Source organism: Chenopodium album, chromosome 14 (genome assembly GCF_948465745.1).
Source record: "Chenopodium album chromosome 14, dcCheAlbu1.1, whole genome shotgun sequence".
Lineage (NCBI taxonomy): Eukaryota > Viridiplantae > Streptophyta > Magnoliopsida > Caryophyllales > Amaranthaceae > Chenopodium > Chenopodium album.
In genome coordinates, this window is record NC_137847.1 from 2,700,176 (window position 1) to 2,820,637 (window position 120,462).

Consider the following 120,462-nt stretch of genomic DNA (forward strand, 5'->3'; position numbering starts at 1 on the left):
TACTGTGAATTGAACTTGTATATTTGAATGGTTCAACTTTGAGGTGATGTGTAATGTGGATGAAATGTGACATAACCGCTTTTACCTTTTGGGCTAATATTCAACAAAACTTCCCTAAAAACGTGTTTTATTTCGAATTTGTTTTCTTCACCTGAAAATGCGAATACTGTAGTATTTCCTCTAATTTTATTAAGGTCTGATCAGATATGGGTCTAAATATTTTTTATTTGATTGGTGTTCATTATTATTTGACTAATTCAATTGTAATTCTTCCATTGTATTGAAGAACTTTTTCAAGTGGTATGGTGTCTACTGCCTTGTGTCTTATTAATTTCGTTTCAATGTATATTACCGAGTATTCACATATCAAATATTCACTATTTAAAAATAAGTAAATGAAAGAAAGAAGATTTACGGCCTGTTTACATTTACTGAAGTGAAGTGAACTGAATATTTTATGAGAGAAGGAAATTAGGAGCTGAACTGAACTGACCTGATTGGAGCTGAACTGAACTAAACTAAAATGAACTGAAATTAAGCTGAAGTGAACAGGCCTTTAATCTGATTAGATCTAAATATTTTAGGTACGGTCTAACAATAATTTTGACAAGAATATGACTACATTTCCTCTATTTTTTTTGTTTATACGTAACAAATTTGAATAGCATTTGGGTCAATATATACACAACTTTGTTCATTATCAATTACTCTCTCCATCTCTAAAAGTTCTTATTTTGATTATTTTTGTAAAACAATCATTGTCCAAATATTAAAACTATCTTAGGGTCTGTTCTGATTGATTGAACTGGACTTATTAAAGCTGAAATGAACTGAACTGATTGGAGTTAAAATGAACTAAACTGAACTGAAATGAAAATAATTTAAAGAGAACAGACCCTTAGTGTGCTTATGGTATGTCATAGGAGTAAAGATGAATGATACATGTCCAAAAAGTGACGCATAATTATTCAATAAACCTAATTATTTATCTTATGTGATTAGATGGTTAGGTGGGTTGAAAGGATAGAAATATGTCCATTTGGTGTCACATATCATCCATAATTATAATTCGAGATTATGTCGTGGTTAATTAATCATGTCATGACCTATTTATATGTGTACTGATACCATAGGTTGGAATGCAATGAAATGAAATTTACTTTTCTTGCGAAAATTGATATAAATGTAACTAGAAAATTGATTAGTACTTTGTAAATATGGAGTAGTGCTCCAATTAAATTAATTTGTGTTCGAGTTTACATAAAATAAGTTCGAATTTGAGTTAATTTTGTGTGTGTTTAAATCAATTATAAGCGCAAGACAAATAAAACCTCAAGGGCTCAAGGTACATTCATCATTTAGTATGGTGCTCTTGTCAACAAGTGCAACTGTGCAAGACACACGAGGTAAATGTAAATTAACAAGAAAGCATGAATTGGACTCTTTTTTTTTTTTTTTTTTTTTTATATATTGGAGGTGATTTAAATGAGCATGTTGGGCGAGCTGAGATGGCTAATCTCCTATATAATCCATCACTTGATATTACGGAAAGAAATTAGACTAATTCAAAACATATTCAGTACTTGTATACTTGGTACGACTTAATGTAGCACATACAAGGTTTATATAATTTGGCCAATCAAATCAATTGACACCTAACGTTAGAATAACATTACAGATTTTGGGGAATAAAATTGCAAAGAAAAAATGTCAATTGGACAAGAAGAATAACTTAGCATACATGAATTTTGTAGCCTAAACCTACCAAATAGACCTAGCTAGTACTGATCTAGAAACGACCCTCCTCATGCTTCATGTTTCTCCCCTAAAATTCAGTTGCTAAATTATTGCTTGTGTTATCTTTAAATAGTAAATTAATTGGTGTATGATTAGTAAATATATTGATGGATTGGAAAGCTCTTTTCTTTTAGCAAAAGTGATCAAGAATTCGTTTAAGGGCATGTTATGTTCATCTTATTTTCACTTATTTCAGGTTTAATAAGTTAAGATAAGTTTAGTTCAGGAAAAATAAGTTCAGATAGGTTCAACTCTGGAAAAATAAGTTTTAATAAGAGTTACCCAAATTCAAATTATAACTAAAATAAGTTTTAGTAAGTGTAATAACTTATTAGTTATTATTGAACTCTAATATTTCATTGTAATTTCACCCAAAAAATGATATAGGAAGGAAAAGGATATGTGTAATAACTTATCAGTCATTATTGAACAAGTATTTAGGGTTAATTAAAAAAGAACATATAAGCAGTAAAGTCTTTCAAATTGATATTAAGTTGAGATTTTATAAGAGAATAAATGACATGTTCATTTTTTTTTTAGCATTTCTTTTTTTAGTCTTTTGTTTATACATTGATATTAAGTTGAGATTTTATAAGAGAATGAATGACGTGTTCATTTTTTTTAGCATTTCTTTTTTTTAGTCTTTTGTTTATACATAGCTTTAGCATTTATTTATTTTTTTGGGAAAAGCTTAGCATAAAATGACTTGACTTACATCGTCTGGTTGTAAATATGTTACGAAGTAATATTTAGTCATTTATATGAGTATTGCATTTACATATACGTTTTTTTTTTAGTAGTAAAAACCGAGTATAAAACTAATTCAAGCTTATCCATCAGATATACGTGTTAATGTCCTATCAAACTTTGAAAAAACTAGTACGGAGTAGTAATCTAAATTATTGATTAAAAGAAAATGACCTTATTTAATTTTGACTGTGAAGATTGAAGAAGACATCACACGATCAATTTAAGACAGTTTCTTAGTCCGGGAGTTGGGAAATCAATCAATCTAGATGTAGGTTGACTACCAAAAATAGCTAGCTTACCTCACATCCAAGCAATTAAGCAAGCTTACCTCCCCCAAATGCTGTTTACTTTCCTACAAGAAATTGACTATATCCTTGCCTTAATTTTTTTTTTTTTTTTTTTTTTTGTTTTTTGTCTACTTCGGGTTTTCTGATTAAACTAGATATTTTTCATAGCGGTTAGCTGTTGACAATTTATTTTCATTATTCCGTAATAAGCATTGGTACTACAGAGTATATATCCAAAAATATAACACCCCGTAAATTTGATAGTTTTTCATTCATTAAAGACGATAAATGTATTTAATGTTTAATGCATACGGAGTATATAAGTACGGAGTATATCATAACCGTTATCAATAAGTAGTCGTGATATTAGATTGGCTGTACCCTTTAGACAGTACTTATGGGCTTTTGCTTAGCAAAGTAAGTACCTATCAAATTCCTCAATCAGGAGACCAAAATTCTTAACTAACGTTGAAAAGAGGGAAACATGAAACAAAGTGAACGGGACTTCACTTTTATCCAGCTTGCTTTTCCATGCAACAAAGACTATCAAGTAAAAACTTGTCAAGGAAAGACGAAAAGAAAAAGGGAAAAGAAGAGGTAGAGAGAAAAAGAAGTATGCTAATATTTTTACCTATAGCAAATTATTGTTTTTTTTTTCCTTTATAACTTTTTTCACTGTTAACATATCTCACACTAATCTTATTATTATACTAATGTAAAAAACAAAATATCCTTTAATGATTTATTTACAAATAATTATGTGTATGGAAGTTCACAAATACTTCGTGTAATCAAAATATTCATGATTAAATTTGTGTTAGCCAACCTAAGAAGTCTCAGGGCCTGTCCTCTTCAGCTTAATTTCAGTTCAGTTCAGCTCCAATCAGTTCAGTTGAGTTCCGTTTCTAATTTCCTTCTCATAAAACAGTTCAGTTCAGTTCAGCTCAGCAAATCAGAACATGTCCTTAGTGAATAGATTAAACATAATAGGGGAAGTAAGAGTCTCATAAAATAGATACTCTGTATAAATCATATACTTCAGTCTAAAAATCTTGGTTTGATGTAACTAATGTCGATTGAACTTTAGTACAGAATGTTCAAAGCATGAAAAGATGACTCGGTGGACTCTGCAAAACTAGAACTATGAAAAAATATTGTTGCTGTTACAATCTCACAGGTAATTTTGTTCAATATTACTAACTACATATTCTTTTAAAATTACGAAGAAAATATTGCCTTGGTTAATCATTTTGTCCTAATTACTTGCGCTGGTCCTCATTTTACTAGTTAAAATATTCACCCCTATCCATTTTCTGGTAAACTTTCCCCGTCTACTTTTCCCTAATATATCGCCCCCATGCGGCTCTTGAATCTCCTCAAGGCTCCATCAGACCAACCTTCTCCATATGCGAAACAAACATCAATAGTGTGGCTCTTGAATCTCCTCAAGGCTCTATCAGACCAACCTTCTCCATATGCGAAACAAACATCAATATAGAGGGAACATCACGCAGCGTCACTACCTCACACCAAGACATTGCATCAGTAAAACACACAGGCATAGGGAAGTTCAAAATGCTTCATATGGGACTGGTTGTGTCAGGGCAATAGGGCAACTACCAACTCATGACAAACTGCCCCCACCTAAGCCACAAACACCCTTGTTTTGGTGCTGCTAGGTTAGTTCCACGGCGCTTCCCAGCGCACAAGATATCACCCAAGCCACTCTCGTATAAACAAGTGAGATGCCCTGCTCTCCCCTTAGCCACTAACCAGGTCTTTGAGTGTAAGTGAGAAAAAAAAAAAAAAAAAAAAAAAAAAAAAAAAAAACAGGCAGTAATATCGGAAAGTAATCTCTCAGGTAAAGAAAATGAAAAACCCTTATACATAGAAGTTAATTTGATTTTGTCAAATGGGTTTCAGGTTCCAACATCCCTAATATCCTAGCGAATGAAATTACACAAAATTGCCAGTTTCTCTTAAAACTCTACTTGCTAGGGAATACTACGAGCCCTCTCAACAGCAGAAAACTACAACTAATTGTAATTGATAGGATCAGCAAATGCTTCCTTACATCGAATCAGCATCATCACAGTTTTATATATAAAATTATCGAGGTGCAGTGTACACCTGCTGGGATGCATCATACTGTGGATAACCAGGCTGAGGCTGGGGTGACAGGGTTTTTCCATAAGCAACAGGAGCGCCAGCAGGAGCAGTAGCATAACCACCAGATTGAGGGGCCACTGCCGCCTGGTCATAACCAGTTTGAGTTGGAGCTGGTTGAGCATAGCCTTGAGCCACTGCAGGTGTGGCACTGTAGGCTTGTTGTCCCGCCGCTGCAGCATAAGCTGATGGGTCTACTTGGCCCTGATACCCATAGGTTGCGGCACTAGCAGCTGCAGCTTGATCATTGTAGCTCGCTTGTGCAGTTGGTGGATATTGACCATAACCGGTGGTTGATCCAGCAGTTTGAGCATAACCAGTGGCTTGCTGCCCATAAGCAGGAACAGGCTGGGCCGCTTGCTGAGGATAGCCTGCTGCAGCAGGTTGGGGTTGACTATAGCCATCGTTGGCTACAGGAGCAGAACCATAAGGTGCTTGTGGATATTGCTGCTGTGGAGGCATGTTTTGAGCATAAGGCTGAGCTGCAGAAACAGGAGCTTGGTAAGGTGTATCTACTGCAGGCTGACTTGCTGCTTGAGGGGCATAACCCTGAGGGGGGGCACCCTGTGATGGCATGCCGTAGGGTGGTGGCCTATTGTATTGCTGTTGAGGTGCATAGCCTTGTTGTGGTGCATACCCTTGTCCAGCATAAGGCTGCTGCTGCATTGGTGCCTGTGCATCATACTTCGGCTCTCCATACCCATGACCATAACTTTGAGCAGGTGGTGCAGTTTGGGAGTAAGGAGTAGGGTGAGCATATTCTGCACCTCGAGGCTGGGGGTAATTGTAATTTGCTTGAGAATGAGGTGGTGCCATCGATGGTGGGCCAGATGCATGATGACCTGGCATGTGTGTAGAGTGTGGAGCAGATGCCGGAGCATTTGCTCCATGTCCTTGTCCGTAATAATCATATCCACCGCTATGAGAAGGTGGTCCTTGAGCTGGTGGTCTTTGCTCCCAAGAACCAAAGCCGCTTCTTGGAGGGCCCTGTGGAGGATAATTTCCATAAGGCTGAGGTGGGTATTGCTGATTTTGAGAAGGATAAGGACCTCGCTGGTGATAGTCGTATGGCATGGACTGACCGCCATGAGGGCCACGACCACCCCATTGAGGACCACCGCCAGGTACACGAGGACGATAACCCTGCTGGTTATAGCTATTGCTAGAGAATTGTGATGGCCTCCCAGGCATCTAGGAAAATTGAGAAGAAAGAATTAATAGTTTATATATATTCATAAAATCAAGGTCTTAACACATAGACATTGAAAATTGCTTAAAACCCATAATAATAGCAAATTGCCAAGTGATATCAGAACTGAAAAGAAATAAGCACGATAAGATAGGTCACATCCCAGAATCGGAAACTAAAGAGCATGAAGCAACAGCAATGGCAGAATTCAAGAAACTAAACAGGAATGAAAATCACCTGGACAGGAAAAGGTTAAACCTACAACAATTATTTATATTTTATAGCATGAAAGTAAAACACAAGATACCAAAAAAAGCGTGCAATGGTATGCCTTCATGACTGAATTTCTCAAAGAACCCTCCATGCACAAGAATACTCAAATAATTGATACATAAACAACTATCAGTTGTAGCATAATGACAAGCTCTGACATCCGTGAGGCTAAACCATGAAAATATCAACACAACAGGAGTTGAAATAAGTAGACATGTTCTCCACTGCTTATCACCTTGAGTAACTTACTATGATGAAGGCATGAACAATACTAGCAGAAAATCAGAGATTCATTCAGAGCAGTGATAGCAGCAAGCTGGGCCCAAACATAGAGGAAATAATTAAAAAGAAAATACATTTCTATAAACTAAAATCTGCATGCCTTGCATTCTTCAAGTATTTGTCTGATACATATGATAAATTACATGCATCCACAATCTGAGAAAAGGAAAAGTGAAAAGATAACAGGTGAAACATTCTGATCTTTCATATATAATGGAACTTGTATTTCAAAACTCTCATCCATACAAACAGGTAGATCATCAGTCAGAATTGCTTTCTATTAATACATGTTTTAGTACATGTGGCACCATAGAACACTGAGTTCTACATAACATTCTCTTGGTAAAAATCATTGTTTCCAGTTTCTAAGTCTCAAAGCAATCTTACCAACTAGTAAAATCCAGCAATGGCGAGACTTAACGCCTGATACCTCTCTTCGGTGGATGACACTGAAATTTGGTTGCCTACTGATACACCAAGAAACGAATGCTGACCGCATTTGGAAGGCAATAGCCATATCTGCATTTTTAAAGCCAACCAGTTCGCAGTCGGAACTTTTTAACATATGAATGGAATACAAGATTTTTCCAGTTGAATCAAGTGACCTTGGCATGGATTATGTATCATTTTTGCAGAACTCTCATAAATCTCACTCATATAGATCTCTCTCTCTAGTCAGGATAAACTACTGCATAGTGAACACCCCCCTCCTCCCAATGAAAGATCAACAAGTCAGCTATCCAAGTGCCAACTAAGATATGTATGCTACCCATCACAAACCAATACAACCTCTTCATAGCAAAGTTAACATTCTCCGACATAAAAAATAAAAAAAAAAAAAAAAATGAAGAAGCTTCAAAAGCAACAACTCATGAAATCTCATACAAGACTTAGAAGCTTCTAAGAAAGCAACATACTGGATTAAGAGTACTACAGCACTACAACAATCATAATAAAATTCATAAGAGAAGGTTTTTTACTTGTATGGTAGTTTTCAAACTGAGTATAATACTAGATTGTAGCAATTAGGCTCTTGCAGAGACAAATCTTCTTGATTAATTCAAATTTAAACCCCAAAAAAGAATTTTTGGAAACTATAAGTGAATGTAGATGATCATTAGGTCAAAAACATTATACCTGGATAATGCAACTACAGATAGATCATTAGGTCAAAAACAATGGATTATACCTGGCTAATGCAAGTATACATACAGAGAACAAATACGATGCCAAAAGGATTGTTTCTACCAATAAGATGTACCTTCAGATATCTTTTATATTTTGATAAGAAAAGGTATATCTCTTGATGAAAACTGGATCGACCAGCAAGATGTATTATCATAGTTGGCAAAAGGAAGAAAGTCAGCATGTCAAGCAAGCTTACATCAGAGGCAATTGATGTCAAGTTGTCAGCTTATATATGCTACATAGTATGACATCCTTTAGGTGTAAAAAGCAAAAAGAAAATTAAAGCCCAGCTTCTCTCAAATGAACAAACATGAGCCTAAGGGTGCATCAGTACCGAAGCATATGTTCCAATAACTACTAAAACAGATGTTTCAACTGACCGTTAGAATTGGACTCCACAATCAATAAAACTTTGTGACATTCACAACATTAAAGGAAGCCGCCACAACAATTCATTGTGTAAATAGAAAACTATTGTTTTGGGCCAACAAGAATAACAGGTTCAAGAGTGACATGCTATCCTAAATCAATATGAAACACTAGTATCAAAAGTGCCAGCCATACATAATCTTAGCTCATAAATCATAATGACGTAGATATGGAGACAGAACAGAAAGCACATTCAAACCTAGGTTACTGAACCAAAAACACCCAAAACAAAGATAGTAGCTCCTAAATAATTATGTAAACAAAATATTTAGATCATGGCCATAAATACCTGATTCATAACTTCCTTTATGAGTTCCCGGGCTACTTCCAACTGTTTCTTGTCACCAGTAACTTTCACCTTTTTCTCTTTAGATTGATCCCCAGGAAGATTTTGTGGTATCAACTACAAGCAACAATTAGAGGTACAGTTAAGAACACTGCTATTTTATTGGAGATACAAGTTATGAGAAAAAGATACGCTTAATCAGTACATTCATCCATTATGTTTATGTGAGGTACCTGGATGCGTGCACCAGATCTTGTCTGCAGATTCCTAATAGTCTCTCCGCCCCTGCCTATGATTAAACCAACCTGCATGACAAAAATGAGTATTCAATTAGAAAGCAAGAATCCCAGGCTCCCGGCAGACTTGAGACAGTTTGACACGAGAAAATTCATAGGTTTTTTTAGAGTTCAATTACAATATGCTAGCTTTTTAGTTTAATTTCAGGTTGGCTTATCAAACTAGAGTTATCACATTTTGATATTTACATAGATTTCACAAGCTATCATTTCCCAATCTTAGCTTTCGACAACTCAAAATTGAATATCTTTTACATAGATTATTCATCTTAAAGTAGTAACACAGTGAAGAACTACAAAAAAAAAAAAAAAAAAAAAAAAAAAAAAAAAAAAAAAAAGTGTAAAGCTTAAATTACTTTGTCAGCGGGAACAGGTATCTCAATTTCTAATGATCCAGAAGTAATAGCAGCAGTAAAACCTCTAGCCACAAGGGATGGTGAGCCTCCAGCGTCAGCCTGCAAAAATATATATATATATATACATAAAGAGTTAAAATAATAATTTATTTATAAAATAAATAAATAAATAAATAAAAAACCTACAAATATGAGAGGAGCGCATAAAGAAGACCCATAGCAACTTGACACATGCACAAACTACAATTAGTCTTAAACTTTCATTTATTGCCAATTTCCAACAGATGAGACCAACCATTCTCTGGCTTTAGACGGACTGAATTTAAACAGCCTTGCGAAATTGTCTCAGCTACTAATCTACTGGACAGCAGTCAGTGGTCATCACATATCATATTAAAGCCAATAAAACATCCTTATCCAGCCTAAAGATGGGGCTTCTTTGAATATAGTAATGCCAGTGTAGGTGCATTATCATGACTAAATGCAACTTTCTACAGTTCCAATTTTGAGCTCACACAAACTGCTAGATTACAGAATCTTTTACCATGATTGTCATTAAAAAGCTAAATTGATCAATACAACCTCTAAAAAACAAATATAAGGCCTTGTTATTTTTATCTTCAAATGCCAGGAAAAAATTGCATCAGTTCAGGTAACTTCAATTAAGTACAAGGGCTTCCAAGTTCAATCTATGCTATTCCTTAACCGCAAAGCAAGGAAATTCTACGTGATCACATGTCACCCCTCTGTAAAGATGACAAGGCTCTGCATCCTAGATGATGTAACTTCAGCAATCTCTTCCTATAACAAAAATGACTCTACAAAAACTTGAACCCACAACTTTTTTATTTGACATGTAAAGAACTTAAACGCTAATCTATACTCCATTTTAGTGCTATATGGTATCTATCTAATCAAACACGCCTATAATATATTGTATCTAAATTCTACAAGATACCAAAAAAAAAAAAAAAACCATTTAATTACATTCACAACTAATCATCAATAACAATTTTATTTATAATCAAATAATTCACCTTCGTACATATTCAACAATATTTCTGAGTTCAGAAAAATTAATAATATATTGCATACTATCACCGAGGGATGTAGCACTTGATTAGAGGACATGGCGGGAGAGGATCTTGGTTGGCAACTAGGTTCACATAGTCAGCATACAACACAACTAGAAAAACATGGCAGCAATAAAAATAAAATTAAAAAAAACTCAAACAAAGGAAAACATAATAATCTTTGCAACAACCATACCTCTGCTATAACATCTTTTATCAGACTCTCGGCCTTGTTTATACTTTGAAGTGTCCCCTCAAGTTCAACCGGCCTAGTTGCAGATCGCGGATCAGCTTCTGCATCTCTTGTTATCTGAATCTTGGCCCCTGAATTCAGCTGTAGGTACTTTATCGTATCTCCAGACTTTCCAATAAGAACTCCAACCTGAAACATTGCAGAATCATAATTGAAATTCATCACCAAATTAACTGCTCTCAATCACTCCTACCAGAGTTGAATACTCTTTTAGGTAAAATTAAGAAATAATGACCAACCTCATTCCAGTAATACTAAAACATGATCACTCATTTCAGTCAAATAATACGGAGGAAGCAATAAACACTACAAAGAAGTGCTACTACTCAAAGTCACCTTATTATTCGGAATCTCAATCCTCCGAGTCATGCTTTTACTACCAGAATCAGTATATTGTTGCTCAGTCGCAACATCACCTTGTTCTGCACCTTCAGTGGCAGTCGTTTCCGCACCTTCATTCGCAACATTCTCAGATGAAGGTATTTCAGCATCCTTCTCTTCCAAATCACCATCTTTGGCATCAACTTTCTCCTCACCCTCAGCAACCGCGGTTTCCATTTCAGTAACCTCTTCAGGAACCACCTCTTTAGTGCCTTCCTCGCCACCTTCCTGATCATCATTAGCCACTTCGGTACTCTCAACAGCCACCTCGGTTCCGGCATCCACCACAGCATTCCCATTCTCATCCTCCCGCTTGTGTCCGTTCTCACTTGCTGTATTTCCCGAACAACGTAAAAGATATCAATGTCAAAAACATCAATTCCAAAATATATGAGCATATTACATATTATACATTCTAATATCATCATCAAATTAACTCAAACTCAGCACAAAATAACATTGATTAAATTCATTTTCGACAAAAACATCAATCAAAAGAAAAATCCAGCAAATCTTCAAACAATACTCTTTGCAAGAATCAAACCTAAACAATCTGCTATTGATCATCATCAATGTCAAAATTACATATCAAACAAAACTCCTCAACACGAAAAACAAAGCAATAAAGAAAAAGGAAATGAGAGAGAGAAACTAAGGCAAACCTAAAGAATCAGGTTGTTCATCCAAACGAAGGCGTTTAGAAGGTTCTTCGCCGCCATTTTCAGCGTCAACAATTTCGTTGTGTTCGCCATCAAGCTCGGCAGTAGAATCAGGCGCCGCTTCGTCAAGAGAAGGTTCCTCCATATCTTCGAGCTTACGTTTGTGGTGGTGATCGATAGGAGCTTCAGAGAGCACAGCAACAGCTTCTTCTTCCGCCATTGACGGATCTTGAAGAACAAAAATGGAGGAAGATTTTAGGGAGGAGAGAGAATTAGGGTTTACAGAGTTCGGAGGAAGAAGATAGAGAGAGAAGAAGAGGATTGCGTCAGTAGGTAGAGTGGAGTTATTTATGCTTTTATATTTATGAAAAAACTTTAAAAATAAATAAATATAAAATGAGATATTTTCAGTGAAACTAGCAAATTAGGTAAAATAATTTTAATGCTAGTAACCTAATTTAACCGAGTTAAGCATAAGATTGGTGATTATGTTTTAGTGTTTTTCACCGTTTGGTGATTAAGTTTTTTTTTTCACCTTTTGGTGATTGTAGGATTAAATTCGACCAGAAAAAATATAAAAACAGCAAAATCTAAGTGACATGTCAGATAAACATAATCACCTTGGTTAAAAACTTAGTCACTTGTAGTTAACCAATAGAAAAATAGCACGAAAAAATATATTTTAATTTAGTTTTTTTTACCACCCGTTTTCCTCCATGATCAGTTGATCACAACCTTCATCCTAACCTCAATGACCACTTTTTTCATCCATTTTAATCCCAAGAAACATATCAATATTCAATACCAACAACAACTTCAATAATCGAAATATTTTTTGGGTTCATCAACAACAAATCGAAATCCTTTAAAAAAAATTGAAAAGGTCGAATTCCATAACCAAACCCACACAATTCTCTATGATCAATTGATTATCCATCAAAATATAAATTGGGGTTTAATCTGATAACGCTTCAATCTTTAATTCCATGCTTACCTTCTTCCCCTTTTCTTTCTCTCCTCCTCCTCCTCCTCCTCCTCCCCCTCCCCAGCATCTTTCCACCTCCATTGATGATGTAATCTCATTCTTGATTATGGTTAGATGCAGATGCAATCTTAGCCGTTCGATTAGTCGGTTAATGATTGATAAATTCTCTGATTAATCTTCTTTTTCGCCATCTGATTCAACTTCTCTGATTTTCTTTGCATCCAGATTAGTTTTTTTTTTCTTTCTCTGGAAACTTTTATTTGGGAAATTTATGGATGACTTTCTACGCTTTACTCGAAAAACTTTTATTTGGGAAATTATTTGTATAAGTTTAAGTTTTTTTTTTTTTTTTTTGGTTAAATACTTCATATTAAATTCCAGAATTAATTTGTATAAATTTAAGTTTTTTTCAATTAAACATTAAGAATTTTGGGTGATTATGTATTTGCTTGGGTTAAAGATGAGTTAAAGGCAATACAGGTGAGTTAAGTTGCCTGAATTTTGGGTTCAATCACCAAAGGGTGAAAAAAAAAAACTTGATCACCAAAGGGTGAAAAAAACAAAAACTTGATCACTTGTTGTATGCTTAACTCTAATTTAACCTAATTTGCTTGTTCAAACAAAAATTCTTGGGTGGACCTTATGGTCCCACGTGACAATTGCCGCAAAACACAGCCCAGCCCACTAACTTGTTTCCCATGCTTACTAATATCTCTTCTGCCACAGCCTACTAACTTCTTTCCCAACCCTTATTTTCGACGCCATTAACAACCTTCCTAGAGCTCGAATTTTCAACTCTCTCCTTCTAATTCTAATCAATTCTAGGGTTTATTAACCAGGTACGTCATTACCCCCCCTGACATTATCAACATTCCCCATACTTCCCCCTGTAGTATCCACATGACCATCCTGAAACTTCAGTTTACCACTAACAGGATACATATCAGAGAGTAAAATTGCACACCCAAAACTTTTGGACAATTTTTCCTTCTTAATTCTGTCCCTAATCAACTCATCATTCCAATGTTGAATTAAGGGTAAAGAAGTACTTAATTCAACATTCCTAAATTTCAACCTATAGAAGTAAATAATCTCCAACATCAAAATACAACCACAACAGTTCTGAATTTCTCCTTTTTTGTAACTTTTGACACCTTCACACAGTTTTTCAAGAACATATTTACACCAATTCAAATTCTTAATTTGTCCAACATCATCAAGTGCCTTGGCAATCCTAAGATCAGTGGTTCTGCTAGAAGTAGGAGCTAAAAATGTGGATACTGCATGCATAACAAAGAGTTGCTTAAACTCATCTCCACCTTGACCTAAAGTAGGTATTCTATCCTCTAACAAATTAAGTGGAATTTGGTCATTTTCATCTGTTAACCCAAAATTCAACCTCCAATTATGTTTGAAAACAAAGTCAGGATTATTTTTATTAGCAGATCGAGGTATCTCCTCAACATTTTTGGGATTCAAAGGAAGGCAAAACATATCATACACATCATACTCACTCACCACAAACTCCTTACTATTATCAATTGAAAACATGCAGCTACCACAGTCAAAAGAATCAATTAGCCACCTGTACATACTAGTAGGATTCCTTTTCAACTTCAATGATAACAACCCTCCAAAACCGATTTCATTTACAGAAATTTTTTGATCATAAGTAAACTCAGACATCATGTCAACCAAATGCAAAGGCCTACATTTAGTTTTAAATGGCCGCAATCTGCAAAATAAAAATAATAATGCATAGTCACACCAACATGCATGTTGAATCTAACTTTTTGAGAGCACTCCAAAGTAAATAAAGTTACTTACGTAGGTACATCACCACCAGCTTCAACTATTGATTTCTTCGTTCTTATCCTTGGCTTCTTAACACGAACAAGAGCAGTAGCTTCAACGCTAGGTTCGGGTTCATCTTCAAGAGTTCTCTTTTGCCGAGATGAAGGTGAACCAGTTGCAGGAACTGAATGTTCATGAACCTCTCTAGAAACATCTTCTTCAGCAACACTCTTTTTCTTTTTAGCTCTAGTATTCTTCTTCAAGCCTTTGGCACCATTTTTATAGAAAAGAAATCAAAATGTAAATTATAGTGACCTTACTGAAACAATAGTGACCAGAAAATTTAAGACCGTGACATGTCATTGTAAAGTGCATGTTTACGCAGCATATATGATAAACAGAACCAAAAATAATCAGCAATGCTACTTTAAAAGAAAACTTAACAGTTAACATGCATTATAAATATTGTAGTATCAACCATGTGTATCTTTAGTAAGGACTTTAAGGCATATTAGTTTTAGATAAATGATAATAATTTTGCTCTACTTTTAGTATACATGAAACTTTTGTATTTTAGTGAAGCTTCTACGCGCTTTCATGGGGGTTGATTATTGCCTCGTACTCTATAAAACATGCAAGTATTAGCAGATTTTGGTTAATACCCTGCTATTGATTTTTCTCTAGTTAATCTAGTTGTAGTGATGGTACTCAAGAGACAAGTTGGTGAGGAGGCAAGTGACAATTCATCACTTAACAATAGCTCCCAAAGCTAGCCAACAAAAACTCGATTCATAAAGCGCAACAAAGACATAGAGTAATATAATAGCAGAGATGTAATTAAGGAGCATGATTGAAAATATGCAATTAGCATAGAAGAATCTTAAAATGCATATTAATCAAGTTCACATCATTTCATCCCTTAAAACAAGCACATTCTGCTAAAATCACCAAAACTCTAACTCTCTAAAATCCAATACCAAAAATCAACCGATCAGTACAATTTCATCCTCATATATAGTTCAACAGACTACAGTATACTAACAATTCCACGGAATCAAAGGAATCAACACACAAAACAAAAAACAGAACCATTACATATTACATATTAAAGGCGAGTAACATCATCGAGCACAAATCATCATCAATTTAATTTTCTATCAAAATTCAACGAGAAAACAAACAACTAAACAATCATTTGAACTATAAAAACAAAATTCAATCAAACATTTATTAGGTTTTATGTGTTATGTAACACCCCCAAATCTCCCTCTACGGAAATACTAGTATAATACGTATAATTATACTGTAGAGATAGACTTAGGCGTATTACCGCCGCGTGATTACGCAAGGCTACTCAACTTACTAACAAAACAATACTTTGCAGCGGAAACTTCAAAACTCTCCTTTATTAATAATAACTATGAATAGAAACCAATGTTATGAGTACTCAAAAATAGATACAAAGACCACGATTCCTAACTTAGTGAAACCAAATCCCGGGACTCCAATGCATCAATTTATTCCCTCCACCTGAAATAACACTGCTTACCATTACGGTAAACAAGGCGAACCAAAACAAATAAGAAATACGGGTTAGCAAATATGCTAAGTACGGTAAGTGCAAGATAATTAAACTCAATTTATTTGCATACATGCTTTTGAAATCAATTCCAATAATTAATCCAGTAATTCCAAACTCATGATTCAAAACCAATTCTCAATATTCAAATCCCAATAATCAATAAAACCAATTCCAATTATTTTAAAACCAATCAAACCAATTTAACCAATTCCTCTCCCAGGTGTGCACACCCCCCAAGCTAGTCTCCTTATGTTACAAGGCTATTCTTGAGGAAAGACCCGGTCATACAAAGTCCAAGGCCTTATCAAAATACCAAATCCGCATAGTGGGATTACTAACATGCTTATAAAGCATAAATAATAAATTTAATTCAATGATTAAATAAATCCTCTTTAAATCCAATAATTCCAACCTTTAATAATAATAATTCAAACTCCCTTTTTTTTTTTTTTTTTTTATAAATCCAACAAGCTTTCAAAACCAATCCTTTTTAAACATGAATAATAAATTAATTAATCAAAACATGTTATAAAAAAATCAATACTCCAATTTAATTATTAAAACCAATCTTTTAAACATACTTTTATTTCATAAACCATAATTCAAGTCAATTTAATTCAATCACCATAAAATCATTCAAACATGCTCATTCAAATCAATCTTTTTTTTTCAAGGTATCTAACCACCTAACGTACCTTAATCCTCGCTTAGCCAAAAACACTTCAAAAGAACTCTCAAGTAGCTTGATCGAACACACCCTACAAATAAATATAACCTTAATTAATATAAGGTTAACAAATAATCATAAATAATGAAATTAAAAACCCCCCAACTATAAATTAATTTTCATAAACATCATTAAAATTCTAATTTTATATAATTAAAACTACTCATAATAATTTTTATAAATCCCCCATAATAATAATAATAATAATTGAATAATAGAAGAGACAAAGAAAAGATAAGAAACCAAGGAAAAGAGAAGAATTGGATTTTCGTTGGAAAGAATAGGCAGAACTTGCAGAGGCTATAACTCCTTCGATATAACTCCGAATTGGGTGATTCTTGAGCCTAACCTCAAGGATTTTTTGAGAGGAACAATCTTTTGTGAAACAGCAATACCCCAAAAACTGACCAGAAGTTCCTGAAAATTGGCTTCAAAGATAAATGGGATGATTTGTGTAAAAAGAGGAGAAGAAAAGAAGAGAATTGGTGTGAAGAATGTGAGAGGTATGGAGGGGTATTTATAGGCTAGCTCATGCAAAAATTATAATAAGAGAATTTGGGAAGAATCATGGTAAGTAGGGTTTAAGGGATTACTTAGAGAAGTGAGTAAAGATTTAAGGAAAGTTTTGATATTGAAGAGATTGTGTATAATTGAATATGGAAGGTATGTTTGTCATGAAAAATATTAAGGAAATTGGAATTACTTGGGGAATAATTAAGAAGAATGAATGGAAAGGAAATATAATGATTGGATATTAAAAAGATGGAGAATTAGAATTAAGGAAAATAGGAGATTTTAAGGAGATAATTAAAAATACAAATTACCAAAATATTTTTCCCAAAATCTACATGGGATGGCCGAAATTTTTTGAGCTTTCCCAAGCTCATATTTTCGGCCCTCCTATTTAGTACTTTAGGAAATTATTTTGCTAGTTTTAAGTAATTAAAATAATTGTGTAAATAATATTTATTGTAAAAAATAATTAAATAATAAAATACCAAATATTCACCAAATAATTTAACTAATAAAATCATATTTTCTTTTAGGAAAATCCAAAATTTATTAGCCAAATAAATGGGATTTTCGGACTTATTAAAATAATAATAAAATATAGTTTTTGCCTTAATTAAAATATCCAAAATATATAAATAATCCGGTTTTTAAAATAGGATAAATGGATAATAAATCTTATCCAAAATAATAATTTGTTTTTAAAATACTTTTGGCGCCAAAATTCAAATATCGTTTTGGCTCCAAGATTTAAATAGTAAGTTAAATTACTAAAATACCCTTTTTAGAAAATAATAATTAATTAATTAGGAAAATACGTATAAAAATACGGGATATTACATGTTCAATCGAACAATAAACATAAAAAACAATCGAACATCGAATAAACCCTAGATATTCAAATAATCTTCAATACGAAAAAAGATTCAAACAAAAATTCATACAAATAGTTTCAATTAAAGAAAAACAACAATTAATCAGCTCAAAATTGCACAAATCATCATCGAGAACAACACATTATCAATAAAATTGAATGAGAAAACAAAAAACAATCAAAATCGAACGAAATAACAATTGAACATCGCAAAACAAAAATTCATTCAAAAATTATCAGAAGGTGGTGGTTTGTCGACTTTTGTAGCCGAAGAACGAAGGCCACGTTTTCGTTGAAATGTACCACCTCCACGGGTTCTCGCCATTGTAGAATTCAAGCTGAAGAAAGAGAAAATGCAAGAAGGGAAAGTTGGAAGAGAGAGAAAGTGTCCGCTTCTTGCAAAATAAAGGAAAGAAATAGGTGGTTGTAATCTGGAGCAATTTTTGTAAGAAGCTTGGGTGAGTAAATTGGCACGTGAGATTTTGGTCCACAATAATGTTATTGTGAACCAGGTTTATTTAAGAAAAATTATGTTCCCACTCTTAAATCTCTTTGTTAAAATGCGTCTTAAAACAAAAGTTGCGAGTAAAAAGAATCAGACAAACTATTTCATTGATCTACGGTACACAAACTTCGTAAAATACGTTTTTCACTTTCAACGCCTTTTCCCTAATAATTTATTAATTGCATTTGTAATATAGCAAGGCTGCTACCATTACAATGATATTTAATCAGGTGGAAGAGATTTGTTAAATCTTTCTTAGTTAAAAGCACATAAATTTTGAAGATAAGTCCAACATTTACATATTGTGGTGTAAATTGGCCTAAATGGTTATTTATCTAAATTGACCTTAATCAATCCTAAATGATGTAAATTTGTCTAATTTTATCTATTAAGTCTAAATTATGCTCAATTTACTATGACTTCATCCGTGGAGTTAGTCACTCCAAAGGGTACACTTTACTTATATAGAATTTTGCATATTTTACCAAATGATTTCATTTGATTGCTAATATGTTAACTTGCAAATTATGAACGAATTTTACTTTAGAAATTTTGATTTAATTGCACCTCAACATGTGTCTCCATTGTTTCATCTAAAACGTATAGTTGTCAAAATGTGATGATTTCATAAATTGAAACGTATAATACCGAGGCTTTACCAGCAAGTGGTTATTCGTGTGCAGCTGCTAAGACTTTTGCGAGCCGTCACATTAAATTGATCGACGGCTTACATCAAATGACAGTAGAAGGTATGTATCTCAATTGCTAACCGTTAATTGAACACAACACCATACATTGAGGGCCGTGTAAAAGATGTAACTTGTCCATTTGTCATACTTTGATTGTGTGTAAAAGATGTTTACACTCCACTTTGGTGCAACTTACCATCATGAACTACAACTTTTAGTTTGTTCAGGTATACAAGTTATTAGACATAGCATATTTGAAATTGGAGAATAAAAACAAAACCACGAAGTTTGATGGGTAATAATTAAGCTAATGACATTTTGAGTAGAACTGGATTGGTCGAATTTTAATTACCATACCTCTCATGCCGGTCTTCTCCAAACAATGTTATTCATGTTGATTGTAACGACGTTATTTGCGTATAAAATTTTAAATCAACACTTTAATTTTTCAATATTAATATAAAAATGTAAATTACTAGAGTTAGTTGCTACCTTCGATTATGCGGAAAATTTTTACTATACCAGTCAATGTTCAATCTGGATGCGTTTCAATTGACACTAATACAATTAACTTTAACCATTAAAGTACATCGTTTACTATTTCATAGAAATCCTCTTCAGATCAACAATTCGTAGTATAGTTAATTATTATATTTTTAGAAAAACTAGTTGTTGGAGCGCCCGCAATGCGGATGCCCCCCCAATTTTTTGAAATTTAACGAGAAGTATAAAACGTGTAAATTTTAATCCTTAGTACGGTATTTAATGTATATCTGAGTTTAAAAAGGCTAGGTGAAACGGTTTTTTATAATAGTGTTAGTGTGTTTAATGTAACTAGTCTTTTGGCCCGTTCGATGCACGGGGTGTTACTTGGTTATTTCATATGTAGGTATGTTTTTCAATAGTTGAAACTTTTGATATGAAATACGAAGAATTGTTTCATTGCTAAAACTTAAAAGGAAAAAATGAGGGAGGGTAGAACTATGAAAGAAGATGAAGGAATTTAGTTAGGTATATATACATAAAGATCATGGGATATGAAATGACATATTGATTTAAGTTATATATTATGTCTAAGAGTTGAAAAGACATTTTTTTTTTTATTATTATAATTCATATGTTTATGTGATGTGTATTAATTGGTTCAACTTGATTTTATTATGGTGGAAATAAAACACTTTTTTTACTTGAATTTGCAAGCTATAGAATGCATAAAATAAACAAAAAGATTAAGGAGAGATGACATGTGTCATATGTGGTAATGAGTGAATAGTGACTTATGATGACATGTGTCGTATGAAAAATTTGTGGATTGTGTTTTTAAATACTAAGTATAGATATAGAAGTATAGATATAGATATAGATGTGCATTTGCAATTTTTAATATTTGTCAAAATTATTAACGGGTTACTTAAGCGTAGTAAAGTCTCGTAATGACAATACATAATACTTAATGTAACATTTAAGTAAAAGTGGAGGAAAGTATTTTAAAAGATACTAAGTTTATATTTTGGAAAAGGGTTGGTATACCGTGAACTAATGTAAATAAATTAGGAATAAGGCTAACTGGCAAATTAAAAACAAACCGATAAAAGGAATGTCAATATTAGTATGTTACATTGGTTGAATTAAGCCTAGGTTTAAAAGGCTAATAAACGCTGTTTGTAGCATCAATATGGTTATGAATTGAATTATCTACCAAAATCTCCACTAATAGCATGGAAAACTATTGCCTACCCCTCTGATAAAACGGTTTGTGCCATTATCAACTTATCATCAACCTTTGAAAAATTGAGAGAAGCTATTCTGCACCATCGAAGAGACATAATGCAAGATGAAGTATCATTCTAGAGAAAAATAACTCTGCATTACATCCTCTTTTCTTGACAATGCAAGATAAAGTAGCCAAAGCAAATGCCATGTTTATGAAAGGGCATTTCTCCCCAAAAAAATCAAACATTCATCGGCCTGAACTGATATTGCTAATCTCAGCTTTATTACATGGGAACTTTGAATCACCTTGTGCATGGTATACAAATTAATATAAAATGGAAGGATGCATTAATATTTCTAATGTCGACTACCATTAGCACCTTTGATTTTAAACCAACAAAGGACTTCTTGAACTGAATATAGAAGCAAGAAGATTGAAGAAATCATACACTGTTACATAAATTCAAGAAACTCTCCCTATGTAAAATTCTGTTACACAAACATGTTTACTATATCAAACTCAAAAAAGTGATGAACACGAATCCAATCACAAACACATAGCTTACTCTCTCAACATGGCACCAAAGCATTTCCCATCAATCGAATATAATGAACCCAAACTGCCCGAAATACTGTCAAAATGCAAGATAAAATCCTGGTTAGGCACTCGAATGCAGTCGAATAATTTGAAAAAAAAAGGTGAAGAAATCATACATTGCAACTGTCCCATATTAACTAATATAAATATAAAGATAAGATGTAAAGTTGGCTTTTTACAAATACTATATATAGAGCATGCATTAGAAGACAATGTCATTATATTTCTCATTGTGTTGCATTACAGAATAAAATTGCAACATTAACTTAATCCTCTTAAGAAGTTCAGATATGAATAATACCCCAATCCTCTTAAATAATCACTCTCATGCATTGATTAATAAAAACCAAAAAACCCAACAATTTAAATTAATCAAATTATTTCAAAATTCCAACGCCTTTAAACTTCTTCAATCTTCACCCAATGGTTCCATAAATTTAATCTGAATGCATTTCTTAAAATCTATTCAAAATCTCTAGGCACTTTTAAATATCAAAACTGAAATATCTAGGCATATTCAAAATATCAAAACTGATTTATCTAGGCATTTTCAGAATATCAAAACTGATATATCTAGGCATTTTCAGAAATAACAAAAACCTTTTTTTATAGACTTAAAGTCAAGTATTCAGTTCAAAAATACGGAGTTCCTCCTAATATTGAAGTCTATAGCATGCATCAAACAGAAACTGTCATAATTTGAAAAGGTAATTATGATACTTCTTACATCCATTTGGGAGAGCTAACAAACCATAATAATCTTTTATCGATCTTCATTCCAATAATCTTTTATCAATATTTTGATAATCCTACCAACAACTAATTTAATTAACAAAAACCTAACAAGGGCCTAAAAAGAGCATCATAAACCTAATAACTAAACACTTAGCTGACAAGACTTACCAATCAACAAGAAAAAGGAAAGCCAATTTATCTTTCACATCATCAACAATATACAGATATTTTTTAATGGAGTGATGCAATGATACTGGCAAAAATGACTCTACTACAACAGTAAGTCATAAAAAATATCTCAAATTACCTTCATGCTCTACATGCTTATAATATATATATTTTCTACTTGTCCTTTAAAAGTGGATTAACTAAAGAGGAGGTCACCTTTGAAAGTGTTTGCCAGTTATAATTACAGATATTTTCCTTTGAACAATGATACATCTTATACTCGCCACTCTGAAATGAAAAAGAATACAACTTTGATTTAAAATCAACAACAAAAACAATTAAAATTAATGCACAAAACATAATAATCAAATCTGAAGATCAAACTACACTAAAAAAGCACCTAAACCTTAAAACCTAAAGCAATTGTATTACGAAAGCATGTTACTACTCCTCTTGTCCTGATCCCAGTCACAAGGTACTGAATTCATGCCTTAATTTTACACTGATGATCTTATTTGTACTTCAAATAAACACTTTTGAGTAACAGCAACCCAGATGAGCATATACAAACTGAAGTTTTCCTGGTTGAAGAAAAATTTGTTGCAGCAGCTAGGTTCCCATGAGAAAGATTAGTGGACAGTAAGGATGATTAAAGGGAGAGGATACCACAATTGTCTCATGATACAAGTCTTAATAGTGTTAGTGCTGCATGTGATCCAATAAAACCAGCACCCCCTAGTTAACAGGGCATGAGTGACACCCATTTAGGAAAAAAAAAATACACAATAAGAACAAATGAAAATATAAGAGGCTTACTTCAACATCATCAGATCCAAGATAAGTAGATAAAACTATAAGCTAGAAAAGCTACATTCTTTCTTTCCTTTCTGTATAATTTCAATGAAATGTAGCTTCATAATTTAAGCCAAAGTGCATAACAAAGTCATAATTCTGTGAAAGAAGCAGAATTTATGTCTTCAAGGAAATTCAACCAAGGATTTCTATCATCAATTAGGCTTATGCTATTGGTATTAGTAAAAAAAATTCGGCAATCAAGCTTAGACTGACAAACCACTATACTGTATGTTCTCTATGCAAACCCTCCTTTCAACCCATACATACTTACATATAATTGAAAATTTACAGTAGTAATTGAAAATTTAGTTCTTGTCTTAATCAATCATTATATTTCTAGCCCTATAATCAGTCCTACCCTCATTTGAAAATGCACACATCTCATTACTCAAATTGATCTATAAATAATGTTCATATAATCCTCATAAAACCTAGAAATTGAACTGAAAAAAATAACCAATAAAAATAACAATGAATAAAAATCGAAAAAAATTCAGAAAACCTAGAAATTCTACCCAAAAAAACCAAAAAAATAACAATCAATTAAAATCAAAAAATATTCAGAAAACCTAGAAATTCAACGTTAAAAAACCTAAAATTAAAAAAAATGAAGACCCCAAATTTAATCTTTTTGAATAGTGGGTGTTAAATTTGTGGATGATTTTGACATCAGCTAATTGAATTAAAGCAAAGTAAGTTTTGTTTCATAATTAGCATAATTCAATTAGCTAACCTATCAGATTAACATAAATCAATTAAAAAAATTGAAGCAAAAATCATGATATTAAAATCATAAAGTTGGAAAAACAACAATAAAGAAGAGGAAGATAGAAAGAGGGAAACCTTGCGGGAGCGCTTGAGTTGAGCAGCATAAGCTTCGTGTCCATTGTTGTAGCATAAGAAACTCAGTAATTCATCATTAGAGATTAAATAGAATGAATTAAAAGTACCTTATGCAGAGTAGATGTGTCTTAAGGACATAGCTCAAGGGAGAGAGAAAGAAAGATGAATGGTACACTCCATGAAAGAGATGAGAGATTACAGAGGTTCAAAAAGAAATGGATGGGAGGAAATTCGGGATAAAGGAGATTGGGGGCAGATGACAGAAACAGGGCACCAATTGGACCAAGGGCAGACAAGTCTTTTCACGAATTAAGGGTATACTGGGGAATACACTATTGCTAAGCTACAGTAGAAGTTCTCATATTTTAGTAAGGGTTATTATAGATGTAAGAGAAATGGGCTATTGTTGGTCTTGGGTATTATGTGGGCTCATTGTGGTGTAGTTGTTGTGTTTTTAAGGTGCCTAAATCTTTTGAGACAACAAATTGTGGGCACATTTTGACCCGACACGTTAATTAATTGACTATATCTTGCGTGTGGCTATGTTTGATTAGAAGAAGTGTGTGAAGTAAGTAGTTTAAATTGTTTGAACTTTAAGATAGGAGTACTCATGTAGATTTGAGTGGCTCTGAAAAAATATTTGATCGGATGGAGTTAAGATTGGATCAGATGTGGTGGAAGAATTTATATTTGATTATAACATGTAGAACAAATACAAACATACACTTATAGTGTTAGACCAAATAAGAAATAAAATCACATCATGTGGTTTTTAGAATTTTAAAGCAAGTGATAAGCTATTTATAGAATACATTTTAATGTCAGATGAGCCTACAGCTATACATAATCTAAGGCTTGCTAGTAAATTGTCACACATTAGGTAAAGAATTTGAAGATCACAAAGTCTACTACATGGTTTCAAAAAATAATACTTGATCACCTTTTAATTCGAGTAAAATCATGTCCAAATACATGGGATTTTTATTGGTATGGAATGATCAACACAAATTGACCTAGGCACATCTCATCGAGTTGCCCTTTCTTATAGACAATCACACAATATGTCTCTTTGTAGTGTATTTTTCTCGTGAATCACAAAACTCTATTATAATCGACTAACATTTACAAGCATAAATCAAGAGGCATTAAAGACAATGTGTTATTTTGCAATGTAATACTTCATCAGCCATTTTACTTGATTTACTTTGACTTTTACACTATTTAATAACTTTTTTTTGATTGTTTTTGTGAATTATATGTAAGGAAAAAATAATCATGTAGGATCTTATTAAAATCGTCTATTATCATAATTTTTACTCATGAAGAATTAGAGTTATTGATGTTTAAAGTTATGTTACATCGACAAATGTGATAAATATAAAGAGAGACAAGGCGTATCTGGTAACATCAAGAGCATGTTTTAATTTACTGAAAACAAGTGAAATGAATAGAGCTGAAATGAACGGTTTATGAGAGAAGGAATTTAGGAATTGAAGTGAACTGATTGGAGCTGAACTAAACTGAAATTAAGCTGCAGAGAATATGCCCCAAGTTTGTGCCATTTGCCGAAAAGTTCAAGTACAAGAATTTGCCTCTTTTGTTGTTAGACCTTAGGTAGATCAAACTATCAAAGATAGTGATTTTAGCAGAGCAAGGAGCAGTTTCACAAGTTTCATTAAAAATCATAACTCTCTGATTTTGATAGTAATTTTCAGATGACTCTTAGCCTCATTATTTGTGGTTCTCCAGTGTCCTCGTTATCTCAAAATCTCCCATTTTAACGTTTTGCAACTCTCGTTACTCCTGTTTACCCCACCAATAATTTCCCAACTTGGCAAAAATAGCATGATACCCTAAACCTCCCTCTAAAACCCATCATCTTGCTTGTTTTTATTTGGGTTTTTTCTTATCTCTGAGAAAATTTGAATCATTTCAATGGCGTCTATGTCAAGATGCGTGTTAAAAGACTGTAAATTTCAGCTTAATGACGCTGATTATTACAGACCCAATTCTTGTTTTTCTTCAAGAAATGTCCAATCTCATTTGGGTATGTTTGATTTATGGAAAATGCCTTGCTTCATTTTATTAATTTTGAGTTGTTCTTATTTGCTTTGGAATTTGCAAGTTATGATTCTATTATGTTGTAATATTGTGTAATTTGAGTTGTTTTGATTAACAGATTTTAGGCATGGATTATCCTCACTTGAAACTCAAATGACTTGTCTTGCTACTTCCCAAAAGAAGTCATTGAGTCCTATTGTTGTTCACCCTTCAAGGTATGCTTCTATGCTGTGAAAATTATGTAAGATTTGATGAAAAGAAAATACAAGGGTCCTATAATTTGAGGATTGTAAATTATTGAGTATTTGAGGATTGTAAATTGTAGTATATTGATTATTTGTTGTGCAACCAACTAACCTTATGCTAATGTATTGGAGGTTGTTGTTTGGAACCTTAGTTTTTTGAGCTTGCAATGTACTTTGTTCTTGGAATGTGAATCTTAATGGGATGACATGATGTCATTTGAGGGTGAAAATATGGATAAAATGGTGTTTGTATATGAGATTGATCATGGATTGCATATTACTACCCTATTGGAGACCGGATTTTGCTTGAGATTATATATTGAAGGAGTAGAATGTTATTGTTGTGGGCATTGATTTTCTTCATGTTCCAAAAATTAGAAATTTAATGCAAGTTTTAAATTTATTTTTTAAAAAAATCAATCAAAATCTACTTTTTTTTCCCCCCTTTTTTGGTAATTTCTTTTTGCTTTTTTTATCTGTCTTGAAATTATGCATCGACTTTATCAGGCAAAAACTTGCATCTGTAAAAGTTTTTCTTTTTTGGGCGGTGATCGTCCCACAAAAAGATTCAAAACAGTGAGAGCTTTTACAAACAGAGGGGAAGTATCTCATTTTCGTAGCGTTATCTATCTTTGTGTGGGTTGAATTTTGTTATCCATAGTGTTTACATCAATGCTTTAGTTAAGTATCATTAGCTTGATAAAGGTTGAAATTTGTGGAATAGCAGGCTGCCATTTGATTTACATTAAGGACTGGCCTTGAATTTGAGTGTTCTATTCTTGCACTTGTTACCGTTGTGACACTTGATTGGCTGCAGATGTAGGAGTTCCATATTTCTGTGCAAGGCAGCGACAGACTACACTGGAGATGTTCCCAGCAGTGTCGTAAAGGAAATGAGTCAGTATGAGAAGATTATTGAGGGTTTGACTACTTTGTTTCCTGTCTGGGTATGTCTTATTGGGTGTATATATAACTATATGTTTGTGTCATTTATTTATTTATTTTCTTTCAAAAAAATGATGTTAAATTGATCGAATACTTGACTGTGGTTGTGCAATCTGTTACACAGGTCATACTGGGAACACTCATTGGCATCTATAAACCTGCTGCGGTAAACTTGCTAAATTCACTGTCTTGTGCTACTTTTAAGGCATAAATGTAATTATTAATGTAGTACAAGTGTAATTTTGTATAGTGACTGTTATGGGGTTTCTCTATATTTTAATAGTGACCTTTATTGGGGTTTCTCCTGCAGGTAACTTGGTTAGAAACAGATCTTTTTACTCTTGGTTTGGGTTTCCTCATGCTTTCAATGGGATTGACTTTAACATTTGATGATTTTAAACGGTGTTTGCGGAATCCATGGACTGTAAGAATAATTTTCATTTCATTCAAGCATCTATAATTACTTTTAGGATGTTAAAGGTGGTAACCTTTCTAATTTCCCCCCTCAATTTGCAGGTCGGAGTTGGTTTCTTAGCACAATATATGATCAAGCCTTTGCTAGGGTTCTTAATTGCATTGGTATGTCTAGATCCACATTCCAAGTATCTGATGCCCTTCTATAGGTTTTATAAAACTCACTTTCTAAGGAAGGTGTATTATGATGATATATGAATCTGCTTTTAGATGGAACAAAATCGAAATATGATAGCAATTTTACTAGGTGTATACATGTTATTGATTGTTGAATGAGTTCTGTAATATGTGTTTGCAAATCGCTTCTTGCAATGAGTTATTTCACATGGCAGGTGTGCCTTACTGCATTGTTTATATCAAGCTACTGTGGTATCTATCAATTATGTCGATTTTAAGATGCCTTGTACTCGATGTTTGTGAGACCTCATTTATGAAGTGATTTTGGTTTATATAAATTTTTGGAACCTCAGGGTTTTATGATACTGTTGTTTTTTCTTCCTAATAGCGTTTCTGTGTTATTAGATTGAGGGAGTGTATTCCCATAAGATATTGGTTAAATAAACACAATATAAGCTACTTTACTGATTGTCATTGATCTCTTGTACAGACTTTGAAATTGTCTGCACCTCTTGCGACTGGTCTGATTCTTGTTTCATGCTGCCCTGGAGGCCAGGCATCAAATGTTGCAACCTATATATCAAAAGGAAATGTTGCACTCTCAGTTCTTATGACAACGTAAGTTCAGTTTGTTAATGTACCTGGGGAACGTTTTGAGCTTGAGAAAGATCTGTGGGATAAACCTGTATTATGAATAAGCTTTAGGAGTAAATTAGGACATAAGTAGAGTCTGCATTTGGTTAAGTATTACTTAATAATACTTGTAAATTTTGTTGACACCCAATGACATTTTTGGTTTATGATATCACACTTACACACCATGAACTTGCAGCGAGATTCTTATTTATATATACATATAAAGAACGATATCCTTTTAATTTCTCATTCTTTATTTAATCATTTTAATATTTTGTGATATCATTTTGGGACTAAGGCTTTGTTGCTGTAACATTTTGTGATATATGCAGGTGTTCAACCATTGGAGCTATTATTATGACTCCACTTCTCACTAAACTTCTAGCTGGCCAACTGGTCCCTGTTGATGCAGCTGTGAGTCCACTCATGCTTAAATCATGAAATGGTTGTTTGTCTATCACAGTTATTCGATTTAAAAAAAAAAAACAAAATAAAAAAAATTGGTATTGTTATGGGTTTGAGAATGCTGCACTAAATGGAAGGGCCTAGGTTAACCTAATTGGCAAATTGAAAGAGTAAGAAAACAGAGACAAAAATGAAATATGAGGCCATAAGTCAATTAAATATTATAACTCTGTGTCTATAAAGAGAAAAATATAGGGGATAGACAAACAGGAGTCACAGGACAGAAAGAAAGTAAGGATATACAAATTACTGCCTCCGTTTTTTAAGCTCTACCATTCCCTTTTATTTATATTGATAATGTAGTTATTATCACTGAGAGAAAATTAATCAATTGCTAATGTTGTTGTATTACTGAAAGAGAGAGGAGATCTAGCAATTCTTTTTTTTTTTTTGAATAAAGATCTAGCAATTCTTGAGCACTGGTAACTCTCATATATGAGGAGCCTCAGGTTTATGAATGTTGTAAGTATGTGTGCATGCTAATTGTCGGTGTTGGTCATCGCTGAGAAATTTTTTCAATTGTTTTCCTCTTTCCAGGGTCTGGCTTTGAGCACTTTCCAGGTTGTTTTGGTACCGACAATTATTGGAGGTAACTTGAAGATGGTGTTTGACCTTCTTTATCTTTTATGATAAATTTTTATCTGCAATTCATAGTATGATAGCCAATGGGCTGAAGTTTTATTGCCGAGTATGGCTAATTGGGTATCCATGATGACATTAGAAGGGGTTTAGTGGTTCAGAAACAGCCTCTTTGCTAGTTTTGACAGGTCAAGGCTAAGCTTGCATGCATATTTGGCCACCCTAGATCACACCTATCGCAGTAGTCATACTGCATTGTGTTGTACTTTTTATATACTAAGTCCCATCAGCGTACTCATCTCAGGCATGACCTTCCCAGCTCTGCAGAAAACGCTGCTATATGCCTATATGGTTGAGGGCCATCCCCTAAACTAACTCCCACGTGAAAATTCCTTCAGAATGACGATTGGTGTAACAACTTTCATATTAAGTAGATTAATCATTGGTTTATCAAGGACCAAGAAATGAAGATTATATGGTGGCTGCTGCTGTTGTGACTTGTTTTGGTCCCTTTATGTATGAAAAATACACAAATGAGTTAATTGCTTTCCACTTTAATGCAGTCCTGGCGAATGAATTTTTCCCCAAGTTTACTGCAAAGATCATCACAATAACACCTCTGATTGGAGTGATCCTCACTACCTTGCTTTGTGCTAGTCCTGTAAGTTTTTCCATCAAGCAATTTTATTTTTTCTTTATCTGTACCTTGATGACATCATATAAGCTAACTCTCGTTCTATCCCTATGTCTTAGATTGGACAAGTTGCGGGTGTCCTGAAAGCACAAGGACCACAGCTGATTCTGCCAGTTGCACTCTTGCATGCTGCTGCCTTTGCAATTGGTTACTTTGTCTCCAAATTATCATTCGGTGAATCCACTTCTCGTACTATATCTATAGAATGTGGAATGCAGGCAAGTTGCTTCTCCCTTTTTCCTTGAAAATCATCGTAGACAAGTGATGTTCTTTTGCCATCATGTTGTATGCTTAATATTTCAATTTGAATTCTTGATCTGCTGATTGACATACCGTACATAACATGAAAATTGAATTTTGCTCTGAACTTGCTTAATACCTGAAACACACTTTATATACAACATATTTCAATTTGCTCGAAATTAAATTTTGACTAGGGGTAGAGGGAAGGCTTCATTCTACTAACCTGAACTCCTACATGAACTTACCCGAGATTGATTAGCCCAATACCTTGGCTATTTTTGGCCTTCATATGAACTGTTGACCCTTGTCTGAACTCGTCTGTACCCAGTATAATAAAACTAGGGCTCTTACGTTTGGAAGAGATACTTAGGTACTCGTGATCACTCAAATCTATTCGTAAGGTGAAAAGAACTGTTCTAATTAAGTTGATCTTTGTACATGCATGTTGCAGAGTTCTGCACTCGGGTTTCTGCTGGCTCAAAAACATTTCACAAACCCACTTGTTGCTGTCCCTTCTGCTGTGAGCGTGGTTTTCATGGCGGTACGAGTTTCTGTGCCAAGTCTCTATATTTTAAGTCATTGTGTATTTGCATATAGCAAACTGAGCCATTGTTCCCCTCTTTTGGCCTTTACAGGTCGGTGGTAGTGCTCTCGCTGTTTACTGGAGAAACATGCCCATTCCTGCTGATGACAAGGATGATTTCAAGGAATAGAGAAATCTATCTCAATATAAATCATAGGAGTCTTTTTCTTTGCCGAAATTGGCCAAATCTAGGAGCCATTTTTTTCCACATTCCATTATTTATTCCGTCGAGAATAATGAATTTTGTTTAGGTAAAAATTATTTAATTAATTTTAGGTACTCCAAATCAAAATGGTGATGTTGTTCCTTTGCTTCTTCCTCCCATTCCCCTCACTACGTTTTTAGATTTCAAAGTAGTGGGTGAAGAACAAGTTCATGACTTTCCCCTCGAGATTGAAATTAAATGATATTGAAGTACTTCTAGAATCTATTGTATTTTTGACCCATTGCTCACAAAGTTTTGTCAAATTCTAAATACAAAACATGTAGGTGATTTTTATTTTTTATTTTTGCAGTAAATACCTCCAATTAGAAAACTACCTATACAATAACAAAGCTTTAGTCCCAAAATGACTTGGGATTGGCTACCATGAATTATCACAAGGAATCTTATGTTATAAAGAAAGGACGCAGCAAAATAATAAGTTGAAAGAGCTTGAAAGTAGTGAGTAAAGTGAGCAAATGAAAAAGCGTTCAGGAAAAATTAGGAGAGTTTTAAAAAGGAACCAAGAATAAAGTTCAAGAAAGTTTGAGAGGAGTGATTTAAACGTTGGAGTAAAAAACACAAAAGGTTAAGAAAATTTTAGGAAAGGAAAGTAATACAGTTCATAAAATATTAGTGGGCTAAAATAATAAAATTAAAAACGAAAATAAATATAGAAAGTATATATAAAATCACAACACATCGGTGACGTAAATTTTCTCCCTCCATAACGCCCTATCCAACACCATATTTTTCTCAATCCCCAAAGTACTCATGTCACTCTTAATCACCTTATTCCAAGTTTTCTTATGTCTTCCCCTACCTCTCGCAATCCCAACACTTTGTATTTCTTCAAGCCTCCTTACCGGAGAGTCACTTGGTCTCCTTTTTGCATGGTCAAACTATCTTAAACGATTCCCTCTCATCTTGTACTCAATCGATGTAACCCCTACTTTCTTCCTTATTATCTTATTCCTCAACCGATCCTTTCTTCTATAGTCACACATCCATCGCAACATACGCATCTCTGCCACATTCATCTTATGCACTTGACAATGCTTTAAGGCCCAACATTTTGTACCATATAAAAAAGCAGGCCTTATTGTCATTCGGTAGAATTTCCCCTTTAATCTATAGGATACACCGGATCACATAAAAAATAATAAAAAAAAAAATCGTTGCACTCTTCCACTTCAACTAACTTGCTTTCATCCTATGAGTTACATATCCATTTAATTCTCCATCCTTTTGAAAAATAGATTCCAGACACCGAAAGACCTCAGAACCTTAAACAATCTTCCCATCCAAGGTGATCATCCTTGCCTCATCGTTTCCCGCACCGCTAAACTTACATTTCAAATACTTTATCTTACTTCTACTTACCTTCAAGCCGCGGGACTCCTATGTCCGTCTCCACAAGTCTAACTTACTTTTCACTCCTTCTTTTGTCTCATCAATCAACATGATATCGTTAGCAAACCTCATGCACCATGCTATATCATCTTGAATCAAGTTCGTCAATTTCGCCCATGACTTTAGCAAAAGAAAAAGGACTAAGTGTAGAACCTTGATGAACTCCAATTGTAATTGAGAACTCTTTAGTCTTCCCAACAGTGGTCCGCACACTTGTGCTAACTCCCTCATACATGTCCATTTTTCTAAAAATATCATCATTTTTTATACGATGAGGTGCGAGGGTGCCCTTCCTATTATTATAGGAGGGGTGGGGGTGAGGATCGAACCCTAGTCACATCGGGGGGTTTGGAGGGACTAATCATCCCTCCACTCCTTGATCCTATAAAAAAAAGTCATCATATATTTTAACTAATGTTGGATATTATGGTGCCACGTGTTTACCCACTTTAGTATTGCCATAAATTCATAGTGATTTACACGTATTTATCCACTCCTATTATTGTCATAATATTTACACGTTTCTATCCAATCCTATTATTATAATTTCCTTAAAATTAATATTTTAAAATAGGAAATTTTAGATATCGTAATATCATGATGTTAAAAAGTGCCGTATTGGATCAGAGCGTCATTGACCCAAGTTAGTGGGCAATAATACCCTAGAGTTTTGGGGGTGGGGGTAACGAAATTCCCAAGTTGAAGTTCCTTTTAGTGAACATTGATATTACTTGGTCCTTACTGTTACGAAGTAGACAACTAGACCAATTATAATCCTTATCACTAAACCAAATACTATTTGGTCCAATCCGATGTTAGTTGGCTACTTTTATATTTCTTACCTTTGTGCATTGCACGAGATTGAAAAAAGATTTAAACCATACATAAAAACCCTAAAATCTACATGACATTATTTGGTTAGTTGATTACCAAGCAAAGCCGCAAATCTCAAAGGGTTTAGATTTGATACTAGATAAAAAATCGTGAGCATTGAAACCTTATCAGGGTTAGGTTAGCCGGTTATTAAGTAAAATTACATAAATAACCTTCTAAAACAAGGTCATTGTGACGATCAAACTACTAGTATTATTAGAACCAAATTCAGAGCAAGTCAACTCGATTTCAGTCCAAGAAAAAAGGGGAGAAAATACGAAAAGAAATAAGATTGTTAATCCCTATAAATAAGGTGTAATCAAATAGGAAGAACTTTCCGTGTTAAGAAGCAGAACAATACTGCCTTTGCTATAAAACCTTTTTCTAGTATTCAACTAAACAACAATACTACTCTTTAATTTCATTTTTCTGCAAAAATAAAATAAAAAAAATTGAAGCTTGGTGATTCTCAACTTTTCAACTATGTCTCAGTCATCGCAGACTAACTGGGAAGCCGATAAAATGTAAGTTTTTTGTGCTGAAATTCAATTTTCTTTCTCATCAATTTATTGGGTTCTTGCTTCCAACTAGTATTAATTGGTAAAGATTGAATCTTTTATTGGGTATTTTTTGTCAATTAAGCTCATGATTTTTCATTAATTTTGAGTTGAGGTTAATGGGTATGGTCAAAACTAAATTTTTTGATTGAATTTCTTGTTAGGTTTTGTGTTTTTTTGCTGATATTTAATCTGAATTTGTTGTGAATTTTTTAATGGTTGTTTATTTGTGATTGTAAAGTTAAATTAGGGCTTGTATTTTGTGGGGATTATTTTAAGGGCTGGTATGATATGGAGTATTATTTCAGAATTTGACAACCCAATTAAATGAAACCAAATTTGGATTGTACTATAGATTTTAAAATAAAGTTTAGGGTTTCTAAGAATTTATTGCTTATTTTTTACAAATTTTTGATTTGTTTTTTGTTTCCATTGTTGGTTGTATGATGAGTCTTATTACTTGGTAGTTGCTTGGGTGACAGGTTGGATGTATATATACATGATTACTTTGTAAAGAGGAAGTTACATGCTTCTGCTAAAGCTTTTCAGCAAGAGGGAAAAGTATCTACAGACCCTGTTGGTAAGTGTAGCTTCAAGAAAGTTATATATGCTGAATATTGAAATACGCCTCTTTTAATTGTTCTATGGCTTGGTGTTCCCTTCTTTTGATTTTGTAGCAATTGATGCTCCTGGCGGGTTTCTCTTCGAGTGGTGGTCGGTATTTTGGGATATATTCATTGCAAGGACTAATGAAAAACACTCAGATGCTGCTGCTTCTTATATTGAGGTGTGATTTTTAGCTCGTCTTGTGTTGAGGGTTTTTTTTTTATCCTCTTTTACAAACTGTATGGGGGTAATATAGAAATGTTAGATTTCATGGATTTAGGTTAGAAGGGGGTTAGGTAGTTTATCGTTATCTTTGTTTCTAGTGAAAATTCATTTGTCAGAACTTCAATCAGGGATTCAAGGGCTATGTTGTGTACAGTATAATAATTGATCTGAAAGTTTATATTTGTATTTCACTGATTTGAATTCTGCTTTCGTAAAAGTGTACTCAGTGTCTCAGTAAGTGATTTTTTTTTTTTTTTTTTTTTTTTTTTTTTTTTTTTTTTTTTTTTTGAGCAAATGGAAAACCTAAACGTCCAAAGGTACTGCAGTTCAACGGTTGTCACTGATATTAACAGATTAGCTCCTTAGAAGAAAGTTTTGCAGTGAACTTAGAGGCTCTTTAGTTCTGTTCCAGGGCCCTCTATAACTAGAAGAAGAGTCAGAAAAACTCTTGCTAGAGGGAGGGGTTATAACTAGCCCCCTAGTGACTCCTTTTCAATTTTGTTGAAATGGATGAAATATGCTTAGAGTCTCACTCATTCTAAATATAAGATTGAAGCTAACTGGGGGCCAGGTGCCCCTGTTTTAGGGGTGTCCATTCGGTTTTGGTTTGGATTTAGCCCAAATTCAATCTGATCCAAAATAAATTTCGGTTTTTAATTTTTAAATCCAATCCGATCCGAATTACTTACCAAATCCAATCTGAATTATAATTCGGTTATTTGGATCCAATCCGAATTAAAATACGTTGCTAATTTTTTTGGGTCTAATGCGATTATAAAAATAAAATTGCAATAATAAAATTCAATTCTTGAAAGTATAGTAGTACATGATTTATACAAGTATTGGAAACATAGGTTTACATGATTAATATTATTATAATCATAAACATAGTTTAACATGATTAATATTAACAATATTTTTTTTGTAAAATAACGCTTTCATAATTCGGTTATTTCTTTTTTTTTGATCCGAACAAGGTCAATCCGATCCAATCCGAAAATCCGAATTTTCAAACAAATTCAATCCGATCCGATTTAAAGTTTGGATCCGATCCGAATTGATAATTCGGTTTGGACTGGATTGGATTTCGGTTTTTATCCAAATAATGGACACCCCTACCCTGTTTTACTATAATGCTCCCTTCTATCGTTCATTGTCAATAAAGAATCAATATCTTTGAATTATATGGAAATTGCCTGGCCCTAGAATAGAATCATAGATCTCTTGCTGGTCTTTTGTTGGGGCGGGTTCAATAAGGTTTCAATTTTATAAGCACTGAAAGGCAATACCCCCCAATGATGTTATTTTCCGCCCTGGAAGAGATTAAGACACAGTCTAGGCCTAGGCTTGTTTCTCTTAGAGTGGTGGTGGGAGGGTAAATGTACTTGAAAGGACAACTTTGCACACACTGCTCTACTACATTTTGAGCCACATAAGAAGCTGAGAACTGAAACATTGATCTCATGGACCATGGCTAGAATGTGTTTGCATGTTCTTGTAAGCTTGAAGGTTCTTATATAAATCTATGGTTTCTTCATTTTCCTTTTAGATTTTTACAACAACTACAGTACCAAAGCATTTTATTTTGTAGTACAAATATTGGGTATTAGATAATCAGCAATAATGTATCACAATAAACAAGTTTCTACTAGGAGATTTTCCCTGTCCATAGAGGCAACTAAGCGGCAATGGCTGGATTACAGGAATAGGTGTGAGAATCCTTCTCACACCTCGTAGTAATGGGTTATGTACGCTTTTTTTCATCCATTTTGAAGGTTGATTAATGTTTTATCTTTGCTTCTAAATGACAGACTCAAATGTCCAAAGCAAGGGAACAGCAACAACTGCAAAAATCACAACAGCAGATGCATGTGCAGATGATGTTACAAAGGCAGGCACAACAACAGCAGCAGCAGCAGCAGCAGCAGCAACAACAACAACAACAACAGCAACAACAGCATCATCAACAGCAACAGCAACAGCATCAGCAGCAGCAACCGCGGAGAGATGGAGGCCAACTTATGAATGGCAATGCCAATGGAATTACAAATTCTGATTCTCATATGAGACAACCTGGAAGTGCGAGTGTTATGGCTGCAAAGATGTATGAGGATAAATTAAAGCTGCCAATTCAAAGAGAAGCATCAGATGACATGAAGGTAATTGTATAGTGAACTTTGTGATATCCTTTGCTGTCTCTGAAATTCTTGAAGGTCTCTCTTTTTCCCAACTTCAGTCAGTAAGTGAGGCCCTTTTTTTTTTCAGCAAAGGTTTGGGGATAATGTAGGCCAGCTCCTGGATCCAAATCATGCGTCAATGCTGAAATCAGTTTCAATTGGTGGCCAGCATCAAGGGTAAATTATGTTCAATTTTGTTGTTGCTCATCTCATTGGTTTCTTGGTACTGCTATATTAGCTATTGAATCGAGTGTCTACTTCTTAAGGCAAATGCATGGGACTCCTGGAAGTATGTCAGGGAATCTCCCGCAGTATCATAGTCGGAGCCCACAACTTCCCCATTCTATACAAGTATGTATGAGTTCTCATAATCATCAAGGCTTCTTGAGTTCTGACATGCCTTTTTATTTTATTTTTTCATTTTGCGGAGACTGAGTGGCCTTGCCAAACTGTCTTCTCGATTTAATAGTGCTCATACACTATCTCTTTTTGGTACAGGACATAAAACCTGAGATGAATCCCATGATTAGTGCTAGAGTGGGTGGTCCTCCTGGTCCAGAAGGGTCTTTGATGGGTGTTCCTGGTAAGTTGTTTAGTAAGCTTAACTTTTTTACAGGACACTATGCAACCTGGTATGTTGTTTAGATTTAGAAAGCTTGAAGTATAAGAGTCTAGAGGTTGGTGTCTCAGTATGTTTTTAATATTCATGATACTTTTTTATGGGAAATTTGAATGAAGATATTCCAATTAATTACATGAAAATGTGAGTTGATATGCACCTGCTGTTTCAAGAACTTTATCCCTCTACTAACGTACTATGTGACATGTGTAGTACATGTATGATGATTTAGACTAATTTAATTCTTCTGTATTGATCATTTTCAGCCTGAGATTACTAAATGTCAAAGCTTCATATCTGTGATTTGATTCGTCATTGTTTTCTTAGGAGATAGAAATTTTTATTTGTGATCTTTGAGTGTTTTGGTATACCACAGAAAATTCGCATTCTCGTTTATATGAAAATTGATTTACTTGTGGCAATCAGCTACTTCATCCCAGAATAGAGTTTCTTTTACTTTTTGATATCATGAAGAATTACCGCTATTTTTGTCCTTTTATATAAGCCAAATTTCTAAAAAGTAAAATAAATATATATACTACGTATATACTTTTTTTTAAATAAAATGCTTAAATAATATTTTATATTGTAATTTATACGCTTTGTGGAGTTGTAATTTTGTAGTATATAAGTAATTAACTGGTTATCAGTTCCAAATCTTAGTGGAAGTTTATGTTTGGTTGGAGGGACTCGGGGAATATTATTTTTTCTTATTTCACTAGCTTTGATTTTGGTGATTTATTTTTGTTACTTGTGTGGTTCATCATGATAATTAGATGCATATGTTGCAGGATCAAATCAAGGTGGTAACAATTTGACATTAAAAGGGTGGCCACTACCAATGGGTGTAAGTCATCTTAATGTTCTTCACTCTTTTAAATAATCAATCGATCTGTTACTTGTTCTCGTTTGTATTCTTAAAGTTAGAAATGTATAATCTTTAAATTCAAATAATACATGTGTCATTGGCTCTTCTCGTGTTTCATTTCAAGCTGACTGTATGCTCACATCCACTGGAAGCCACTGTGCTTGTTTTACATAGCCTTTCATGATTATTGAAAGGATATCACTCCAAACAGAGGGGGAAAAAAAGCAGTCATTGATAACTGAACTTAGCTAGGACGACTTGATGTGCACTTTCTTGTTTCATAAACAGTGGCACTCTTTTCTGCTACTTTTCCTCTCTTCCATGTCTCCACAGGATTTTAACTTGGTGCTCCGAGAATGAAATTGTTTATGCACTGGTCAATGTGGTCATTATTAATATGCTATATTTCATAATATTTTGTAAAAGGTCCCTCTCATGATTTATAGGTTTCAGTCTTACCGTAAATAGTTGAAATATTATGCTTCATGTTGTAGGCTGCTGTTGTTGACTTGTTTATGCCATGTGGTTTTGATTTTTAGAATTTTGATCCGCTACGACCTGGGGTTCTTCCTCAGCAAAAATCTGTGAATCAGTCACCTCAGCCTATGCAGCATATTCAGCTACAGCAACACCTTCTCATGCAAGCACAACAGAACTTGGCTTCCCCATCATCCATGGATCTCGAGACGAGAAGGAGAATGATTCTTAATAACAACAGAAATGTGAGTCTTGGGAAAGATGGACAGCTAAATAGCGTAGGCGAAGTTGTCCCAAACGTTGGTTCACCAGCACAAGCTGGTTGTCCTGTTTTGCCTCGAGGGGACTCTGATATGCTAATGAAGGTGTATACTTGAAGTTATGCATTATTGCATAGGGTTCCTGGTGTGTTATATTAACATATGAATTTTTTGCAGCAACAGCAATCAAACAACCAACCTCAACAACAAAATCCTCAAAATGCACTCTCTAGTCAGTCACCTCAGATTTCTAACCAGCCTGATAAAATGGGCTCTGCCAGCATGACAATGGATGCCAGTATGCCTAATTCATTTCGGGGAAACGATCAGGTTTGTTATTTTGTGGTTCAAAGTTTGGATTTCTACACAATATTTCATTGTTGTGTATGAATGATGCTCAGAGGCTATGCAGAATCTATATTATAAAAATTCTTCATGAAGTTGTCTTGTTTTTGAACATTAGATGACTGTGCTGCATCACAAATTAGGGTGGATTCTCTTCATTTATCTGAGCAATCACTTAAATTCTACCTTAACTTATCTGAACTTATATGAACTTATCTTAACTTGTTAGAAAAGTCGTAATTATTAGTTGAACAGTTGAAATTGGGTAGCCCTTGTTGGTTTTGAGCTCAGATAAACATGTTTTCCAAGCATGATCTTGAGTTTTTTTAATGGCAACTATAATATTATTCTATTCTCAGACCTACCTTATTGATGCTTTCAAAGGGGATTGTTACCTCCATTCTCTTCCATTATCTAATTGTTTTTAAGCAGGCACCAAAAGGTCAAATAGGGAGGAAGAGAAAGCAGCAGCCAAATTCTTCAGGTCCTGCTAATAGCTCAGGTACTGCAAATACTGCAGGCCCTTCCCCCGGTTCAGCACCTTCTACACCATCAACGCACACACCAGGGGATGTCATGTCCATGCCAAATTTACCTCATAATGGTTGTTCCTCGAAGCCTTCTCTTGTGTTTGGCTCTGATAGTGTGGGTACACTCACATCAGCCCCAAATCAAATGGTAAGCAGCTTCTATTTTTTGTCAAAATTACAAGAATTAGATTGGAGGAAGGAGCTGTTGAGATCACTGGTAGGCAATTGAAAATGGTTTAGATATGGCAACTTGACCTTGTTAGTTGAATCTTGAAAGTTTTGCTTGGTAAACAAGTTTAACTAGGATTTTATTAGATACTTAAATTGAACTTGTGATGGAAGTAGTGGAGGACTGGAGGTTTGGGTTTTCTTTGGTGAGAATATAGAGCTTATGCTGTGGATGTCTTTTGGATGCGATAAATGAAATGTTGTGGTGGAATTGCAGGCTGAAATGAACCGCTTTGGTGATGAAGCAACTTTGGATGATAATGTCGAGTCATTCTTGTCCCATGAAGAGGTAGATCCAAGGGATATGGGTCGTGGTATGGAAGTCAGCAAAGGTACTTGTTTTTCACGAGCATTTTTCCATGCATTTAAGGTGCATCCAGTGAGTGGAAGTAACATATTTTCCACCATTATAGGTTATGTATTCAAGGAACTGGCCCTTATTCAAGCCAGTACGAGCAAAGTCAATTGTTGTCACTTCTCCCCAGATGGAAAGCTGCTTGCCACTGGTGGCCATGATAAAAAGGTTATTGCTTGGGAATTCCCCCCCTCCCCTTTTTTATTTTTTTTGTTTTTTTTAAATGTTAGGCCCATTAGAGACTTTAGAGTGTTGACATTGTAAATTGAATCTTGTGCAGGCTGTGTTGTGGTTTGCTGATACTCAAAAACCAAAGTCCACTCTTGAGGAACATACTCATATGATAACAGATGTTCGATTTAGTCCAACAAAGTCACGGCTGGCAACATCATCTTTTGATAGAACTGTCAGGGTCTGGGATATTGATAATGTTAGTATACACATGCTCTACTTCTTATGGCCTCTCTTGATGCTTAGTAGTTGTAATATTTTCAACTACATCTAGGACAGTAAATCTCCTGTCATCATCTTTATTTTTGCAGTTTGCATTGATGCATTTTAATTTAAAGTTCTTGTTTCTGCAAAGTTGCAATTTATGCATGGATTTAATGCAGATAGGTGGAATATGCGCGTGCAAGCTTAATTCTGCATCTTTACTTGGACACTAAATAAATTCTTTTTGGCTAATTTCCCACCCACTTTACCAATAGTTACAAGGAAGTTTGGCAGCAAGCCTCAAAGATCTCTATTTTCTTCTCTTCTAAAATTTAATATTTTAATATTGATTAAATTAGGGGGCAAATGTTCTCCTTATTTCTTGTCATTTTATCTCTATCACTTTTTAGGAAAGTGTTGCTACTATTTGAATCATAGAGAGGAAATTTTTATAGTTGGTTTGTTAGATTGCTGGCACTATTAAAGTTTGATTTTTTAAGTTTCTCATGTGATTTTTAAACATCTCTTCTTTCAGACTGGCTACTCGCTACGGAATTTCACAGGTCACTCTACCTCTGTTATGTCGTTAGACTTCCATCCTACCAAAGAAGATCTAATGATCTCTAATGATTCAAATGGGGAGATACGAGTTTGGAGCATCAACAATGGTAGTTGTCCTAAGGTTATAGAGGTATGAAGTGTGACATAACTCCATATTCTGTACTTTGATGGTTTATTGAATTATTAATTTGCTTTCAATTTTTTAGGGTGGAACAGTTCAGGTCAGATATCAGCCTCGTACTGGCAAGTTGCTTGCTGCTGTGTCAGAGCTGGTTGTCAACATAATTGATATGGACTCATACAGAGTCGTAGAGCAACTACAGGTGACGATTCTTCTCACTATTATTTGGTTGTATTGGTTCGACTTGTATTCTGAGCATAATTTGCTGATGCTACTGTGGCTCATTTGATCTTACTACAATAGTACTTCGTAGTATGTAAGATTTTAATGTAACAATTTTAATATGGAACTTAAGATTATTCAAGCAACAATATGCGTAATCTGATTGCCTGAATTTATTCTGTATCAGGGTCACTCTCAAAAATTTCATTCAGCCTGCTGGGATCCTTCTGGTGATCTTCTTGCATGTGTAAGTGAGGACATGATCAGAGTTTGGAGTGTTGGTTCTGGCAGCAGCAAATGGCGATGTGTGCACGAGCTTACCGGCACTGGCAACAAATTCAACACTTGTGTTTTTCACCCTGTTTATTCTTCTCTTTTGATAATAGGGTGTTACCAGGCAAGTTTCTATCTCTTCTCTTTTTTTTTTTTTTTAAAATCCACGGATTTCCATGTCTATCCTACATTTAACATTTCTATACTTTCCATGGAGTAATTATTTATTAGAAGTGTCAACACTTCAGCCTTTGTTATGGTAACATAAAACAATCACCATGTAATTTTGCCACTTTATTCTATGCCATAGCGTTGCACGGGCATTAAATACCACAAATTTAGGCATTTTATACAGCAAGATTTGACAGTAGAATTTTGCAATTATATCAGCTGGAGGGAGAAAAGGAAGGAGGGGGTGTGGGGGTGGAAACTATATTGGCCTTGTGGCATCTTAGCATAAAATTCCACTAAAACTTTCATTCTGCGCTTGGAAAGTACCCTTTGTAATCTTTAGTTACAATCTTTCCTTAGAATATCAGATATACCTTCAATCTAGTTAAGAGGCTTCAACTTTTTATTTGTATTAAAATTCACAAATTGTATTTTTGCCAGAACTTGGAACTTTGGAATATGGCGGAGAACAAGACGATGACATTGGTAGCACACGAAGGACAGGTTACTTCATTGGCTACATCCGTCTCAGGGTTGGTTGCTTCTGCTAGTCATGACAAGTGTGTAAAGCTCTGGAAGTGATTGGGCTCACATGTTTTTTTGGAAGACCCGATATTTTACAGAGACTAGACCGACTTTGTTTTTAGAAACTTGTTCCTGGAACGTGTTTGAAATTAACGATAGAAATCATGTTTATATTCCTATACTTAGAATCGAATTGTCTTTTGCTTAGTGAATAGGATTGGATAGAACATGCTTGTATTTGTTTTTTCTTCTAGTGCTAACTCAGCAGTTGTATGATGATACTAAACAAGCTGTCCCTTTTCATTTCTATAAAACGCATAACTTGTTATACTGACTTGCAGGATAAGAATCTAATTTTCCTAAATTGTAAATTGCTGCGGGTTTGTTTAAAAGAATTGCTTCCTCTTTTGTGGTTTATACGTTAAAAAAAATAGTCATGTGAGATTTTGTTATATTTATCTTGATGCATGCTTTTATATTATCAACTTGTATAATATTTACTCGTATAATTAAAGAAATACAATGTTGAAAATGTGCATTAGGACACGTAAATCCCCCTATGGTACAATAGTTGGGGAATAAGTGAAGTATGAGTAACATGAGCCAGCGCTGTGGGATCAGAATGATTTAGTGATTTGGTAACCTGTCTCTAGCCATTAATCTTTTTGTCATCCCTAATTTGATGCCGAATTGATTGATTCTATAAGCTTATTGAGTGACGAATTTGATAGGTACTCACAATGGAGAAAATTAGGTTGAAGTTTAAATTTATGCTTGATGAAATCACTTTTCTTGCGTGTGCAATTCCACTCCATTGCATACCGTTCCCCCCCAACTCTCAAAGTGTCTATTCTGCAAACTCAGTCGAATTGACTTGTAAAAGGTTACAGTCTAATAGAGCAGTTCATCTTACCTAATTAAATAAAAAAAATTCACTCCATTGCCTGATTTACACGTACAATATTAGTCTACGGGAAGGGGTTGAACTTGTGGTTTAATACCATTCATATTACAAGTTCAAGTGCAATATTCTTGCCTTTTGGATTTTCCCCATTCTCGAAGCATAAGCATAGGATTTCTGGAAGAGTTGAAAGCATGTATGGAGGTATTGGCAATGTTTATAAAGTATTTAAGAAAATTTTTATTATAGTATTTCCTTCCAACATTGCAAAACAAATTGTAATCAATATATCCCAAAGTATAAAATCAATGGCCTATATGTATGTAGATTTGCTATACAGATAACTCATTACATGTCTCTTTAAGAGCTGATTGTAGAGTGTTCTATCACCTTTTCTGAAAGTTGAATGATTTTATAGCGTAAGCGAAAATGACAGCAAAAAACAAGCAGAAACTGGCTACCAAGATACCGGCAATGCCCACAAAATCATTCCTGAACCCTAAACCATCTTTCAGAAGTTGGCTTATAGGCACTGAGCGAACCCCGTCTGATAACTTCACCAGCGTGTTATCATCACCATACTGTGAGGTAAGAAGACCATAAAGACTCCAGGCCACCGGGTTGATCCAATAATACCACCTCCACCATACAGGAATTCTCTGATGTTGAAAAGAATTTAAGTTAGTCACCCTTGAAAAAAAATAAAATATACAAGTAATAGTATCCTAATGAAATATTGGTGCTTAATTTTAGTATTGTAGCAAAGCTCCAACAATATGAAAATGAGGGTAATGCTACACATCTGATATCGCACCAAGAAAAGAGTCTTATTTACCAAACTTAACAATACATAGAAATTTTTACCCCATAAAGAGTTAATGTAAAATATAAATAGAGGCACGAGTCAACCTTGAATCGATTGTAAAAAGTCTTTTTAATTTTATTCTAATGCCATAATTAATAATTTTTGCCTTTTTTTGAAAATAAAATATTGTTTTAAGCCTTAGACCTTTAGAAGACAGAATTTTCATTTCCATAAGTTGATTTTAGTACTGCATTACCTTGTAAGGGATCATGAGGCCACTGAAGAGGTTCCATAGCATATAGAATGGAGCAGCTATTATGGCGGCGACATTGTGATTGGGTGTTATAGCAGTAGTCATCATTCCGAAAAAGGTAAAGTATAGTACTGTGAAGAACGCGAAGAACATATACCAAATAAACTTCAAAGCTGTCCATTCAAATGCAGCCATGGCGTAGAAAACTGCTGCATAAATGATTGTCTGCACAAAAACATAAGGAAACTCTATTGCTACCTGCACAATCGACATAGGAGGCAACGATTCAGGATTAGTAAATATTTCCAAGAAAAAAAAGGATAAAATCAGAGATAGTAGGAAGAAATACCTGTGCAAATGCAAACGGTAAAGCTGAATACAGCCCTGCAGCTCTTTCTCTGTAGGAAACAAATCTTTCAATGGAAACAACAGGCTGAACTGCTGTTCCATTTGTAATTCCGAGGAAGAGTACTGCTGCATATAGCGATCCCATTGCATTAATAATGTCCTGCTGAGTTTCCCTTCAAAATTTCAACAAGTAGTGTTAGCAGAAGTACTTGACCTTTTGCCTTAGAGCATTTAGCTATGGCTGATAAACAAAGGTAAAAGTCCAACTAATTTACTTTTTAGAGCCAAATTTCCAACATATCGATCCAAGCATCAGGGAGATGATAATGGTGTAGAAGAAACGAACTGCTGTGTACTGAGGATTCCGCCAATAAGATAGATTTTGCTTCCAGAGACACGTCAGGAACTGATCAAAGAATGATCGAGAATATTTGGTTGGAAAAGATATATCTTTAGAGTTACTAGGTGGTTTACTGAGACGATCAACCAACTCTTTGTTATACCTGAACCAAAAGAAGGGGCGAGTTAGGCAAGAGTATCATGAACAATGATGCATAATCAGGTAAAAATAAAATATAAAATTGCACATACTGAAATAGCCGCGAACTTTTGTAGATTTCTGCAAAATCTACATCAAGGCGTGCTTCTTCTGCCATTGAAGTAACATCAAGCATCCATGCTGCGGGGTTATAACCAGGCTTGATCTTCTGCACCCCTTCCACTGACTATAAATTTATCAAAACAATAAGGATTAGATATCTTTTAACAAGAGTGACCAATTTATAACTATGTTTGAAACTTCACTAACCTCAAAATAATCAACAAGTTTGCAAGATCTTGGTCCGAGTGGGCCAGCATAAATGACTTGCCCCCCACGCTTCATAAATAAAAGCTGCCATGGATACAAATATAGGTGTAAACACACATCACCATCATATATTCATATATGCTTCAGAAACGAGAGCAGTTATAAGAGAGAAAAGGTACCTCATCAAATGATTCAAAAATGTCTATGCTTGGCTGATGGATTGTGCAGACAATTGTTCGACCAGTGTTTACGATGTTCCTCACAGTTCTCATCACAATGGCTGCAGACCTTGCATCCAATCCGGTTGTTGGCTCATCCATGAAAATAATTGACGGATTAGCAACCAATTCAACGGCAATTGTTAACCTCTTTCTTTGTTCTGTTGACAAACCATCAACTGCTGGTAGACCAATCAACGCTCCACTCAGCGATGTGAGTTCCACAAGTTCCATAACTTCATTTACAAAAGCCTGGAAAAGAATGCCAGAAATATTTATCAATAACAACAAGAAAAAATGGCCTATACAGATCTTTCTGAAGAAAACTTAATTCATAAAGACCGACAAGAACAATTTTTATAAAATGGAAGCAAGACAGCAGCCTCACTAATTAGTAATCCGGAAAATTCAAATGGGAGAAAACACAGGTGACACACATACCCTTTGAGTCTGCAAGTCAACTTCTGATGATAAACGTAGCCAAGCAGAAAACAGAAGTGATTCCAAAACAGTTAAGCATGGGGAATGAATATCATTCTGTTCACAGTAACCAGATACTCTTGCAAATGTTTCTTGCCTTTTGGGATGACCCGATATGAATATACTTCCTTCTATGTATCCGCCAGTTTTTCTACCAGCTAATACATCCATGAGAGTTGTTTTACCAGCACCACTCACACCCACCAATGCAGTGAGAACACCAGGCCTGAAAGATCCGGTGACATCAACCAGCAACTGTAATCTATCCTCTGATACACCTTGTTGTTTCATCTCCTGTTTTACAAGATAGGATTACAGAAAATTATTGCTGAACCAAATACATTCTAAAACCTTATTTATAATTGAAGAGAAAGTTGGGCCTTATGTACGTACCAAAGGAACATCCACGTAATAATTGACATTACTGAATGACATTGACAGTGGTTGAAATGGTAGAACCATCCCCCTTTGTGTACATGGTTTTCCTTTTTTTGAGTAAGGTCACAAACAGAATATAACATAAGTTTCTTACAAACATAATGTTAAGAAAGAATAGAACATATATATAAAGTTACAAACCATTCAATGAGCCTGAATGCTGCAAGAATTCTCTCAACTGGATGACCACAGTTTCACCCCTCTTCTTCCTTTCCCTCTCTATGAATTCAGTATTAGAAATTACAGCTTGTCTCTTTCCAAGGGCTGATTGATTAGTAAACCATAATGTGATTAGTATAGTTTGCCTTAATGCAAGGCTCATCATTTACAGCTTTAAAGTTTGAACTGAAGACTGAAGACAGGGCAATACTCTAACTAGGATAGACTTCTACAAAAAATACAGCAGATGTGTTGCTTACGATGAAGGTAATTAAGGTTGAATGTGAACATGACATTGAACAAGACTGTATATGCAACCATTACGCCTACTCCAATCCAGTACCAGTAGCTTTCTGTGAACAAGCTCCTTGATCTCAGTACTGCTTCACCGAGTCTTGTATTCCCAACAGGCTTGAACAAACAAAACAAAAAAAAAAAAAAAAAAAAAATACAACAGTTAGAACCTTTGAAATATATCTTGAACTACAACAAATAATAAAAGAGATAATTACCTTATCCCAGGAATGACCACTGAACTCATTCACCGAAACTGCATTTTGACAATACATGAGGGGAGAAACCCAGAAACCCCAGACCCACCAACGAGGGATGCTATCTGTACAAATCAACAAATTACGTCAAGGTTGGATCTTGGATGTCTATATATAAAGGTACCTGCAAAGTACTTATTTTTACCTCTTGAAATGATGTATCCACCTAGACCCATCACAACCAACATGGCAAAGGATCCAAATGTGTTGGCCACAATCATACTTCGACCTAAGGATCCCATCACACGGAAAAGTCCCAAAGACATTTGATGCAGGAGAAAGTAAATCAAGAACTGCTTAAAGAATCTGTACAGAAAAATAAGGAATAGCTAGTCAATAAGAGTTCATGCAGGAGACTCTACAAATCCAGACAGAATAGAAGAATCTGCTTTTAAGCAAAGATTACCTTATAATGTTGGGATCATAGCCAATCACAAAATATGTGACGATCACCCAAACACCGGATTCAATTAGTGAAGTTGGAATGCTCAAGAGCCAAGAAGGGATAGAATAAACCCAACAAGGGTAGAAGTGCAAGTCCCTATGCTTGTAGATAACTGGAAGTTTCATCACTAACATGGAGACCTCGGTAAATCCATTGAAAAGAATTATAACCATGGAGAAGTAGAGTGCACCAAGGTAGAGGCCTCCATCATCAACTGTATTATGGTGCATCTTTGTTCGGAAAAATACCGTCATTGTAATGGTAGCAACAAAAAGCAGCTGCAAAAGTGCATTGACAAAAAAATCAGGATTGAGTAATCCACTATGATGTTAGAGACAAGAAATGACAGAAACTTTGTTGGCCTCTGCAAGAGTATAATGAAATCTTGTTCTCAACTAAGATTCAAGATATTATGTTATTCTAAGCCCACAATTGTGACCTCTCAAAACCAAGAAATCCATAGCTATCTTACCTGTATAAACTTAAACACATAGATAAAAGAGTTTCTTTTCATTAGGAGCTTCTGCCATGAATATCCGATCTTAAGAAGCTCCCATTTCTTGACACCATATGCAGAAGCTGATAAAGCTGCAGGATGACTATTCCACTTATTAAAAGGTATAAATAGATCCCGGCACAGATTACTCCCCACAGAGAAAAAACGGAATGCTTGTGCAAATTTTTCTACAGGAACATATTGATATGCGCGAGAAAGATCAGACCAATACTGCTGTTGGTCCTTCTTTGATGTGACCTGTGAAAAAAGTTTGTAATAAGTAACACATTCAGGTAGGAGCCTAGATTAATTTAAGCCAAGGAACTCTACCTCTTGCAAGAAATCTGCAACATTCTTCCTCTCAGGACAAATAAACCCCATGGATGCAAAGAAATCAAGAACAGAATCGCGTGGTCCTTGATAAACAATCTGACCTTCACTTAACAGTATAACATCATCAAACAACTCAAAGGTTTCTGGAGCAGGCTGAAGGAGAGAGACCACTGTGGTCCCATCAAGTGCACTGGTTGAATGTTTGAGATACTTAATAATCTGGTAAGTAGTTGAGCTATCAAGTCCATTTGATATTTCGTCCATAAACAACACTCGAGATTGTCCTGCTAATAATTCACCTATTAAAGCAAAAAGAACTCTACATCAGCAAAAAGGATACAATATCCAGCAGGCAATTTTCATCAATGAGAAGGTACAATATTATAGTTAAAACCTGTTGTGAGTCGCTTCTTTTGGCCACCAGAAATCCCCTTGATCATCTCATCACCAACAAGAGTGTCCGCACATATATCTAAACCTAAAATCTTTGTATAAATAGTTTTAGTGCTTTATCACAAGAGGAAAGAAATATCTTGTTGGTGTTACAAGGAAAGCATCAAAGTTAAGCTTAAGGCCACTTTCAGAAAACAAGGGAAACATTTTTGAAAACAGATTGGTTATCAATGTAATCAATTCGATTATCTGCCAAAGACATAAAATATCTATATTGTCTTTAATACTGATGCAATGTATAACGCAAAATTAGTACAATACCTTTAGTATATAATCCACAAGAAGGCTTGTATCTTTTCCATCCAACGACATAGCCTGCACCAGTTATACTACATTATTGAAGGTAATGACTTCACTAAACCAAACTATTAAGCAAGGACTACAATACAGATCAAGAGACTGCTTTAACCTTGATAAATATGTCAAGGTCTTCTTCAGGTTTTAGTCTAGATTGCTTCTCTCTTCTCGCAAGCTCAAGAAGCATATCTGTCATAATGGTATACAATGTAATACATCATCAGGAAGCAATATCCAACTATCGTGTCAAAATAATAAGAAAGCAAGATAGAACTAGCTTACCGTACTTGCTTCCAACACCTTGACAACGTGCAGCAAATGCTAGAGTTTCCCTAACAGTCATCTCTGCTATATGGCAATCCTGTTGGCTTACATATGCCGATGTCCTCTGAGGAACGAACTCTCGGAGATCATGCCCATTATATGTGATTCTCCCTGACATCTTTCAATTACTAAAGAGATATTAGGAGGTCATACTACCGCAACCATTTTGCATGCATCTCATCCAAATTGCACTGTAAATAAAATAGTATCCCCTCTTCCAATTTATTTTTGATGTTTCTTCTTCATTTCATATTCTTACAAAAAAAGAGTTCTTGCTCCTAGGCTAACCATTTTTCTTTCGTAAGGGTGGATCGTGGATGTCTTGTTTATCATTTTTCTTTTGGGAAGGGTGTCTCTGAGTTACTACTCCTCCATACAAAAACAAGTATAACTCAGCTGAATATCAGCAAAAAGTTAATTGTGAAACCAATTTGACAATTAACATCTTTATCTATGATCATAAATTCATAATAATCTTAAAAGTTACTTGTCGACATAGAAAGAGTATAATACAAACATGATTATCAACAAAAAGCCTTGAGATGATAGCTTAAAAAAAGACTAGACTAGCGATAATTACTTGGTGAAAGAAAGAGAAAGCGAGATACCATAATTAGACCCTTTTTAAACACCATTTGGTCACTTTAGGATATTGACAGCCCTAAATAACTTGGTCATTATCTTGATTACAAGAATAATAGTCAAGATGTGGACTTTGCGGTTTAACAAATTACATAATTTCCAAAGTAGACATTAAGTTTGACAAAGGAAGTAAAAAATACTCCGTAAAAGTAAACCAATTTGAAACAGAGGAAGTAATCCGTAGTACGAAAGCTTAATCAATAATGGGTAGTCAAACTTAAAGTCCTTAACTATCAAAAAACAATATTGGACCTTTAATTTGTGATTAAGACAGAGCTTATATTATACTCCGTATAATGATATCAAAATCGTCCTTAAACTAAACGAATTAGAATCTTTGGTACCTGCAATCCAGGTGGAAGGCGTCCTGCAAGAGCTAACAGCAAAGAGGTCTTCCCAGAACTAGGAGGGCCTAATAGCAAGGTCAACCTACAATGTTTATATGTTATTATCAGTCAACTATATGTAAATACATTAAATTAAAAAATTTGAGAAAAAACAATGAAAGTTATATAGTTTAAGCACCTAGAAGGTCTGATTATTCCACTGATATCATCCAATATGGTAATTTTTTTCCTCTTGCCCGGAAACAAGTGCAACTTCCTCAAGAGAGCCTTCGACAATGTGACAAATAATTCCGTAATTAAGACATTGGTTGATAGATAATTAGAAACATAATTAATATAAGGAATGTTAATCATAGTTTGCTTTCACCTCAGACATGTTGAAAATGAAATTTGGAATTGTTGGCAACGCCCTGCTTCCTAGATGAACATATGACTCTACTGTCAAGTTCAGAAAGCGAACTTCTACCTTCGGAAATTCCAAATCTACCCTGTAACACGAATAAATAGAAAAGATTCAAACACCTAAAATCACTTGCTATTAAAGCTTTTCATTATTATGGCATTAAGTAAAACTTTACTATACATTCATGTTATAACAAATCGTTATTTTAAAATTAACTCGTTATTTATAATCATTAGACATATAGCATTACTAGTACTACTACTTTCATTTTAACACAAATCGCGAATCCTCAATTAACAATAATTGATATTATATTGATCAATAATTTTTTTTGTAAAGTTATTTACTTATCAACTAATTACGCGGTGAGTTAATTATTGTTATTGTTAGTATTTACCCAAAAAAAAAAAACTTCCAATTTCTCCTCTTTCTCTGTCTTCTATTATTATTTGTCCAAAAAATTTCTAACCACTAGCTAAATTGAAGTATTCATTTCAGCAGTAAATACAAAAAGCTAACCACCTTCCTAGCTAAAGTAGCTTACAACCTCTTTCCTCAAGCAATTCATGCTCCAAAATATAAAACAAACAAAAATCACGCTTACATTTCTGTTCAATAATTCAATTTCATTTTCTACAATTTTTCACGAACTCTTTATAAAATCCAAAAAAAAAAAAAAAAATCACTTCAGAAATTAAGAAAATCACATGCAATGGTACTAAATATATCTCCAAAATCAAAAACAACTACTCAATCTAATACATTAATTTGTACAAAGTATTAAAAACATTATCACATAATATCGTGTTAGATTTGTTTTAATAGGTAATTCAAAAATACTCCCTGTTTATTTATTTTATTGTCACATTTTTTTACTACTATATATGAATTGATACAACATTATCACGTGACATTGTGTTAGATTAATTTCAATACCTAAATTCAAAACATCAACATTTTATGATTTTTATTGCTCTAATATGAGTACCTAATGAAAAACAATCATAGTGACAAGTACGGATTATTACATTTCAAAAAGACTGTGAAAAATCAAACGAAGCAACTTACGCTTGAAAACGGCGGCGCATTCGATCGAAGAACAACTTAGGATCATTCTCAACAGAGCTAAAAAGACGGTCCAAAACAACCTTACGTTCATCAGCTTCAAGCTTACCAACATGGATCTCCTTAGTATCACCTAGAACATTCCGGAATATTCCACGACGTACTCTTGTGTACGTCGGAAGTCTCTGAAGTGCAGCCCATCTCAACGCCTCTTCATCCTCTCCTTCTTCTCTAAACGACTCCGATCTTGCAAACATGTTCTCCGCCCCCGAATTCCACATTACTATAAAACAATCACGTCTTCTCTCAAAACTATACCCTGTCGTATGTTATAAAAATAGAAAGAGAAAGAAGAGAGAAAATGTGAATATGAATGTGAATGTGGGTTAGTTTGAGGTGAAAGGAGGATGAATAAATGGAAGGAGTTGAGCAGCTGCCATTGTAATGAGGAGTATTTATTTCAGTTTTTTTTTTTTTTTTTTTTTTTTTTTTTTTTTTTAAATAAAAAATAAAAAATAAAGATCTTTGTGTGTTAGTATTTGTGTAAGAGTAGTAGTGGTGTAGTGTAGTAGTACTGTCTTGGTAGTTGGAATTTTTGGGCATGCAATAAATTTCATCCTTCCAACTTTGTTTGTTTTTCCATCTCTTTCAATATTTTTCTCTCTCTTGTTATTATTATGACTTTACTATTGTGTGAATTAATTTGTGTCAATTTGTACACCCGTTGTTTTATATCATGCCCATGTTATCCTCTTGGCTGGTGTAATAATTGATACAGTTTGTGATATTGTAGATAATATTGAAGCTCGGAAAAAAAAAAATAAAGGCAATGTTGATATACTATCTCCGTTAATTGTTATCTGCAATTTTGAAATATATTCTACTCCGTATCTTACAAATAATAACTTGAAATTGCAGATAACAATTAACGGAGGTTGTATGTAAAGGTTAAATATGAGTGTTGTAATGGTGTGATGATAATTGTAAAATTACATTGATTAGTGTTAAATTGTTTGCTCATTTGATTATAGAAATAAGTTACAGCTCTTCTAGTAAAATAGCAATTGAAATAATTTTCCATCTTAGGAGGGGGATTTTAGTCTAAAATCCTTCCTAGGATGACGTTCGATCCTACCCCTGCGCCTTAAAGTCAAAGAACTAGCCAACTGCTCTAGCCTTCTTACATAGTATGATACATTGTTAGAAATGAATCGTTAAGAAACTGATTTAATCATTGTTTAATTTTACCAAGTGCTTTATGTGTGTTTGATTAGATGCATGGATCATCACACTATAACCAGTTTGAATGTGATGGAGATGTTACTTAACGTCCTTAATTAATAAATACTCGTCTACTCGTAGTTGCTTTGTTAGTTATGTTTTGATAATTTGGTGATATTTCCCCTCAGTCTTCCCTACACATTCTCCACGAAGTCTAGTGGTAAAGAAATTAAGGGGAGCACATTAAATAGCTATTGTGACTTGTGAGTTCACCAATAGTAGAGGATCATGAAGGTAGGTCCATTATTTTTCTCTAATTTTACAAATTTTCCACTAGATCATGTTCGGAAAAAAACCAAGTAAACAAATCTTTCAGTAACGAAGAGAGTACGTATGTACCAATATTCCAATTTAGGCGCGTGAATAATAATAGATGCTATGTGACGTGTGCTCTCATTACGGGACCAAAGCTAAACAGTTAAACGCTACCAAAGGAACGTACAAAAAAGGAGTAAGATAAAATACTTAAATGCAATGGTTGAAGTACGAGTCATGAGTCGTGACGGTTGGGAAGATGGTGAAAATGAGAAATGAAAATCATGATGATTCTGCAACCGTTATTTGCTGGTTTTTAGGTTAAAAAGAGTAAAGGAGTATAACAGCAAACAGCCTTGCTGAGGTCAGATGATATAGCTATTTGTCAGTTTCCTTCTTTGGCTTTCTTTATAAACATGGAATAATGGTGCTTTCAACTACAATCTCACGGTGTTTTTCAACCGAAATCTCATGTTGTACTCCTCTGGTTCTTCAAAGATTTTATTTGTATTTTGCGCAGACTTTAGCAAATAACTTTGACTATTAATATCTTAGATTTTATATCAGTTTAAATTACTATAAAATAAAGTTGTTATTATATAGAGTATATCTGAAAAAACAAATTACAACTAATCTTAGAGCAAGACTTAGTATGACATTATCATTTTTAAAGTTTTTGGTCTTAAGACGAGACTTTTTTTTTTTCTTTTATTTTTTTTTTATGCATTTAAGAAACTAAGTGTAAAAAAATTTTTTGAAGTAGAATCTTGCATTGAAAACTCAAGACTCAGTTTAAGATTTAACTCTACAATATTGCACCTGATAGTACTCGTATATTTTTACTTATGCTAGTACAGTACATAAATCACAATATACGGTCAAAAATTTTAAAGTTGATTATATAAATAGTAAACTAAAAGATATAAAAATAAAAATTGTATAGAGCTTCTATATTGATTAATATAATTACCTTGTTGCATTAATTCTATTGAATTTTGAACCTGAATGCTGAATCCGATTTAAAGAAGTTCCAATATAATTAGAGTTTGAAATACAAAACTTTATAAGTTCAAAAAAATTTATATACATATGGGAGCAAAGTGCACCCAAAGAATGCTCATCTAATTTTTTTTGCTCATCTTAAAATATTACAATGAGACCAAAAAAAAAAAAAAAAACAAAAATCAAACTTGGATAACTTATTTTTTATGTGCACCTAAGTGTATATAAAAGGTTAAAATAAGTTGGACCAAAATAAATCTAACCCCAATTCCTGCTAGTCTGCTACTAAAATGCAAAGTAGCTAGTAAAATGTTCAAGTTTAGAGGATCATCAATATTCAATACAGCATGCATTAATCCTAAAAGAACCGAAATAGTAGCACTATTGGCATTATATTGCAGCATGATTATTTTGGTCACATACATCCGTCAATCATCATTCTGAGACCACAGAAGGAAGCTTTGCTTGCCAAGCTCTAAATAGTAACGAAATTATAATGGCGTTTCATATGTATGATATATTATTGCATGGCTTATTAATTGAATAATTAGGACTTTAGGAGTAAAAACATTATGACTTATTCGAAAAAAAAAAAAAAAAAAAAACATTGTACTCAAAGGTTAGGATTGGACAATCTTCTCTATGTATTTGTATATCTCAAGAGTCAAGACTCAGTTATTCCAATCAACGTACATATACTATCTATTGAGTCTTGAGATATACAAATATGTTCGTGTTCATGTTGATTGGAATAACTGGGTGCTCGAGATATTGATTGGAATAACTAAGTCTTGAGATATTGATTGGAATAGTAGTATATACAATCAAGGGACAGTTCATGTACAAAAATTAATCGTTACGAATGGCGTATAGTATAATATTGGTCATATTATATACAAGTATAATAATAATAATAATAATAATAATAATAATAATAATAATAATAAATGATGGGGTTAAATAGCCCCGAAAATGATGGGGTTAAATATAGAAAAAGCCTTAACAGTGCTACACCTGGACAGTGGACATGTACACATTATACTCACCGCCATTGATCGATCGATCTCCTACTAATAATAAGTATTTGATGCTACGGAATATAGTGATATTAATTTCATAGTCTCATTATTACATATTTACATGACCACCAAAACATGCTCAATTTCAGTTCTCGGCTGGCCGGTTGGATGCCCTACCCCTTTTATTCCTTTTATTGCTTTGGCAGGGTTGTAGTAGTCGTACGTTACTCGCTCCATCCTATATTATTGCACTCGCATTATTTTAACTTTTTGCACTTCTATTTACACATTTATCCTAGTAGGAATGGAGTTGGGTTAATGAACCCTCCATCCCGACTTTAATTTAGGCCAAGGACATAACATGCTAAATCTTCATTAGTATAAACCAAATTGACATCAGAGAATTATTATGGCCGCATGTTTATTACTTGTACATCTTCCATTTTCTTCACCCACTTTGTGGGTAGACGCCTAATTATTAGTTTCAACTCACATGCAAGTTATTTACTTTAATACATTAATTCATTTTCTTATGCAAAACGACTTTAATATAAGCACGCAATGAATTTTCGTACTATTTTAGCCATATGCAAAGACCAGTGATGCTTAAATTTCAACATAGACAATCAAACTACAACATCCGTAGATATTGTTGAATGTTGATAGATAATAATGGGGGGAAAACGACTTATTGCAATAGTATTCTTCACCTATATATATATCATAATTTTTTTTATATATATCATAAATTAAAACATAACATAATGTTAATAATATTACTATGTACACCACTGCAAATTTTAGTCTAAATATGCATGTGATGTATTTGAAATATGAATCCTTACTAAAGTTTAATTTCCAGCTTGCATGATATCGAGTTGATATCCTGCAGCTCAACTCAAATTATCATTATCCCTAATTACACCACGCGTTATGAATTATAATGTGTCAGACTAATTAAGAAAAAAAAAATTACATTAGCTAATCAATTCAATGATAAAATTGACACTTGATTTACATGAATGTTTTATTTTTTTTATTTTTTTATTATATATATATATATATATATATATATATATATATATATATATACATACATACGTATGTTAAAATTGTGCTAAATTAAGTGGAGTGACTAACAAAATAGAGAGTACTTCGTATAGTAGTATATATTAGTATACTGTATGAAGTACTCTGTATGAAAGAAGCTAAGAGGAGACAAAAAGAAATAATTGTGTGTTCAGTCTTAGCTAGTCTTCTGCCCATATATATGGCCATGAAGTTCCTTGAATGAGTCCACACCATTGTGTAATTGCATAGAAATGTCATATTAGTATATTACCCATATACTCGTATGTCATATTTATATGGGCACGTGATAAGTTTCCCCGCCCCCAAAGTCGATCTTGATGTTGATACACTCTGTATTTATTTTATTAAGTTGTTTAATTGATATTAACAAGTATGGAAGTGAAACTTCTTAAGAATTATACGGCATGTATGTGACTTGGCTAAATTAAATTTTTCTTGATATGGTGTCCGTGCCTCAAAATATACGCCTATTGTACACAAGTGTTACTCCATGCGTTTCTTATTATTTGTTACGTTTGAAATTTTATTTTTAAGAGAAAAATAGTTAAGGCATAACAAATAATAAAAAAAAAAGAGGGAGTAATATAAATTGGATAGAGAGATAGAGTATTTTTTTTTTTTTTTTTTGTGTTTAGAGAGCCACGAGGACAGGGCCGCAGGGGCGAGAATCGATCTCAGTATATCCTAAAACCGGGATAGAAGCTCTGACTACTTGAGCTATCTTTCACTCTCGTAGAGTATGGTTTATAACTTTATTTCCCTTATTTTTTTTTAAGTCTAATGTTCAATGCAAAAAATTGACATGGGTACTAAAAAAAAAAAAAAAAATCTTAATCGTATACCAAAGCAATATATTGGTCAACATTGAAGATAATTGGGACAATTGGTACTCAAAAAATTCATTGATCAGCGAGAAATTTTGGTGACATATTGACATAATTGAATGTTCATTAATATTGGATTGCTTTACAGCTGACAATTTAGGTGAGACTATAAATAACGATCTATCGCAAGGTGCCCAACATTATCAGCAATCATGTATTTTATTATTGCCTCGTTGATATAAATTGGTACGTAATTTTCGTTTTGATGTGCATATATACAAAATTACAAACTTATTAAATTCGTATCCTTACTATCTTTGCACACTACTGAAAACAGTCATGATTAATAGTACAAACTTACCAGTAATATAGCGTTAGTTTTTTTTTATAATTTTATTAGAATTGAGATGTGAAAGAAAACATTGAATTATGGGGAATATTCTTATCAAATTTTTGTAGAGGATGATGTATAAGATACTTCCTCCGTTTTTTAATAGATGCAACACACACTTTTTCGCGGTATTTAAGAAATGTGGGGTTCACATAATATAATACACTTTAAAATAAGATGAATGGTTGTTAGGAGTGTAATTTAGTAGGTCATGTGCTTCAAATAAAGGAAATAGTATAGTTTTTTCCTAAAATAACTTTCTATTTATAGCGTGTTGCAAGTATTGTGACATTTCCATTATTTTGATGGGCAAAAAGAGTTAGAATACAAACAATTGGAAATTACTTGTGTAAGTTAATCTTTGATAACACATTGTATAATGTTATAGAATTCTAACTTTCATAAATATATTTAATGTTTTATCAGTACTCGTAATGTACTTCATACTACGTAGCATCGTAGCATCACTATGTTGTCATATCTTTCAGAATAATTCGATTAGTAAGCATGGGCATTTGTCCAATCGTGCACCGATCCTTCAGAAGATTAGAAGGCCAGGGTAGCACAATTTTGCCAATTATGATCTGGGAGAAGCAAACCTAAGAGGCTAAGACTGTCTCCAGCCAACTTTAGAGGTAGTAACCAAAGTGTATATAAAGTCGCAACCCAAGACGTTGTAAATTCATTGACAAGTGATCTCCATAATCCAAATCATATTACTTCCAATAACTTCCAATGACCAATAACGAGATTAACTTCAGAGACAAGAAAGCTCTACAAAAATGCTGTGGACTGATGTTCACAGTAGTCAGGGTTGCAGCAATGGAAGTAGTTGCGCCTAGGCATGTACTGGCATAGGGAAAGGCGAGGGAGGATGGGGCTGGGGAGGTGGCGACTCATGATAGTTATAAAACAAGATGATGGTGAAATTTGTTCTGTGCCTCCTCTAGCGTCTTTTGGCACTGCAACATGCCACTTGATTTTGTTTCTAAGAAGGGATGCCTGAAACACCCTGGCCAATAGCAGATTTGCACTCTCTTGTTGGAAATAAATGTTCAACAAGCTCCCAGAAAACCTTAAACTGAAATGGTAAATGAACAACTTCTAGACAATAAATATAACATCCCAAAAGCAAAATTTTGAACCCATCATAATAAGAAATTTTTGTTGTGCATATCAAGCGATTCTTTTACATAAGGTGCATCAAATCAGTCTCGGTCAGTAGTTTCTACACCATATATATCTGCCTTCCATGAGCTGGCAGCAATATATCAGCAGTGATTTTCCATATAACAACGGCAAACTTGTATCATGGGAATTGGGATATATAAGTCTGTTTCAGTCTCGGTCAGCATCCTCTATCTCCTCATCCTCAGGAACACCGCGAAGGTACAGGACATTGTTGCACCTATGGGAAAAATAACCCCCCCAAAAAGAGTAGCATTAGATTTGAGAGTTTGGGCCAGATATGAAATCCAAACAAAGACTCAAGCAATAAGTTCACTTGAAAGATTAGATCACCATTCACCAAGTATTAACAGATGTGGAAGTTTAAGACTTTATTTGTCTACCTAAATTCTCAGAGGGGTTGGGGCCCGTTGGGCCAGTTGAGGATTGCCAGGCTTGGAATAAAGCAGCAATTGCCAAGTATGTCTGGTAGGTCAATTAGAAAGCTGATGTTTTCTGAGGGGAAATGGACATGTTTCTTTAAAGTCATTAGTTGGTGGGAAGATAGATCCACAGTTAATGTCAGTTGGACTGGGAAGAAAATTTGCTGTATGAAAGAGAGCTTCAAAAGAGCCTATGGTAACAACATTTGGACTGAAGAACTCAAACCATGTCTATTCTATTGCTTTTGGGAATTTCATCTGACTGTTTGTTAAGATTGGTAGACTAATAACAAAGGATGAACTACACAGAATTGGAGTTTGTCCTGATAACCTCTGTTGCTGTGTGAAAAACTGAAAAGGTCGCCTAAGATTATTGACCTACTTTTCTTTAGCTACTGCTACAGATCCCAGGTTCTTGAACTTATCTGTAATTGGATTCAAGTTCCATACAGAAACGGAGCTACGTTGGATTGTTTGTGGAGGGAAACTTATAGAAGCTCAAGGCAAAAGAGAAGCAAGTGTATGAGGAAAGATATGGTTAGTGTGGTCTAAAATCTTTGGCATGCTAAAAATACATCTCTGTGGAAGCAAAAGGTTTATTGTGCTGACGTAATCTGTGATAATATTGTCTCAACTAGTAAATAGTGTAATGCTGAAAAGGAGTGGTTAGATGCTCTAAGATAGCTAGATGAGCACCCCTTGATCCGTTGTTCCTCCTCAAGGGTATGCCCTTGACTACTTGCACCTAATTTTGGTTTTATAAAATTGCATGCTTGCTTTAACATACATGAAACATATAACAAGTCCTTAACCCCTCCCCTCCTTGCCCCCCTTAATAATCAAATACTCATCCCAATTCATTATAGAAAGTCACCCTCATGACTCTCAACATATGTAAGCCTTTTCCCAATTATATAACAAGTCAACCCAAGAGGCCAAGACCAGCTGGTTGCACCAATAAAAATAGGTGCAATCAGTCACACAAAAATTTGTGCGTATTCTAAGAAACAAAGTTGGGGGGCCAAGCACAAGTTCAGAGGTGCAATACTCTAGACCTTCACTGAGAAATTTAAAATTTTTTATAAAAGTAAAAATGTAAAGAGAACTTTCATTACCTGATGAGGATCTCTCCAAGATCTCCAGTCTTCTGGCCTTCAATATACTCTTCTGTGTTTGCCAGCTGCAGGCAAGTCATTAACAGTGGAACGATCAGGCAAGCAGCTATGAAATACAACAATAGAACAGAAAGAATAGCATCCACTAATTCAGAAGAAGTGTCATTGAATTATTGAAATGCAATCAAACAAAAATGGCTTCTAGAAATTACCTGTAGATTCATGTAACCATCAACTGACACAAGATAACCTGCAGAGGTCATACGAAAAGCATTGTCACATTTATTTCCTCATAGCCAATTAAAAAACCTATTGCACCCAAATAATAATGAAAAAGAATGGCAATCCCTTCTTTCCTTTTCTTATTTTCAGAAAACCTATTCATAGTCACTGGACTTGCCAGCAAAAATGAAAACAAAGGTAAGCTCGAGAAAACAGTCGTGAAACTAAAGAGAAATAAGGGCAGAAATTCATGACGTGAAAATTAGATTTCCTGGTCACAAGAGAATTACCTTTGTACTCCATTCCCCACTTCAGCTTCACAATGACAGGTTTTCCAGTTAGATTGTTCAAGAAAGGTTTAGGATTTACTGGAACAGTCTGCAATAGTAACCATGATTATTAAAGAAATATTTTAGAAAATCATGGTAATAAGAAGATGAAACGTACAACGATTTGGTGGAAAATCTAACACTCTAGCAACTAAAACTAAACCACTAACTCCCAATATAACTCATTACCCTCTTTCCCCATTAGTGAGCTGAACAAAAAGTCTGAACTGCATTTTCAGATCATTAGGCTCCAGACAATCAATGATTCAATGCTACAAAATTCCTCATATATGTGGTAAATCATTTTTCATGCTGGTAAATAGATAACAAGATAAGGCAAAATAATGCTTCAGATACTATATTGTTTGGAAAAGTCTATAATACATGAAAATATGAAATTGAACCAATTTCGGAGATTTTAGGATCCGGTGCTAAATATCCTTGAGATTGTAAGGAATGCATCCCGATGTCATATAATGTTGTTTGGAACCACAAATACCACCAGTCGGTCATAAAAAGTCCCATGGTGGCCTTAAATTAATGATGGAAGGCATAAATTGTAAATGGCTAAATTAACAATTTAAAGGTAAATCGAAAGGTTCCACCAATCCAAATGGACTCCTTGGTGTTGTGGGATCGATGGAAAGCACCCCGACCTCTTTCCTTTACGGACCCGAAAAAAGGTGAAAAAGATCTAAAATTGAAGGCTTATAATCCACGCTTTCGAGCCAAATTCAAAAAAGAAAGATTGAAGTGAATGTGTGGGGTGTCCCCCTTGGTCATTTTAAGTTGGTTTGGATTCTTTGGAACCATAAACAAGCCTACCAATAGGTTTATAAAGTTATGAGGTTCAACTATGTGGCTATTTCAGAATATATTGGTAGTGAAAAACTGCAAGAGATGATTGTTTATATCACCAACTTGGCATCCCAGGGTGTCGTGAATCCTTTGTCTTCATTAGTGTTGTTGAATATTCACAAATTCATTACTTACCAACATCAATCATGAAAAATGATTTACCACATAAATGTGGAACTTTTTGATTTACCACATATATGAAAAACTTTTGTAGCACTAATTGTATAGAACCTAATGGGTACGACGCTAAATGAATGGCTATAAAAAGCCAAAATGAAAATTCAGATACTTTCTTGTTTGGATAAGTTATGCTAAAATATTACTCCACATTAGGAGGATTGATATGGATTAACTGACGTACAAATCTACAAGGACTTGTAGAACCAGAAAAATTCATAAACATCTCAAAATCTCATATGCAATTCACCCTTCAACTCATACCAACCAAAAAGAGGTTGAAGAACAACTTAATGTATCATTCAACTCATTAAGTTAAAGAAGACGAAGTTAAGCAAACCACATCACCTAACTTGGTTTGTTATACTATAAGGAAAATATTACATCGCAAACAAATAATGTAACCCAAATATGTTAAGAGTACTAATCACAATGACCAAGTAGCCAACATAATATTAAGTACTGTAATAAAATTGCCACTAGAATAGGTTTTTTTATCAATTCATCCCGACATGGCCACACTATGAGCAAAAGCATTGCGAAAACGGTTTCGTCTCATGATTCTCAACAGGGACATAGAAACACTAGTCAAATTTTGTTGATTAATTTTGATCAATCAATCCATCTAAAGCATTAGACTCTCACATTTACTACAACAAGCAGACATTAAAGAAGACGCATTCATATTAATTACACAGAGATATCAGAAATTTGACAAAACAAAATAAGTTCTTACCGCCATTTTAGCTTCACAGTCAAGAGTGTCCTACAATTCTGGGAAAAAGGGTTCAACCAAAGCCTGCAACACATTAGCAACCAAAGTTAACTCAATTTTAAAAGTAAACTCGAAAAAATGGTTAAATTCTTCAAGTAATTACGACCAATAGTTCAATAATCCTCCTCAGAAGAACCCTAAATTGAGTATATTGACAATTAAATTAACGATGAACACTAGATTGTGAAATTGATATTCGATGATTTAATAAAACATGTTACTTCAGAAGCTGCTTTAATGGAGGAGAGAAAGCTCAAGAGCCGACTTCAATGGAGAGTACGCTTTAGTGGAGTAAAGAGAGGTAAAGGGGTGCAGCGAGGCAGCACACCATGAAATAGGTCTAGTATTGTAAATTGAAGAAAGTACTCGTAGGGCCTATTTTGATTTACAAAAGTAAACTGATTGGAGCTGAACTGAACTAATTAGAGCTGAAATGAACTGAAAATAAGCTAACAAGTCCGTAGTTTAGAGGTAATTCCTGGCTGGTTTGGGCTGGATTCGGATTGGGCCGAGGTTGAAGAAATTGGCCCATTCTTTGGGCGGGGCGGGTCAAGCTTTAGACCAAAAGTTATGTTCTAAACTAATCGAGCCATGCGGGCTTTTCGGGTCAGGCCAAAAAAATAACTGAAGTTTCATAAAATCCCATTCCCGAACCCGCCGATCAGAAAAATATGCCTAGGGGTGGATCAGGTTGGGCTTGCTTAGATCAGGTTTAGTATTATTTGTGACATATAAAATATTCCAAGGTTGCAACTAATATGAAACGAAGAGAGTAAATAATTAAATCATCAACTTTCAAATTCAAAGACCAGAAAATTAAAATCCAAGACTCAAAATTGAATTGATTATTTTGGAATATTGGACTGATAACTTAGGTTCAAAACTCATAAAGGATTCATTTAGACAAATTTTGTACGAAGTTATTTTTTTTAAACATCTTAAGAAAAGTTTGGTTTAAGTAACTTAGATATAAAATAGTGTATAACGGATAAACTCATACATAGTGTTTGTTTAAGAAACTTTTAGTTTCCATACTCATAAATCATACCTTAACGCCATCTGGTTTTAGAATAAAGGGGAAATAGCAAAATTTTAATTTCCATCCTTCATTGTTGTGTCTTAAGATGACGTTGGCTTGGCTCGTGTTGCCTCCCCCATAGCCTTAATTAAAAATGATATGCTAGAGAATTTAGCAAAGTCTTTATGCTATTAGGGATTTAGGGACAGATAAAGTAAATTGTTGAATATCGATCAACTATACTATTAGGTATACATAATTCAAAATTCAACCTATAACGATACAAACCAACTTAACATAGTCTTTATGTTATCAAATACATATTAATTACATTGTTGACGAGATTTGATCGCAATTCTAAGGGTGCGTTCTATTCACCTGATTTTTAGTTATCTGAACTTCTTAGCCCTTATTAGAACTTATTTTAGTTATAAATTAAACTTTGATATCCCTGATCAACCCTTTTCACAACTTATCTGAATTTATTTTTCCTGAACTTATCTTATCTGAACTTATTAACTCTTACCCGAACTTATCTTATCTGAACTTATTAACTCTTACCCGAACTTACCTAAACTTATTAATCTTGAAATAAGTGGAAATAAGGTGAACTGAACAGGGCTTAAATTCTACTACTCCGTATTTCCAACTTTAGTCAACTAAGCTAACTAATATTCCACGATTTACAAATTAGTACTCAATACAAAGTACATTTTATTATTATTATTTTTTTGCAAATGAACTCGTTAAGGAGGAAATACATGTTCATCAACCTAATTTACCAATTTGGTAAAATGGGGGCATATAAGACATTTCACTTATTTATTTGGGACAAGTTTGTACTTTCTCCCCTTTATTCCTCACTTCTTCCTCCTCCAATACAGCTCACTGCACTTTCTTCCTCCCTTCTTCCTCCTCCATCAGTGCATCACAGCAACGCTATCAACACCTAAGGTGATTAAAACTGCTTCCACGAAGATTCGAAGAAGATGCTATCCCATACGGGGTTGATGTGACCCTAATTTTACACCTTTTTGCTAATAGGGTGTCTTTTTGTTACCGCTTGGAGTGGTTGTTGAGGAAGGAGGAAGAAGAGAAGAAGAAGAGGGACGTGATGATGACCGATGACCGGCGAGATGACAGAGGAATGACGGAGATGGTGGTGGTTCGTCACTATGAATTGTGATGCTAGATCTAAGTGTTTTTTTTAAAAAAAATATATTATATTGCAAAGGTGGCTCACAAAAGAGGCTGATTTATAATATTTGTCAATCAACCTAATTGAGTGAGGTGACCTCCTCGTTAAATGAGCTTATTGTTAGTTAAAAACTTAAAGTCTAAGATAATGCTCCTTAACATAATTCATGTACATATTGTATGCTCTTGTCTATTTTTTTTTTTAAACTCGATTGTATATTTATTTTTTGAAAAGATTTTCTACTCATATTAGACTGAAACTTCTCACAGATCGGTCCGATCCGGTGCTTCTTAACATGTCACAAATTCACAAGTTCACAACAGTCCAATGCAATACCGCAAAAGAGTAAAGCCCAACCTTTCTTCAAAAACAACCTACCAAAAACACACAAAAATTGAAATTTCCGGTTTCTGAGTAGAAACTTCTAATTTCTGGAAAATCGATTTCAATGGCGTCGTCGTCTTCATCATCACCATCTTCATCAACAGAAAACCTGCTGAAAACCCTAACTACCAGAGGTTGGTGTTTCAATGACCTCAACCTTGATCAAGTCCGAGCAATCATCACCGTTCATTCCGCCATCAACGGTGATTCTTTCTCCGTCAATTCCTTGGAATCCGAGCTCTGTAATGTTGATTTACGTTCCATTGGAGGCAACTCATTACCTGATTCTTCTCTCCCTCGCAAGGCGTCTCAGTTTATTCAACCTCCTAAAGTTCTTCAGGCAATTTTTCTCTCTCTCAATATCCTTAATTACCCCAATTTCTAGGGTTTGTATTTAAAGTTCGAAACAATTCAATTTAATCCTTTTGGGGAATTTGGATATTAATTAATTGTGTTAGTATCTTCAATTGTTTTTCAAGTATTTCTTCCCCAAGTTTCTTGGGTTCTTCCAAGTTTTAGTCTAGCGTTAACCGTTTTCGTTGGTTATTAGCTTCTTAAGCCTTGAAAAGTATCCCAAGCTGTTTTTTTTTTTTTTTTCCTGAAGAATTTCTTTATAATTTGCTTTTGTTGATTGTGTTTAGGTTTTGGGTTTTGTAGATAGCTTCAGTGAAGGATATAAGTAGGAGCAGTGAGGTGCTTGGTTATAAGGGTTCGAGTGACCGGAGGCTTCTGAAGTTGATTTTGACTGATGGACAATCTGAAGTTACTGCTGTGGAGTATTCTCCTATTCCGGCATTGTCCGAAAACACTGTCCCTGGAACCAAGGTTTCTCTCTCCTATGATTAATCGATGCTAATGAATCGGTTTGCATTTGTTTTGGTTTAGTGATTGGCCTATGTTTGTGACATCTCTCAATTTGGAAGAATTTTTGAATGAGCAATAGTTCAGTCTTTAATATCCACTCTACATTGTTACTTCATAGAATATTTGTTGGTTTTGTAACATGTGTGGAGATTTGTATTGAATAATTATCTTGGCATAGGCGTAGCTGCTTGTGAAAACCCTCGATTGAAAGAAAAAGTTGATGGACATATTGGTCGGTGACAAATAGGAGAAGAACAGTATATTTTGACGTTTGATTCAGTACATTGTTATCCAAAGTTATTGAAAATTGCCAGTAGTGGCTCCTCTAACTTTGTTAGAAATAGATAGTGCCTCTAGTTTTGATTATGCGTAATACATGGCTGTAAGCTTTGTATGTTGGAATGTTGCTTCATTGGAAATTCATGTTGCTAGAGAACAATAAAGGAGATAGTAGAATTAACATCAGCAATCATAGGTTAGACATGCAGATATCTGTTCATCATCCTAAAACAGAGATGAGCCTTAAGGAAGAAAAGGCATGTCTTGGTATAGTTGGAATTCAAAGACTTTAAGTGTTATCATATGGAATGATGTGTAAAGAAGAAATTGATCAATTTATGTTGAAATTGAATGTGATTAGATGCTGTCATCCAAGAAATGACATTGAAAACAACTCGACTGTGCTCTTCATTTGTGTGGCTGTTATTGGTAATGGGCTATGGTATGGCGCATTGTTTGGTGGTTATGGGGCTTATCTTAATTTCTTTTATCACTGGTTAACGTTAATGAACGCAAGTCGTTGCTTATTGTCAGGTCCGTTTTGAAAAGAAAGTGGTGGTACACTATGGTATCGTGTGCCTTACTCCGGATGTGATTACTGTACTAGGAGGAGTTGTGGAATCATTGTATGAAGAGTGGCAGATGAACCTGAAGTATTCAGGTTTTGCCCGCTCCTCTCTGAGGCTAGGTCAAGAAGGTGATGCTGGTGGTCCCCCACCATTTGAGAAATTGAAGATTGGAGGGCCTAAACTTGGTTTTGCTCGTACTGGTATACTTCTCATCTTGCTATTTTGTTAATTGAGAATAGGAAGATATTGTTGAGGTGCTTGCAATCTGCATGACGTTTGTCAAGCAGTAATTATAAATGCATAAAACAGAGAAGGCCTTGATGCTGCTGACTGCCACCATGGTTAGGGCTTGGGTTCTGAGTTTAGGACTAAATTCTATCAAGTGAAACAGAGCCTGTGTTGTGGAATACATTTGACTTTTTACATGGATCAATTATTGCTGTAAGCGTCTTATCCAATAAAATAAATAAAAGAAAAAGTATTGTTGCAAGGAACAACTCTTTATGTGACTTCTCCTTTTGTGAAAAATATATTCCTTTTGTGTTTAATATACATATTGCATTGGCACAGCGGCATCAGCTTCCAGGAACACCAGAGCTACTGTTGCCAAGTCTTCCAGAGAAACTGATGTCCGGCAGGTGGATCAAAAGCAAGCCCCTAATGCTATAGCTGATGACGCAGATGGTAATCTGAAAACTGGTTCAATTTCCCAGAGAGCTGAAGAAAAGCCAACGAGCTCTGATACTAGACCAAAAGAAGGTCCAGCTTCTTTTGATTTTACTTCGTATTAATTCATTCTGTGCGTGTTCATAGAACCACATGTTGTTCATAGTTTCATATCCCAATTTTTTTTCTTTCCTTTTTCTTGTGCTCTACATATTACTTTAAGTTCACTGAGAATAGATTGGTTACTATGATGATATTGACTTTATTATCTCAATAAAACTGGCTGAGTGAGTTGGTATTTTCTTGCCTGCCAGTGACTGAATACATCCCTATTCAGAATCAAGCAGCTGCACAAAAACTCCTGCAAAAATTGAATAATCCAAACCATGGCAATGAAAGACATAGAGGTTCAAGGTACAAGGGAAGGGGGTATGAAGAAGAGAAACAGGTTTTCACTCTAGAAGAGTGGGAAAGGAGAAAAGCTGAGGGAAATCCAGCAGCTAGGAAAGAACCACTTGATCTCAGTCATGACGAGGCTCTTGCTCGACAACTTCAAAACCAGTTTAATTTGGAAGAACAGGTGAGTACCCATTACTCTTTTCAAATAATTCAAAAAAAAAAAAAAAGCATTTTTGGGTGACTTTAGAGGTCTTCAAGATAGTGAAAACTGTCTCTGATATATGGCTATATGCATCATTTGATCTACTGTATGATTTTATTTTCTTCTCTCATCCTTTTCTTCCTTGTCTGAGTTCAATTTGTCGAACCCTATAAGATAGTCAAAATTTGAAGTTATACTGTCCAGTATTTCTCAAACATGAAGTTTTAGGGCTTTTGTATTCAATCAGTAATGTTCCTTGTTTCCCCTTCAGGAGCAGCGGGGTCCTCAGAGAAGCAAGGCAGAAGATATAAGGTTGAGCATGTTCAGTTTTGAAAAAGACGAAAGTGGAGATCAAGGAATGTCTGGTTCAAGAGGGAGGGGAAGAGGGAGAGGAGGGGGCAGGGGTAGGGGTAGAGGAAAGGGTAGGGGAAGAGGGAGAGGGAGAGGTTGATGATGCTGTCTCTCTCTGATCTTTTCTTTTCTTCCCGTGTTAGTTTATACTCCATACAGCAACTCTTAGTCTCTTACAAAGTCTGTTTTTGAGTTCTTTTCTGGTTTTCCCTTAAAAAGGTTGTAACTATCCTGGGGTGAAATCTACAGCCAATAACTATCAAACTATGTAACCCTTTTTATCAATAGATATATATTTTTTTTAATATCAAATGTCTTCAAATTTTTTAAAATACCTGTTGAATTTTGATAAAACTATGTGAGGATGAAAAGGATCATTTTGAACAGGGAACAATTGAATATTGCCTAATAATGGAGCTAAGAGTCAAACTAGACAACCTTAACTTTTGGAGAGCTATTACTTGAATAAAGTGGGAAGGAATTTGAAATTATTTTACTCGATTGGAATTCATCTTATTACTTTGAGATTATGGAGTAGTGTAAAAATTAAGCAAACTTATGCCTAATTTTGCCTCTCTTTACCTTACCGGGCTTGTCCAGGGTTAAGCCAGATTAGGTCTATTTCATGCCAGCTGGGCACATGTTCAAATCCATACACGTGCTGACGTTGCCTAATTGGAGTGTGTTCATTCTTTTCAAGCACTAACAATTTCCAGTATGACGGCTTCGACCTCAACCACTCCTCCTCACAATGTACTAATCTTTCAACTATATAACCTGTAGCTTACTTCATTTTCTCACAAATTTCCCCTAAAAAAAAAAAGGGAAATTCTCAATGGTAGCTATTTACTTTTGCACATTCTCATTGGTAACAAAATATTTGGCTAATTCTCTCAAATAGCATTATTTTTTATTAGTTTCTCTGAATTGACAATATTTTTACATTAAGTAACTAATTAGCTTAATTATATGATTTTTAAAAAAATAATTAAAAAAGTTGTGCAATACTCTTCACCAGCCACCCCACACCACCGACTATCCACTGGAACCCATCACCACCAAGCTCGCCTAAACCCCTCCGAACCCACCCCCATGCTGCGACTAGCCACCAGAATCCATCACCACCAAGCTCGCCTCAAAGAACCTTGCGAACCCTCCACCAAGCTCGCCTAAACGGACCTGCGAACCCACCCCATGCCGCCGAATAGCCACCAAAGTCCACCACCAGAAAAGATCGCCTAAACCCCTACGAACCCACCCACGCCGCGGATTGTCCACCAGAATCCACCACCACCAATTGCACCTGATGAAGATTGTCAATTGGGGAAAAATCAAAAACCCTTAAAATCTGAAATAAAAATTTCTAGGCTAATGAGGAATCAATTCAGCAGAGGAAAGGGGAAAGGAAAATGAAGGAAAGGGTGGGAGGTTCAGGCGAGTACAGCTGTATGAATATCGAAGGTGATGGTGGGTTCTGTTGGGTTAGCGGCGACGTGGGGTGGCTGACAAAGAGGGGTCTGTACATTTTTTTTTTTTGATAATTTTTTTTTACAAGATTGTTAATTAACTGTTAATTATTGTTTAATTAAGCTAAATAGTTACTAATTATAAAAAAAATGTCATAATAGAGAAACTAATAAATAATAATGCTATTTGGGAGAATTTGTGAAATATTTTGTTACCATTGAGAGTGTGCAAAAGTTTATAGCTACCATTGAGAATTTCCCAAAAAAAAAAAAAATCAAAAATCAAAAAACAACAAGAACAACAACAGAGAAAAATCAATTCAATGTTCGAATCATCCGTAAAAATGGAGAGAGCTTTGATTCAACCTCTAGTCGCAGCATTAATGGCGGCAATTATCGCAATTCGATCTTACAGGAAGAAATCTCTCGATCTTTCTGGAGCTTTCTGCGGATTCTTCGTCGTCTTCATTCATCTCGCTACTAATTACAGGTTCAATCTCACTTTTCAAACTTCTCAATCATTTTTTTTTCTGGAAATTTGTATTTGATTGACTTCGATTTTGTTGAAATTTGTTTGTGATTATGATTAATTTTGGTGAAATTGATTTTCTAGGGCTGGAGTTTTGTTGCTAGTGTTTTTCTTTACTTCATCTAAGTTGACCAAAGTAGGAGCTGATAAGAAACGTAAATCTGAAGCTGATTACAAGGAAGGCGGTCAAAGGAACTGGTATTACATTTTGCTTCTTCTCTAATTTTAATTGCTTGTTAGTACTGTTTATGATTTTGCATGTATTATTATGCTGTTTGTTATGATCATCTTTGACCGTTTTGCTATTCTAGATTACTGAAATTATTTGACGACAGAAATTTATGGTTCATGAAATCAGTTTTTCAAATGAAATGTAAAGAAAATGAAGTGTCAAACTCGGCTAATTTACGGAGGATTACTAGTCTTGTGACCGTGCAAAACGCGGTTGTATCAATAGAAGGAATGGAGAAAGGTGGTAGATATGAGAGCGGAAGGAGAAAGGTGATGAAATAGGAAAGAGAAAATCAAGTGAACAACTTATTAATGGTCTTCATTACTAAAAAAAATAAGAGAGTTTAGTAGGATGATACATGTAAGTTTGGGTTTGTAGTATATTCAGGCATAGGAGCAGAACTTAATTTGAAGTGCTTGATATAGAGGTCTAAACAAGTGTAACTTGAATTTATTGGAGTAGGGATTTTTGCAGTATATTAGGTAGTAATTGAAATTTTTATGGTTCATAATCATTATCAAGAATCTCGCCTTAGGTCTTCGGTGTGAGTAATTGATCCTTGTATTCTTTGTTTTGACCTAGTGTCTTTCTAATCCACTGGGCTCTAAAGAATACTAAGCCATCGGACATTTCAGGCTTGATCTTGTTTTGACATTGATATCGAAAACTTGTTTCTCATATTAACTTTGGATTGATTTTTCTGGGAATATAAATTACTTTGAGGCGTAATAGAGTGCTTCATCTTGGATAGGAAGGATTGAGAAATGTTCTTGGACTACTTCCAAAGTTTTGTGGTTATGATTGGATTCTAGCTGGGTACAGAATTTTGAATACAGAATTTTCTCCCAGGTTAAAATGTATAGGTTTGTGAATTGTAAATAAGCAAGCAATGAGTAGTTATCATAAGTTCTGAAAGCTTGAACTCTTCGTTGTTTTGGTGATTTTTTTTTTCAACTTCATACTGCACCTTATGCTTTGCCAATTTGCAGGATACAGGTGCTTTTTAACAGTGCCATTTCTACTGCTTTGGTTGTGACGATCTGGAAGTTGGTAGGATTGGAAGACAAGTGTTTGGATACTAGAGAATCTACTCTTATCACAGCACTATTGGGGGGCATAATTGGTCACTACTGTTGTTGCAATGGAGATACTTGGTCTTCAGAAATCGGTGTACTTAGTAATGCACAGCCTCGATTAATCACAACCTTAAAGGTGACAATTATGCTACTTGGATTTACATAGATACTCATGGTTTTATGAATTTAAGCATATTAATATTCTAACATGAATTGTCAAGTGTCAGTGTCAGTGTGACATAGGGTGATGAATTGATGATGCCATTTTTTTTTTCCTGCAGATACTCTTTAGAATCAATGCATTTCTGATACTTTTCTTTAGTTGATTATATTATATTGTTATATATTGGAGGTTTGAAGATACATTAGAAATGTAGACAATAGATTTAAGCATGCCGGGGGTGCTGCAGCACGCATGATGTGTCACATGATTCACATCTATGCCTGGGGTACATTTGAGCATTAGTTGTTCGCAGTTAATGGTATACATGTGTCTGATACTCTAATGTGTGTATGCATGGTTATTGACTCCCACATATTATCTAACATCTGGCGTTTTGTTATCTGAGTCATTCAGCAGATCAATGAAAGTTGATTATAATGTACTTGAGAATAGATTGCTTATTCTGATTTTTTGTTTTTCCATGCCTATCAGGTAGTTCGCAAGGGTACAAATGGTGGTGTTACAAGAACAGGGCTCCTGGCAGCTGCAGCTGGAGGCGCTGTGATTGGACTTTCTTTCACTGTGTTTGGATATTTTACTATCAACTGTCCTTCTGATGTGGCTTTGAAACAACTTCTGGTTATACCCCTTGCAACACTTGCTGGACTGTTTGGAAGTTTGTTAGATTCTTTATTGGGTGCTACACTGCAATTCAGCGGATTTTGTACTGTTCGTAATAAGGTAAATTTTGAAATAATTTCCGACAGTCCAGGTGTCTGATTGTGCTGATTATTCCAGATTCAAACATACATATTCATATAAAACGAGGAAATGACCTGTGTTAAATGTACAACATTTCAAGTCATGTTAGATTCTCTTCATATATTCCATTGAGAGCCTATGTATGCGTACACAAACATTAGTTTTTGCTTTTGTAGTACATGTTTTAATCAACATATGCTTGAAGATTTTTCTACAATATCCGTCTCTTATTGCTTTTAATGTATTCTATCACTTTTGCTCTTCATAGAATTCATAGATCTTGTTCCGCACATGTATCTAGATCTTTTCTGCACACTTCTGTCATACTTTTTTGTTGCTGCTTCTCTTTTTAACTATCTTTGATTTTTCATAAAATTGACGAGCACCCTCCTAAGGTGGTGTGGCCTGTACACATTGGACTGCCTTGCCTCAAAGGTTTCGATTCAGATATTTTTGCGGACTACAAAGAGTAACTGTGATGCTTATATGTATATGCATGTAGAATGAAAGTGCTCAGGAAGTCTTGGAATTTTTATTCTTTCTAAGCTTTCCAAATCTCAATGCTACTTTTTTTTCTACGTACTGTCATGCTTGTGGAATAATTGGCCATGCTTCTTGTCATAGTTATTTTTCTACGTACTGACATTTTAAACAGTATTGCGATCACATTTACACATCTGCTTCAGCTTGCAGTTTTATCCGTGGAAGTAGTTCACTTTGAACATTTCCTGTGTGAAACTGAAATCTCTCACATTCTCACAATATTAAAATTTATCACTTTGCATTTGCCAGCTTGCTTGATGATACTGCTGATAATTACTAATGAATTTAAAATTGCCAATTGAAGGTTGTTGGAAAACCTGGACCAACTGTCAAGCGCATATCAGGTGTTGATATCCTCGACAACAATGCTGTCAATCTTGTCTCAGTACTGCTCACCACCCTGCTGACTTCTGTTGCCTGTGTGTACATATTCTGAGACCGTAAAAATAGAGGATGCTTTTTGAGTAATGTCAATTTCCAAGATTCAGCTATACTACCTTCAAATTTTGATAGCCTATTCTCTGCTATAAGATGCTGAGTTGCTCTGTACACCCCAACATGAATTCAATAACAAGCTTGATGATGATGAAATCATGAAGACTTCACTGGTTTTGTAGACTGAATATTGTAGTTCTTAGTCTTTTCATTTTTAAACTTTTTGAAATAAGTTCACATGTACATTTCTTTCGTTGGTCTTCTGTTCTTACTATCTGGAAGACTGAAACGACTGAAGTTGTCTGTAAGAAATAGTTCATATGTAGAAAAATTTGTTGGAAACTGATGTTATTAGATATGGCAAAGAATTCAATCTTGAATCTCTCTTACTTTGTATAAAGTACATTACAAATTAAAAAAACCCAATCAATTACAGTCGTACTAGTATTACATGAACTTCTTACTGAAATAATACAGAACTTTATGAATTCAAAGAGACAGCTAGAAGCTAAACTCGACATAAATATGATACAAACCCAGCACAATCCAAATACAAATTCATCCACATAAAGCAGTACTATACAATAGTATAGATAGTTTCTTCTGAAACTAAGGCTCGTGCTTAACAGCAACAGCAGAGGATATCAAAGCAGCATTCACAGGTTTCGTAACAGCAGAAGCAGCAGCATAACGCAAAACAACTGCATTCAAAATAGCAGAAAAAAGAGGCTTACTTAAACTGGATTTAGTTGTTAACATTGAAACATCTACATACACACCCAATAATAATCTACTCAAAATTTTCAAGTGATTGAAGAATTAAACAAGTCCATTAAGTAAAATCTTGATTAAACTCTATATGATTTTTGTAAATAAGAAAAAATCTCGACGAAACAAACAAAAGAAAAAGAATGATAATGAATATTTAAAGGAAAGGAAAACAAACGTTGCATAGATGCATCCTCTCTCTTCATGGCGTCTCTTAACATGATCTACGTATGTTATTTCTTGAGCTGGAGGTGGCTGATCTGAGTACATTTTTACTCTCTACTCTTCGAAATTTAGTGATTGATTTATGTTTTCTGGTTATACTATTTATGATTAACTTGGTTTATGTAGAAGAAGATTAGAGTGTTAGCTTCATATTTTGACAATTCTTGTTCTTGTCACACGTGATACCAACCAATTAAATCATTCACATGTGCGAGATATGGATAACATACTTGTATTTTCTCATTAATCGATTCAATGCGATTGATTGCGAGGTAGTTGGTTGTAGTGGAAGAGAAATTTCTCCACAAATTATATTAAACCACACAATTATTTTTTTGGACTGGAGTACTGTAATTTACAAATATGGTTTTGGTTTTGGATAGTGACCTCTCTTCTCTTCTTTTCATCAAACCCGATTGTAAGGGCTTTCATCGGTTTTACCTGTTTCTACACTATGATTAATTGTCAATCTTGTAGACTATTGTTTATTATGAGTATAGATAAGTTTATAAGATTGCTATAAAGGCTATATTGTGGCTGTACAATTTACTTCCTCCTTTCTACTTTATACTACTCACTTGTATATTATGTGGTCTCCATCACAAATGTTTGATCAACTATATCATTAATTACGTATAAGTGTAAACTGTAAAGTATGAAAATTTGATATTTAGATACCAATTATTGAAAACGATTTTAATAAGATCCTCGGTGATAGTTTTAGTTTTGTATATAAGCAGAAATAGATGGTCAAAGTTTTTTTTTTTTTTTTTAGTTTAATCCAATGAATAGTAAATGAATTGAAAAAAAAGGGTAGAACATGTAAAATCCTTGGTGTATTTATATATATATAAAAAAAAAAAAAGTGAAAATGTGTGGAATATTTTTTTTAATATGTTATGTTATTTATTAGACACCTCATCAAATGTATTAGGATCATACCCAGAGTCAAAGTCAGATGAAACATTTGTGCCTTTGGTGGTATGTAGTAATTAAAATTTGGCAATTTGCATCAAAATATTAAAGTATAAAAACTTAATTATAGTGTAATTGTTAATTTGTTTTTTTTTTTTTTAATTAAAGAGATAAGCCTCAAACATTGATCTCAGAAATTTAGGAAACTTGAATCACTTGATTTTGTAGTACTTGTCAAAAACACCCACCCATTTACATAATTACATAGATGAACTTTGAAAAATACAATTCTTTTGATGATGAATACAAATATGGCATAAATATAATACAAACCAATCTTGATCCAAATACATACAAATCCTTTGACTTTGAGTAGTTTGATATACAATTCAGTTTATACACATACTTCCTCCGTTTACATTTATTCTTGAAACATATTTTGACACGTAGTTCAAATAAGAGATTTAATTAGAAAAGGTAAACAAACAACTCAACATAAATTATACTCTAACAATCCTATTTTTCTCCCTTTACCGGTGTTTAAGTTATTTTAGTTGATTTGTTTATGTTAACGTTCTCTAAATATTTCCCACCTTAAACTACGTGTGTTATTAGGATGTTCAAGGTAAATATAAACGGAGGAAGTACATAGTTTCGAGTTTCTGTTTAACAGCAACAACAGAAGATACTGAGGCAACATTCACAGGCTCCATAGCAGCAAAAGCAGCAGCACAGTGCAAATAAACTGCATTCAGAAAAACAGGACAAATAAATGATTAAAATAATCTTGTTAATAAGCTTAATATCAACTAATTTTCGTGTAAAAGTTAATGATCTAGTGTGAAATTTGAACATCACAATATAAACTTAATAGAAACAATATTAACGAAAGTAAAAAAGAAAACACGTACGCTGCATAGGCAACTCCTTTTTCTTCACGGCGTGACATAATATGATCAGTGTATGACATTTGATGAGATATGGGTGGCTTGTCTGTAGATGGGGTTTCGCCGTCTTTAGACAAAGGGGGTGCTTCATGTTCATCTTTAGATGGGGTTTCGTCGTCTTTAGACAAAGGGGGTGCCTCATCTTTAGATGGAGGTTCTTCGTCTTTAGACGAAGGGGGTGCCTCAGTTTGAGATGAGGGCTCGAGTGTCTCAATTTGAGAAGGGGGTGCCTCATTTGGGTTCATACTTGATATTTGTTTGGGATTTTTTGTGATAAATTGTACTTTGATCACTTAGTTTATGTAGTAGTAGAAAATGAATAACTCAAAATTAATTAATCCAATGTGATATGATCTGTCATATACGTAATAGTTGGTATTCTTCTCCATTATATGATTATTTTTCTAACTAGATTATAATTAATAAAATCTCACAAATTCATTTTGAAAGTAGACTAATATATATTACAAAAAATATGGTTTTGGTCTTCCTGGAAATGAATGAAATTGATATGTTAAACAAGTATATATATTCATTAGAAACCTAATCAATAGCGTAGCTTAGTCATACCCAAAGATATAGGACAAATTTGAGGAAGTTAATAATACCTTAAAAATTATCAATTTGCCTTGAATATACAGCAGATTAGTAATAATTGTTGCTTTCATGATACATTAATAGTATAATTACTAATTAATGTTATAAAAATCAACTCAAAATTGGATTGATTCTTGGTTGGTGACATTTTTTTTAATTGCTGCTATTCAATGGAACCAAAATTGTAATGGACTTGATTATATATTTTTTTTAAAATTTATATTTTTCAATATTTAATTATAATTTGATTACAATATTAAGTAACGTAAACACTATGATTACTTGACGTTAGATGAAAGTCAAGAAACTCGAACTTTGACCTAAGAAATTCGAGAGGCTAGCTTTGATGATTAAAGGCTATGATCGAGGGCGATTGATCCTTGTATTCGCATGTAAGTGATACTTTAGAATTAATCTTTCTTATAATTTATCTTCTACTTCATTACATTGTATATAAAGTTTAGAATTAGATATTAAAATAATTTACAGCTAAAAATATATATGAACTACATTATTTACAAATTACAATTAATAATTGAAATAGTCGAAAGAAAACGATATAAGGATGCATATTAATAAAATCTGAACAAAAGGTGAAATTAAACAATGATTGACATTAACCATGAGTTGAACATATTCAACAAACAAATTATATTGGCATTATCCAAGTCCAAGTAATATGTATAGAATGTAGATAACAAAAAAAAATTGGCGTTATCCAAAGTCCAAGTAATAAGTATAAAGTGTAGATAAAAAATTAAAAATAAAATAAAATAAAGATTTATGATATCACAAATTAAATTGGTGGGAAATTTTTCATCACATAGGATAATATGGAGGCAGATGAATAGATGATATCAACAATATTTTGTTTTAGTATTAGTTAATATTTTGTTTTAGGGTCTGTTTTGATTGACTGAATCGAGTTAAATTAACTGAACTTATTGGAGGTGAACTAAACTGAACTGAATATTTTATGAGAGAAGGAAATTAAAAACTAAACTAAATTGAAGTGAAAATAATCTGAATAGAACATACCCTTAGTATTAGTTAATCAAATAGAGCTATTTTTTTTTAAAAAAAAATTTGGATATCGATCTTTATAGTACAAGTTCATTAATCTGTTCAAAAATATTTACCCGTATAACCATAGAATGGGTATTCCGAGTATGTTGTACGTGCATCAATACACTTGATTGTGTACTAAATTTACATTTTTTTAGGGCTATGCATGAAATGCATCCAATAGGAAAAACGTGAAAAATTTGTAGTACTCCCTCTAATCTATTTCAAAATATTAGTCACTTTATACACATATCAATACACTAGTTTGACTTTATTTATATATCATTAAATATTAATGAGAATTATTTTAAGAATTATATTATGAAACTTTATATTAATATCTATCTAACAGCAATTATGATCAAAACTAATACATAAATAATAAATAAAGTCCAACATCTCAAATATTGTGAAAACGGAGGGAATACTAATTTAGTTCTGGACCTTCTCGTCTCTTCCACCTTAGTACTAGAGTTACATGCTTAGCTTTACATGAGCTGAAGTGTTCAATAAAAAAGGTGATCGAATAAATTCATAAAGCCAATAATTTTATATGGAGTAGAATATTATTTTATATTTTAAGTCTTTTTTATTAGCAACAATGTCCTTTTTTATAGCACATTAATCAGTAATGCACATGTTGACATACACCGGTACAATTAACACAATAATTCTTAATATTTTTTTTTTCTTCAAGTTAATCAATAATTAACTCCTTTATTAGAATATTCTTCATCGTTGAAGCTTCTTGATCATGGCTTCCGCTGCTGCTGATGATGATGATGAGTTTGTCAAAGGAAACATTTACTCGAATGTTGTCGCTGTTATTACTCTTGATCGTCCTAAAGCTCTTAACGCCATGACTTCATGTCAAGTTTCCCTTTATATTCCTATGTTTTCCTCTAATTATTATAGAAAAATGATTAATGATACTTGATATATAATTAAGCGCGATTAATCACATCATTATCATATTTTATATGGACTACTTAAGTTCTTTGGGGGACAGAGGGAGTACGTATTGATTATCACAAACTTTTATATGTGGCTAACCATTCTGGGGTTACTCGGTTAGTATTATAAAGTTTAATCTGACAGTATAATAGGGTTAATCTGTCAGTGTTAATAGGAGTTAATATGTTTTTTTTTTATAAGTGGTCACACGGGTGGTTAGCCGTACAGAAAACACGCTGAAGGCTTGTTACTTTTGATTTTGGCTATCGCGTCCACTAACTCTTTGTTAGTTTAATTTTGTACAGCTTGGACAATAAATTCAAAAGCATACTAGATGAATGGGAAGAGAACCCGAAAGTAAAATGTGTTCTAGTAGAAAGCAGTAGTTCGCCTCGTTCATTCTGTGCTGGTAATTGATTCATGTTAAACTCAATCCAACTTCAATTTGTATCTTGTTTTCTTATTTTATATTAGCATCTGAATTGTTTAATTTCCATTGGATTATGTCCTGAAGTCTACTTAGCTAGTTGATATATATTTAGGCGGTGATGTGAAGTGTATGACTGAAACTCAAGATTTATCAGCTTTGATTGAGGTTTGTGTTTTACTGTTTGTTTTATGTTGTGTTATTGTTAAGGCGTAGAAATTAAACATATACAAGTAATACTAGAATTAAACATTGTAAACACAAATTTTATATCTGCAAAATATAGGTGCGAAAGACACAAATGCAAAATATAGATTTAAAATTTGTGTTTACAAACATATACATGTAATACTGAGTAATTATAGAGTGGTTTTTAAAACCCGAGGATTTTTTATGTAGAAATTTTACCTGAAGTGTGTGTATTGATGCTTGTAGTTGAGCTCCACTGCGAATTTTTTCATTGTGTATTTATTTTCTTGCTGTTTTGAAATTATTGGTAGGGATTCACAGCAGAGTACGCATTGATATGTAAGATATCTGAGTACAAAAAACCGTACATCAGCTTCATGGATGGCATAACTATGGGTGAGGGTATTGGCTTATCATGCCATGGCCATTACCGCGTTGTCACAGAGGTGCTGTTATAATATGTTGAGTCTTTACTAATTCTTCTGAAGTCATTATTGCAGATTACAATGTTCTGATCTTTCACAGTATAATTGTAACAGAGGACTCTTATAGCTATGCCAGAAAATAGTATTGGTTACTTCCCTGATGTAGGGTTTTCGTACATTGCTGCATACAGTCCAGGAGAAGGATCAGTGGGTAAGCTAGCCTGTCTGTTAGGACCATATGATGAGAAGACCACGTTTGATGTTTCTCAAAATGGCCTAGCTATCATAACTTAAGCACAATGTGCATGTTGGAAAGTAAACATGACATAATAATCTGTTTCCGTGTTACACTTATTTTTTTTTTTTTCATCCTACAGGTGCTTATCTTGGTATGACTGGTAAAAGAATATCTAATCCGGCTGATGCCTTGTACGTTGGACTGGGGACGCACTATGTGCCATCAAGAAACCTTGGTTCTCTTAAGGACTCTTTGTTGGCATCAGCTTTGTATGTACATCCTTTATATTCATCCAGCTTAGGTGCTGTATATGCTTTTCGGGCAAGTGATGAAATTATAAGAATGGACTTAAGTTATTGCATTATTGTCACTATCATCTCTCAAATGTTGCTGCATTATTATGTCTGCCATACAATCTTTAACAAGCCGATTTTTGACAGCTCAGAGGATCCTTACCAGGATGTTGCAGCTACACTGTCAAATTACAGCATCAAGCCACTTCATGAACCACAACTGAAGCTACTTTTGCCCTATATTGCTTCTGCCTTCAACGCGAACAAGTCAGTAAGTGAAATAATTGAGGAATTGAAAAGGCATCAGCAGAGTTCTGATGACTTAGGTAAGCTACAATTCTGTTTTCTGTAGTGATCTCTAGAGGTCAATGTTCATAGTGGATCCTTTTAAATTTGTTAGTCATGCCTTTTCGATCACACTCTTACATACAACCGTGGTTTTGTTCAGTGGCTGGATGGGCCAAGGAGGCCTTGGAAGGGCTTGGTAGAGGAGCTCCATTATCTCTTTGCTTAACACACAGATATTATGCTAAAGTTGCATCCGCAGTCAGAAATAATGATGTTCATCTGTCTAATGTGAGTCAGAAGCTTCTAATTTTTGCTGAACATACATATAATATGCTAAATTTGTTTGCATTTTTTATTCTTATGTCCTGCTTTTGGAATCTAGCTGAGAGGAGTTGTGAAACTGGAATATAGAATTGTTATTAGAACTTCACCAAGAAAAGATACTGTTGAAGGTGTTCGTGCTCTTTTGATCGACAAGGATCAGGTCTGTCTAATTTCTCATTTAAATCATGTTCTATTGTTCTGTGCTGCACAAAACTTCTATGTACAAAACATTTAAATTATGCTGTAATTTTCCATTTAAAATGCTCTATTTAAATTATGCTCTATTGTTTTGTGCTGCACAAAACATAATTAAATTATGCTCCATTTAAATTTACAACTAGTTATCTGCAACAACATTACCAAGAATCCTTTGTGCTGGCATCATTTTTCTGTTGGAATGCCTTAAATGTTTAGTAGCACTTCGAGTATCCTGCAAGAGTGTCGCGTGTTCTTGTTTGTCAATATGCTTTGTCAATAAATTCTTGCATTGATCTATTCTAACAGTTGTGGCCTTTGTTGTTGAATTTACATGGCTGCTAGCAGAATCCAAAGTGGACGCCGTCTAGTGTCAAGGAAGTTGATATGCAGGAAGTTGAGGCTATGTTTGAGCCATTTGAGCCTAACATTCCAGAATTAAGGTTTAAGAGCTCTAAGGGGATTTCTCTTTGATCCAAAATTTGAGCCAAATTTTGTATAGGACTGCAAATGAGATTGTAAAATCTTATTTCTGGCACAGAAGCTAATTATATAACAGTGTTCAATCAACAGTTTGTAACTGTGATCCTAATTACTAGTATATGGTTTTGGTCATCTTTTCATATGTTATTTATAAGAATAAAATTGATATGTTATCTGTTCACTAGAAACCTCAACAATCTAGAACAAATTTTAGGAAGGGAATACCTTAAAAAAAATATATCAATTTGCATTTATTTAAAACGAATACAGAGTAAGCAATTTGCCTAATAAAAATATAGATTAACAATAATTGTAGCATTCATGATAGTATAAATAACGATATAATTTTTTGGTGTTAGAGAGCCACAAGGGCAGATGAGAATCGATCCCAGGATCTCCTGGAACCAGGAGGAAGCTCTAACCATTTGAGCTATCCCTCACTTTCACTCAATATATTTCTTTATAAATTTATACAGGTTTAAATTATGTATATATGGTCAGCCCATTAGAAGTTGATTACCATAATTGTTGCTTTCACTTTCATGATACACGCACTAATAGTATAATTAATGGTATAATTACCAACTCATTAGAAGTTGATTACGTTATTAAGTAATTTTTAAAGAAAGTGTTTTGAAGTCTTTGTTTATAGCACATCCATGCACATGTATGCTAGCGTACACAGTCCCAGCAGATTTCACTCACAAATATAAACTCTTAACACATTTCTTAATGTTTTTTTCGATCTCGATTTCAAGTTAAAGCAATAATCTCATTAGTTTTCTAGCTATATATCTTTCCTTTGCAAATTAGCTTCATAATAATGGCTTCCGTTTCTGCTGCTTTTGAGTTCGTTAAGGGAAACGTTCACTCTAACGGCGTCGCTGTTATTACTCTTGATCGTCCTAGAGCTCTCAACGCCATGACTTTAGGTCAACTTTATTTTCCTTTTTTTTTTTTTTTTTTTTTTTTTGAATTGTTTACCATCTAGTTAGATGATATATTATTGATAGAAGTTAAATTAGTTACTAATTGCTTTTCAATTTGAGTTTTACTTAATGTTAACCTTTTATCATATACTACGTATTTACTTTGTATAGAGTAACTTAGTTCTTTGAGGGATAGAAGGAGTATGTATGGATTAAGGGTGAGTGACGCACATCATTGCCAATATACAGTGTACTAATAATGTAGAACCTGTGTTGTACACTTGTACTAGATGTACATCCCTAGGCTTTGAACTTAAGGATTGTTTTTAAAATCATCATACATTAGTACTGTATTTCATTTACTAGTAATTAATTGATGTGTAGTTTGCTATGGTCGTTTTTGGTGAATAGCTTAAAGCTGAAAGTTGAAGCTGATTTTGACTAGCTGATTGTATTAACTAATTTGACTAGCTTATTTTATTAGTTGATTGTTTAAAAGTGTTTGGTAAATAGTTGATAGCTTAAAGTTGTTTGAGTATGTGAAATGACCAATAAGCTAATTGTGGGATAGGTAGTTTAGATAGGATTTTAAATTAAATGGGGGTATAAGTGTCATTTCACCATATATTAATGAATAAGCTAATTAAAAAAGTTCCTGTTTCAAAAAGAGCTTATTTAGTGGAATAAGCTCTTTAAATAAGGTTCCCACCAAACACCTTAAATTAGCTTATTTAATAGTCAATAAGTTAATGTTGGTCAAATAAGCTAATTTTGCCCAAATCCATAATCATGAGCTCAACATGGGATGGTGGATCATGTGTGAGCATTATTTTCAAAATTCAGCATGAGCCCAATAGGTGAGCTGAGTTACGGCCCGCTCATTTTTAATAAACCAACAATTGAAAAATCTAGAAATTATTAAAGGGCCTTGTGTAGGCGTTGTTTAAAATAGACCAAGAGTCCAATAATCACGATTTTTCCTTAGATGTTTTGAGTACGAGGCATGATGACATGACATATGGGCATGTACAACCTCATTCATGCCCAACTTTCATAAAGTATAATATATGGAGGGATATTTTATTTATTTATTGATCCCATTAACTCTTTTTTTTTTTTTAATTTAGTTAATTAGTTTGGTGCAGATATGGACATTAAGTTGAAAAGCTTACTTGATGAATGAGAGGTGGACCCAAACGTGAAATGTGTTTTAGTAGAGAGTAGTAGTTCATTTTGTGCTGGTAATTTATCATGTAAACTAAAATCCAACTTTATTTTACACTAGTATCTTACTCTTTTGATACAAAATTAAAGTGTTTAATATCTTATTAACATCTGATGGTTCCATTTGTAATTGTAATTTGATCTTTAGGTGGTGATGTGAAGTATATACCTGGAATTCAATGGGTTTGGGTAATGGCTTATCTGCGCATGGCCAATACCGCATTGTGACTGAGGTGCTGCTATAATTTGTTAAGTCTTTAGTAGTAATTTCTCTGAAGCCGTTATTGCAGAATACATTCTGATCTTTCCCTAATATAATTGTAACAGAGGACTCTTATAGCTATGCCAGAAAATAGTATTGGTTTGTTTCCTGATGTAGGGTTTTCGTACATAGCTGCTAACAGTCCAGGAGACAGGTCAGTGGGTAAGCTAGCCTGATCTTAGGAACATATTATGCCTGCATTACAATTTTAATAAGCCGATTTTGGACAGTTCAGGGGATCCTTACCAGGATGTTGCAGCTATGCTGTCAAATTACAGCATCCAGCCACATTCAGAGCCACAACTGAAGTTGCTTTTGCCCTATATTGCTTCTACCTTCAACGCGAACAAGTCAGTAAGTGATATATATTTGAGGAATTGAAAAAACATCAGCAGAGTTCTGACGACATCAGCAGTGGCTGGGTGGGCCAAGGAGGCCTTGAAAGGGCTCGGCAGAGGGGCTCCTTTCTCTCTTTGCTTAACTCACAGATATTATGCTAAAGTTGCATCAGCTGTCAAAAATAATGATGCTCATCTGTCTAGTGTGAGTCAGAATCTTCTCATTTTCTTCCTTTCTGCCAATTTTAATTTATTTCTTTTTCTAATGTACTGCTTGAAATCTAGGTGAGTGGAGTAATGAAACTGGAGTATAGAATTGTTATTAGAGCTTCACTAAGAAAAGATGTCGTTGAAGGTGTTCGTGCTCTTTTGGTTGACAAGGATCAGGTCTGTCTAATTTCCAGTTGAATTATGTACCCTGTTGCACAAAACTGTTATGTACAACATTATCAAGGGTTTGCAGTAGTCATAGATCCTACAATGGGTCTCGTCATGTTCTTGTTTGTTGATTCGACTTGCCTTTAATTTCTTATTTGTTGATGAATTTACATGGCTGCTTGCAGAATCCAAAGTGGACGCCGTCTAGTGTCAAAGAAGTTGACATGCAGGAGGTTGAGGCTATTTTTGAGCCTAACATTCCAGAATTGAGGTTTAAGAGCTCTAAGGGGATTTCTCTTTTAGCCAAAATTTGAGCTAAATATGTATCCAAATATCCTATAATAATATTAGGATTACAAATGAAATTGTGAAATCTTTTTCAGGCATAGAAGCTAATAATAATCAACATTTTGAAATTTATTCATAACAATTTCATCATACAAGTATACAACCCCCCTTAAATAAAGGTTTTCAAGTTATCATGTATATGTATATCTTCCTAATTGTATAAACTAAGGAATGAACTCAAAACAATCCTATTCAAAGAGTCATAATCATCAGCAAAATATTGTTTTATGATGAACTAACAAAGGGAGATGCAACTCTTTTAGCTATTGTCGCGACAGGTCATGTCACGCCTTATCATACTTCTCTCAAATAAAAACGATCCAAACTCCACCAACAACTTGACAAGTGTAAATACAGTAACATGTTGTGTTGAGCCTTGGTTGGCTAGTGCAATCTTTAAAGAGAAGTAATAGAAAATCTCAACTTTTGTAGAATTGTGAAGATATTGAAAGAGCATAGCGAATTAGAAAACTCTAATTAAAGAGTTACGGATTATTAAGTATTTCTATGAGACAAATTCAAAAATACCGACAAAGATGAAAACTGTAATCATTAAGAGATAGAGGAAATAATATTTTATACGAAGTATAACACGCCCATGCATTTGGTGACAATGTGACATGCACAACCCCATCTAATTAATTACACTTACATAAATCACATGCAAGCACAGTCAACCAACTCGAATTATTACTTACTAATAATTCTAGATTTCTATTCTAATCAAATCATGCATTAATACTACGAGTATTATTTGAATTTATCTCTTCATTCTTCTCTTTCTCAGTGATCATGGCTTCCGCTTCTCTTGCCAATGAGTTCGTCAAGGGAAACATTCACGCTAATGGCGTCGCTGTTATTACTCTTGATCGTTCTAAAGCTCTCAACGCCATGACTCCAGGTCAATTTTCGCTCTCTCACATTTAATTTGTTCACCATGCTTGAAATGTACATTGACGTAACTTAGTTTGAGTGCATTTAGTCTTACTATACCCTTCTTATAACTATGTGGTCGGAAAGAAAATACTCCTTCCATCTCTAAAATAGTCTCATTCAAAGAATTGTAACTTTAATAACAACGAGTACTCATTGACATATTAGAAAATATTCACCTAAAGTATATATAGTTTAAAAATATCAACTTTTTACACATAATGGTTAGTTATACTAATTTTCAACGATTATATTGTTCAATGATGTACAATATATAGGAACCAAGGATGTATGATCTAATAAGAAGACTCGTATCATTGTTGTTATACATGTATGGACTATAGAGTGCTTAAGTAGAATATGTACATGTTAGTTGTACGTAGTTCTCTTAGGGTTTGAACACGAGGATTATTATATTGGCATGATTGTATCATTATTTTTATATAGCTAATTTCATAAAAATTGAACAATGGAAGGCTTGTTACTTTTTTTTTTTTGCTTCCATTAAGTTTTATTTAATTTGCTGCAGAAATGGACAATAAGTTCAAAAGCTTTCTAGATGAATGGGAAGAAGATCCAAGAGTGAAATGTGTTCTAGTAGAGAGTAGTTCACCTCGTTCGTTCTGTGCTGGTAATGATGCAAACACAATCCTTTTCTGTACCGAATTAGGGCCTGTTCACTTCAATTTAATTTCAGTTCAGTTCAGTTCAGCTCCAATCAGTTCAGTTCAGCTCTTAATTTCCTTCTCTCATAAAATATTCATTTAAGTTCTATTCACTTCAGTTCAGTTCAGTTCATTTCAATTCAACTCAATTTAGTAAATGTGAATTTCAATTCAACTCAATTTAGTAAATGTGAACAGTACTTGCCACCCTTTAACCGGCACATGATTTTGTGCAAAAAATTTGACTGGAAAATTTTCCAAGTGATTTGGGATGAAGGGAGTTCTGTTTTAGCATCTAACCTGAAGTATTATTCGATATCTAGGTGGTGATGTGAAGTATCTTACTGGAACTCAAAAATTATCAACTCAGATTGAGGTTTGTGCTTTTTTTTTTTTTTTTTTTTTTTTTATAAACAATTTATTTTATAGTATTAATTGTTATTGTTGAGGCCAACTTTACATTGGTTTGCAAATTATTTGTTCCTACTACTTCATTATCTGATTTTGAAACATATATATAGTCTTCAGGGTAGAGATATATGTTAAAGTGTGTATAATGTGTAGGCGAGGTCAAGTATATTAACTTTGAGGCCAATACTTTTCAATGTGCCACTCTTTAATCTGTAGTGCTACGCGCTGTCTAGCTATTAAGCTGATGCTACTATTATTTGATGATGTTATGAAGATCTAATATTGGTCTACCTCCTTTTGTTCAAGCTTTAATGTATCTTTTACCTGTATTGTTTGTATTGAAATTCTGTGCTCAATTTCACCTAGTAATTCATTTGTATCTCATGGTTTTTTTATGCTTAATCTCTTCAATTTATTGGCAGGTGTTCACGGCTGAGTATACTTTAATTTGCAAGATATCTGAATACAAAAAACCGTACATCAGCTTGATGAATGGCATAACTATGGGTATGGGTATTGGCTTATCATGCCATGGCCATTTCCGCGTTGTGACTGAGGTGCTGTCTTAATTTGTTAGCTCTTTGCTAACTTTTCTGAAGCTATTGCAGATTACATATATATACTGATCTTTCCTTGTATAATTGTAACAGAGGACTCTATTTGCTATGCCAGAAAATAGTATTGGTATGCTCCCTGATGTAGGGTTTTCGTACATTGCTGCAAACAGTCCAGGAGATGGATCAGTGGGTAAGCTAGGCCGTGTTTGGTGTTTCTCAACATGGCTAATGAAATTTAAGCACAATATGCATGTTGGAATGTAAGTCGGACATTATTATAATCTGTTTCTGTCATATCCTGCAGGTGCTTATCTTGGTATGACTGGTAAAAGAATATCTAATCCAGCTGATGCTTTATACGTTGGCCTAGGGACGCACTATGTGCCATCAAGTAACCTAGGTTCTCTAAAGGAGTCCTTGTTAGCATCCGCTTTGTACGTACATCCTTTCTTTGTATTCATCCAGCATCGGTGCTGTATTTAATTGTCAGGGAAATCATGGACTGATGCTATTGCATTATTTTACCATCATCTTCCATTTGTCGTTGCTGCTTATCATGTGTGTATTAATAAGCTGATTTTGGACAGTTCGGAGGGTCCTTACCAAGATGTTGCAGAGCTACTGTCAAAATACAGCAACCAGCCACATTCCGAGTCACAGCTGAAGTTGCTTTTGCCCTATATTGCTTCTACCTTCAATGCAAACAAGTCAGTAAGTGATATATTTGAGGAATTGAAAATGCATCAGCAGAGTTCTGATACCATAGGTAAAATGTTCATTGTGCATCCTAGTAAACTAATTATGCCTTTTGTATCAATGCCTTACAACACGACAGTGGTACAATCTGCAGTGGCTAGATGGGCCAAGGAGGCCTTGGAAGGGCTTGGGAAAGGCGCTCCATTCTCTCTGTGCTTAACACACAAGTATTATGCTAAAATTGCATCAGCTGTCAAAAGTAATGATGTTCATCTGTCAAATGTGAGTCTGAAGCTTCTCACTTACGTGGTCTGCTTATCCTATTAAGACTTTGCTCTCATTTTTGTTTTTTGCTTTCTATTTTTCCGTGCTTGATATGTAGGTTAGTGGAGTGATGAAACTGGAGTATAGAGTTATTCTTAGAGTTTCACTAAGAAAAGACGCTGCAGAAGGTGTCCGTGCTATTCTGGTGGACAAGGATCAGGTTTGTCTAATTTCCATTCAAATTATATTGCACAAACTGCACCTGTTATGCACAAGTACAGAACAAACTCATAACCTAGTAAATGCAACAACATTACTAAAGTGTCTTTTGTTATGCCTTGTTTTTGTTCGATTGCCTTGAATCTGATTCTTCGAGTGTACTAGTATGTTAAATTTACATAGCTGACATATATATTTTTTTTACTGCTGGCAGAATCCAAAGTGGAATCCATCTAGTGTGCAGGAAGTTGATATGCAAGAAGTTGAGGCACTTTTTGAGCCATTTGAGCCTAGCATTCCAGAATTGATGTTTAAGAGCTCTAAGTGGAATTCTTTTACAGCCAAACTTTGAGAGAAATAAGTATCCATATTACATATATCCAACAAAATTACAGTATTTTATCTTAATATAGCCATATAGGAGTAATATTCATATATTCTTGCAATGATTTGTTATGGTTACTTTCACAAAGGATTATCTATAAATAATTGTACATTTGTACAATTTGTACTCCATAAATAACCCATGTATCAACAATGGTAATGGGTGGTTTTGGATTTGATAACCCATGCATTGAATTATTGAAAGATTCCTAGTTAGTAATTGGAATCATCTCTTGCTTCTATTGGCTACTTCAACAAATTTTCAAAATGGTTATATAATTGTACCAAACTCATTCTCGAAACTTTATACACTTAGTGGTAGGTCTGTTATGTTTCCAAATCAACTTTAATAATCTCGGAAAACTCACGATGCAATTGACTAAGTGAATAACCTTCAAATTTGGACAATTCTCAACGATTCCAAACTCAAAAAATAGTTTTTCCGTAGACCCCAAGAGACTTGGGGACAAATATTATGGGCTTCAAATTTGACCTTTAGTAAACATTTTTGAACTAGACAAGATTAAAGGCCTGTTCTCTTCAGATTATTTTCAGTTCAGTTCAGCTCCAATAAGTTCAGTTCAGTTCTTAATTTCCTTCTCTCATAAAATATTCAGTTCAGTTCACTTCAGCTCCAATAAGTTTAGTTTAGTTCAGCTCAGTTCAGTCAATCAGAACAGGCCCTAAGCACTGAGTTGATTCCCAAGGCGTCCAATGGGTCTCGAGAAGCCTATTTGATGCCTCAAACTATATCATTCATGCCTCGTTTCATCCTTCGTTATCATATCTTAAAATACCTTGTAATTATAAATAATCCGTGTATGAGTGCATCAACAATCATAATGGACGTGTTTGGTTGTTTAGTAAGTAGTAACCCAATGATCGAAGCTTGAACCCGAAGCTGATCCTGATCCCGACTACTCGTAGAAACTAGAAAGTGAGAAGATCCGAATACATCCGACTCATATCCGATCCAAATGACCCGCAAAAAGAACCCTTACCCCCGAGGCCCCAACCATCAATAATCAATAATAACATAATACTAAAACAGACACCAGAAATGACATGTGTCATTTCTTGGTGCTGTTTTTCCCTCCAACAAAATCTTTTTATTTTTTATTTTTTATTTTTTATTTTTTTTAAATCTAGTGTCATTAATAACCTATTATAAGTTATACACAAAAAAATTCACCAAATCATATAACATAATAGTGATTATTTTGATTCATATACTTTCCATTTCTGTAATTAATATTTTTCATTGTATGTATGTAATTTTAGACTACTATCTAATGTAATTTTAAATAAATATAGAGTTTCTAAATGTTTAATATACAACCCTAAAGTAAAAGTAAATTAACTTGGATTAAAAATATACATCTAAAAGTAAAAAAAAAATATTTTCCAAGTTAAATTTATGCTAAATCAATAATAATGATAATAATAATTAAAGATTTTGGTGAATACGATGAGTAAAATATATATATTTTGTATTAGATTGTAGCTACTGAAGCAGAAGATATGACAAGAATTTTTTTTTTTTTCTTCTATAGGAGACGGAAAATGAATGAATCTACTTCTCTTATGTAATTATGTGGAGCAATATTCATTTATTTTTCAATTAATAAAATAAAATTATAAAAAAATACTAATAACTTAAAATATTATTCAAATTACATTCCTTTATTTTTGTATCGACCATTAGTAAATGAACTCTTTATTACTGATTGAATTATCTTTTTTTTTTTTCCAACGAAATTAATAATTAATAATTTGATTTATAAACCGTACATCGCAAGGGTACTGTGTTAGTTTTACGCTATATCTTACTATCTCATAAATCAAACTGAATACTATTTTACTATTGGACTACGGAGTAAAACACAAGGCTCTTTCCTCCTTGCTCAAAATTGAGGAATTGAGGTTCAAATTACAATATTGCGAGGAAAAGATTTAAGGCAAATTCAATCTTTTCCAGAAATTGAAATCCAGAGCACTTGCTAGGTAAATAATCTTCCATTGCTTAACTCTTTCGTGTTCAAACTGATTTTTTCATGCTTCAATTATTCATTGGCAAGCTCAAATCAAAGTTTAGATAAACTGTTTGGTAGTTTTTGGGGACTTGATTGTTTCTTATTAATTAGGTTTTCTATCTTCATCAATTTGGGTAATTCATTGAATTGTAATAGTATTACAGATTAAAGTATGCATTTTTCTAGAACTTGCTGATTACTGAATTATATTTTGTTTACTTGGTTATTAGGTATAGACTACAGTGAGTTGAAATTGGAAGAATTTCTGCAGCATTTAACTTTGTGACAATAAATTCTGGCGTTTTTTTTAAAAGCCATTGAAATAAAAATTAGAATAAGTATGTTCTGAGCGCAAATTACATGCTTCTATCATTTTTGAGCTCATTGAGGTAGTATATTGAGGTTTCGAATTAATATTTGGATGCTATAAGCCGCTAATCTTACATAATGATCTTGTATAGAGGAATCGAATAGGCGGGTACTATTGTATTTTGCACTTTTTTTCAACACCTTTAAACTCTGATTGATGTAGAAATGTTGGACTGATTAATGTTGATTAATAGTTTAATACCAGGTATTTGGCTTGATATATATGCAAACCATTTTGTGATCCTATTCATTGAAAGTTGAAGCGAATGACTCCAGATTTCAGTTGACGATTATTGAGTTACAAAATTTTGGATGGCTACTCCTAATTATTGGTGGGGTGTTGCCAAAAAATGTTTTACAGTTGGTATCATATCCCTAACTGTTTCTGACCAATTTGCATCTGTCTCACGAATTTCTGGACATTCTATGTCTCCTACATTCAATCCTGCACATAGTTATTTTAAAGGTAAGGAAACGTTTAATGATGAAGAAAATGCTTTTGATAGGTTTTTTAGGCGTGGCTAACTATACATCGATTGTTCTTTTGTAGACTATGTTTTGGTGGAGAAATTTTGCCTCAACAAGTACAACTTTTCACGTGGTGATGTTATAATTTTCTTGTGAGTCTCTCATAAAGCTTCTTGATTTGGTTGTCAAATTAAGTAACATGCTTGCTTCTTGCTGACATGATTGAAAACATAAATTTCATACAATCATCCTTACCGTTTTTGCAATTCAATATCTCCCTATATATGTTAGCTTCTGTGGCTGTCATTTTTAAGTTTGTTCCTAGTTACAATTCTAAGTAGAATTTTTATCAGTGCTGTCTGTATTCAACACCTTGGCATCTTTTCTAATGTTTTCGCGTTTGTTGTTGGAAAATATGCTAGGTCCCCAAGTAATCACAAGGAGAGACATGTGAAGAGGATCATTGCTATGCCTGGTGATTGGCTCAATCTGTCTGACTCACATGATACAGTGAAGATTCCTCAAGGCCATTGTTGGGTGGAGGGAGATGATGTAGCTTCCAGTGCTGATTCAAGATCTTCCGGTCCAGTAAGTGACTCCTTATTGAACTGAAACGCTTTAATCGATTTTTGGTTTGAAGTTATCACTTTGTATTCTGTCAAACCTCAACCTAGTGTCTGTTGGGAATTTTGTAAAACTGAAACCTGTGGGGCCCATGCTTAGAAACTTAGAAGTTAGAATGTAAGAATCGCAATGAGCATTGGGTTGGCATACTGCTGGGAGGATGTCGGTTTTTCCCATTTCCTTTCACATGTGAATATAATAGAAGCAAAGACTCAGGGAATATCATTCATTCGATGATCAATTCCTAAGCAACTTCGAGTTCTTTTCTTCACCTCCTCCATAACGACCCCCCAATTCAACCTGCATTGCTACTCCCCCTTTGCTTGCATATATCAGCTTATACATGTAAGATTTAACCCTTTCTGTTATCTGACCATTGTTTCCTTCCTCCTTCCTTCATGGGAGGACCAATGCCCCTCCTTGCCCCTAGTAGTGCTACCCCTTTTACTTTTTTGAACATCAAGTTACACCCTGATGTTTGTTGTCCCTAGACTTGGTGTGGTGGTGAGGTTTGTACTAAGAGGCTCTGCTTTGAAGTGGTAGTGGTGGTGAGACTGGTGAGGGTTTAATGATGGAGGGAACAAGATCTAGTTACAGATAGAATAATTATTGTTATTCCATATACATTGTACTCTATTGTTCATTCATTCAGTTCCATATATTCCCCAGCCCATTCCAGATATTATTGGCAAACTAAATACTACCTCGAATGTTTTGAACTTCATTGTATCTCTAGAACTTGAATATAAGCAATGACTTTATGCACTTGAAGTGATGCTTTTTTGAACATTGCTAGTTCTTATTATGTAGCATATGCAATGATAAATAATTTCATTGTATCCTATTTGTCAACGATAACAGAAATTTCCTGTATTGGCACATGTTTGGTCTTCATTTACCTTTTCACCATTGAAGAAGCCATGGATATATCCTGCTGACTTGGGAGAGAATTTTCTTTTCCTGAGTTTGAAATTGCTTTCTGATGCATCAAGCTATCAAAGGCATAACCTTGACAAGCTGGCATGAAAATAATTCTTTGTAATTTTATTTATTTTTTTTTTTCCCCTTCATCTGCAAGTAAATATCTCCTCAACACCTTATGAGCTAATATTTTGGGAAATTCAGTATTAGACTTAATGACTTTGGTGCATGGCGTAAAATCATTAAAATCACTATCCAAAATATTACTTATGTATTCAGCTCACATGTTTTAATGGTGGATGTTGTAATTAGCAATTTCTGATTGTCTTTTTCTTAAGAGTTAGCATTGAGCAAAGAGAAGTCGTACACTTCATTCCTATCATTCTGAACTGATATGTTTGCGACATGCCAACATCTAAATGTATGGAAATGGTTTTCATGTAGCAAGACAAGTTGTATCCAGTCTGACCTTAGAATTGTGCTTTCTTCCACAGGTTCCTCTAGGCTTAGCCCAAGGTAGAGTCACACACATTTTGTGGCCTCCTCATCGAATAGGCAAAGTCGAGAGAGTAGTTCCTCATCACAGGCTTGCATTGAGCTGACTAGGCAGATGTCCAGAATATGTCTACTCAGGATATGGTTACTAACAGGGGAATTCAGCTTATATTTCATTTTTTGGTTTTGGTGCAGTTTGTTGCTCTGGCAATTTTGGTAGTAACTAGAGGGGGAATTAGTTTTATAATTTTTCTGAAGGGAAGATAAAGCTCTGTTCATTGACTCTTTTCTTGTTCATCTTACTGAATTACAAACAGGACATGCACTTTTTCTCCTTGAATACAGAAGTATGATAGGCGTCCTGTATCTGCCTGTGATTGCAATTTTCTTTGTCCATTCGTTTAGAATTAAAATAAGCCCAGTTTGTGGGAACGCTCTTGATGTCCCCTCTTATGGAGTTTTAGGGATCCTCCTATTTTTTTTGAAAGCGGGATCCTCCTAAACTCTGCATAGATTATTTCACACTGAATAATGGTGCATAGTGCCATAGTTTCACTTAATTACATTTGGCTAGTTAACGAAGTTAACCTTACCACAGTGAATAACCTGGAGAACTTTGGACATATGAGACTCTCATTCAACTCTGGTTATAAAGTTTCATTGGTGTTAGTTACTACTGTCAAGATGATCATAACTTGGCTGAGTCCATTTTCGATGAGACCTTAGTAATGTGTTTACTTTGGGATGCTCCTTATGAGCCAAGTAAACACATTTGGCATCGGAGGGGTTTTTTTTTCATACACCATCCTCAAGACTAGCTAACGAATACTCTATCAAACTCATATAGACAATCCAACTTGCCTTTCAAAATTCAACAAATATAAAACATAAATGCAAGGTAAATGAGTTGAAGTTCATTTGTTTATTTATTGCATGATCCAAGAGAAAAGTAAACCTCATATATAAACTTAGCTCGATTAATAAACAAATTGCTCACGAACTAAGCTTGAATACAATCATTACTAGATAAATTGAGCTTGTATAGAATCTCAATTCAGTATGAAACTTACATTTGAGATTGGACTCACCTAAATAATCAACTCAGTCGAGTGAATAGTGCTTAACTTGTCTCGACTCATTAACACCCTTTCTTTAAAATACGCAAATTGCCAACTAAGCAAACTTCATTTTCAACGAGTTAGGCTCCCATGTCATATTGTCATCATTGCCCCGTAAAACAAACAGGGAACAACGATCAATGCATATATAACCTCCTTTTGCTCTCTTTCTCTCTCTTCTTTTCTCTTTCTCACACACAATTTTCATTTATTCATATTCCTTTCTAGTTCTACTTTTTTTTTTTTTTTCTTGCAAAAAAGCGTGCATTGCATTTGCAATTGCAAATTCACCCAGCAAACTTACCCCACATACAACTACTATAAAAGTACCAATTTATACGTTCATTTTCATCTCTTTGATTGATTTTTCTCTGCCTTTTTGTTCATCTGCAAAAGATTGATAATGGGAAGATTGTTTTTGATCACATTGGAAGGCCAGATTTATCGTTGCAAACATTGCCATACCCACCTGGGCCTCATGGATAATATCATGTCTAAGGTAAAATTATTACTGTATGAATTTTCTTTTTGATTTTATGAACATTTTAATCTGTTAATCTTTCATGGGTAGTTGCTAATTTGCGTTTTATGAATGCTGAAATCTAGAATTGTGGGATTTTCTTTGTGTTTGATTGATGGGTTTGTTGAATATGTTGTTACGTTGTGTTTGATTGGTTGGTTGGTTTCTTGTTCAGATTTTTATTATTATTGAAATGATTAGGGTTTCTTGTAATGATTTTGAATTTGTGATTGTTTTGAATGTTTTATTGCTTGAATTAGTTTGTTATGGTATGCATAATTGTGGGGTTTTCTTGAATCGAAAAGCGGTTCTTGGAACTTGGAAGTTGAGCTTATAAAAATGATGGGATAATGGGTGAAATATTTAAGCAATTTGGTGTAGACTGGACTATGAAGTAGTACTCCGTAGGAAATAATTCAATTTAAAAAAAAAAAAACACTTGTAATTTCATTATCTAGATTCTAGACTGTCCACTTTTAATTGATTTTGATATCAAATTATGATGTGTTTAGTTCAAGAATAGAAGTAATAAGCAAGGATGCTATATAGGTGGCCGAGGAGCATTTTCGATACAATTAGTGTAAGTTGACCTAGATGTTTATTGTTAAGAGGTTTTGATCAAGTTAATGGGATTTGATTCCGGTGATGCTTTGCAGCTTCTGTCAACTTATAAGGGTGTATATTATTATTGAAATAGTTTTTGTTACATGGAAACACTATGAAGCAAGTGTGGCAACAATTTGGGGAATCTTTTCTTTGGCTAATAAGTACGTTAAACCCATTTGTGATAGAAGTGTAACTACAGTAAGAAACTGATTGAATATTGAAGGCGTTGGCCTTTCAGGTATGACATGGAACTGCTTCTCACAGTTGCCTAGATAACTGTGTTATTAGGCATTAATGTGCAGGTGTTGGGTACGGGTATATATCTAAATATTAGGCAACCCAAGGCTGAAAATTGTTCAGATAGTGTTCTTAAACTAGGTACAGGTATGGGGATATGGCATTAATGAAACATATTTTTAATACTGAAAGAGTTTTGCATGTCTTTTCTCTCATTTTGAAAGAGTTTTGCATGGCTTTTTTCTCATTTTAGATTTACTTCTTTGCTAGCCCTAGTTATGATTCTCTTGAGCACATACCATGTGGTTTTCAAAATGCTTGAGGTGTTGGGGTAAAAATTTTAATGTCTGATAAAGGATTCCAAACTTTTGTTGAACTGTTGAGCATCTGACAAGGACACGTAAGATGAATTGAAGATTAGAATTAATACTGCAGAAAGATTTTCGAAGAGGAAATATTTTAAGTGTTATTAGGTAGAGAGTAAATTTTGTTTAAATACAGGCTAAAACTTATTTGATTTGTTATTGCAGTTGATCTGCCTATATTATCTTTCTTTAATTTAAAAATTTAAAATTGGGAGAAGGGGAGAGGGAGTGGGGAAAGGTTTAAGACTGTAAGAGCCACAAAGGTCAATGGTATCAGTGTATGCCATTCTCCGTAAACATTACACGAGCTGCCAGTTAATTACTTTGCTCAGAACTATTTCTCCAATTACACATTGGAAGCTTCTTGCTGGCCAGTGATCCCCAGCTGCTAAAAATGGCTTGGAGTGAAATCTTCGTATTTATAAAACCTTTGTTCTGCACTTTAGATCCTTTAGTATTGTATTTGAAAGTGGCAAATTTGTTACATACGTTGTTCGCGAAGGTCATAATTGAATTCTGTGAATGATATCAAACATCAGTGCTATAAAACATCAAATCTCTTCCCAACATGTTACTGAAGCAACTTTTTGTTGTGAATCTTAATGGAGGGTGTGATCCTGTTCTATACTGTTAGTACTCCAGTGTCTTGACAATTCTGCACCCAATTTTTAATCTTCAAGCATCAATAGGATGTTACCAGGCTGAATTAGTAGTCTTTATGCTCTAAGGAATACCATTGGACACCTATGCTCAAAAGTCAAAGTTCATGGGTTTTGTTGGGCTTTGTGTTTGTTTGCCAAAAAAGTATAAGGGAATAAAGGATGAGCAATAAAAGTTGGAATAATTCAACTATGGTAGCTCATATAGATTGTGTTGCAAATGAGGAGGAAAGGATTCTGTAGGGTCTTACATAAACATTATTGCATGTTTTTGATTAAGCTGGTCCATATACAAGCTTCACTATCAGTGATTGAGGGTTTGACTTTCAATGACATGCATTATTGATGTATCCCTCAGTGAACCCTGTGCCTTCTTGTCTTGTATCAATGTAAAATATTATAACCAAAAAATATTCCTACTGTTTCACATTCAAGTCTTAGAGTGTGTATGCTTATCATTTATCAGTGTCCATAAATATTCAAAAGCAGGCTGGTTGAAACATCAATTGAAAATGGTCAGAAACACCTTTCTCCAGGTTTTTATTGTTGTTAAAATAATAATAATAATAAAGCTGTAGCCCTTATACATGTAATGTTCAAGCAGATCATGATCATCGAAGAGAATACCATGCTGTTGATTTTTGAGGCTTGTTGTTTATTGCCTTCATTCTTTTAAGAGCCCTTTTTGCAAATATAGTTGTCCTCTAACAAGTGTTGGTTTTAAACGTTAGTGCAAAAGATTAATTCTTCACATCATTATATCAATCATATGTTGCCCTTCCTCTAATGCAATTACTGTACATTTTTTAGAAGGAATATCAGTAACAATGACTCAAATTGGAAAATTCGCCCAATTGGATTATACTAATATTTAGAATCATTAAACCTCTTGGAATGGTAAATAATTAATCTGCCTGCATGACTTTCTATACACAAATTTGGTTTTCATCATCTAAATTGCCAGAGGCCAATTAGGATTTTGACGGTGTTTGGTTCTTACATTTTATGTTTCTTCTTTATTTCTTTTCTAGATTGAGAACATCATTATCTAACAAAATGCACTTCCTCTGTTTCAGTCATTTCACAGCAGTCATGGCAAGGCTTATCTTTTTGATAATATGTAAGTAAATCTTCATTCCTAACTACTCATCTCTTTTAATGATGGTTTATCCCTTGCCAGTTATAGCATAGTTAGAGGCAGAGATAGCGTGTTCCTTTGCAGATTATGAAAGGAACTTACTAACTCATGAACGAATACCCTGAGTTGATAGTATGAATTGATAGTCTCTGGGATCATAAAATTAGGAATAACATTTGAGTATGAGTCAAAATTACGTGTTTAAACTCCGAATAATTCAAACTTCTCGAGTTGGATTGCAATGGAATGAATCATGTTTCACACCTTTCACCATAAATGTCCTTTACTTTTAGTGTGTGGCGAAAGGCCAATTAGTTCCTTTAGGTTCCAAGGGTATAATAAGAACCTATTTGCGTTTAGGGGTAATGGTAATTTTGCGGATAAGGCTCATTCTGTGCAGATGATTTGTTAGAGGTATCTGGCCATCTGGGTATGATATGCCATGGTAAGTGATAAAGTTCCAAGTATCATCACAAAGCATTTCAATGGTATTTAAACCATTTTTATATTATACTTGTGACTTTATTTTTATTTTTTTGATATTATTTTATGGCTAGAAATAATGCTGTTTTGTGATTGTTCCTTGATCCAGTGTGAATGTCACTGTTGGGGAGAAAGAAGAGCGTCTGATGCTGACAGGACTGCACACAGTGGTAGACATATTCTGTGTTGGATGTGGCTCCCTTGTTGGATGGAAATATGTAAAATAACCTTCTTTGAAACATTTTAACATTTTGTTTCGGCAGTTTCATCCACAAGCAATCATCATCGAAATAATACTTATTGCAGGAGGCTGCATACGAGAAGAGTCAGAAGTACAAGGAAGGAAAATTTGTACTAGAGAGGTCTGTATATTACTTTAGACTTCAAAGCTTGTTGTGTTCTTCATAGACTATTGTTTGCTTCATTCCACAATCGCATGCTTTTGGACGAATCGCTCCATGAGTTCATGTATGATAAAATATGAAAGCATGTGATTGACAGTTGCAAGCAATAGGTAGTCTCAAACTATAAAACTGTGACATGCAAATATTGCATTTTTATCTCAACCATAAATCCTCCTAATTCCCAAGTTCCCCAAAGTGCACTCTTGTTAATTTCATTAGTCTCAAAATGCCCTAATCACATATATGAAGTAGGCCTCCAAATAATAGCTTTCTGCTGCTGTGTTCCATTATAATCTTTGATCAATTCATGATATTTGATTTTCTAATTGAACAGATACCAGGTACTGGGTCCTAACGGAAATGGATATATACCCGCACAGGTACCTCAGGTCTTGAGTGACACAGATAACACAGATAACACTGATGAAGGTTAAGCTCATTCAACTGGAGTACATGACTCATCTGTGTGTACATTCTTTAAACCATATCATAGCGATCTCATTAATTGATGATAGTCTGTAATCTCTTGTACTTCATAGTACTTAATATCGTTAGGGTGGGTAATTCTTGAATGCAGTAGAGTAGCCGCTGCTATGTTGTTTTTGGTGATTAGCAGCCAATTGATTTTGGCACAATTTTAGTGCCCTTCTCTTCTGTATCACAGAGTCACAGGAGTATTATTTTTGCTATGTGAGCAAATAACATGTTAATTTCAAGATTTTGGCAATTTTTCATTGACTTGGGCTTTTCTTTGAAGTGCTGCATGCACATTCAAGATGTAGAAGTTCAACATAAAAATCGAGAATCTTGATCTTCAACTTCTTTTGGCTTTGTGTTTGCCATACTCGTATATATTAAGGACCCTTTGGACTTTGATTTAGTTGAATGACAATTTGTGACCTCTCCACCTTTCAGATGTGACCTCTCTAGTAATTTAAGGAGGATTTGAGGCACACATACACAATCCCTAAAAGAGTTGTATCTCCCTTTGTTCATCAGTCATCATATAACAGTATCTTGCTGATGATTATGACTCATTAATTAGGATTGTTTTTAGTTGTCCATTCCTTAGTTCATACAAATAGGAATATATACATGTAAATTTGGAGGTGTAAATTAAGGGTTGTTGGTTTATGAATATGAATAAATTCAAAGATACATTTTTCGCTCAAATTTTGGCTGAAAGAGAAATCCCCTTAGAGCTCTTATACCTCAATTCTGGAATACAAGGCTCAAATGGCTCAAACATAGCCTCTACTTCCTGCATGTCAACTTCCTTGACACTAGACGGCTTCCATTTTGGATTCTGTCAGCAGCCATGTAAATTCAACAACAAAGGTTATAAGTATAGCTGTTAGAATAGATGCAAGAAATTACAGACAAAACAAATTGTCAAACAAGAACATGACTGGACCCCTTGTAGCATCACTATAAGTGCCACTGCACATTCGATAAGCATGCAAAAAAATTATGCCACACCAAAGAGCCCTTTGTAATGCTGTTGCATTTAACTAGATGTGAATTTGCTGTACATAAATTAGACAGACCTGATCATTGTCAACCAAAAGAGCATGGACACCTTCGATGAAATCTTTTCTTAGCGAAGATCTTATAATAATTCTATACTCCAGTTTCATTACTCCAATCACCTAGATTTTTAGCGGGACATGAGCAAAGAAAGGGAAACGAATTTTGAAGGGGATATGTATGTAAAATTGACAGAAGGGAATTAAAATGAGAAACTTCTGACTCACAGTAGACAGATGAGCATCATTATTTTTGACAGCTGATGCAACTTTGGCATAATGTCTATGCGTTAAGCAAAGAGAGAATGGAGCCCCTTTGCTAAGCCCTTTCAAGGCCTCCTTGGCTCATCCAGCCACTGCAGAACAAACCACGATTGTAAGAGTGTGATCGAAAAGGCATAACAGATATACAAGGCAGCACAATGAACATTGACCTCTAGACATAACTACAGAATAGTGGGTAGCTTACCTATGTCGTCAGAACTCTGCTGATGCCTTTTCAATTCCTCAAATATCTCACTTACTGACTTGTTCGCTTTGAAGGCAGAAGCAATGTAGGGCAAAAGAAGCTTCAGTTGTGGCTCAGAATGTGGCTTGATGCTGCATTTTGACAGTATTGCTGCAACATCCTGGTAAGGATCCTCTGAACTGTCCAAATTCGGCTTATTAGAACTGTAATGCAGACATAATAATGCAGCAACGTATAGCTCAAGTCCATTCTTATAATTTCATGACTTGCTGACAATCAAATACAACACCTAAACTGGATGAACAAAAAGAAAGGATGTACATACAAAGCGGATGCCAACAAAGACTTCTTCAAAGATCCAAGGTTACTTGATGGCACAACCGCACAAAGTACGTCCCTAGGCCAATGTATAAAGCATCAGCCGGATTAGATATTCTTTTACCAGTCATACCAAGATAAGCACCTGCAGAATGAAAAGATTAAGGCCGGCAGTCATAGAGTAAGAGTAGATCCAATAAGAAGCAGATACAACAATAACATATTAGGCCGTGTTGAGAGACAACAAAAATTAAACGCGGCCTTTTCATTTTCTTTTCATCATACGGTCCTAAGGTCAGGCTAGCTTACCCACTGACCCATCTCCTGGACTGTTTGGTGCTATGTACGAAAACCCTACATCAGGAAACACACCAATACAATTTTCTGGCATAGCTATAAGAGTCCTCTATTACAATTATATTAGGAAAGATCAGAATGTATTCTGCAATAATGACTTCAGAAAAATTACTAAAGAGTTCACAAATTATAGCAGCACCTCAGTCACAACACGGTATTGGCCATGGGCAGATAAGGCAAGACCCAAACCCATAGTTATGCCGTCCATCAAGCTAATGTACGGTTTTTTGTAATCGGATATCTTACATATCAAAGTATACCCCGCCGTGAATACCTATCAATAGACTCAAGGCAACAAGCACAACAAGCATAAGGATAGAATAAACAGTGGAGCTTAAGCACAAAAAAATAAATAATACACGCATATGTAAAACATACTGACCAATATTATTATCTCAATACATCCCCAAAGAATAGTAGCACCAATTTAATATTAAACCTTTAGTAACATAACATATTAACATAGATATACTACTATACTAGATATACTTGGCAATTAATTTGCACTGGATCTTAGTCTTATGTGACCATGAAAGTACTCGTACTTGTTTATTTGTTATCTAGCATATTAATTCCAAATAATTTGTCAAGTTTTTGAAATCGCTTAATTCCTAGCCACATACAAGTCCGGTTTAGTTTCATTCTAGCTAAAACCAATTGATAATAGGTGGAGTGGATATACTGGTCTTATATGTTAATTTTTCTTCCCCGTTTTACTTAAATATGAGGCAACATTTCATCTCACTTTTGCACTATTTTTGGTCACATTTGCACCAATTCCAATCCATGTGGTAGTTTCTACAATTCTCTACACATCAAACTTAACATTAAACGTAGTATCACTTGCGAAATTTTTCACTCTATTGGCAATTATATAATTTATACTTCCTCCATTTTTTTTCAATTGCATCACTTTCCTAAAATATTTAGACTCTCATTTTAATGTGACTTTTCTGACCTCAACAATAACACTCATCATCGAATAAATTAACCTAAATAATACACACACAAACCTCGAACAGAGCTTATAAATTTTGAATTCCAGCAATATACTTCACATCACCACCTAAAGATCAAGTTAAAAATACAATGGAAACATCAGATGCTAAAATACTAGTACAAAATAAAGTTGGATTTGAGTTAACATGAATTACCAGCACAAAATGAACGAGGTGTACTACTACTCTCTACTAAAACACATTTCACGTTTGGGTCCACCTCCCAGGCATCAAGTAAGCTTTTCAACTTAATTTCCATATCTGCACCAAACTAACTAAATATATAACAGTTAGTGGAACCAAAAAAAAAAAAAAAAAAAAAAAAAAAAAAAAAAAAAAAAAAAAAACACCCTCCATATATTGTACTCTATTAAATTTGGGCACGAACAAGGTTATACATGCCCATATGTCATGCCATCGTGTCTCATACTCAAGCAGATAAAAATCGTGTTTGTTGAACACTTGTGATCTATTACAAATAAGAAATAAGGCTCTTTATTTTGTTTTAAAATGAGTAGGCCGAAACATAGGCCACCTATATAATGGGCTCATGTCAAATTTTAAAAATAATGTTCATAATGGTCCATCACTATGTCTCTTATATTGTGCAAGACTTATTACAGGCTGTCAAAGTTATGTCGACTCACCCCATGTTGATCTCAATTAATTTTATTCTTTCTTCGTTTTCTTATAGTTGGAACACTTTCTTATAATAAAATTATAACAATAGTGCAACACATTATTTAAAACTCATGGCCCCACTTGATTATACTCATAACAACCTCTTAACCCCATTTTAAGTGTATTATATCATGTGAGGTCCACTTTTCTTAAATACTGCGATAAGTGTGGGTTGCAAGTATAAAGAATCAAAAGAATAGTCCTTATGATGTACTTCATATATGATAAGAAGGTTAACATTAAAAAAGCTCAAATTGAAAAGCAATTAATAAAGAACGATTTGCCAAATTGGTGTTAATAAATAAATAAATTATTAAAATAGTGTTCACTTAAAAATATTTCTCAAACTAGTGTTCATGTAGGTTTGGAAATTACAAAGCTAGGAGTTAATATTGCTTCGTTTTAAAAGTCTAAATATAATTAAAAATTAGAGTCTCTAAACTAGTTCTCTTTTTTTCTTTGACGGGCAAAACTAGTTCTCTTAGGTTAAAATTTACTATTGTTATAGACGTTGATGGTAGATGCTATCGGGAAGGAAGCATAGTCAATCTTTGACATCACTATAATCAGGTGTGTTTTTCTTCTTTTCTAATTAAAATTCAACTGAAATTTATGTGAGCTTACATAAAAAGTAGATTAAAGTTTAACGGAATAATGTAAATTGGTTAAATTTAACCTAATTATGAAAAATTATTCGACTTAAGGTAGGTGAATTAGACTTTGCAATTGAATATATTGTGTGATAAAAAATGATATATATTATTCTAATGAGGAATTGAGGGTGATAAAAAATGATACTATATTGTGTTCTTTTATTTAGCTAGTATGACATGTTTTGAGTTATTTTGTAATAAAGTAATACTATCTCCAAATTGATATTGCATTGTAGAACTACTCCCTCTGTTTTTAAATACTTAGCTTGCTCCATTTTTCTTGGGCACGCATGCCAATGCTAACCTTTGATTAATAATATTTTTAATTATTAATAAGTATAAATTCTAACAATTGAAAATTAATAATCTATTCATCGAAACGATTCCAACAAATACCCACAAGACTATATTTTTTCTTATGTATAAATTACAAACATTAGTCAAAGCAGGTAAAAAAAAAAGTGCAAAAATAGAAATGGAGCAAGTATTTAAATACGGAGGGAGTAACAGTTATTTTCAAGAATGGTGATTGAGTGCCTTGATGATTTAAATCCAATTAAATAATGCATCATGTTATATATACGTTTTTTGACAAGGTTATATCCATAACAAAAATGCTAGAAAATTTTAAACATTTATATTACTTTGTATTCATAATCCATACTCTAGTCAAGATACCGTAAGCGTTAAAAATAAAGAATTTGATGGTATATGCATATATTTGGATTGTATTAGCCATTAATTTTTAATTCATAGCTTTGTAATTTCCGAACCTATATGGACACTACTTTGAGAAATATTTTTAAGTGAACACTATTTTAGTAATTTATTTACTTTTTAACACCAATTGGGCAAATCGTTCATTAATAACTAACCTCTATCAATAATCATCTAACTAGATGGTAAACAATTAGAGAAAAACAAAGCTAAATAGAAGCTAAGGAAAATAAACTTGACCTAAAGTCATGGCGTTGAGAGCTCTAGGACGATCAAGAGTAATAACAGCGACGCCGTTAGGATGAACGTTACCCTTAACGAACTCCTTGGCAACAGAAATGGAAGCCATTATTAAGAAGCTAATGAATTAAAGAAGATTATTGTTTTAACTTGAAATCGAGATAAAAAAAAAAAACGTGTTACGGAGTAGGGTTTATATTTGTAACCAAAATATGTAGCATGCAATAACCAATAACGATTAACGAGTAGATAATTATACAGTTAACATCATCATTAGTTAAAGCAACTACGTTTAAGGAACACTAATAATTACCAATAACTTTCTGTATGAAGAGTGAGCATTGAAATATATCATCATAAAAGATGAAATTCTGAAAACTCTGAAATACAACGTAGATACGTAAAAACAAAGTATTAATTAGGCATAAATTATACTCCCTCCGTCCCTTTTGTTTGTCACATTTGAAGGAAAATCACGGAAATTAAGGTAGAGAATGGGAAAGTGAAATTCTCAACTAATAAAGTAATAAAAATGCATGAGAAAGAGACATTTCTAATTAAAAAGGTAGATAAAGTACATAGAAAAGAGAAATTGAGATATTCAAGAGTGTAAAACATTAAATTAGTCAAAAATTGGCACAATTTTTATAGCAAATGTTAGGGTAAAATTGGAAGAGGACTTAATAAGGAGGAAAAAAAAATAAGGTTACAAAAATCTTTTTAGGTATCTTAATCATTAGGAAAATATGTAGGGTAACATTTAAGGGCACCCAAAATGGCAAAAGTGACAAACAAAAGGGGACGGAAGGAGTATTTTAAATAATCAAATAGGGAAAAGACACCAAAAGAAGGTATTCCCTCAATTTCATAATAATCACAACACTTTAACTGGTATGCATATCAATCCACAACTTTAACCATTAATATTTGTAAATATATATTACTTCGTATTAAGAAGTATAAAAGGTTAATATAATAAAAATATACATAAAGACTAATCCAAATAAAATTTATATGGCAATATATGTTTTTATATATATTGGTAAAAAGTATGGTCAAAGTAAGCATATAAATAGTGTAAAAGTCAAACTGTTGCGATTATTACAAAACGGATGAAATACAACACTGTAAATTTTAAGATACAACAGCTTGTACCTTACTCGGTACAGACAAAAAGCACGGAAAGAACATGTAGCTGTTTTTTAAAGAACATATAGTAGTTTTATAAAGAACATCCAATTTTATGTTTTTTTTTAGTATATCTAAGGAACAACTATAATATTAATAAAGAACATGAAAATATTATGTAATGAACATTATTTAAATATATCTACCATAATTTTAAGACAAAATTCAATGAACATTTCACAATAAGTAATGAACATTATATTACAAATAAAAGTTCATCACACTGACAATCAAAGAACATGGACTTATGTTCTTTTCACTTTTTTTGGTGCAAATATGTTCTTTTTACTTTAGGTATATGTTGTTTACTATATAATAGTATGTTTTTTTCCCTACAGTTGTATATTCTTTACATTTGTATAATACTATAATATGTTCTTTTTGCGAAACGGTGGTACGATGCAAGGTACCCACGCCTGTAGGAACCACACATTGGTACAACACATGACACTAATGGTCTTGAGTTTGTGTAATAGACTGTTGCGATTATTACAAAACTGATGGAGTACAACACGTGACGCTAATGGTCTTGAGTTTGAGTGATAGATTGTTGCAATTATTACAAAACGGATGGAGTACAACACATGACGCTAATGGTCTTGAGGTTGAGTAATAGACTGCTGCGATTATTAAGAATTGATATATAGTTTATGAATAATGTAAAAGTCAAACTGTTACAATTTTTAAGAATCGGTAGTTTATTCTCAAGGACGAGGAGGGCACAAATCAACCGACTTGCGGTTCAACAAAAAAGGATTGTTTGGGGATGGTCGTTGACGAAAATGTTGGTAGTTAGATAGAGCGTATATTTCGGCTAATAATACGAGTAGCCGTAAATTTAGCGATGGTTGAGCTAATGCACTCCTTTCTTTCAAGTGCAATAACGAGGCACAGTGATTGGCAAATTGGCTATATTTAGATAAATAAAACGTGCATATCATATCATTTATATGCATCAAATGCATGCATCTTTTTCTTGTTTATGAAGTAAAAGAATCTAAGCTATTCGAAAGCCCAACAAATAATAATTCATCCATAGTTGCTCAACTACTTTGTAGATTCAAGTTCCATCATTCTTAAATGATTAGTTTTGTGCAAGCTGTTTGTTTATAATCACTGAATATGAACCAATTCGAACACGAGGTTAGGCAATGCGTAACGTGTATGTTGTGAAGGGTTCTTCAAAGAAAATTGAAACGACGTATTGACATTATGTTAGTCTTAAAGACTTATACGGAGTAGTAATGTAATGTGTAACACGACTGTTGTACTCGCCCAATTGGCCTTCTTTATTCAGAAATCGTATGTTATGTAAATTTTATTTTGTATTTGGCGTTGTGTGTATATAATTTTATGAAGAAGAGGGAGTGAAGAGATCAGATTGGTCATATACTATACGCATTATAGGTCAGTTTGCCATAATTAGTTGAGTCTATTCTGACATAGGAATCGGGTCAGACCAAATTTATCTTAATTAATCAGACATCAACTAGAAGTTTTGGTTCTTTCAACCCAAAAGAAGTAATTGCACAATAGATCCTACTTTGAGAAATGGAAAATCACCAACATGATTCTTTAAGCTAAGTTAAACAAGTATATTTATGAAATTAATATAAAATGAAAAAGGAAAATGACAGATTGTTTAAAAAGTGTTACCACCTTATCTACTTTTAATTATGTGGCTACAATTCTACAAACAATCTGGAAAGGCACATGCTCTTTCAATAATATATAATTAACTTATTAAAAAAAAAATATCAAATTTGTACTAGGAAGAATATATTTCATTGACTTGAATTCCACATAATTACCGACACTTCTAGAATTAATTTGATTTATCCAAAGTTAATTTACTTTGGAGAGAACCGAGCATGTTTAAAGTTATGCAATATAAGTTTTTTTGTCTTTTTTATTGAGAGAAAAAGAGATTATGAATCATAAAAAGAAGCTAATTAACTCATGTTAATGAACATCATGTTTTGTTTTGTCTTCATTATCAAATCATAACTTATATTAGGCCAAATTAGTTCATCTATATACTCTATTATTCCTTAATATCTATTACAAAGTGACCTTTGTCACCTTAAATTATGCGAGTATTTAAATATTCGGTTTTCAATCTAGTCAGATCCTAATATAAACGGAACTATCTCCAAATGGTGAATTTTAAATTTTGGATGATTAGGCCGATCCGGTTTTTAGACTAGTTAACAAGTAGTCGTACAATATTTCATGCCTCTTAATTTTCAGGTTGAATATTTCTTAGTACTAATCAATTTCAATTTTAATGTAGTATAAGTCGTTCACAATTAGGTGGTTACAGAAACAAAACAGCTGGCCAAACACTGACAGCCCAGCCCAATAGTATCTAGTGCAATACTTAATTGAGACCTTAAAAGAAGCCCAGGGCCCACCAAAATATTCTGTCATTTTGGATTCTCTTCTTTTTCTTTTTTTTTTTTTTTTCTTTTTTTAACAAAATTCCTTCAAGTTATAGCATGAGCCAAAAATAGGAGGGAGTCGGAGGGACCAAAAATGTTTCAAATATGCCAGCTTTTACTTCAAAATATGGACCTATACAGTAAAAATTGCACGTGAAATCCAGGAATTTAGAACGCTTTTCTTTTTCCAGGCAACAAAATTGGGGACCAAATTGAAGTTTTACTCAATCATACAGTGTAAATGTAACTACTGTTGAATTTATGTTCGAATCTAGCTAGTATAAGGTACAAAGATAGATTGAGGACAATTATTGATTGGAGTATACAACACGTGTCACACACGCCTCGATGTTATTGTTAGATGGTAAAATTGATAACACCACATCAGCTATGTTCTAACTTTCAAAGGAAAATAAAACTAACGGAGTTTCACTAGTGAGTAGTGACAAATACAGTAGAGCATGTAACAAGACAAAAGCAACTATACTTCTCACAATTTGTCCCACAGAATTTATTTTAGATTGATTAACAAAAATCAGATAAAATAAAGTTGGAAGCATTTTTTATTTTAAATAGAGGGAATATCTGATTTGTCATTTCTTGCAAATTGGAATCAACTATAATTTAAAAAAAGAATAAGTGAATAGGTATCTGCTCTGAATAAGAAACTCACCATAACAACCATTCAAAAAGAATTAAAGAACAAAACATATCCCTAATTTCTTATCATTGTCCTACCATGATCATTAAGATGAGGAAGAAGGGGGGAGACGTAGAAGATACATATCATAGGATAATTACATGGGGGTTTTTTTGTAGAATCATTTAGCACATCGGCGCAAATAAAAAACATATATAGGGGAAAGGGAAAAGAAAAAAAAAGGATAAAAGGAAAGAAGAAAAGGGGGAGTAAAAGCATTTGAGATTCCAGGGCCAAGATTTGAAATTTGCACAAGAATATGAGAGATGGATGTTCGCGGCCACTAGGTGCTCTCTAACGGAGCTTGATCCAACATGCCAAAGTTCTTAGCATGCTTTGGCCGCCACTCAGTTCTTCCCCTTACAACCTCGGATCCGTCCTCAAGTCGCAGCAAATGCTGGCACTCCACATTCCCAGAATCTTGGAGTCCTCCAACACTAGCACCAGAGACAGAAGTGAGCGAGGATATCACATTGTTCTTTCCACACTCCCTCCTGTACTCCAAAGTCATCCCTGAGAGTTCATGGGTCTCCAATATTGATTGTGGAGCACTCTGCCATCCGACAAATGCTTATCGTTAACATATAATTCTCAAGAAAACATATAACTCTCCAAAAAAATACATACGAAGTATAATCCTCAAAAGGAAACATTTTATGGAGTAGCATAAAATATCAAGAAAAAGAGTTGCAAACTTGCAATGAGATCGGACCATTTTGGAAATGTTGCTAATGCTTATCCATGAACCAACCATAAAGGAAACAAACAACATTTTGGTTTCCAAGATTTTGTTTTGAACCCAAAGGCAGGGAATTAACAACACTTTTTACACAGCAGAAAATATTTCAAGACAAAACCAATCACAGAAATTTTTAATATTGAACTTATCCCTGGAAACATCTCGAGACTATTACAACTTTTAGAGCTTTAGCTAGAATACTAATACTTTGCTTAGGGACAAAAATTTTAATGTTCTTTATTTTAAATCTCTTTTCATTAAGTTAGCCCAACGGCACCATTACCAGTCTCTACAGAGGCTTATCCAGACAGAACACAGTAGATGGATCTAATAAGCTAAGATTTGTGATCCCTCTAGCTTAATACGAAGTAAATGTAATTGAAGTCAGGGTTATTTGAGACTTTGATTCAATCCAAGGTAAGAACGATCTAACTCAGACTATTTCGACTTAAACAATGGTCAATAATTTGGGAGCTTCAAACAAAAAAGTCAACGTTAGGGCAGTAAAACAGATCAAACAAGAGACACTAAAGAGAAACCAAGCCAAGAATATGAAATTTTTTGAGACAATTATTTACAGGTTATGCAACCCATCATGTAAAAAACATACTTGGTATACTAAGGTAAATAAGAAATAATACCTCCAGAATCCAGCCAATGTACTTAACATTGTTGACATGCTGATTGACATCCAAATCATTCCATCTAGGCTGCATAATGTGAATTAAACCGTCAGAAAAACCCATGGCCAGAAAATTTTACATGATTAAAGATTGGTGAGGCACCACCAATCAACCATCATCCTAAGGCAACGGTCCATGACCAAAACAGAGAACTGAAAGAGTAACTTACAGTAAGGCCAGTACGAATGTGTTCAGCAGAGTTGTCGTCAAGTTTTTGAAGCTTCCTCCCATCCTCCGCAATGACAGGAGGAGTATCCACAAAGTATGGCCCAATTTCAGCACGCACTTCATCTGGCATTTTCGACAACCTCCTCGTATCTTTATTCATCATCACCCAAACACTGTAAATTCATAACAGGTTTTTGTTAGTGACCTCATATAACAAACACCTATAAATCTTCCATAGCAGAAGATATTTTTTTATGTTAATAATGATTTAAGGCAAGAGTGAGGTACAGAGGTACAGAGGCCTTCTCGATCCCCCTTAATCAGAGTTTCAGCTCCCTTAACAAGTAGTTTTATAATCGGTTTTCCATAACTATTACTGTACAAGCTAACCAAGTAAAGCTAGATGGTATGGCTAATTAAATTACTATTAATATAGAATATATAAATAAGAACAAAATACTTTTAGAACTTTTTTCACAGTGTTAAAAAGAGAACAAACCCTATGGGAACTGGAGAAAAATTCAAAGTATTATTACTAACCTTGAAGCTCTAGTGAGAATTTCACCCGTCCTACAGTCTCTAAACAGCCAGTCACGACGCATGCCATTCTTCCCAGATGAGCTAACCCAGGTATCAACTTGAACAACATCTCCCCTGCAGAAATAAAACAGGTGAACCATAAAAACTTTTTATATTCAATCATATTTCTGTTTTTAAGCCATGTTACCATGGTGCATTCCAGTCAACACAAATCATGAAGCATGCATCCTTGGATTTGACAAGATAGAAAAGCATACAATACTTGGACCAGAAATTTATAGGGGCACCATCTCTTAGCATATACTTTGTATTGAATACTCTCCAAAATCATCATCCAAGTCTGCCATATATATGTGAAAATAAACCAATACTTGTGTCACTTACCAAGTTGGATAACGATCCACCAGAACCTGCATTCTAGTAACCACCCAAATTAAATTTTTTTTGCACATTTCTGGGGTTGCACCAAAGCCATCACCCCAAAGTCCTGCTGATTTCACATGATTGAGTGCTGTTTCCTGCGAAAATATAGCCCACAAAATAAGTTAGAAACTTGGTAAAACAAACTCCATGAGAGTATCAAGTATGAAAGTTCAAAAAACATCCTTAAAGTTCGGAACAGTACCTGCAGATGATTCATTAACGTGTCTATAGAGGCCGTTCTATCCGCCCCTATCTCATACGACCTAATAGAGAAGTTCTGTCTGAAGACAAACCCATCTTGAACCATCCTTCCCAAGCCAAAAGGGTCAACAAGCACGTCCGGACGCTTTGTTTTCCAGTCAAGCATCATCCACTGCTTCTCAGCAGCCAAAAACATTGTAGTAATAGCAGCAAGAAGCATGCTCCAATCAGGCAATTGATTGATAAAAGTCCTCTGGGGTGAAGAAGAGGTTTCTTCCCCGCTCTTCAACCCTTCCTTAGTTGAAGAATAACCAACCGAAGAACCATTGATCTTTTTGGGGGGAGCTTGTGCATTGGTTTTCACTTTCAAACCGCGGGATGAGCCAGATTTTGGCTTGATACCACTGGTATCTAAATTCGAGGAACCAAGTTTCGACGAGGAGGGTTTTGAGTTCGAGTCAGGAGGTAAGGGAGCAACAGGTAAGAAAGCAGAAGTTGCAGCCGTGGCAACCATGATTACTAGCTCAAATTAAACACCAACAGGTCAATCAATCCTTTTAAACAACCCCACACCAAAAAATCAAACACTTTCCAATCAACAACGTTGATAATTGCAAGGAATCAAAACCGAAAGAATCACTGTACTGTATCAGGAAACATCATAGAGTTTGCACACATGAACCCTGAATCCAATCAACAAGGCAAATATTAGAGATTCCAAATATATTTATGTAACATAAAAATGTAAACAAAGAGCAATTAGATGTTATACAAAGAAAGAACCTACAACATAATTGGACCACCATATAATCATAAACATTCACCCAAAAATACACCAATATAATATGCTTTCAGAACTCTATACATTTACCTAAACATGGACAATTAGAGAAATATGATTCTCAACAAATATATGAAAATTGAAGGTGCCTATAACATTGATCTCTTCCAGAAAATTTTATATTAATTGGTAGTTGGAATCATACAGAAAAAACAGCAAAAACATCCGGCCAAATATAAGCAAAGCAAATCATTGAATTAAAAACAATATAACCCCAGAAAAAAATCAAATTTTTTTCAGAACCCCAATTCAGATCTGACCTCAAATCACCCAAAAAAATGCACAAAAAAACTCAAGAACAAAAACCCATTTCAGCATTGCATTACAAATTCAACCTCAATAAACAAACCAAATCAAAAAACAACCAATACCCATTAGATCAAACACCATAAAAATCAAAATTAATAAAAAAGAAATAGAAAAAACACCTGGATATATACTTGAATCGGTGACTTTATTTCTTAATTTCTCTCTCCAATGTTGAGCGCTTTGTTCCTCGTCGTTTCTCCTCTCTTTTCTTCAGTTTTTATTTTTTCCTTATTCGAAGGAGGTGAGAGAAAAATAAGGAGAAAATGCAATAAACAAAAAATAAGAACAACCCCTAATTTTAATTTAATTTAATTTAATTTAATTTAATTTTCTTAAATAAATATATTTCTGGGATGTAGGTTTTTGTTTGATTAAAGAGAGAAGATTTCGTGAAATTTGAGAAAAATATTTCGTCAAATCCAAACGCTTGATAAGAATTTTCTAAATATTTTTTCTCTCTTTTAAGAAAAAATTGGAAATATGGGTGGCGGAGACAAATGAGTAAAAGTCCAGCTATAGTTTGTTCTTATAGTGTCCAACTCTCATCCCGCCTCCTCTTTTTAAAAGTAGACTTCTATTGCTGCTTTGCACTCTTTACCTTTTCTTACCTTTTCTCTACTACTAGGCGTAATGTGTATGGCAACTCATAGATTGACAATGAACTCGATTCCCGGATGACTCATTACCTAAATATGGTCAAACATACTCCCTTCGTCTCATATTATAATACTCTGTAATATAATTTATATGTTTTTTATTTTGGAGACTCATATGGTCAAACATACTCCCTTCGTCCCATATTATAATACTCCGTAAATAGTTTATGTGTTTTCTATTTTGGAGATCTAAAATCTTGTTCCTATTTCTATTTTAAATAGTTTGTAAAGACTATTATATTCTTATTTTTTTATCTTTATTCATTGGATATTCCTAAATTATTCTTGAACTTTTCACTTGCCTTGTACTTTTTCCACTTTCCCTCTCTAACGTTTGTCTGTAATTGTAGTTTATACTTTTTTTTAATGTACTTCATTCATTTTCTTAAATATGAAAATGAGATCTTATTAAGATTCCAAAATGTTTTTGTTTTTTAAAGATGGAAATTATTCCTCTGTACACTTTACTTCTGTTTTCAATTCTTGCATGCAATCTTTACGAGAGATTGTTATATACACCCGGGTGTATCGTACACCATTGATTATTTTGTTCTCATTTTAATGATTGTTTTTCATTTAATCATCAAATGAAGAGCAAATCTAACCTTGGGTTAGTTGGGTGTACAGTGCACCCGGATATATATAACAAATTCTAAATCTATACTTGGAACTGGTTTGCAATTGCACTTTTTCTTGAAAAATCCTTTTCATTGAACATCTTCAATGCTAAACCTAGTGGAACCTTAGAAGTGTTGTTTTATCAATTTATGTTATTGTGTTGCTTAAAATAATTTGTTATGTTTTGAATTTTTTTTTTTTAATTTGGGATTATAGAATGGTCTATCAAGCATTATAATGACTAGTTTGATCTAACTTAACTTTTTAAACAGATAGAATTCTGCCTTTATGTCTAATATATTTAACATTTGCTTTATTATAGTTAAAATTTGTAACTTATTCATTAGTATAGTTGAAGATAATAATGGTCAAAACACATGTTATGATATGAAGGTCAAAAGAAAAATGTTAAGAATATCACTAAAACAACATTAGTACTTCAAAGCTAATGACAAGATAATATTAATATATGGTTCAAACTAGAAGGTCCTCTTGTATATAAAATGAACGAGGTTTATGAAGACGTGGAAGTTTCTAATGGAGAGAATAAGGCAAATTTAGTTAAACAAATACTTTTAGGTATGTCCCTGTATTTTTGACTGATTTTATTTTTATTTGATTTTGACACCTGCTTTTGATACAAAACCTTCAACGCGTTTTCCATAACTATTTGTTTTGGCATAATGTTAAACTTAACTGAGCTATTATGCCTATTAAGCTCTTTATTTTCCTGGTAAAAGAGTTAGGCTCTGTTTTGGCATTGTAAAACTTTATATTATTCACATTTTTTTTGTTAGATACTTTATTAATCAATTAGCATTTGTATATTGTCAATTTGTCATCACTAGCTATTTAAAAAGTAACCTTGACAACTGTAATGACTACATTTACCATTGCTAATTTGCAATTGCAAATAATTAATGTCACAATTTAAAGCATACACAAATGGATAGCTACAACCCTATATTTTTGGTGAGACTATGGTGATCAACGTGCGCATCATAGCTAGTTATGTAGGTAAACAAACATTATTAATGTAGGGATTGTCATGGAGAGCCCTTATAATTGTTGGCAACATCAATGAAGGAAAATATATAAACAAATATTTTTAGAGGTATTAATGGTCACACACTATTCTTAAGAGTTCAAAAAAAAAACAATTAATATTGACAAGGCCAAATAAGTACTTAAATAAACATTTTAGAGGATATATATAAGGTAAAGTCTAGAATAGACCCGGTGCACAATAACTTAGTGTGCACCCAACTATTTTGTACTTCGTATATCATATAAAATGCGATTATATCATGCGAAATATCATTTAAAAAGTGATACCATCTAGAAACTGATTATGTAAATGGATAAAAGTGAATATATCATTAAAAAGGTATCAAACAATAATTATATTATATCATCCAAAAAGATAATTATAGCATCTGACTAATTGTTTAAAATACGACTATATCATTTAATATATGACTCACAACAAGATAATTATATAATATATATCATCTAAAAAAGTGATTATATTATTCAGAATAAGACTAAGTTATTTAAAAGTGTCAAATATTAAATTTATTATAATAATTTATTGTAGATCGGATTTATACAAAATATGTTGTATCAATTTAACATGAGCTAGAATAAACTTTAAGTTTTCCTACAAATTCATGCACAAAATCATTTTCATTACGGCACAAATGTTTAATTTAATGACTACCAAACTCCTCAGATATTCCTACGCAACTATTGTGTATCCGTACAAAATAAAGCCTCAGGAACACAAGTTTTCACCCGAAAATCCATGATGAAGCTAACTTTTGTAGGCAAAATTAATTGTATTTTATGGTCAAAATGTAATCTGATTTGCCATAGGTGCGTAAGAATTAAGAAAAATAGAATAAGTTGAACGAACCAACACAATTATATGATATAAAATTATAAATTATATAAGTTATATATCTTCTACTAATTGTAAGTCACCTAACAATGAACTCCACCCCTTGATGATTTTCGCCCCCACAAATTTAAGTTTGTGTTTAACAAATAAAAATAATTCTAAATGAAGACGCAATACCCTTATAGCTAGCATTGAATTATATACGACTAATACGAGTGTATAGTCAAATGATCAATTAATTATTTAGGATCATTTTGGGATTTATATACATAAACTAAATAACCCAAAATGTGATTTTTTTTAAAATTAAAATAAAAATCAAGGTCATAATAAATTAATACATATTTTGGACCTTATACTTAGTTGTTCGACATGACACGAATGATGCATGAAAAAACTAAATTGATTTACTCGTATATTGTATTTATGTGTTAACCAAAACATGAATATTTTATGTTGTATATACAAACATATACATATATATATTTCTTTTGTTGATCTGACTAAGATAATGCTCATATTAATTAGAAGGGAAAAAAAATTTAAGTTTATCTATATTATTCAACCTCTAGCCTCATGCTTGGCGGTCGAAGGCAGATGATCTACCCTCTTATATACTCGTACCTCAACCAAAACATGCATGAATAAATTGAATATATGGTCACTAAATTTTGTGGCCTTAAATTTGATACTGCGTATGTGGTACATTTAACCTTATCCCGTCTTACTCGTACAGTAGTACGTAGCATCAGGCTTCAATTACATGCAACATAAGTTGTTGTTAGTGGCATTGTAGATTTGTGGGTGGCCCTAAATTTCATTTAAAAATGTTAGTTGTCATTTAATTTGGACATAATAAAACCTTTTTATTTTTAATTAAGACTACTTGTCACTTCACAAATCATAAATCATGAGACTTCTACCATCACAACACTGCATGCATGTTCACACTATGTGTCACTTTCAGATTTTAAAGTCAAACTCTTGTGGTAGTGTAGTTAAAGGCACAATTAATATAACTATAGAAGAAAGGATTAGAGAGTGAGGTATAGCGTAGGTGGTTAGAGTATCTCGTGTCAGATGATCTTGAGATCAATTCTTATCATTTACACTTTTATACAAATTTTTAAAAGTTAAATTATAAACAAAGTATATGATGATTTTATACAACAGAATTTATAATTTCTACATAGTTTGGATGTTGTTATACACATAATAAATCAATAAATGTTTGTTATTACTTCTTAATAAGGCATATGTATTCAAAAATTGAAAAATAATAATATTAAATCAAGATCAATATTTTAAGACTAATTAACAAGTAACAAACAATGTACATTGATAATCAAAATGATGACAGATAATGAGATATTAGAAGGGCACGCAATAACTTATAAACCTTAATTGTTTTATAATATATGATCAATGATTTTAGCCTAGGCTAGCTTGCAATGTTTATATCAATGAGTAGTTGGAAAATTTGGACATTAATTGCTAATTATCCTTAACAAACTTCAGCTTATAGAGTTAAGGGA

The 120,462-nt window shown here is 33.8% G+C and overlaps 12 protein-coding genes, 2 long non-coding RNA genes and 2 pseudogenes across 21 annotated transcripts; 9 read left to right on the forward strand and 7 right to left on the reverse strand.

Moving 5' to 3' along the window:
• Positions 1-4,696: 4,696 nt before the first annotated feature.
• Positions 4,697-12,003, reverse strand: LOC145579839 (uncharacterized). Its single transcript, XM_081637121.1, has 7 exons — positions 11,669-12,003; positions 10,962-11,338; positions 10,569-10,754; positions 9,300-9,398; positions 8,881-8,952; positions 8,651-8,764; positions 4,697-6,191 (listed from the first exon to the last, which is right to left on the reverse strand). Exons 1-7 carry the CDS (start codon positions 11,883-11,885, stop codon positions 4,944-4,946), a joined length of 2,313 nt encoding a protein of 770 aa, XP_081493247.1. The 5' UTR covers positions 11,886-12,003; the 3' UTR covers positions 4,697-4,943.
• A 9,277-nt stretch (positions 12,004-21,280) lies between these two features.
• Positions 21,281-24,479, reverse strand: LOC145578549 (uncharacterized). The gene is made up of 3 exons (XR_014098883.1): positions 24,244-24,479; positions 22,762-22,833; positions 21,281-21,676 (listed from the first exon to the last, which is right to left on the reverse strand). It is a non-coding gene; the product is annotated as an uncharacterized LOC145578549 (long non-coding RNA).
• Positions 24,480-26,036: 1,557 nt separating this feature from the next.
• LOC145578551 (sodium/pyruvate cotransporter BASS2, chloroplastic-like) lies at positions 26,037-31,734 on the forward strand. Its single transcript, XM_081635851.1, has 13 exons — positions 26,037-26,290; positions 26,423-26,519; positions 27,367-27,496; positions 27,619-27,660; positions 27,805-27,918; positions 28,011-28,073; positions 28,576-28,703; positions 29,054-29,135; positions 29,724-29,775; positions 30,329-30,426; positions 30,519-30,677; positions 31,154-31,243; positions 31,338-31,734. Exons 1-13 carry the CDS (start codon positions 26,179-26,181, stop codon positions 31,413-31,415), a joined length of 1,245 nt encoding a protein of 414 aa, XP_081491977.1. The 5' UTR covers positions 26,037-26,178; the 3' UTR covers positions 31,416-31,734.
• Positions 31,735-34,039: 2,305 nt separating this feature from the next.
• Positions 34,040-43,662, forward strand: LOC145579840 (transcriptional corepressor LEUNIG-like). Of its 4 annotated transcripts, none has more exons than XM_081637122.1 (18): positions 34,040-34,297; positions 34,798-34,910; positions 35,008-35,117; positions 36,973-37,320; positions 37,427-37,515; positions 37,605-37,689; positions 37,837-37,921; positions 38,749-38,804; positions 39,365-39,667; positions 39,740-39,892; positions 40,337-40,585; positions 40,883-40,997; positions 41,079-41,188; positions 41,301-41,450; positions 41,991-42,146; positions 42,223-42,339; positions 42,547-42,756; positions 43,245-43,662. In XM_081637122.1, the coding sequence occupies exons 1-18, from the start codon at positions 34,257-34,259 to the stop codon at positions 43,383-43,385; spliced, it is 2,631 nt and encodes an 876-aa protein (XP_081493248.1). In that variant the 5' UTR covers positions 34,040-34,256; the 3' UTR covers positions 43,386-43,662. The 4 variants fall into 4 exon arrangements, with proteins under 4 accessions (XP_081493248.1, XP_081493249.1, XP_081493250.1 ...); XM_081637123.1 differs by having other exon boundaries at positions 40,340-40,585; XM_081637124.1 differs by having other exon boundaries at positions 39,746-39,892.
• A 783-nt stretch (positions 43,663-44,445) lies between these two features.
• LOC145579842 (ABC transporter G family member 32-like) lies at positions 44,446-53,473 on the reverse strand. 4 transcript variants are annotated; one of them, XM_081637126.1, is made up of 24 exons: positions 53,098-53,473; positions 51,994-52,114; positions 51,805-51,893; positions 51,624-51,708; positions 50,596-50,755; positions 50,426-50,502; positions 50,278-50,331; positions 49,958-50,048; positions 49,561-49,862; positions 49,207-49,488; positions 48,696-49,012; positions 48,435-48,595; positions 48,251-48,354; positions 47,999-48,149; positions 47,721-47,843; positions 47,535-47,626; positions 47,103-47,435; positions 46,623-46,913; positions 46,444-46,527; positions 46,227-46,360; positions 45,911-46,138; positions 45,637-45,808; positions 45,291-45,545; positions 44,446-44,888 (listed from the first exon to the last, which is right to left on the reverse strand). In XM_081637126.1, exons 1-24 carry the CDS (start codon positions 53,373-53,375, stop codon positions 44,616-44,618), a joined length of 4,257 nt encoding a protein of 1,418 aa, XP_081493252.1. In that variant the 5' UTR covers positions 53,376-53,473; the 3' UTR covers positions 44,446-44,615. The 4 variants fall into 4 exon arrangements, with proteins under 4 accessions (XP_081493252.1, XP_081493253.1, XP_081493254.1 ...); XM_081637127.1 differs by lacking the exons at positions 51,994-52,114; positions 53,098-53,473 and having other exon boundaries at positions 50,596-50,765; positions 51,805-51,845; XM_081637128.1 differs by lacking the exons at positions 51,805-51,893; positions 51,994-52,114; positions 53,098-53,473 and having other exon boundaries at positions 50,596-50,748; positions 51,624-51,639.
• Positions 53,474-60,076: 6,603 nt separating this feature from the next.
• Positions 60,077-64,384, reverse strand: LOC145578552 (putative small nuclear ribonucleoprotein F). The gene is made up of 6 exons (XM_081635852.1): positions 64,266-64,384; positions 64,006-64,068; positions 62,196-62,283; positions 61,896-61,933; positions 61,684-61,748; positions 60,077-60,366 (listed from the first exon to the last, which is right to left on the reverse strand). The coding sequence occupies exons 2-6, from the start codon at positions 64,009-64,011 to the stop codon at positions 60,297-60,299; spliced, it is 267 nt and encodes an 88-aa protein (XP_081491978.1). The 5' UTR covers positions 64,012-64,068; positions 64,266-64,384; the 3' UTR covers positions 60,077-60,296.
• Positions 64,385-66,571: 2,187 nt separating this feature from the next.
• LOC145578553 (uncharacterized) lies at positions 66,572-70,276 on the forward strand. Its single transcript, XM_081635853.1, has 6 exons — positions 66,572-66,984; positions 67,302-67,469; positions 68,322-68,556; positions 68,927-69,115; positions 69,337-69,602; positions 69,895-70,276. Exons 1-6 carry the CDS (start codon positions 66,709-66,711, stop codon positions 70,072-70,074), a joined length of 1,314 nt encoding a protein of 437 aa, XP_081491979.1. The 5' UTR covers positions 66,572-66,708; the 3' UTR covers positions 70,075-70,276.
• A 587-nt stretch (positions 70,277-70,863) lies between these two features.
• LOC145579843 (protein PGR-like) lies at positions 70,864-75,564 on the forward strand. The gene is made up of 5 exons (XM_081637131.1): positions 70,864-71,930; positions 72,054-72,167; positions 73,191-73,413; positions 73,933-74,181; positions 75,050-75,564. The coding sequence occupies exons 1-5, from the start codon at positions 71,764-71,766 to the stop codon at positions 75,179-75,181; spliced, it is 885 nt and encodes a 294-aa protein (XP_081493257.1). The 5' UTR covers positions 70,864-71,763; the 3' UTR covers positions 75,182-75,564.
• Positions 75,549-76,434, reverse strand: LOC145579844 (uncharacterized). The gene is made up of 2 exons (XR_014099231.1): positions 76,127-76,434; positions 75,549-75,881 (listed from the first exon to the last, which is right to left on the reverse strand). It is a non-coding gene; the product is annotated as an uncharacterized LOC145579844 (long non-coding RNA).
• Positions 76,435-80,427: 3,993 nt separating this feature from the next.
• On the forward strand, positions 80,428-83,504 carry LOC145579712 (3-hydroxyisobutyryl-CoA hydrolase-like protein 3, mitochondrial). The gene is made up of 10 exons (XM_081636949.1): positions 80,428-80,561; positions 80,951-81,060; positions 81,194-81,246; positions 81,579-81,713; positions 81,807-81,903; positions 82,070-82,199; positions 82,371-82,549; positions 82,672-82,799; positions 82,894-82,995; positions 83,379-83,504. Exons 1-10 carry the CDS (start codon positions 80,452-80,454, stop codon positions 83,502-83,504), a joined length of 1,170 nt encoding a protein of 389 aa, XP_081493075.1. The 5' UTR covers positions 80,428-80,451.
• Positions 83,505-84,172: 668 nt separating this feature from the next.
• LOC145579714 (3-hydroxyisobutyryl-CoA hydrolase-like protein 3, mitochondrial) lies at positions 84,173-86,958 on the forward strand (annotated as a pseudogene).
• A 792-nt stretch (positions 86,959-87,750) lies between these two features.
• On the forward strand, positions 87,751-91,300 carry LOC145578554 (3-hydroxyisobutyryl-CoA hydrolase-like protein 3, mitochondrial). The gene is made up of 10 exons (XM_081635856.1): positions 87,751-87,893; positions 88,455-88,556; positions 88,914-88,966; positions 89,424-89,558; positions 89,652-89,748; positions 89,863-89,992; positions 90,146-90,324; positions 90,409-90,536; positions 90,637-90,738; positions 90,952-91,300. The coding sequence occupies exons 1-10, from the start codon at positions 87,785-87,787 to the stop codon at positions 91,087-91,089; spliced, it is 1,173 nt and encodes a 390-aa protein (XP_081491982.1). The 5' UTR covers positions 87,751-87,784; the 3' UTR covers positions 91,090-91,300.
• Positions 91,301-92,992: 1,692 nt separating this feature from the next.
• Positions 92,993-96,376, forward strand: LOC145578555 (uncharacterized). Of its 2 annotated transcripts, none has more exons than XM_081635857.1 (5): positions 92,993-93,125; positions 93,718-93,989; positions 94,074-94,143; positions 94,414-94,579; positions 96,031-96,376. In XM_081635857.1, exons 2-5 carry the CDS (start codon positions 93,836-93,838, stop codon positions 96,136-96,138), a joined length of 498 nt encoding a protein of 165 aa, XP_081491983.1. In that variant the 5' UTR covers positions 92,993-93,125; positions 93,718-93,835; the 3' UTR covers positions 96,139-96,376. The 2 variants fall into 2 exon arrangements, with proteins under 2 accessions (XP_081491983.1, XP_081491984.1); XM_081635858.1 differs by having other exon boundaries at positions 92,996-93,125; positions 93,729-93,989.
• An 897-nt stretch (positions 96,377-97,273) lies between these two features.
• On the forward strand, positions 97,274-102,267 carry LOC145578556 (protein yippee-like At3g08990). Its single transcript, XM_081635859.1, has 5 exons — positions 97,274-97,648; positions 100,613-100,656; positions 101,267-101,375; positions 101,464-101,519; positions 101,896-102,267. The coding sequence occupies exons 1-5, from the start codon at positions 97,553-97,555 to the stop codon at positions 101,993-101,995; spliced, it is 405 nt and encodes a 134-aa protein (XP_081491985.1). The 5' UTR covers positions 97,274-97,552; the 3' UTR covers positions 101,996-102,267.
• A 410-nt stretch (positions 102,268-102,677) lies between these two features.
• On the reverse strand, positions 102,678-107,629 carry LOC145579715 (3-hydroxyisobutyryl-CoA hydrolase-like protein 3, mitochondrial; annotated as a pseudogene).
• Positions 107,630-111,772: 4,143 nt separating this feature from the next.
• Positions 111,773-116,266, reverse strand: LOC145579845 (palmitoyl-acyl carrier protein thioesterase, chloroplastic-like). Its single transcript, XM_081637132.1, has 7 exons — positions 115,873-116,266; positions 114,605-115,286; positions 114,364-114,497; positions 113,980-114,093; positions 113,441-113,612; positions 113,230-113,298; positions 111,773-112,402 (listed from the first exon to the last, which is right to left on the reverse strand). Exons 2-7 carry the CDS (start codon positions 115,115-115,117, stop codon positions 112,133-112,135), a joined length of 1,272 nt encoding a protein of 423 aa, XP_081493258.1. The 5' UTR covers positions 115,118-115,286; positions 115,873-116,266; the 3' UTR covers positions 111,773-112,132.
• Positions 116,267-120,462: the final 4,196 nt, after the last annotated feature.

Coding starts and splice junctions, on each gene's coding strand:
- LOC145579839 (XM_081637121.1), bottom strand. CDS start 11,885: ATGGCGGAAGAAGAAGCTGTTGCTGTGCTCTCTGAAGCTCCTATCGAT. Junction 10,755..10,961: donor TTGAGATTCCGAATAATAAG/GTGACTTTGAGT, acceptor GCAATGTTTCAG/GTTGGAGTTCTTATTGGAAA. Junction 9,399..10,568: donor TAAAAGATGTTATAGCAGAG/GTATGGTTGTTG, acceptor ATATTTTTGCAG/GCTGACGCTGGAGGCTCACC.
- LOC145578551 (XM_081635851.1), top strand. CDS start 26,179: ATGGCGTCTATGTCAAGATGCGTGTTAAAAGACTGTAAATTTCAGCTT. Junction 27,497..27,618: donor CTACTTTGTTTCCTGTCTGG/GTATGTCTTATT, acceptor TCTGTTACACAG/GTCATACTGGGAACACTCAT. Junction 28,704..29,053: donor CTCTCAGTTCTTATGACAAC/GTAAGTTCAGTT, acceptor TGATATATGCAG/GTGTTCAACCATTGGAGCTA.
- LOC145579840 (XM_081637122.1), top strand. CDS start 34,257: ATGTCTCAGTCATCGCAGACTAACTGGGAAGCCGATAAAAT. Junction 37,922..38,748: donor GTCTTTGATGGGTGTTCCTG/GTAAGTTGTTTA, acceptor CATATGTTGCAG/GATCAAATCAAGGTGGTAAC. Junction 39,893..40,336: donor CATTTCGGGGAAACGATCAG/GTTTGTTATTTT, acceptor ATTGTTTTTAAG/CAGGCACCAAAAGGTCAAAT.
- LOC145579842 (XM_081637126.1), bottom strand. CDS start 53,375: ATGTGGAATTCGGGGGCGGAGAACATGTTTGCAAGATCGGAGTCGTTT. Junction 49,489..49,560: donor TTGCAGATTTCTTGCAAGAG/GTAGAGTTCCTT, acceptor CTTTTTTCACAG/GTCACATCAAAGAAGGACCA. Junction 46,361..46,443: donor AACTTGTTGATTATTTTGAG/GTTAGTGAAGTT, acceptor ATAAATTTATAG/TCAGTGGAAGGGGTGCAGAA.
- LOC145578552 (XM_081635852.1), bottom strand. Junction 61,749..61,895: donor ATGGTTACATGAATCTACAG/GTAATTTCTAGA, acceptor ACTTGCCTGCAG/CTGGCAAACACAGAAGAGTA. Junction 60,367..61,683: donor CTTGGAGAGATCCTCATCAG/GTAATGAAAGTT, acceptor TTTTTCCCATAG/GTGCAACAATGTCCTGTACC.
- LOC145578553 (XM_081635853.1), top strand. CDS start 66,709: ATGGCGTCGTCGTCTTCATCATCACCATCTTCATCAACAGAAAACCTG. Junction 67,470..68,321: donor ACACTGTCCCTGGAACCAAG/GTTTCTCTCTCC, acceptor GCTTATTGTCAG/GTCCGTTTTGAAAAGAAAGT. Junction 69,603..69,894: donor AGTTTAATTTGGAAGAACAG/GTGAGTACCCAT, acceptor TTTCCCCTTCAG/GAGCAGCGGGGTCCTCAGAG.
- LOC145579843 (XM_081637131.1), top strand. CDS start 71,764: ATGTTCGAATCATCCGTAAAAATGGAGAGAGCTTTGATTCAACCTCTA. Junction 72,168..73,190: donor GAAGGCGGTCAAAGGAACTG/GTATTACATTTT, acceptor GCCAATTTGCAG/GATACAGGTGCTTTTTAACA. Junction 73,414..73,932: donor GATTAATCACAACCTTAAAG/GTGACAATTATG, acceptor CATGCCTATCAG/GTAGTTCGCAAGGGTACAAA.
- LOC145579712 (XM_081636949.1), top strand. CDS start 80,452: ATGGCTTCCGCTGCTGCTGATGATGATGATGAGTTTGTCAAAGGAAAC. Junction 81,714..81,806: donor ATTACCGCGTTGTCACAGAG/GTGCTGTTATAA, acceptor TAATTGTAACAG/AGGACTCTTATAGCTATGCC. Junction 82,800..82,893: donor ATGATGTTCATCTGTCTAAT/GTGAGTCAGAAG, acceptor TTTGGAATCTAG/CTGAGAGGAGTTGTGAAACT.
- LOC145578554 (XM_081635856.1), top strand. CDS start 87,785: ATGGCTTCCGCTTCTCTTGCCAATGAGTTCGTCAAGGGAAACATTCAC. Junction 87,894..88,454: donor TCTCAACGCCATGACTCCAG/GTCAATTTTCGC, acceptor AATTTGCTGCAG/AAATGGACAATAAGTTCAAA. Junction 88,967..89,423: donor AATTATCAACTCAGATTGAG/GTTTGTGCTTTT, acceptor ATTTATTGGCAG/GTGTTCACGGCTGAGTATAC.
- LOC145578555 (XM_081635857.1), top strand. CDS start 93,836: ATGGCTACTCCTAATTATTGGTGGGGTGTTGCCAAAAAATGTTTTACA. Junction 93,990..94,073: donor TGCACATAGTTATTTTAAAG/GTAAGGAAACGT, acceptor GTTCTTTTGTAG/ACTATGTTTTGGTGGAGAAA. Junction 94,580..96,030: donor ATTCAAGATCTTCCGGTCCA/GTAAGTGACTCC, acceptor TTTCTTCCACAG/GTTCCTCTAGGCTTAGCCCA.
- LOC145578556 (XM_081635859.1), top strand. CDS start 97,553: ATGGGAAGATTGTTTTTGATCACATTGGAAGGCCAGATTTATCGTTGC. Junction 101,376..101,463: donor CCCTTGTTGGATGGAAATAT/GTAAAATAACCT, acceptor TACTTATTGCAG/GAGGCTGCATACGAGAAGAG. Junction 101,520..101,895: donor GGAAAATTTGTACTAGAGAG/GTCTGTATATTA, acceptor CTAATTGAACAG/ATACCAGGTACTGGGTCCTA.
- LOC145579845 (XM_081637132.1), bottom strand. CDS start 115,117: ATGGTTGCCACGGCTGCAACTTCTGCTTTCTTACCTGTTGCTCCCTTA. Junction 114,498..114,604: donor CGTTAATGAATCATCTGCAG/GTACTGTTCCGA, acceptor ATATTTTCGCAG/GAAACAGCACTCAATCATGT. Junction 113,299..113,440: donor ACATTCGTACTGGCCTTACT/GTAAGTTACTCT, acceptor CACATTATGCAG/CCTAGATGGAATGATTTGGA.